The sequence below is a fragment of the Chiloscyllium plagiosum genome, unplaced genomic scaffold (genome assembly GCF_037043375.1).
Source record: "Chiloscyllium plagiosum isolate Xiang-an unplaced genomic scaffold, Cpla_swu_hap1 HiC_scaffold_1, whole genome shotgun sequence".
In the NCBI taxonomy this organism is placed as follows: Eukaryota; Metazoa; Chordata; class Chondrichthyes; order Orectolobiformes; family Hemiscylliidae; genus Chiloscyllium; species Chiloscyllium plagiosum.
In genome coordinates, this window is record NW_028270139.1 from 64526000 (window position 1) to 64670178 (window position 144179).

At 41.3% G+C, this 144179-nt stretch overlaps 1 protein-coding gene across 1 annotated transcript; it reads right to left on the reverse strand.

The window, feature by feature from the left end:
- Nucleotides 1–19089: 19089 nt before the first annotated feature.
- Nucleotides 19090–105648, reverse strand: LOC122554997 (uncharacterized). Its single transcript, XM_087990105.1, has 12 exons — nt 105544–105648; nt 81983–82279; nt 74422–74724; nt 61135–61245; nt 56707–56775; nt 49447–49572; nt 49083–49205; nt 44164–44241; nt 40842–40970; nt 39301–39435; nt 32952–33083; nt 19090–19204 (listed from the first exon to the last, which is right to left on the reverse strand). The coding sequence occupies exons 1-12, from the start codon at nt 105629–105631 to the stop codon at nt 19122–19124; spliced, it is 1674 nt and encodes a 557-aa protein (XP_087846231.1). The 5' UTR covers nt 105632–105648; the 3' UTR covers nt 19090–19121.
- Between the last annotated feature and the right edge of the window lie 38531 nt (nt 105649–144179).

A 144179-nucleotide genomic window follows, 5' to 3' on the forward strand; every position in this document is an offset into this window, starting at 1 on the left:
TCCAGGCACTGTTTAGCAAAATGCATTGTGGGAGTACCTTCACTGCATTAACCCAAATGGTTCAAGAGGGTGGCCGACTTTCTTAACAATCTTCGGATGTGGATGTTAAAAAATCCACATTTGAATGCATTTTTATCTAAAGGCCAGAAATAATGTATTTTGAATTTCATTAAACAATTATTTTTATGACTAATTGTCTTATGATACTCAGCTGTGAATCCACTGTCTGATTTAACCATCTCTCAACCTCTGAAATTTCCTTCCATGAATCCTAGTCCGTTAGGTCCTACCAGTTTATTATTGGGACAAATCAAATACCATGGGAAAAACAGGATGGAATCATCAAAATAAAGAACAGTATTCAAATGGAAAAATAAATTTATAAAGTTGCTTAAATAGAACATTAATAAAAACTAAACAGTCTAAATAAGTTATTTTGTACAGAGCTTAAACGTAGGTATGAAAAGATTATATGGTAGATTTTAAACTATGTTATTAAGGCTGCAGTCTCAGGACCTTATAACAAAAATAACATGTCTATTTTTAACTTAAGTATATTTAAGATATTCACAGAAAGAAAATTTAAATGTTCTCATAAATAAAAAAGGCAATATCTTGCCTGTTCAAAATGTCCCTGAGCCAACTGTTTTGGCGATGGTTAGTGAATATGTGACCTTTGTGTCTCTCAGATTGAGTTACATTCATCACATTTGGAAACCTGGGTTTGTGTTGTACTTTGAAGTTGTACTCTTGATTCTTCATGTTGAATCTGTGGAGGTGCACTTGTGAGAAGTTTTTCAACAGATCATTTTGAACAGTTTGTGGTCAGTATTAACAAATAAATTGTTAGCTGAATAATTAGATATTAAAGCACAATATCCCAAAAAGTAGAGCAACACCATCTTCCAAGATGGTGCCAGAGCATGGCCACGCTTTGCGTGGTGCCCCTGGCCGATTATCTCCTTACATCTTACAATCAATCAAGTCTTTTAAATCTCAGTTGTAAGTCTGTCAGAATTACTAACAATATTTTCTTAAAACTACTTACAGCTCTGGCAACCTGGCAACCTCGGGAAGTGACCAATTCCCCAGCCCCACCCCCAGCATAACTGGATCTGACCCGATGAACTAATAGGGCATGACTGCCAACTCTGGAATCATGGCAATGAAGTGACCAGCCACTTATCAGCTTCCTTAAGGTCCGACCTGGATGACCTGATTGTGTGGCTGTACCAGACCTGGTTCAGCCCCAACCTCATGGCCTGACCAGACTGAGCATAGGACCCCCCCAGAAGATCCAAGGCCACGCCCAGTGTCCAGGACCCCACTTACTCTCTGGAATGGCAGATTATTCGCACTGACTCCCAGGCCAAACAAGAAGCAGCCATTTGCCCAGGAACATTGGAGATGCGCTGGTCTGCCGGTGAGACTGAATAGCACGTTTTCAAGAGTCCCCTCCCCAGCATAGTCCTGGCAAATGGACAAGCTATTGAACATACGCTGGACGAACTTAAAGCTAGACTCACCTACCAAAGAGAATTGAGAGGCTGCTGTTTGCTCCGTTTTACTGTTTCACTCCTGTTACACCTGACTGGGCCTTACACCCGAGGGCTTCTGAATTCACCAGAAGGACAATATGGCAAAGGGCGGAGGGGTCTGTCTCCTGATCAATACTTCTTGGTGCTCAGACTGGTGACCTTGGTGATTTACTGCTCCCGCTCCTAGAATATCTGATGGTGAAATGCCATCCCTACTACCAGCTGTGGGAGTTTTCTTCTGCTATCCTGACAACAATTTACATCCCACCCCATGAGGTAGTGAAGAGTGCTCTTGATGAAATATACACTGTTACAAATAGTCTTGACACAGAATACTCCAAGGCCTTGTTCATCATAGCTAGTGACTTCAACCTGGCCTTAACTGTGTGCTGCCAAGATGCCTCCAACACATCTCCTGTCCCACCAGAGACCCAAGCTATTGCTGGACCATTGCTACACAACCATCAAAGACACCTACCACTCCATTCATCGCTCACATTTTGGTAAAGCAGACCATAGGCCGTACTCCTTCTCCTGAGCAGAAACTGAAGCATGAGGATCCAGTAAGGAAAGTGAAACAGTGCCAGTCTGCGATAACGATGAGCTCCTAAATGACTGCTTGGAGTTGGTGGACTGGTCCATATTCAAAAACTCAGCAGCCAACCTAAATGAGTATGCTACTTCCGTCACAGACTTTATCAGTAAGTGCGTGGCCTACTGCGTGCCAAAAAAGTTAATCTGAGTGTGCCCCAAAAGGAAACCATGGAAGAACCATGAGATTCACTTTCTACTGAAGTCTAGGTCTGAGACATTCAAGTTGGGAAATATAAGTATGATCTTTGCAAAGCCATCAGGGACATCAAGAGACAATACCAAACCAAACTAACCATGTGAACACCCATCAATTGTGGCCAGGCTTACATGATATAACAGACTACAAAATAAAGTCAAGAAGAATCACTGGCAACAATGCATCCCTCCCCAGTGAGCTCAATGCATTTATTGCTCATTCTGAACAGAAGGTGAGTGAAATGATGTCACCTGTCCCGACAGCCTCAGATGCACCGGTACCCATGGTCACTGCTGCAGACATCAGATTGACCTTCTTGAGGTTAACCCAGGGAAAGTGAATGATCCACATGGAGTCTCCGGCTGTGCGGACCAGCTGGTGGGAGTATCTGTAGACATCTTAAACCTCTCCTTACTCCGAAGTAAGGTTCCCACCTGCTTCAAGGAGAACACTATCACCCCAGTGTCAAAGAAAAATCAGATAATGTGCCTTAATGACACGTTATGAAATGCTTCAAGAGGTTAGTAATGGTGCAAATCAACTCTAGCTTCCCAAATTGCCATGATCTGCTACAATTTTCCAATATAGGTCCACAGCAGATACCATCTTCCTGGCCCTACACTCATCCCTGGAACATCTGAATAACAAGAACACCTACATCAGACTCCTATTTATTGTCTTTAGCTCTGCCTTCAATACAATAATTCTATCCAAACTCATCCAAGATGTAGGACTGTGTTCCACTCTGTAACTGAATCCTTGACTTCCTGACCCACAGACTACAATACGTAATGAAGGTGACAACACCTCCTCCATGATAATACTCAACATCGGTGCTCCACAAGGCTATGTACTCAGCCCCTTACTATTTTCTTTATACACTCATGATTATTTGGTCAAATCCAGCTCTAAGTGCATTTACACATTTGTTGATGACACCAGAGTAGTGGGTCGGATCTCAAGCAATGATGAAACAGAGTTGACAGGAAAGAGATAGACTACTTATTGTTATGAAGATGTGGGTATACTTTAAAAGCAGCAGAACTACCGGACACAGCACCAAGTGTTCTCAATAAGGCAACAATGTAATACTTGCTTGAACAACTCTATTAGCTTGTTGCCTGGAGACAAAAACAAATTTGAATTTGGCCAATCAGTTTAAATTATACCCCGAACAATATCAAACTCCAATCCAGTTTGAATTGGATATATTGACCATCTTAAAAGTCAATGACACAATCCGATGCTTTGCAGATGTAAGACCAGGAAAAGTTAAACAGTTGAGAGGAGAACTGACAAATCCAGCATGTAAACAGATTGCCTGAAAAACAGCTCTCTTAAAAAGGTACCTTTTCAATCAGTAACCTGTGACGCAGAAATTCCTCAGAAGAAGAAATGAAGAACCAGGAAGATCCAAATAGAAGAACGAAAGCTGCCTGGGTTTGAGATTAGAAATGTGTTTTTTTAAATCTTAATTGGGAGTTTTATCGAACTAGTATTATAGATGGGAAGGTAACAGATAGGTTAGAGTAAGGAATGGTAAACTGTTGTGAGCTAATTGTTCTCTGTTATACTTCAAGAAATAAAGTTGTTAATTTTTACTTTAAACAGTTTTTGGCCACTCAAGTTTTTACAGGTTACTGCATGGGATAAATCTTTTCTGTGTTGCTGGTTTTAAATTAAGCAGGAGGGTTTACCCCATGTCGTAACATTAATGGTATGGTGTAAAGAGAACAATCTCTCCCTCAATGTCAACAAAACAAAGGAGCTGGTCACTGGCTTCAGGGAAGTAGAGTGGAGGTCACACCTCTGTCTGTATCAATGGTGCTGAGGTTGAAATGTCGAGAACTTCATATTTTAAGGCATAAATATCATCAAAAATCTATCCTGGTCCATCCACATCAACGCTACGACCAAGAAAGCACAGCACCACCTCTACTTCCTCAGAAGGTTAAGGAAATTCAGCATGTTCTCAATGACTCTTATCAATTTATATATGCAGCATAAAAAGTTTTCTATCTGGATGCATCAGAGCTCGGTATGGCAACTGCTCTGCCGAGACTGCACGAAATTACAGAGAGTTGTGAACACAGGCCAGTCCAGTACACAACCAGCTTTCCTTTCATTGACTCCATCTATATTTCCTGCTTGCTATGTTTCCACTCCCATTGTCATGTGCTAAACCAGGGTTATGCCTTGCACACATTTAGTTCTTCCAAGAACTGCAATACCATCCGTGCTGCTGACACAACCTGGCATATTCTCATTGACATCATCCATAATATCAGGAAACAGTATCTGACAAAAAGTGTCCTAAAAGTTGCCAGCTCTATGACTCTGGAGGACAGTGTACAAACTGTACAGACAAGAATCCAATCATTCTTGCATTGAGCTTAGAAAATGTTTGTAAACCTGGGAGTAAGCAATTTCAGAGTAGGAATCTTGTGTGGGCATCTCTTTGGTGCAATATTTCATCACCTTGGATGTAAACATGGACACAGTGGCATCTTTCTTCAAAAGACCAGTAATGGAGCTGCCCCAATCAGTATGATGCTCAACATTCCAGAAGAATCTTTATTATACCATGGAGTCCAATTCCAGTTTGAGTTGGCCTTGAATGTGAATATTCCCTCCACCCACAAGGAGGGTCAATGATGGGCATCATCTTCCACGTATAATACTGCTTCACCCTTAAAGTCACCAATAGCTTCAAACCTGGCAGGATAAAGGGAAGTAAAGTAATGGATAGATTCGATGTTTGAGTCAGGAATGCTTTGTGTTGAAACTAATGATTTTGTCACCTCATAGATTGTAATAATATGCACATAAAAGCACACTGACAGATTGATAATAGCTATACTTACTACTCAATAATGTATAGGTTTCAAGTATGCATCTTGAGAAATCGTATTGGCTTTTAAGATGGGTAATACCAATAGTTGGGATGTCAGATCTATTGTGAGCATTAGCTTCTCTTGTGTGGACTGCACCATTCTGTACACCGGTTTTCAGTACACCTAACGTCAGATGAGTAAAGAGATAATATTTGAATTGGCACCAGTATCAATTTGGCCTTACATCCATTTCTTTTAGTCTACAGCATTTAGAGGTAAAGGTTTCAGCTTTTCTGACAGTTTCCATGTCGTGTGTTAAGTTGACCATATGTACTGTCTGACTGGGGTCTTTAAGCTGTGGTGTTGCAGATAGGTCTTGAACTTTGTTCACATGCTTTCGTGCCATGGATAGAACATTGGGAGTTCCTTTAGCATTATTCATTTGCTGTCTCTTATTTACATGCTGCTATGGAATATTATGATGTACTTTGGGTTTCTCTGGGAATTTAGATCTCCTGCTGGCCTTCTACAATTGTTTAAAACTTTCATCCTTCTTCGTAAAAAGCATCAATGGCAGATTCTTCAGGATTGTCCAGAAATGATTTTCTGAAGGATTTGATGGACATGATGAGGTAATGTCCAATTCTAAAAGTCTTTTAGCTAAATCAGCTTCAGAGAAATTACAACCTGCACTGTTTCATTAGCACCTGCCCACAAATTTACCAATCCTTTCACCCAGCAATTGAGAGTATGACATTAACTAAGCCTGTGTATCTTAAAATTGACTTGACGTATAAGTTGATCTTCTAAACACAGTATCTTTGTGGCCACTATCAGAAATACATGAGGATTTATTCAGCTTTGGTGCCCTAAGCAGGAAGTTTGGCTGCTTGCCATTCTAAGACATTTATTTGCTGATCCTTAAAGATTGATTCTTTCTTTAGATCACTGAAAGTCTGACAGAATGTAATTGGATTGCTAGTCAATGGTTAAATGTTTATTTTCCATCTTTTTCGTGTAGTTTGTGCTCTTAAAAATGCAGTAAAAAGATCTGTCGAACAAAGTAATGATTTTCTGTGTTTTTGATGTTGTCAACTTTTCATCCCTTATATCTAAAATTAAATGTTACTGCCATTTCAAAAGTTATAGCCTTGCAACTGTAGATATGTTTATATCAAAAAAAGAAGCCATGAAGCCATCATATGTGCCTTTTCATTTTTATGCCAATTTGGAAAAATGAGATGGCAGAATTGACCTATGCCTGGAGACAGGTAAGGTTTCTTTAGTGTAGAATTTTATTATAAGAGCATTTTATTAAGTTACAGCTTCCTTTCCGTGTCTTATAAACAGGCATTTTTAAAAATCCGATCAGTGGCAGTGTTTTTTAAAGAGAGAAAGAGATAGAGTACTCACTCTGCTTTACTGCAGATTTGGAGCCTTTGGTTTTGGTTGTATCTTGTTTACATCTGTAATTTCAGTTGTGAATTTGGACTGATGAATGAATGACTATTAAGTAAAAGATGTTTCACAATTTCTATGTGCTGTCACCTTTTCAGTCTTCAGCATTCACTTCCTGTCACTAACTAGCAGTCACTATTAGTTTTTAATATCCTCTTACTATCACAATTTGTGGTTATCTATTGGTTAATTAGCATAGCATATCACAGAGATTTGGGTTCTTGCTAAGACTAATTTCTATAAGTTTATTATCAACACTGTTTACACAGCTGCAAAATCACAAACTTACAAACTCTGTTCTTGCTGATGTTACAGTATACTGTATACACATAGCTGGTTGAGTGAAGAAACTCCATGACGCAGTGAAGGGGGGTATATTTATAACATTGCAATGTTATGTAATTGTTTTAAACATAGATGCCTGTCTGATCTGGGATCTATGCAATAATGCAACATGTCTTTCATCTTATCCTTTACTGCAGCTCCTGAACTCACTGGGATCCCAATGTTTAAAGATCCCAGAGTCATGTAGCAAAAGTGTTGTTCCTTGAACGTCTTGCACCATAAAACTATCATCTTTTGCCTATGATGTTTGAAGTCTTACCGTGCCATGTCCCACTACCCTCTATCACTGGCACAATTCTAGCTACTTCCCAGTGGCTTCAGTTTAATTCCCAGGACTTCACTGGTGACAAAATAACAACCAGCATCTTTCCCCATGTATCCCTTCCCATCTGTAGCTGCACTGTTCACGTTCATTTTCACGCACAATCCTCCCAAGCTTCCCTGATGACTCTTGCACCCTTGGAGGAGGATGACAAAACTAAATGTATTATCTTCTGTTTTCAGGAGGTGAGCTGTGAGGAAGCTTCACAGATGCTTCAGTGTGATTTGGACAAGTTGAGTGAGCGAGTTTATGGCAGATTAAATAAGTGCGCATAAATGTGGGTTAAAAAAAGGAAAGCAGATTTTTATCTGAATGGCAATTGATTGAGAAAGAAAGAGGTGTAATGAGAAATGGGTGAACTTGTACAGCAGTCACTGAAAGTAAGCATGCAGGTGCATAGTTGGTAAAGGAGGAAAATGGTATGTTGGCCTTCATAGTGAAAGGATTCGAGTACAAGAGTAAGGATGTTTTGCTGTAATTCTATAGGGCTTTGCTCAGACCATATCTGAAGTGATGTGTAATTCTGGTCTCCTTATCTGAAGAAGGATGTTCTGGCTATGGCATGAATGCAATGAATGTTTAACAGACTGATTCCTGGGATGGCAGAACTAACTTATGAAGAGATACCAGTGCCGTGAAGTACATAAAGTGCATGGTGGCATTATTTAATAAACATCCATTTGGCAAAGAAAGAAGCTAGAGCAATCTGTGTTCTTTTACAGTGTACAGGGGTAGTGCACCATAAATCAAGCCCAATTATTTCTGGAGTCCTTTCAAATATTAAAGTTATTTTTAAAGTACACACAGTACTCTAACACACCTGACTTCCACACCAATATTGATAGAAAGCACAGACTAGGTTTCTGTATGAAATAAGAATTATTATTTATTAGAAGTGATGAGGATTTTACTACATTTAAAACTCTACTAACAAAAATTCTAATCCTCTAATAAACTCCCTTGTACACATAGATGCACAAACACATAGGAAACTCAATTATTGATGGAGGTAGAAAATTTGGAAAGTCAGTTCAGTGGACTTTGCTTTCAAGTTGAAATGTTGAGATGATCATTCCTTCAACAGGCCAGACCCCTTGTGGTTCCAAAGTCTTTCTCTGGATGCTTCCATCTGGTTTGTCATAAGTACAGAGTAATAGATTCACTTGGAAAATGTTTGATTCAAAAGTCACAATTTACAGAATGCTGCAGGAAAAGTAACAGACCAATCAACTTCTTGTTGCCAACAGGAGCTATATCAATACACCCTCTCAGCTGTAGCTTGTCTGTAAGCTAAGCTTCAATGACTGCTTGTTTCAAATACCTGCCATGGGTATCAGGTTAATTACTTTCAAAACTGCAGCCACTTTTACAAACAATGATTTTTAAAATGTTTTTTTTCTCTCACTTCAGTCCCCAGTGTTTAAAAACACAAAAGACATGGTCCGTAAAGTTCCACTTAGTGGAACATTTACAAAACACAGTACAGAATAAAACAGCTTAATTTCCCTTCCACAGACTAGGCTGCAAAGAGAGTCTTACGTACATTTTTAACCAACCTGTTGAGGCAGGTTATGATCCACTTCAGGCCAGGTGGGACTTGAACCCAAGCTCTGGCCCAGAGGCAGGGACATCACAGGAGCCCTTATTTGGTTCTTTTCTTTATTTTAAACCCATCACCAAATCACCCAGATATTATGGAAAATAAAGAGCATGGGAAGAGTTAAAACATGAAAACCACTGGCAATCTGTGGTCTGTGGAAGGCACGATGGAATAAGAATAGTGGAATGCTCTTACACCAATTAGCAGAGTAAGGTTAAGGCTGAAAGGTCACTATGGCGAGATGAGATAACACAAGTAATAAAGCAAGTTTCTCTGTTAAGTGTTATTGTGACAAGATTGGGATCTTAAATATTTGAGATATGACATTAAAATATCTAATTAATAGTTAGTAGAGTCAGCTTGAGACATGAGACTATTGTAATAGATGGAATAGCTAATTATCTATCATGACAGGTTAGTCTGGAATGAAAGATCACTGGAGCAGAGTTAGCAATAAATATCTAACCATGACATTAGAATAACATTAAGTAGAATGTACAACTAAAGAGATAATGGGAACTAACATCACTGGTTTATTGTGTAGCTAGAGTGAGGTACTTTGATTAATATAGTTGGACATGCTGATAAGCTAACAGAAATATGATTAAAAAATATAAAAATCCATGGACCCTGAGGTTCGGGGGCATTCGAGAATCTGCTTTCTCAGTGTCACGGTTTTTTTGTTTGCAAATAAAAGACCTACTTCTTGAAGAACTCTCTGCGTCTCCTGGTAATTCTCTATATTTTCTCCACAACAATATCTAATTATCAAATAACAACTCTGAACTCATCTCTCCTTTTTTTGAAAAACCCACCAGCAAATTGAACTCCTCTTACTTTGATCTTTTTTTAAAAAATTAAACCACCATTACATCTCTTAACTAGTTCTTCTGTATGTGTCCCAGTTCTTCCCCAATTACTATCAGATGGTGGTAATCACAATTATAGTGAGTAGATATACAGACACTAATAACATAGCAGATGCAACATTAGCAGGTAGGAGGAAATAAAAGATTGAGGCAAAAATAAAGTGAAACTTACATAACATAGTCTCTCCATCATTACTTTTTGTTACCCTGCCCACAAACCCATGATTCCATCCACTCCCACAATGATACCAACAGAGTAAACCTGCTGCTTAATTCAGATAATCAACAAAGATTCATCATTACAATGAATGAAAAGCAATGGAGTGTTAGAAATCTCAGTGTTGCAAATTTCAGAGTGTGCAGCTTCTCGATGGAAGTCTAGGATTTTAGATTCAAGCCAAGGTTATAAGTCATATTGCTATTTAGCATCACCTCACTCTATTGCTCTTACAGTTCAAGCTTGTTTTTATTTCAGATAGCTTCACTAATCTAAATAAACTCACAATATTCGCCATGCAGTTAGTAAGAAGCCTGGTCAGTATGGGTTTAAATTTGGTTTAAAGTGGAGATTCAATTAGTATGTCTTTCCACGTTTAGAATCCAAAGGGTTTTTACAAATATATTAAGGACAAAAGGGTAACGAGGGAGAGAATAGGGCCCCTCAAAGATCAGCAAGGCTGCCTTTGTGTGGAGCCACAGAAAATGGGGGAGATACTAAATGAATATTTTGCATCAGTATTTACTGTGGAAAAGGATATGGAAGATATAGACTGTAGGGAAATACATGGTGACATCTTGCAAAATGTCCAGATTACAGAGGAGGAAGTGCTGGATGTCTTGAAATGATTAAAGGTGGATAAATCCCCAGGATCTGATCAGGTGTACCCGAGAACTCTGTGGGAAGCCAGAGAAGTGATTGCTGGGCCTCTTGCTGAGATATTTGTATCATCGATAGTCACAGGTGAGGTGCCGGAAGACTGTGGGTTGGCAAACATGGTATCACTGTTTAAGAAGGGTGGTAAGGACAAGCCAGGGAACTATAAACCAGTGAGCCTGACCTCAGTGGTGAGCAAGTTGTTGGAGGGAATCCTGAGGGACAGGATGTACATGTATTTGGAAAGGCAAGGACTGATTCGGGATAGTCAACATGGCTTTGTGAGTGGGAAATCATGTCTCACAAACATGAGTGAAATTTTTGAAGAAGTAACAAAAAAGATTGATGAGGGCAGAGCAATGGATGTGATCTATATGGACTTCAGTAAGGCATTTGACAAGGTTCCCCATGGGAGGCTGATTAACAAGGTTAGAGCTCATGTAATACAGGTAGAACTAGCCATTTGGATACAGAACTCGCTCAAAGGTAGAAGACAAAGGGTGGTGGTGGATGGTTGTTTTTCAGACATGAGGCCTGTGACCACTGGAGTGCCACAAGGATCGGTGCTGGGCCCTCTACTTTTTGTCATTTACATAAATGATTTGCTACGAGCATAAGAGGTACAGTTAGTAAGTTTGCAGATGACACCAAAATTGGAAGTGTAGTGGACAGAGAAGAAGGTTACCTCAGATTACAACAGGATCTGGACCAGATGGGCCAATGGGCTGAGAAGTGGCAGATGGAGTTTAATTCAGATAAATGCGAGATGCTGCATTTTGGGAAAGCAAATCTTAGCAGGACTTATACACTTAATGGTAAGGTCCTAGGGAGTGTTGCTGAACAAAGAGACCTTGGAGTGCAGGTTCATAGCTCCTTGAAAGTGGAGTCACAGGTAGATAGGATAGTGAAAAAGACGTTTGGTATGCTTTCCTTTATTGGTCAAAGTATTGAGTACAGGAGTTGGGAGGTCATGTTGCGGCTGTACAGGACATTAGTTAGGCCACTGTTGGAATATTGTGTGCAATTCTAGTCTCCTTCCTACTGGAAAGATGTTGTGAAACTTGAAAGGGTTCAGAAAAGATTTACAAGGATGTTGCCAGGTTTGGAAGATCTGAGCTACAGGGAGAGGCTGAACAGGCTGGGTCTATTTTTTCCCTGGAGCATCGGAGGCTGAGAGGTGACCTTATAGAGGTTTACAAAATTATGAGGGGCATGGATAGGATAAATAGACAAAGTCTTTTCCCTGGGGTTGGGGAGTCCAGAACTAGAGAGCATAGGTTTAGAGTGAGAGGGGAAAGATAGGCAACGTTTTCACGCAGAGGGTGGTACGTATATGGAATGAGCTGCCAGAGGATGTGGTGGAGGCTGGTATAATTGCAACATTTAAGAGGCATTTGGATGGGTATATGAATAGGAAGGGTTTGGAGGGATATGGGCCGGGTGCTGGCAGGTGGGACTAGATTGGGTTGGGATATCTGGTCGGCATGGATGGGTTGGACCGAAGGGTCTGTTTCCACGCTGTACATCTCTATGACTCTATGACTCTACTTTAATGTTAATATCAGATTAAGACAGTAATCTTTAAGTAAGTTAAAAAAGCCTGATTAATGGAAGTAGTTGCCTAAGTTGTTTTGTTATCAACCTGTTCAGAGATATTATTATATACCTCTGCAGCAGGTGGACTATATCCTGGACTTCAGAGATAGAGACATAAGACCTCTTCTCATAGCTGTCTGGCTTTAGGTTAGAATTCAAGCACCTGAATTATTTTGTCTAAATCATTGATTACTGTCGGTAAAACAGTGTCTCCAAATTTCTCTTGATAAGAAAGAGATGCATTCACCACATTTATGTAGAAGCAAACTTCTCACTGTTATATGTGACAACAGTAAATCCAATTAACATGTGGAGCTAGAGAAGATAGGCAAGGTCTTTAATGTGGAGAAAGTGAGAACTGCAGATGCTGGAGTACCAGAGTTGAAAAATGTGATGGTGGAAAAATACAGCAGGCCAGGCAGCATCCGAGGAGCAGGAGCAGGAGTACTTTGCATCAGTATTCACCAAGGAGAAGGGCATGGATGAAGGTAGAAGACTAAGGAGAATTCAAGAGCCTGTGATATTAAGAAGGAGAAGGTATTGGGTGTCTTAAAAATCATTAACATAGATAAGTCCCCAGGGCCTAATGGGATATATCCCAGGATACTGAAGGAGGCAAGGAAGAAGATTGCTGGGGCCTTGACAGAAAACTCTGTATCCTCTTTAGCCACAGACCAGGTTCCAGAAGACTGGAGAATAGCCAATGTTGTTCCTTTGTTTAAGAAGGACATTAAAGAAATTAAAGGCTGGTCAGCCCTACAGCAACAGTAGAGAAATTATTGGATCAGATTTAAACACATTTAGAAAAGAATGGACTTATTAATGATAGTCAGTGTGGCTTTGTGTGGGGGAGGTCTTGTCTCTTAAATTTGATTAAGTATTTTGAGGAAGTGACAAAAATGATTGCGGGTAGGGTAGTGGATGTAGTCTACATTTTTGTTTTTATTTATTCATTTGTGGGATGTGGGTATTGCTAGCTGGTTAGCATTTATTGCCTGTCCTTAGTTACCCTTAAAGAGGTGATGATGAGCTGTCTGCTTAACCGCTACAGTCCACCTGCTGTATGTTGACCCATAATGCCATTAGGGAGGGAATTCCAGGATTTTGACCCAGCAACAATGACAGAACAGTGATATATTCCTAAATCAGGATGGTGAGTGGCTTGGAGTGGAACTTGAAGGTTGTAGTGTTCACATATATATCTGTTTCCCTTGTCCTTCTAGATGGAAGTGGTTGTGGGTTTGGAAGGCGCTGCCTGAGGGTCTTTGGTGAATTCCTGCAGTGCATCGTGTAGATAGCATACACTGCTGCTACTGAACATCAGTGGTGGAGGAAATGGATGCTTGTGGATATAGTGCAATCACAGACTTTACTAAAGCATTTACAAGATACCATGCACGAACTGTAAAACAACACTACATTGGACAAACTAGTAGGAAACTAGTTTGATACATGAACCATGGCTACCAAAAGACATGACCCACTATCACTTGTTTCTATACATACAAACAAAGGACACCACTTTGACTGGGACAACACACACATCCTAGGACAGGTAAAACAAAGACGTGCAATTGAATTCTTAGAGGCATGGCATTCTAACCAGAACTCCATCAATAAACACATCGATTTAGACTCTATCTACCTTCCATTGAGAAAAAAAAACGGAAGTGACATCACCAACCTTAAGAAACCAAGACCTATAAATAGAGAGGCGGGACATAACACCAGCGCTTCACCAGAGACTTTCACTGATGATGTTACCTAGTACGGTGACAAAACATCTGAAAACAAACCTTCAAGCTCAGTGAGCTAACTTACATACTTATTTGGCAAGATCCCTCACGGACAGCTGGACCGGAAGACTAAGTCAAGTGGAATCCATGGTGATTTGTAAGTTGGATAAAAAATTAGCATGGTCATAGAAGACAGAGGGTAGTTGTGAAGAGGTGTTGTTCTGACTGGAGATCTGCGACCCGTGGTATTCCACAAGAATTAGTATTGGGACCTCCATTGTTTGTAACATTGGTAAATGACTTGGATGAAAATGTAGGTTGTCTTAGTAGTAAGTTTCCAGTTGACCTGAAAATCATTGGAGTTGTAGATAGTGAGAAAGTATCTCAAATGATGTGTCAGGATATAGATCAGTTGGAACGTTGGGCGGAGAAATGGCAGATGGACAAGTATGCAGTAATGAATTCTGGGAGGTCAAATGCAGAAGGAAATTGTACAGTATATGGCAGGACCTTTATAAGCATTGATACACATGTGGCGCAAGCCTATAGCTTCCTGAAAGTGGTAACACAAGTGGATAAAGCGATAATGAAGGCGTGTAGCATGCTTGTCTTCATCAGTCAGGGTACTGATTATAAAGGGATAGTCACCATTGTTTTGTGTGGGAGGTCCTGTCTCTCAAATTTTATTGAGTTTTTTGAGCAAATGTCAAAGATGATTAAGGCAGGGCCATGAAGGTAGTCAGGTCTGGCAAGTCATGTTGCAGCTTTATGTTGCAGCTCATGTTGTAGTGGGTGGCACAGTGGTTAGCACTGTTGCCTCACAGTGCCAGAGACCCGGGTTCAATTCCCGCCTCAGGCGACTGACTGTGTGGAATTTGCACATTCTCCCCGTGTCTGCGTGGGTTTCCTCCGGGTGCTCCGGTTTCCTCCCACAGTCCAAAAATGTGTAGGTCAGGTGAATTGGCCATGTTAAATTGTCCGTAGTGTTAGGTGCAGGGGTAAATGTAGGGGAATCGGTCTGGCTGGGTTGCGCTTCGGCGGGTCAGTGTGGACTTGTTGGGCCAAAGGGCCTGTTTCCACACTGTAAGTAATCTAATCTAATCTAAAAAAAAAGCTGTATAAGACCACGTTTGGCATCTTGAATACATTTCTGGTCACTGAAGGATATGGAGGCTTTGGAGAGGGTACAAAGAAGTATCCCAGGATGTTGCCTGAATTGATGTGTATTAGCTTTAAGGAGAGGTTGAACCATCTTGGATTGTTGGCTCTAGAATGTCAGAGGCTGATAGGTGACCTGAGAGAAGTAGATAAAATTGAGAGGCAGGAATAGGGTGGATAGTCGGTGTCTTTTTCCCAGGTGGAAATATTAAACACTTGGGGGAATAGGTTTAAGGTGAGGGATAAAGTTTTAAAGATCTGTGAGGCAACTTTCTTTACTCAGAGGCTAATAGGTGACTATAATGCATTGTCAGGGAGGTGGTAGAAGTAGATATGATAACATTATTCAAGAGGCATTTAGACAGACTCATGAATTAGCAGGGAATAGAGGAATATGGACTATGTGCAGGAAAACAGGATTAGTTTAGAAAAGCATCATGGTTTGCTCAGTTATGGTGGGCTGAATAGCCTGTTCCTGTTCTCTATTGTTCAATATTCAATGTTCTAGACTGGTAACATGAGTGAAGGAACTGTCCTATGAGGAGAGGTTGATAGGTTGGGCCTGCAATCATTGGAATTTATAAGATTTAGAGGTAACTTCTTTCGAAATATACAAGTGCTTTCGGGGATGCGGTAGAGTCTAGGATGAAATAACAAAATCTCAATAGTCATGGGCAAGGTGTTGGAAGAATGGAGGTTGGCTAATGTTGGTACCATTGTTTGAGAAAGTTGATAAGGAAAAGCCAGGGAATTATAGACCAGTGAGCCTTAAATCAGGAATCGGTATGTTGTTGAAGAGGATTCTGAGGAACAGGATTTACATGTATTTGGAAAGGCAAGGACTGATCAGGAATAATCATAGAGTCATAGAGACATAGAGATGTACAGCATGGAAACTGACCCTTCGGTACAACCTGTCCAGGCCGACCAGATATCCCAACCCAATCTAGTCCCACCTGCCAGCACCTGGCCCATATCCCTCCAAACCCTTCCTATTCATATACCCATCCAAATGCCTCTTAAATGTTGCAATTGTACCAGTCTCCACCACTTCCTCTGGCAGCTCATTCCATACACGTACCACCATATGTGTGAAAAAGTTGCACCTTAGGTCTCTTTTATATCTTTCCCCTCTCACCCTAAACCTATGCCCTCTAGTTCTGGACTCCCTGACCCCAGGGAAAAGACTTTGCCTATTTATCCTATCCATGCCCCTCATAATTTTGTAAACCTCTATAAGGTCACCCCTCAGCCTCCGACGCTCCATGGAAAACAGCACCAGCCTGTTCAGCCTCTCCCTGTAGCTCAGATCCTCCAAACTTGGCAACATCCTTGTAAATCTTTCCCGAACCCTTTCAAGTTTCACAACATCTTTCCAGTAGGAAGGAGACTAGAATTGCACACAATATTCCAACAGTGGCCTAACCAATGTCCTGTACAGCCGCAACATGACCTCCCAACTCCTGTACTCAATACTTTGACCAATAAAGGAAAGCATATCAAACGCCTTCTTCACTATCCTATCTACCTGCGACTTCACTATCAAGGAGCTATGAAACTACACTCCAAGGTCTCTTTGTTCAGCAACACTCCCTAGGACCTTACCATTAAGTGTATAGGTCCTGCTAAGATTTGCTTTCCCAAAATGCAGCACCTCGCATTTATCTGAATTAAACTCCATCTGCCACTTCTCAGCCCATTGGCCCATCTGGTCCAGATCCTGTTGTAATCTGAGGTAACCTTCTTCTCTGTCCACTACACTTCCAATTTTGGTGTCATCTGCAAACATACTAACTGTACCTCTTATGCGCGCATCCAAATCTTTATGTAAATGACAAAAGGTAGAGGGCCCAGCACCGATCCTTGTGGCACTCCACTGGTCACAGGCCTCATGTCTGAAAAACAACCCCCCACCACCACCCTCTGTCTTCTACCTTTGAGCCAGTTCTGTATCCAAATGCCAATTCTCCCTGTTTTCCATGAGATCTAACCTTGCTAATCAGTCTCCCATGGGGAACCTTGTCGAACGCCTTACTGAAGTCCATATAGATCACATTTACTGCTCTGCCCTCATCAGTCTTCTTTGTTACTTCATCAAAAACCTCAATCAAGTTTGTCAGACATGATTTCCCAGACACAAAGCCATGTTGACTATCCCGAATCAGTCCTTGCCCTTCCAAATACATGTACATCCTGTCCCTCAGGATTCCCTCCAACAACTTGCCCACCACCGAGGTCAGGCTCACTGGTTTATAGTTCCCTGGTTTGTCCTTACCACCCTTCTTAAACAGTGGCACCACATTTTCCAACCTCCAGTCTTCCGGCACCTCACCTGTGACTATCGATGATACAAATATCTCAGCAAGAGGCCCAGCAATCACTTCTCTAGCTTCCCACAGAGTTCTCGGGTACATCTGATCAGGTCCTGGGGATTTATCCACCTTTAACCGTTTCAAGGCATCCAGCACTTCCTCCTCTGTAATCTGGACATTTTTGTGTGTGGGAAATCATGTCGCACTAACTTGACTGAGTTTTTTGAAGAAATTACAAAGACAATTGATGAAGTCAGGCAGTGGACATTGTCTCTACGGACTTCAGTGAGGCGTTCAACAAGGTTCAGCATGGTAGACTGATAAACAAGTTTAGATCACATGGAATGCAGAGAAAACTAGCCATTTGGATACATAACTGGCTCAAAGATAGGAGACAGAGGGTGGTGATGGAGGGTCACTTTTCAGACCTGGAACTCTGTGACCAGTGTTGTGCAGCAAGGATTGATGCTAGGTCTACTGATTTATGTCATTTATATAAATGATTTGGATGTGGATATCGGAGGAATGTTAGTAATTTTGCAAATGTCACCAAAATTGGTGATGCAGGGACAGCAAAGAAGATTATCTCAGATTACAACAGGACTTTGATGGGCCAAGAAATGGCTGATGGAGTCTAATTTACATAAATGCATCGTGTTACATTTTGGTAGGGAAAATCAGGACAGGACTTCTATACTTAATAGTAAGGTCCTGGGGAGTGTTGCCGAACAAAGAGATCTTGGAGTGCAGGTTCATAATTCCTTGAGAGTGGATTCGTAGGTGGATACGGTAGCGAAGAAAGCGTTTGGTATACTTGTCTTTATCGGTCAGTGCATTGAGTTTGAGTTACGAGGTCATATAGCTATAGAAGATATTGGCTTGGCCATTTTTGGAATTTTGCATTCAATTCTGGATTCCCTGCTATAAGAAAGATGTTAACCTAAGTTATCTCAAGAATGTGACTTGAAAGAAGTTCTGGGATTTACATATTAATGAACCAAAACCTGCAACCCATTCTAAAAGATGAAAGACTTAGCAGCAATCTAGATTTGTTCACTATATTGTTTCAGTTGCATGACACTGTGACCTTTTGCTATAAATTATGCATCGTATGATCCTACTCCACGGGTACCTGATGAAGGAGCAGCGCTACAAAAGCTCATACTTCCAAATAAACCTGTCGGACAATAACCTGGTGTTGTATGATTTTTAACTTTGTATATTCAAGGCAAAGATAGTTTTAGTCGGTAACTGAATCAAGGATTATGGGAAAAGACAGGAAAGCAAAGTTGAGAATTATCAGATCATTAAATGGCAGAGTAGATTCGATGGACTGAATGGTCTATTTCTGCTCCAACATCTCATGATCCACTGCTCTTAATAGTTGTATCTTGAAATTAAAATCTCTGTAAATTACTGATATTCTGGAATGTTCTTCAATTATAATGCAATGATAATAAATCTATTATGAGCTAAACAATATAAGTTAACGAATGATTAAGTATTAAAACGTCTGCTCAAACCTTGACTAAATTCTGTTTCAGAACCTGTATACTTCAGATTTAGACACTATTTACATGATAAACTAAAATTAGTTTGTTCAGCTTTTGTGTAAACTATAGACTTGAAATGAAACACTCCAACATGGTAATTGCTGGCGCAGAGATGTTTGCTTTAGAAAAGCTGTTCTCAGAAACACAAGAATTTTCTTTTCTTCTTCTGTGTGGCAGCTTTTATGTTATGGTGGCGGTCACAATGAAGATCCAGAGTATCTGCAGAGGGAATTAAACGGTTTAATGTACTGATATTCAATGTTGAATGTGACAAAACAAGGCTTTGAGAGAATTTCAAGGATTTTATTGTAAATATTGTAAATCTACTGTTCAGTGCAAATACTAGCTTCCACTTTTCCTTTCTGGGTGTCTTCCCTTCCAGAAGCCAATTCCCCACTGGGAAGAACCCTTTACAAAACAAAACCCTTTGTAAAGAAATGTACACCAAATTATCCAATGAACAAAGTTAAATGGGGGAGGAGATAAAGGGAAGAACGTAATCAAAATGGGACTAGTGAGGGAAATAATGCACTCCAGACTCCTTGGTTCTAAAGATGTGAACTTAGCTCTTCTTTTATTTTAGAAACCCACCATCAATTAAACAAAATGCCCTTTTAACAATTTACTACAAATATTTCCAACCAGGGACAGTGTAACAAGACATGGGACCAAATCAAAATGGTGTTGGGGCAGATGGTTTTTAACCCAGTTGAGTACCCAGCTCATTATTTAAAAACTACAACCAAATTGAGTCTGCAGGGAGCGGCTCAGAATTGATGATCTGGAATCTGAGCTTCAAACACTGCGGGAGAGAGAGAACTCCCTGGACGCTTTGTTTCAGGAGGTAGTCACACCTGGCAGATTAAGTAATTCAAATTCAATCAATGATCAGGCACAGAAGGGTGTGATTGCAAGTGAGGCAGGTAGGGGGATTCTGAGTTCAGGAACGGAGGAGCCTCAGCTCTTGACCTTGTCCAACAGGTACGAGATATTTGTTCCCCGTGTGGATGAGGAAAAGGACTGTGGGGAGGATGAGCCAGCTGACTATGGCACCATGGCGCAGGAGGTCTTTCAAGAGGGGGGAGCAAAAAGACCAGTGGTAGTTATAGGGGCTTCTATAATTAGGTAGAATAGGTAGCATCCTTTGCAAGCCGGATCAGGACTTCCTCATGGTGTGTTGCCTGCCCGGTGCCAGAATGCAGAACATCTTTGGTCAGCTTGAAAGGATATTAGAGTGGGAGGAGGAGGATCCACACTATTGTGGTCCACATTGGGACAAACAATGTAGGCAGGGCTAGGATGGAGGGCCTAAATTAAGGAACACATCCTCAAGGGTTATAATCTCCGAATTACTACTGAGCCACGTGCAAATTGGCTAAGGGATAGCAAAATTAGGGAAGTAAACATGTGGCTAAGGGATTGGTGTGGGGAAAAAAAGGGTTCCATTTCATGGGACATTGCCATCAGTTTTGGAACAGGAGGGATCTGTACTGATGGGACGGTCTCCACCTCAACCAATCTGGGACCAGTGTTCTAGTGAAAAGGATAAATAGGGTGGTCAGTCGGACTTTAAACTAGTGAGTTGGGGGGGAAGGGAAAGGGAAAACTTATGAGGGTAAATAAAATGGTAAGCAGCAGGTTAGCATGTGTGCAGGAGGGTTTAACTACAAGGCAGACTATGAAAGAAGTTAAAACGAAGGATAGCTCAGGAAATATTATTAGAGACGTTGGAAATCATGAGGGTATGAAAACTAGCATAAGGCCACTTCACCTGAATGCTCGTAGCATTTGTAACAATGTCAATAAGTTAGCGGTACAAATCATCACAAATAAATCATGATTTGGTAGCCATTACAGAATGGTCATGACTGGGATGTTGAATATCCAGGGATGTTAGACTATGAGGAAGGACAGACAGGAAGGTAAGGGAGGTGGTGTCGCTCTGATATTCAAAGAAACATCAGGGTGGTGTTGAGAGCTGATATAAGTTCTATGGAGAATAGGTTGAATCCATTTAGGTGGCAATTAGAACATCTGAGAAGCAAAAGTCACTGATTAGGAAACAGCAAATGGGATGTCACTGTTTAAAAACGGTAGTAGACAAAAGATGGGAAATTATAGATCGGTTAGTTTAACCTCTTTAGTGGGCAAGATACTTGAGTCTATTATTGAGGAAGTAATAGCAAGGCATATAGATAGAAATTGACCCTTTGGACAGACGCAGCATGGGTTCATGAAGGGCAGGTCATGCTTAACTAATCTTTTGGAATTCTATGAAGATATTACAAGCAAGGTGGACAATGGGGATCCAGTAGATGTGGTGTACCTAGATCTCCAAAAGGCCTTCAACAAGGTGAAACACAAGAGGCGGCTGCATAAGATAAGGATGCATGGCATTACAGGTAAAGTATTAGCATGGATAAAGATTTGGTTGACTAACAGGAAGCAAAGAATGGGGGTAAATGAGTGCTATTCTGGTTGACAATCAGTAACTAGTAGTGTGCCTCAGGGATTGGTGTTAGGACTGCAATTATTCACTATTTACATAGATGATTTGGAGTTGGGGACCATGCATTGCATGTCAAAGTTTGCAGATGACACTAAGATAAGTGGCAGAGTAAAGTGTGCAGAGGGCTGTGAAACTTTGCAGAGGAACGTAGATACTTTAAGTGAGTGGGCAAAGGTCTGGCAGTTGGAATACAATGTTAATAAATGTGAAGTCATCAATTTTGATAGGAGTAACAGTAAAAAGGACTATTACTTGAATGGTAAAACATTGCAGTATGCTGCAGTGCAGAGGGACCTTTGTGTCCTTGTGCATGAATCACAGAAGGTTGATCTGCAGGTGCAACAGGTAATTAGGAAGGCAAATGGAATTTTGTCCTTCATTGTAAAAGGGATTGAGTTTAAAAGCAGGAGGTTATGTTGCAGCTGTACCGGGTGCTGGTGAGGCCAGGCCTGGAGTACTGCATGCAGTTTTGGTCTCCTTACTTGAGAAAGGATGTATTGGCACCGGAGGGGGTGCAGAAGAGGTTCACTAGATTGAATCCAGAGTTGAGGAGTTGGCTTATGAGGAAAGACTGAATAGACTGGGATTATATGCATTGGAATTTAGAAGAACGAGGGGGGATCTTGTGGAAACATACAAAATTTTGACGAGTATAAATAAGATAGAAGTAGAGAGGATGTTTTCACTGGTAGGACAAGAGGGCATAACCTCAAAGTTAGGTGGCGCAGATTTAGGACAGAATTGAGAAGGAACTTCTTCATCCAGAGGGTTGTGAAGTTATGGACTCCCTGCCCAATGAAGTCATTGACGCTACTTCAGTAAATGTTTTTAAAGCTAAGATAGTTAATTTTTTGAACAATGAAGGAATTAAGGGTTACGGTGAGAGGGCGGGTAAGTGGAGCAGAGGCCATGAAAAGATCAGCCATGATCTTACTGAATGGTGGAGCAGGCTTGAAGGACCAGATAGCCTACTCCTGCTCCTAGTTCTCATGTTCTTTTGTTAGACATCTCTGACACAGGTAGGACCTCAACCCATTCTTCCTGGCTCAAGGATGGAGTCATTCCCAAAGCTCTACAAGAGTTCATTGAAAAGCCAGCACTTTTTATTTTGTACACCCGGTACCAAATCACCCATTCTGCCAATTAAATTAAAAAAATAACCAGCACAATTACCAATATTAAGAAAGGTTAGCAATAGATATTCCAGCAATAACCTGCTTTGACAAGAAAATACAACATTTTTTTGTGGTCCCAATGGCAAATGAACCATTTGACTGATTAAGTAATTCAACCATAAGCACAGTACAGCATGGGCAGTGTAATGGTATGAACTGAAAAGGAAGGGTAGAAAGAAAAAGGGGACTAAATGAAAAGTGAATTGAAGGGAATCATGAACTCCAGCCCTGTGGTGTCCGCCTCTCTCTAAAGGCTTCAAGGGTGCTGTGGACACAATGTGCACCCTCTTTAGGAAGATTCTGACATGGATGGAGCCATGGAAAAGAGGCAGGCTGTCGGATATTACCCTCAAACATCTGCTGGACCTATTAATGGTCACTTTAGACAGGTTTTGGAATAGGCCCATGAGGAGGTCTTCCAACCTGCCTGGCCCCTTCCACACTTGATGCCCAAAGATCAGGAGCTTGGGGCTGAAGGGCAATCAACAGAAAAACAAGTTTTTAACCAAACAGGGAATGCAACCACACACAACCTATGTGAACATAATCCATACACTCCACCACACTGCAAAAGTTTGTGTGGGAGTCCGTGAACAAACGTAACCTGCAGTAGCACATGACTGCTGTATGCAACATTCTTCAATCCAGGTCCCTGATGGAAAGCAGCAGGATTCCTGCAGAGAGAGCCCTATGCTGGAGACTCCCACTGCAAAGTGGCAAAGTGGATTGCTCAAAGTGATCCAGGCAATGGTAAAGGAGAGCATGTTGACAGTGTGCAGCAACAGCCCATACAGGAAACCTGCTGTGCCAGCAGAAGGACATGGAAGGTATTTCCATGAGGTGGCTCGGGTTGTGGGTGCAGCCTCCTGCGGGAAGTTCTAGAACTCTCCAACTGGCACATGACATCATATGCTAGCACCATCATTTTCAGGTTACAGATGGCATCAGTCACGAGTTGATTGACCACTCCAGCCTGCTTGTCAACTCCTGTGGCAGCATCCAGCCCAGCCTCTGACACCCAGCACAGCCCCAACACTAGTCAACCCCATGATCACAGCCTGTCCACCCATCACTCAAACCCACGATGACGGAGGTACAGAGTCCTGAGCAGTAGCTCTCTGACATTAACCACTACTGCTAACAGTGGCAAGTCACAACATGAGTTGTCCATGTTCCAGATGTTGATCACGTCCTGGTAAAAGACAGGCAGCATCCTGAGTGAGACCTCACATTCAAGTAACAGGTCCCTCACCTGCTCTCAGTCAGCAATGGAGTTGTTCTAGTTTGCATTCAAAGAGACCTGCAACTCCAACACTGATAAAAATATTGTTGGTTCAAGGACAAACTGATTATAGGAAGGAGGAACATCTGAAAATTAGCTTACTCACCTGAAATAAAGAACAGAAGATCTGAATTTCTACCAGTGACATGCTGGTCTGGACAGGCAAAATGGAGGTGCCGGGGTGCACTGGAGTGGGCAAAGTTATAAGTCACATGACACCAGGTTATAGTCCAAAAAGGTTTATTTGAAATCACACAAGCATTCAGAGCGCAGCCCCTTCGTCAGGTGCAGTGAGAGAGCAGCGCACCCAGACCCAGAGTTTATCAGCAGCAAGATCAAGGGCAAAGAGATCAGAAGGTCATACAACTGGTGTGAGTGAAATGTCAGATAATACATCTCTGCAGGCCACCAAGAGAGTTAGATGGTGTGTAAAGTATTTATAAAGTCAATGTCAGTGCTGTGCTGTCATGACAATCAGGCAAGTGATAGGAATATGCAAAAGGTGACATCTCAGGTCCAACACTGAATTGTTCAGAATCTGTCTCAGAGTTTTAACTTGGATTCAGGCTGATTTTATTCCAAAAGCTGGAATTTATAAGATGCCACAGTGACTGACTGTGACTATAAATAGTATGTTTTTTGAACAAAATAGAATGTATCTGCAAATAAACAAACATCTTAGATTAAATGATTCACCCATAGATGTATGTGTGTGTGCGCGCACATGCTTGAGAGAGTGCGTAAGAGTGTGAGAGAGTCTACGTGCGTATGTGTGTGTGTGTGAGAGAGAGCGTGTGCGAGTATATGTGTGTGTTGAGAGCGAGTCTGAAAGACTATATGTGTATGAGAGAGTGAATGTGTGTGTTTATGTGAGACAAAGTGTGTGCATGTGTTTGTGAGAGTATATGTGTGGGAATGTGTGCGAAGAGAGTGTGTGTATGTGTGTGAGAGAGTGTAATAAGTAATCCAAAACTGTACAAACTAATTAAATTGGAGAGATCATAACAATTTATCATAGTGATGCTGTCAAAACAGGAAAGTATGGAAGATTTTACAGATACTAAACAGTGTGGTGGGGTCACCTGTGGTGTGACATGAACACAAGATCATGGTTGAGGATGTCTTCATGGGTATGAAACTTGGCTATCAGCCTCTGCTCAGTGATTCTGCATTGTTGTGTATCTCGGAGTCTGCTTTAGAGGACGCTTACCCGAAGATTGGAGGCTGAATGTCCTTGAACACTGAAGTGTTTCCTGACTGGGAGGGAACACTCCTGAATGGCAATTGTTGTGCAGTGTCCATTCATCTGTTATCATAGCGTCTGCATGGTATGAGGTAGACAACATTGGCTGAGTCACATAAGTATTTGCCATGAATGTGGTGGGTGGTGTTCCCACGTGTGATGATAGCATCCAAGTCAATGATCTGATATGTCTTGCAGAGTTGGCAGGCAGGGCACCATGGCAGGGTTGTATGGTGTTGTGGTCGATGTTGCCCTGAAGGCTGGGTAGTTTGCTGCGAACAATGGTCTGTTTAAGGTTTGGTGGTTTTTTGAAGATAATAGGTAGAGGCGTAGGGAAGATCTTGGCGAGATGCCCATCATCATTGATGACATGTTGAAAGCTGTGAAGAACATGGCGTAGTTTCTCCGCTCCAGGGAAGTGCTGGATGATGAAGGATACTCTTATCGGTCTTATCCTGTGTAATCTTCTGAGGAGATAATTACAGTTTCTTGCTGTGGCACGTTGGAACTGGTGATCAATGAATTGAAAATCATATCCCATTCTTATGAAGGTGTCTTCAGCATCTCCAGGTGTCCATCACATTCCTCCTCATCTGAGCAGATCCTGTGTATGTGTAGGCCTTGTCCATAGGGGATGGCTTCTTTAATATGTTTAGGGTGGAAGCTAGAGAAGTGCAGCATCGTGAGCTTGCAGTAGAATGAGGTACTGAGGTGACCGTCCTTGATGGAGATGTGCGTGTCCAAGAATGAGAATGATCCTGAGTGGTCCATGGAAATCTGATGCTGGGATGAAACTTGTTGGTATTGCTATACAGTTGCAAAAAATCGCAATTACCTCCTCAGAAGACAGACACAGGAAAAGACTGATAGAGTACCCTTCATCATCAAGTCTTTTCCAGAGTGGTGAAACTATGCCATGTTCTTCACAGCATTCAACATGTCATTAATGATGATGAGCATCTTGCCAAGATCTTCCCCACACCTCCACTTCTCACCTTCAAACAATCACCAAACCTTAAACAGACCATTGTTCACAGCAAACTAACCAGCCTTCAGGACAACATTGACCATAACAGCACACAGCTCCACCATGGTAACCTCTGCAAGACATTTCAGATCATCGACTTGGACACTATCATCACACGTGGGAACACCACCCACCATGTTCACGGCAGATACTCATGTGATTCAGCCAATGTTGTCTACCTCATACATTGCAGGCAAATATGCCCTGAGCCATGGGGAAACCATGCAGACACTATGACAACGGATGAATGGACACCGCACAACATACGCCAGTCAGGAGTGTTCCCTTCCAGTCAGGGAATGCCTCAGTGGTCAAGGACACTCAGCCTCCAATCATCAGGCAAGCATTCTCCAAGGCAGGCTCCAAGATACACAATGCAGAATCGCTGAACAGAGACTGATAATCAGGTTGTGTACCCATGAAAACAGTCTCAACCATGATCTTGTGTTCATGTCGCACTTAAGGTGACCCCACCACACTGTTTAGTATCTGTAAAATCTTCCTTACTTTCCTGTTTTGACAGCATAACCTTGATAAGTTATGATCCCTCTACCTTAACTAGTTTGTACAGTTTTGGATTACTTATTACACTCTCTCACACACACTCACATGCACAAGCACACACTCTCTCTCTCCCACACACAGAGTATCTCTCTCACATACACTCACACAGACCCTCTATCTCTCACACGCACATACACACAGACCCTCTATCTCTCACATGCACACTCACGCAGACCCTCTATCTCTCACACACACACTCATGCAGACCCTCTATCTCTCACATACACTCACCCAGACCCTCTCTCTCACAGACACAGACTCACACAAACTCTCTCTCACAGACACAGTCTCACAGACTCCCCGACTCACACACGCACAGAGTCTCTCTCTCTCACACACACACGCACAGAGTCTCTCTCTCTCACACACTCAGACAGACCCTCTCTCACACACACACACACAGACCCTCTCTCTCACAGACACACTCACACAGACCCTCTCTGACATACACTCTCTCAGACACATATGGTCTCTCACACACACACACACTGACATGCACTCCCAAGTGTGTGCGCACACACATACAGACACCTCTCTCTCTATCTCTCTCTCTCTCCCACTCCCTCTCCCCCTCACACACTCACATACAGATGTAAGTCTATGGGGTGAATCACTTTATGCAAGATGTTTGTTTATTTGCAGATACATTCTATTTTGTTAAAAAACACACAATCTATCGTCACAGGAGAAAGTGAGGACTGCAGAGGCTGGAGATCAGAGTCGAACAGTGTGGTGCTGGAAATGTACGGCAGGGAGCATCTGATGAAGGGCTTATGCCCAAAACATTGATTCCCCTGCTCCTTGGATGTTGCTTGACCTACTGTGCTTTTCCAGCGCCACACTTTTCAAATCTATAGTCACAGTCAGTCAATGTGGCATCTTATGAATTTCAGCTTTTGGAATAAAACCAGCCTGATTCCAGGTTAAAACTCTGACACAGATTCTGAACAAAGCCTCACACCTACAGTTCAGTGTCAGACCTGAGATGTCACCTTTTGTGTATTCTTATTGCTCTGCCTGATTGAAATGACAGCACAGCACTGACATTGACTTTATAAACACTTTACACACCATCTAATACTCTTAGTCACCTGCAGAGATGTATCATCTGACACTTCACTCACACCAGTTGTATGATTTTTTGATCTCTCTACTCTTGATCTCTCTGCCGATAAACTCTGGGTCTGTGTGCTCTGCTCTCCCGCTGCTCCTGTCTAAGGGGCTGCATTCCAAACGTTTATGTGAATTCAAATAAACCCGTTGGACTATAACTTGGTGCCATGTTAAGTTAAAAATCACACAACACCAGGTTATAGTCCTACAGGTTTAATTGGAAGCACTAGCTTTCGGAGCGCTGCTCCTTCATCAGGTGGTGCCATGTGACTTCTGACTTTGAACAGGCAAAGAGCTAAGTGACGGCACTCCTTAAGATTCAACAGAAAAAAACCCCTAAAATATTTGTTTGCATAGCACCATGGGTGGTACGGTGGCTCAGTGGTTAACACTGCTGTGTCACAGCACCAGGGACCCTGGTTCAAGTCCACCCTTGGGCAACTGTCTGTGTGGAGTTTACACCTTCTCCCAGTGTCTGTGTTTGTCTCCACTGGGATTTCGGTTTCCTCCCACAGTTTAAACAATGTGCTGGTTAAGTGGACTGGCCATGCTAAATTGCCCATAGGGTTCAGGGATGAGCAAGTTAGGTGGATTAGCCAAGGGAAATACAGGGTTGGGGGGTGGGAAGCGGTGGGTCTGGGTGGGATGCTCTTTGGGGGGTCGGCGTGGTCTTGAATGGCCAAATTGCTTGTTTCCATACTGTAAGGATTCTACGATTTATCAACTACCAGATTTTTCAAAGTGCTTTACAGCCAATGAAATATTTCTGACTTGTATTTGCTGTTGTAATCTTGGAGGTGCTTGTTTCCTATTTATTGTATTCAATTTTCAAACCATGGACATCAGATTGAGAGAAGGCTATTCAGCTCATTATCGTTTTTGTTTATATGTACTAAAATCAGAAAGTGCTCGAAAAACTTAACATATTTTGAAGCACCTGTGAACAGAAAAATAGAGTTAATGCTTTGAATTGAATATTTCTTTATCACTTCTGTTTTTCTCTCCTGCTAAGTATTTCTTGCAACAAAAATAGAAATTTCTGGAAAAGCTCAGCAGGTCTGGCAGCATCTGTGGAGAGAAATCAGAGTTAATGTTTCAGGTCGAGTGACCCTTTCTGAGAATTGTGCCAGCAATCTTTACTTTTGATTCTGATTTACAGCATTCGCAGTCCTTTTGGTTTTTATCGAGTATTTCTTGCACTTGGTTTTTAGTTCAGATTTTCAGTATCTGCAGTATTTTACTTTTAGATTCATCACTTTTGCTTATTTTTGCCTGCTCTAGATAGTTAGACTAAGGTCTGTATCTTTTCTCTACATTTTTTACTTGACAGTAAATAATTAGCACAATTTTGAACAACTTTAAATAATGTTGCATGTATGACTTTCTGATTTAATGTATTGCAGATTCTGACAATCTTCTGTATAAAATCTTAGTCCACTTCACTGGTTTTAAGCTATAATATAGTAAGGTAACAGTAATAAGTTTGTGGGACTTTCCTTTCAATGGGGAGCCATAACCTAGAAACACTTGTCAAGAGACATAGAATCCATTTAAAATAAATAAGTAAACAGTGATGAGAAATGAAATATCCACTAATACAGATGGGAGCAAGGAAAGCAAGGAACTACATTATGCCACCTTGTGAATATACTCTTTTTCTGCCCTCTTTCAAGGCTCCACATTTTGAAAAGTTATTCACTGTCAGTTCTCTTCATTTATTTTTAAAAAATCTTCAATCACATCACTTCATCATTGACATTGGCAGGAAATCAGATGGAACAGACAAAACAGCTAAAAGAAACACACTGAGATTCAATATTAATGTGTTAAACTTTATCAGAAAACAAATGTTTACTTCCCCATTTCACTGTGGGGTTCCACTGGTCTCCATGCATGGTTGAAATGGAAGTTGGATGTAGCCCATTAGAATGTTCAAGCCCCTTCCTGATCAGTGTTCTATACACTTTCCACTGTATTTCCTTTATATTCTAAACCACTTGGGTTCCATTGTTTCATCAACTTTTCTGAATGTTGTTCTAAGTGGGTCTGAAAAGACTAGTATTGAGGATTGCCGTTACGATGATGTCGTATGGATTTGTGGGAAGAATAGTTTGGGATTTCATAGGAGTGAGACCTAACATCTAGTCCTCCCTGAAAGTACTTGTAACAATGTTTAACATCACAATGAAAGGTGAAACTAGTTGCTAACATGCAATCAGTGATATTTTGTTAACAGTAAGAGCCTCTTTCAATCAGACCAGGAAGTGGCTATCCATCATGCAGACTAACTTGGAGTTTTGTACACTCAGAGCATGAGGACAGCAAGCTACATGATCCCAGCAGCTCATACCGTGGAATGTGCTAGCTTCACAACAATTGTATTCAACATTAGCAAGTGAGCCTTCCATGACTTGTGATAATAAATCCTCTTTTTTCCCATTTACAGGATATAAACATCCCTGGCCAAGCCAGTACTTATTGCCCATCACTAGTTGCCCTTGGGAAGATGGGGGTGAACTTACTGATCATACTTTTAAGCCTACATCATTAAGGTACAATATAACAGCAAGGGATCCAGCATCGAACCCTGTGGTACTGCAGTGGACATATACTTCCAGTCAGAAAAACATCCTTCGATCATTACCCTCAGCTTGCTGCCCCTAAGCTGATCTCACCCTGTCACCTTAAGATCTCAACAGCCAACTAGAGATTCAGCAAAAGACTGTTACTACTTCTTCTAAGGTATGCCAGCCAGTAAGGCAATTCCAATCACACCAGCAGTCCTTCCTCTGGAACTAGGTCCCTGAGCTGAGGGTTGAGAAATGGAAAGAGAAGTCCCAGCTACTAACAGCTGCTATATATCAGACGCTACAGTTCCTTCACTTGGCAGCACCATTTGCGAGGATCTGGCTGCAGCAGAGAATACCCCTGTACTTCCCAGACTCAGCAGCAAGGTGTGTTGTATGAATGTGTGTCTAGAAAGCTCATGCTTTTATAGATCATTGAGAGAGGATTCGTGGGTTTTGCAGAAAAGTTAGGGAAATGCCTCCAAGTGGGAACATTTCCTGACCAATTTCCATGCCCTTGAACAGGCCCTGAGGGACTTTGATCATGGCCTAATTCTTCAGTTTAAACGTAGCCCACACTTAATTTGCTTCCAGGAACATCATGTGCAGCTGGATGAATCCCAGCAATGATTGAAAAAGTACTCTTAAGTGATTTAGGGGCATCAACTTGAGCATAATCCTGGATTATCTAAAGGCATATCAAACCTTTAACTTCCAATGCATGTTTTAACAGAGGAGTGATGCAGCTAATGACTGTGAATGTAAATCCAATCTTGGCATGCCACACATGCATGTGTCAAACAAACTTTAAATAGACAAAATCAATTGTAATCTCTTGGGGGTTATCTCAGATGATGAACATGGTTGGAAAAAAGACAGCAGCTTGGGCAAGAAACATGATTTGAAGCTCGCCTTTCAAGAATATGTACGCATCAGGGCAAAAGCTTATTCAACCTTGATTTGTGTGTGCTAGTTTAAGAGAGTGTGCTTATGAGTTATGTACTAGCTTGGGTTTGGACACGAATGTGCTTGAAGGTCACAGTCACAAGTCAGCCAATGATTTGCCAGTAAAGACTTGTCTCACTCTGAGTGCTAGATGCCAGCAAGCCAGTCAAAGGAAGCAGGACAAAAGCAGCATGCTCTCATGCAGTGTGCTGCCAATTATATGTTGTTAAAAAAGCCCGGAAAATGAACTTCAATTAACCTGCAAAGCCAAGAATCTCAAAATCAACTGTTCAACTACCAATGTCAACAATAGCAGTGTAAATGGCATTGGAACAGGTGTAACATTCTTCCATCTACTCTTCATGAACTACTCAGATAAGCCCATAAAGATTTTATTTAATTTTTCTCTTTTTAAGAACTCCCTTCTTATTTGATGGTGTTGAACAGTGTGATTTTGCAGGATTTCAATGAATCTTTGACATGTTAAATTTTTGTACCAGTATCTTGTTTTTGTCCGGTAATTACCTTTACCGTAATTCATTGTGTTTTTCTTCTTTACCCGGGATTAGTTGTGTGATCAAATCAACTTTTGCTAATAGTATGATATTTCGTACTGGAGCATGAATTTCAGCCCCTTAAAACTTGTGCCCGTGTATTAGTCGAACCCCTTATTTCAGCTTTAATAAAGCCGTTTTCAAAATTCAACTTATACATGAGTATATATGATAATAAACTCACTTTCTTTCTTAACTTAAGAAGGTCTGGTTAATTTGGCTCCTTTTAAAACATAAATTAATTTGGTCTAAAAGAAAGATCTCCACAAGAGAGCGGATCTTTGTGACATAAACGTATGACTAATCAAGGCGGTGGGGGTCGGGGGTCGGGGGGGAGCTGGTGAATAAAGAAGAGGAGCCAGCTCATCCCTCCTCAGCTGAGTGTTTGACAATTTTGGGTGTCCCATCCTGATCCTTAATAACTTGGAAGACCTTGCCTGAGGTCTGATCATAACACTGCCTAGAACACCTTCTCACCTAGAACTTAACTCTGGCAGAGACAAGAAGGCAGCATGGGTTCGGTGCATCACCACTTCCACTTAATTCAATGCCATCCCTACCTCCTACCTCTGGGAGCACAGGATCCTGTCCTTTGATTCTGTAAACTAAGTGAAGAAAGAGAATGCATTACATTCTCATTGATAAAAATAACTCCTAACTGTTGTTTTAAAAAGCATGCATTAACACTGCACTGTTCTAGTCCTCCAAATCTTTAGGTTACGAAGAAGTGCAATGAGTTTGCTGAACTGTCACATTTATGTCACAAGCATCCTGCTGGTCTTTTAAAAAATTCCTTCCGACCTGGAAAAACACAGCTGAATAAATAGGGATTTGGCAGCTTTCACTCTTTACTCTCACTGAACAAGTTATATCTTTGACTTTACTTTGTGTCTGTTCAGTTAAAAAAAGAATACAGGCAATTTGATTTATATTTTTGTTAATTCCCAGCAAGTCAACTGAAAAAGCTGTTCAATTAATTAAAAATACCTGGAAGATGCTGACTTGTCAGAAATGCTTCATCGCCTGCAAGATCCAAAACGTTTGCATATTCATGCCTTGATGCAGCCACACTGCCTCGTTCTTCTATATTACCATATATGTGGACAGAATCATATGTTCCTTAAAATGTCAAAGAGTAATGTATTATTGATTGTGTTAAGTGTACTAGTTTGGCTTCTGTCATATTTAAAATGATTATAAAAATGAAGTCATTAAAACAATTTGGGAGATCAGTGCTAAAATCATTCATATTAATGGAAATCTGAGAAGAAATCTACCAATCAAATTGAGGATATTAGCCCTGGAGAATCAAAACCTCATAGCATAGACATCCAGGCCATGAAATTCAATTGCATTCAAATTTATCCAGAGTCCATTGCACATGCTAAAAGGTCAAGTAGCAGCAGCACAGGAGATTGGTCATTTGCCTTTATTTGTTTAATAGAGGCAAGCTGTAGTTATTTTTCAGGTCTTAGGCCCATTACCAAACTGATATTAGATCATCTTGAATGACAGTTCTCTCTGGCATACTGTAGCCAAACAAAAAATATTTAAAGTGATTGAGTGATTCAGATCACTACCACTGGCCACTACTCTCTCTGAGCCAAATTCGTTCACAATCCCCATGTGCAGAGTAGATTGCCTCTGCGATGATTACCTATAACTGCAACTTGCCTCTATTAAACAAATGAAGGCAAAGGACCAATCTCCTGTGCGGCTACTACTTGTCCTTTTAGCATGTGCAATGGACACTGTGCTTATACCCAAAACGTCGACTTCTCCACCTCTGCTGCCTGGCTTGCAGTGTCTGGTGTTCTTCCAGCCTCCTGCCTGTCTACTTCGAATTCCAGCACCTGCAGTTTTTTTTGTCTCTAAATGACTACAGGGCATCCACACCAATGCAGTGCACCCCAACACAGAATGAGTAGCAGCATACTATATTGAATACTTCAGCTCCATCTTTCACCTGGAAAAGAAGCATATACAAACAATTTTGAACAATTTTGGGCAAGGCATTTCATCCATTAGATATAGAATAAAGTTCTCCCTGTTCTGACCTACTCTTGTTGGATTGGAAGTTCAGAAATGGTCCAGGAAATTAACAAAATGATTACAATACAGGCTGGTTCAGTTGTGAGTTATTCAAGGTTATTCATGATAGCATTGGTACAAGATCAATTGTTGTACAAACAGTGCTCTTACTGGCCACAACATAAAAATGGTCATCACAGCAGATGAGAGCTTAGCATAGGTAGATTGCTTTTACTTAAAGAAATTTAGAAATTTCTAAGTGTCACCTATTGTGCTAATTATAGCATGAGAAGAGTTATTGTGGCTCATCATTAAAAGCCTCAAGCACTTCAGAGATAGTAAGGTCTCCTCTTTTCCCAATAGAATGTAAGAATGTGCAACTGACTTATACAAAAGGTAGTTCATTTAAGGTTGGCTGCCAACTTAAAAAGGGAGCCAGACTGTTATTTGCTTAGACATGGATTGCTAATTAAATTATTATGTTCTTTTCCTAAATGAGGTAAGAAAAAAAAATAATGCAATCTTAAAAAGTAGTGGCAAAGGAATTGTGATGGAATAATATAAAGATTCTTTATAGAGCAAGCTAATTGATCAAATGAGCTTTTCATATTCTGGAATCTTTTTATATCTTCTTTATGACTGTAATGATGATGGTGACAAGAATAGAGTCTGCTTGCATGTCTGCCTCTTGTATTCTATTTAAAATGCATCAGGGACCCAAAATTCCAGGATTCCTTCTGTCCGTGAGCACAATTGAATAAAAGTTAATGCCGTGACAAAAAAGGAGATATTAAGAATGCTTATATAAAAACAGATTGTTAATAGTATATGGGAGTAGGTACAATTTTAAAAATGTTAAGTTTCACATATGATCACACCACAGTAATCATACAGCACAACTTTATTAAATCCATACTTTGCAAATTGAATGGCTGAATATGTAATATCATGACTGTATTTATTATGTCCTAATAAAAAAGATTACATAAAAGATGCTTCTCAAGTAGCTATAGTTTGTGAGCCAACTTGCTTTGATATAATCCATCCTAACTTCAAGTTATTTCTGAACAATATATTTACAAGACTATAACAAGGACATATGGTGTGTAGTAGTAACAGCATTGGACTAGTAATTCAATACCCATGCTAACATTCTGAAGGTATAGGTTCAAATCCCAAAGTTCAATTAATAAATCTTGAATATAAATTTAGACTTGATATTGATGACCATGATAACTATCATTGATGGTAAATATTCTTCTGGTTCTCTAGTGTCCTTTAGGGAACAAAATCTGTCATCCTTACCCAGTCTGGTCTACATATGACTTTAAACCCACAGTAATGTAATTGACTCTTTACTGCCCTGTTGCTGTTCAAGGACAATTAGGGATGGAAAAAAATGCTGGCCTTGTCAATGACACTACATCCCATGAAAAAAATAAAAACAAAATTGGATAATGCATACATTTCAAGGAACTTTTTGCATTATTCAGTAGAAAGACTTTGTCATTAACAATCTCCATTACCATGCCTTACTCTGTGAATGGTAGTGATGCCTTCAGCAACTGAATAATGTACTTTATCTGTCTACAATAGAAATAATAACTCATTTGAAATTTTAAAATATTTTATGCAGAGAAAGGTACTCTGAACAAATTACCACAAACCAGCTGTGGCTTATTATCAATGGGAAGAATAATTTATACTAGATGGGAAAAGAGTGCTGTTTGGTCGGTAACTTGATTACTGAGGTTGAACTGTAAGAAGGACCCATATGTTTTGCTCACCACTCAACTTTGGTGCCAAAATGGGTCCTATCAAAACTACCCTGTAGAACACTGGTTATCCAAATTAGTTTCATTGCTCACTCTACGTTGTGCATCCTCATGAAAATAATCATAATAAATAATCATAAAATTATCATTAAGACCATTACATTGGACCTGAAAAGTGTTCATTCCACCTCCAATCACATTTGAAGTGTAAGGCAGCTAAAAAAAATCAGTAATAGATGAAGTTCGGCATTTCACACTGCTACTATTAGTTCACAACTAATGTGGTCTTTTCCTCTAATAGGATGCTGCATCAAGCCAAAAAGATTATTCTGTTTACCGTACAAATGAGCAATGTGAAAAATTAATTTCAATGCTGATGCAGTGATTGCTAGGTTGTCTCAAACAGCATGTCCCTTAGCTGTTAATAATATGCAGAGTACTGACTGTACTCAACCAGGCCAAACTTTCAAAAGATAAAAACATGAGACTTAGGAGCAGGAGAAGGCCGTTGGCCTTTCGAGTATAGTCCATTGTTTAATAAGATCATGAGGAATCTGGTTTTGATTTTATTTCTACTTGACTGTTCTTACCCCATAATTCTTAATTCCCTTGGATATTAAAAATATCGAATATTTTTTTAACTTATTCACTCATGGGATGTGTGTTGCTGGCTGGGCCAGTATCTATTGCCTGTCCCTTATTGTCCTTGAGAAGGTGGTGGTGAGCTGCCTTCCTAAATCGTTACAGTCCACATGCTGTAAATGGACCCACAATGTCCTTTGGGAGACAATTTCAGAATTTTGACCAGCAACACTGAAGAACGGTGATATATTTCCTGCTCAAGGTGGTGAGTGGCCTGGAGGGGTACTTGCAGGTGTTCCCTTGCTGCCTTTGTCCTTCTAGATGGAAGTGTGTTTGGAAGGTGCTATCTGAGGATCTTTGTTGAATTTCTGCAATGCACAGTTGTAAATTGTACACACTGCAGCAGGTTGATGGGGGAGGGAGTTGATATTTGGGGAGGGGAACATGCCAGCAATAGTACTGAAGAACTATACACCAAAAGTAGGTATACTTCTGGCCAAGCTATTCCAGTACAGCGACAACATTCAGCATATACCCAGTATCAACCTGGTAATGTGGACAATTATTAAATTACATCCTGTATATAATAAGTCAAGACAAATCCATCATTATCAATTACCACCCTATCAGTCCACACTTGATCACTGGCATACTAATAGAAAGGCTCATAAGTGGTACTTGCTCAGCAATAACTGGCTAATTGATGCCCAGTTTGGCTTCCTCCAGGGTCGTTTGGCTCTTGACTTTATTACATCCTTGATCCAACCTGGACACAACAGCTGAGTTCCAAAGGTGAACTAAGTGTGACTATTAAAGGAAATTGAGGGGGTAAAGCTCTCTGCTGATTGGTAGATAGGAAGATGGTTGTGACTGTTGAAGGTCAGTCATTTCAGCTCCAGGAATCTCTTCAGGAGTTCCTTGGTGTAGTGACCTAGGCCCAACCATCTTCAACTTCTTCATTAATGGCCTTCCCTCCATCATAAGCTCAGAAGTAGGCATATTCATTTATTGTTGCACAATGTTCAAAACCAATCATGATATCTCAGATACTGAGGCAGTTTGTGTCCATAAAGCAAAATCTGGACAAGATCCAAGCTTGGACTGAGAAGTACCAAGTAACATTAGCCCAGTGGTGCCCAACAATGACCTCTCCAGCAAGGAAGATCTAATCCTTACCTCTTAATTTTCAATCACTGGTCCACTGTCAGCATTCTGAGGATTACCATTGACCAGAATTTGAAGTGGACTAGCCATATAAATACAGTAATTACATGAGAAGGTCAGAGGATCAGAATCATGCAGTGAATTATTTAGCACTTGACTCCCCAAAACATTTCCATTATCTGCAAGATACAAGTAGGATTAGGATGGAATACCTCCCACTTGCCTGGCTCTACAACAACACTCAAGAAGCTTGACACCTTCCAGGACAAACATCTTGCTTGATTATAATCACATCCACTGCTGTCAACACTCACATACTTTACTATTGATGCATAGTGACAGCACTGTGTACCATCAACATATACTATAGTAACTCACCAAGGCTCCTCCAACAGCACCTTCCAATGGGAAGTATGGGAGCATCACCACCATCAACAATATCACCTCCAAGGAGGTGACTTGGAAATACGTCAGCATCCCTTTACTGACATTGGAACAAAACTTCCTTTCTTGCAGCACAACAGGATTTCCTAACCATGGCAACATGACGACTGGAGGAAGAGCGCCTCATCTACCGCCTAGGAACCCTCCAACCACAAGGGATGAATACAGATTTCTCCAGCTTCCTCATTTCCCCTCCCCCCACCTTATCTCAATCCCAACCCTCGGACTCAGCACTGCCTTCTTGACCTGCAATCTTCTTCCCGACCTCTCCGCCCCCACCCCTCTCCGGCCTATCACCTTTAGCTGAACCTCCTTCCACCTATCGCATTCCCAACGCCCCTCCCCCAAGTCCCTCCTCCCTATCTTTTATCTTAGCCTGCTTGGCACGCCCTCCTCATTCCTGAAGAAGGGCTTATGCCCAAAACGTCGACTCTCCTGCTCCTTTGATGCTGCCTGACCTGCTGCGCTTTTCCAGCAACACATTTTTCAGCTCTCATCTCCAGCATCTGCAGTCCTCATTTTCTACTAGGATTTCCTACATTCCAAGAACGCACTCATTCAGGAAACCAACAACCACCACATTGTCAAGGCATTTAGAAATGGGCAATAAATGCTGGGCTAGCCAGCAATGTACCTGAAGGAATTTAAAGGAAAGAAAATTAGCATTTGGTTTCCAGATCTGTGCCGCTCTCCTTTTTTGAATAAAGGGTTACATTTGCTATTTTGTAATCCACTAGAAAAAGTCCAGAATGGAAGGAATTTTGGAAGATTATGACCAATGCATCTGTTATCTGTGTTTCCACTACTTGTCAGATGCTGGAATGGAGGCCATCCAGTCCTGGGGACTTGTCAGTCTTTAGGATATAATGTCTTACGTTAAATTTGATTCAGTAAACAGACAGTGTTTATTGAACAATCCCGAAGATGTTAAGAAATACAACCAAATTAATATTATCTGTCAGACTCAAAATGTGGCTCACTTATGGTTGATAAAACTCCATTTACTCATACACAGATACCTCTGCAGGTAGAACAAACATGTACAGGCATTGCATTTTTTTTTCTGCATTAAACAAAGGTTCGGAGGACATTAGCTCTACGGTGCATTCTCCATGGTAACACATTGGCAACTCAATGTTGGCTCTGAACCAATCAGCAACCCTTTTATCATTGAGTGTAATTTGTTGCTCCCTTTACAAATTTACCAATCTAGTATCTATCTTCATGAATGCAAGAAACATTTTGGCAATGTCATTTTTTCAGCAATAGAAATATGTCTCATTATAGTTTATATTAATTGAAGACTCTGGTGCAGACCTTTAGGTTTAGCACTGAATTACCCTGATAAACGATGATGGGCTCAACATGCTGATTTTCCCTGGAACAGGCCTCGTGACCTGATGGCTGCTTTCTGCTTCCTTCCTGCTGAATTTCATTGATGTACAATGGCCTTTCATGTTGTCTCTTGTTTGCACCTAAATAATGAACGTTAATATAAGTTGAAGACTCAGGGTTGAATTTGATCAAAAATTGTCAAGTTCATGGAGCATTTTTCTCCATTAGCCTAGCGAGATTTCTTAAGTTATTCTTCAAAATGAAGCTTATTAGTTACATACAAGACCTTGATGCCTCCCCATTCATGCTCTTTTGAACTCACTGGCAGTGGGAATACTCACCACTCTGGGATTTCATCTGCTGCAGCCATTTTTAAACCCCTGCTGTGCATCATATCAGTCACTGCCAGCAAGGAACTGCTCTTCACAGTCACAGTGTCACAAGAATTGCCCTGGACACAACCTACAGAGGCCATTCAGGAGGCTAGAAGAACACAGCAAGCCAGGCAGCATCAGGAGGTGGAGAAGTTGGTGTTTCGGTATAACACTTCTTCAGGAATGGAGGTGGGGTTTGGTGGAGTTGCAGATCTTTATCTGCAGCTCTTCCTACCCCCACCTCCATTCTTGAAGAATGGTTACACCCAAAATGTCGCCTTCTCCACCTCCTGATGCTGCCTGGCTTGCTATTTTCTTTCAGCCTCCTGCCTGTCTACTCTGGATTCCAGCATCTGCCATTTCTTTTGGCCGACACAGAGGCCATTCAGCATCTGGTTTGCTGACTGGGACTTACAGATCCTGCTAGACAGAGTGGCTAAGAGGAGCACCATTGTCTTTCCTCAGTGCACCATCTAACTCAGTCCCTCCCTTTGACTCATTCCAGGAGAATAGGCTGGAAAGAGCCAAGACAGGTGGTGACATAGTTGATATTTGTTTCCTCACTTCCTGCAGGGTGAAAATCCTTAACCTAGTAGGAGAGGACCATGACCACTCATCCGTGATATCAGGATCTCCATGCCACAGCAGCCAAGTGAGATTAATTGTCAAGTGTTGTGCTGCTGCCCTATTACTGCCACTGTGAATATATTCTTAATATGCCTGAGGCTGGGTTTTTTGATTCTGGATTAGTGGTGCTGGAAGAGTACAGCAGTTCAGGCAGCATCCAAGGAGCAGCAAAATCGACATTTCGGGCAAAAGCCCTTCATCAGGAATAAAGGCAGAGAGCCTGAAGCATGGAAAGATAAGCTAGAGGAGGGTGGGGATGGGGAGAAAGTAGCATAGAGTAAAATAGGTGAGTGGGGGAGGGGATGAAGGTGATAGGTCAGGGAGGAGAGGGTGGAGTGGATAGGTGGAAAAGGAGATAGGCAGGTAGGACAAGTCCGGACAAGTCACTGGGACAGTGCTGAGCTGGAAGTTTGGAACTAGGATGATTTTTGAGCCAATGCTGCATACAAGTCCCATTTTTCATTAGGAAAGCCTGGATAAGCACTGTGTGATACCTTATAAACAGTACTATCAAGTATACAAAAAATGTTTAATAGCTTCAGTACCTAAAAGATGACGTGGTGTGGATGAGGCTCTATTTGTTGCACTGTCAACATTTGCATACTCATCAGCTGAAACATTTTCACTGATTTGTCCTTTTGAATTGTTAGGAGGCAATGTCTTGACACGATATCCTTCATGAAACAAAACAATGATTAATTATATATTAAATTAAGAACTTCTCCCCTCATTCAGGGTTTTGCTTGCATCAAATATGAAGCAATTAAAAGTTTGTTTAATTTACATTGAAATATCCACAAATGGAATTTATAGACACAGCAAGAGGAGCCAACCATCAATAGGAAAGGAGTAAAAAGAAATTTCCTCACAAAGGACTGGTGAATCATTGGAAATCTCTACTTTGAGGACTAGATATGCTGAGTCATTGAATGCATTCAAAACAAAGAATTTCTGGGCATGAAGGAAATCAAGGATATAGAAACCTAAGTACAGGAGTTGGCCATTTCAACCCCTCGAGGCTATTCCTCCACTCAGTGAGATTATGGCTGATCTGTGGCCTAACTCGGTAAATCTGTTTTTAGCCATAGCTCTGTGTATTTGCTTAAAAAAATTTAACAAAGTTAACAAAAATACAGGGAATTGGTCAGGAAAATCAAGTTGATGCGGACAACAGGGTGGCTCAGTGGTTAGCACTGCTGCCTCACAGCATCAGGGACCTGGGTTTGATTCCAGCCTTGGGTGACTGTGTGGAGTTTGCACATTCTCCTCGTGTCTGCGTGGATTTCCTCCGGGCGCTCTGGTTTCCTTCCATAGTCCAAAGATGTGCAGGTCAGGTGAATTGACCATGCTAAATTGCCTATTGTGTTCAGGGATGTATAGGTTAGGTGCATTAGTCATGGGAAATGTAGAGTAATATGGTAGGGGAATGGGTTTGGGTGGGATACTCTTCAGAGGGTTGGTGTGGACTTGTTGGGCCAAATGACCTGTTTCCACAGTGTAGGGATTCTATGATTTAGCCATGACATTATTGAATGGCAGAACAGGCTGAAAGTGTGAAAAGGCACACTCCACTCCTAATTTGCATTCTAATTATGGACTAGGAGTTTCCTTGGAACTAACTTGACACGGAGTTGGGAACACCAGGACCTGCAAGTTCCCCTCCAAATCACATACTATCCTGCACAAATCACACACTATTCTGTCAAAATCACATACCATCTTGACTTGAAAATAAATCTTTGCTCCTTACGGATGTTAAGTCAAAATCCTAAAGCTTCCTCCTAAAAGCACTGTAACTGACCATATTGCAATTATACCACCTTTTTACAGGACCATTAGTGATGGGCAATAAATGCTTGCCTAGCCAGTGAGGTCTTCATCCAACAATTAAATTTTATAAAAAGGTGTAGTGAAACTTAATTCTCTTCTTTGGGAAATATTAAAAACAAAGATGATCTGCAAAAAGCTTGCTTTTGTTCTGTTTTCTAAACCCTATTCATTTCATAATTCACTGATATCAATCAAGGTTGTCTCCTTGGAGTTTGTATACTGAAACACAGATATCAATAATGGCTGTCTAGATTAGAGTGGTGCTGGAAAAGTGCAGCAAGTCAGGTACCATCCGAGGAGCAGGAAGATCGACGTTTCGGGCAAAAGTCCTTCATCAGGAATGAAGCATATGATTGGACATTTACCAAAACTGTTTCTGGCATCAAGGTATAGACAAGGAGAAATGGATCTTAAAACAAGAACTGGAAAGCACTTTCTCTGCCTGTCTCTCTCTGTCTCTCTCAACTCATCTGAAACTTCGCTACTGCAAAAGAAACAAAAGAATAATCAGGATTTGGGTAATTCTCACAACTCAAAGATTCTAAGAACTATAAATTGCAATGTCTGTACTTTCCTGCCTCCGCTAGATACCTTGCCCCTCTCCTTCATCAGCTTCTTACCTGTGTTTTTGTGTGTTTTATATAACATTTCTTTCACTTAAGAAAAATTTGAAATTTATTGGTGCCTTCATTTAGATCCAGTTAATTTTAATTGAAGTGTGATAGTCACGTTTAAAGTAATAAAATATTTATGGCAATCAACCAAGAGGGGTTTAAAAGAGAAGTACTGATCACTCTTGTTGTCATACTTTATACAAATTACTGAGTGCGTTTTCCTATAGACCAATAGGGTCTACATTCTAAAACTGAATGTGAAACATTTGCCTAGAAGGTGATGTGATGCTATGTCAACACAGTTTTTGACTTGTTCCAACATAGTGATTCCACAAACCCAAGTTTAACACAGATTTGATTTGCTTGGTCATTAATTTTGCCCAATGCAGCCCTGCCTTCTTGCGATTAAGGACAGAAATACGATCTCTGCTCTGTAACTGAGTATGAATGTATTAAAAACCTGTCTCACTTCCTTTTTTAGCAGACTGTAAAGATGCTTGCCATTATTTTCATAAAGTTTTGTACAAAAGCAACAAGAGTATGGTGAATATCATCATCAGTCAAAAAGTGTGGTGCTGGAACAACACAACCAGTCAGGCAGCATCCGAGGAGCAGGAGAGCCGATGTTTGATGAAGAGGTTATGCTCGAAACATCAACTCTCCTGCTCCTTGAATGCTGCCTGAACAGCTGTGCTTTTCCAGCACCACACTTACTGATTCTGATCTCCAGCATCTGCAGTGCTCACTTTCTCCTGAATATCATCACCCTAGCATCCCTACTGTCAACACCTAACTGAATTCTGAGGATTCAGGTTCTGTACTAACACAATTATTGATAACTAGAGTATAACTAAAACTATCACACCAGATGACAATGTACATTCCTGGTGTAAAGATTGAGTGCTTAGCTATCACATGGCGACAGATATTAAACAATTCGATCCCACTTCCATCAGAGACCTGGTCCACTCTTTGGCAAGTCACATTTGATTGCAGTATGTCACATTTCCCATCTCCTCCCAGCACAGATTATAATCTGTTCACACTTTGTTGCCCCACTAATTTACACTTGCGACACTTCATAATGCATTGAAGTAAATTCCGCCCTATCACCTTTAAATCTCTCAAAGACCTCACTCACATTCACATTTGAACTCTCTATTTGGGGGATACGTAGACATCTCAGTGCATATGTGAGTTTTTGGCTGAAGAATTCCCAACCTGTAAATCTTTCAATGCTTATCGTTTACAATGAAAATACCTTCATTATCAAAAAGATATTTAAAGAGATGCTTGTTTCTTTGCAGCAGAGAAGAATATGAGGCACAGGCCATTTCTGCCACGCATAATAGCACATTCAAAATGTCTTCTGGCACATTGTTCTGAAATGTTTGGCTAAAAGTCAATTTTGCTTCTTAAATACCTTCATTATTGGAATGGGCTCCTTCAAGTTCAGGTATTATAGACAATTTGCCATGTTCCTTGGATAAGTTCTTATCTCCTTAAGAAAACCATAAAAAGCAATTTAGTTAGCATTCTCAAATTAAAAAGCATTCTGTACTTTTAAAAGTAGTCCTCAGTAATATAAAATACAGCCATATATGAAATAAAATGAAACTGGACAGACAACCTGGCATCGACCTAGGCATCAGAAAAGCCAATGGTAAAAAGAGCCCTGTCAACCCTGCAAAGTCCTCCTCATCAACAACTCAAAAGATTCTTTGTCCTTGTGGGGGCTAGTGCCAAAATTGGAACAGTTGTCTCATGGATTAGCCTTACGTAGTCATACTCATGGAGTCATACCTTACAATGTCCCAGACACCCCCATCACCATCCATGGACATGTCGCATCCAGCAGAGGGGAACAGTGGTAAAACATCAGGAGGTTGTTGCCCTGAGAGTTCTCAACGTTAACTACAAAAGTAATTGCTGGGCCTCTTGCTGAGATATTTGTACCATCGATAGTCACAGGTGAGGTGCCGGAAGACTGGAGGTCGGCAAACGTGGTACCACTGTTTAAGAAGGGCGGTAAAGACAAGCCAGGGAACTATAGACCAATGAGCCTGACCTCGGTGGTGGGCAGGTTGTTGGAGGGAATCCTGAGGGACAGGATGTACATGTATTTGGAAAGGCAAGGACTGATTCGGGATAGTCAACATGGCTTTGTGCATGGGAAATCATGTCTCACAAACTTGATTGAATTTTTTGAAGAAGTAACAAAGAAGATTGATGAGGGCAGAGCAGTAGATGTGATCTATATGGACTTCAGTAAGGCATTCGACAAGGTTCCCCATGGGACTCTGATTAGCAAGGTTAGCTCTCATGGAATACAGGGAGAACTACTATTTGTATACAGAACTGGCTCAAAGGTAGAAGACAGAGGGTGGTGATGGAGTGTTGTTTTTCAGACTGGAGGCCTGTGACCAGTGGAGTGCCACAAGGATCGGTGCTGGGTCCACTACTTTTCATCATTTATATAAATGATTTGGATGCGAGTATAAGAGGTACAGTTAGTATGTTTGCAGATGACACCAAACTTGGAGGTGTAGTGGACAGCGAAGAGGGTTACCTTAGATTACAACAGGACCTTGACCAGATAGACCAATGGGCTGAGAAGTGGCAGATGGAGTTTAATTCAGATAAATGCGAGGTGCTGCATTTTGGGAAAGCAAATCTTAGCAAGACTTATACACTTAATGGTAAGCTCCTAGTGCAGGTTGCTGAACAAAGAGACCTTGGAGTGCGGGTTCATAGCTCCTTGAAAGTGGAGTCGCAGGTAGATAGGATAGTGAAGAAGGCGTTTGGTATGCTTTCCTTTACTGGTCAGAGTATTGAGTACAGGAGTTGGGAAGTCATGTTGCGGCTGTACATGACATTGGTTAGGCCACTGTTGGAATATTGCATGCAATTCTGGTCTCCTTCCTATCAGAAAGATGTTGTGAAACTTGAAAAGGTCCAGAAAAGATTTACAAGGATGTTGCCATGGTTGGAGGATGTGAGCTACAGGGAGAGGCTGAACAGGCTGGGGCTGTTTTCCCTGGAGCGTCGGAGGCTGAGGGGTGACCTTATAGAGGTTTACAAAATTATGAGGGGCATGGATAGATAAATAGACAAAGTCTTTTCCCTGGGGTCGGGGAGTCCTGAACTAGAGGGCATAGGTTTAGGGTGAGAGGGGAAAGATATAAAAGAGACCTAAGGGTCAACATTTTCACACAGAGGGTGGTACATGTATGGAATGAGCTGCCAGAGGATGCGGTGGAGGCTGGTACAATTGCAACATTTAAGAGGCATTTGGATGGGTATATGAATAGGAAGGATTTGGAGGGATATGGGCCGGGTTCTGGCAGGTGGGACTAGATTGGGTTGGGATATCTGGTCGGCATGGACGGCTTGGACCAAAGGGTCTGTTTCCATGCTGTACATCTCTATGACTCTATGACTCTATAACTGCAGACATGATGAAGTCTCTAAGCATCAGGTCAAACATGGAAAAGGAAATCTCCTTCATGTTGTACAACACTTTGGAGCAAGCACTGAGGGTGGTGAGAATACAAAATGTATCCTAGGTTATTTGAAAGTCAACCACCAAGAATGGCTCTATAGTAGCACTATTGATCAAACTGATCAGGTCTAAACAAACATAGCTGCTAGACTGGATCTGGTGAGGGAACCAATAAGATGGAGAAACATCTTAACCTCATCTTTACCAATCTTCTATCCATGACAGTATTAGTAAGAGTGATCACTGCATAGTCCTTGTGGAGTCAAAGTCCCACCTTCCATTGAGAATAATCTCCATCACGCGGTGTAGCACTATCACTGTGCTAAATGGTACAGACTTCAAACTCATCTAGCAAAGCAAGACTGGGTGTCCATGAGGTGCTGTGGGCCATCAATATCAGCAGACTCATACTCCAACAAAATCTGTAATTTCATAGCTTGATATATCCCCCACTCAACCATTACCAACAAGCCAAAGGATCAACCCTGGTTCAATGGAGAGTGCAATAACGGCATTGCCTGGAACGGCACCAGGCATATTTAAAAATGAGGTGTCAACCTGGTGAAGCTGCAAAACAGGACTATTTTCATGTCAAATAGCATAGGCAGCTAATGATAGACAGAAACTAAATGATCTCACTGCCAACAATAAGATCTAAGCTCTGCAGTCCTGCCACATCCAGTCAGAAATGGTGGTGGACAACTAAACAACACACTAAAGAAGGAGGCTCTATAAATATTGTCATCCTCAATGACTGAACAACAAATCACATCAGTGTAAAAGATAAAGCTGAAGCATTTGCAACAATCTTCAGCCAGAAATGATCCACCTCAGCCTCCACCCAGAACCCCAGATGTCAGTCCTCAGCTAATTCAATTCACTCCACATGATATCAAGAAATGGTTGGAAACACTGGATGCAGCAAAGCCCCTGAAAACATTCTAGTGACAATACTGAAGCTTTGTGCTCCAGAACTTACAGCGGACCCTGGTAAGCTGATCCAGTACCTATATCACTGGCATCCACCTGACAATGTGGAAAATTGCCCAGATATGTCCTGTGCATGAAAAGTAGGACAAATCCAACTCAGCTAATTACCATTCATTCAGTCTCTTCTCGGTCATCAGTAAAGTGAAGGAAGGTGTCATTCGCAGTCCTACCAAGCATTACCTGCTTCACAATAATCTGCTCAGTGATGCAAGTTTGGGTTCTGCCAGGGCCACTCAGCTCCTGACCTCATCTTGGTTCAAACATAGACAAAATGAACTGAATTCCAGAGGTGAGGCGAGAGTGACTGTCTTAACTGAATGTGGCATCAAGGAGCCCTAGCAAAACTGGAGTAAATGGGAATTAGCTCTGCTGTTTGGAGTCAAAACTGCCAAACAGAAAGATGGTTGTGATTGTTGGAGGTCATCTCAGCTCCAGGACATCTCTGCAGGATTCTTCAGCGTGGTGTCCTGGGCATAACCATCTTCAGCTGCTTTATCATATGGTCAGAAATGGGAATGTTCACCAATATTTGTACAATATTCAGCAACATTTTGCAACTCTTCAAATACTGAGGCTGTCCATATCCAAATGTAGCAAGACTAGGCTTAGGCTGGTCAAGTTGCAAGTAAAGTACCAGGCAATGACCATCACTAATAAGAGACAATCTAACCACTTGACATTCAATGGCAAGACCATCACTGTCAAACATGTTAGAGGGTTACCATTGACTAGAAATAGAACTAGACTCACCATATAAATGCAGTGGCTACAAGAGTAGGTCAGAGGCTAGGAATAGTGCAGCATGCAACTCAACTCCTAACTCCCCAAAACCTGTCCACCATCAACAAGGCACAAGTTGGGAGTTGATGGAATACTCCCCATTTACCTGGATGAATGTAGCTCCAACAACACTGAAGTAGCTTGACACCATCCAGAACAAAGTCTACTTGGTTAGCTTGACATCCACAAACATCCAGTCCCTCCACCACTGATACTCAATAGCAACAGGCATTTCATCTACAAGATGCATTGCAGAAATTCACCAAAGATCTTTAGACAGCATCTTCCAAACCTATGGTCAATACAATCTAAAGGACAAAGACAGCAGAAACATGGAAACATAACTTACAAGCTCTCTTCCAAGCCCCACATTACCCTGACTAGGAAATATATCATCGTTCCTTCAGTGAAATTTATCACACGCCTGGAATTCCTTTTTAACAGCATTGTGGATCCACCTACAGTCCATGAACTGCAGTAGCTCATCACCATCTTCTCAAGGGAAATTAGGAACTGTAATAAATGCTGGCCAGCCAGCAATGGCCACCTCCTATGAGTGAATAAATTCTTAAGGAATAATTGGAGTTCTTTTTTTCCATTTTGGAGTCACTTTCTATTTCAACTATACATAGTAATTTCCACAAATTCACCTCTATTTTCTGAAAAGTTGGGTATGGCAGAGTGTTTCCATGAGTGGAAACAAAGCAGGTGACTGTATAATCTGGGTCAGTTCCATTTACAGTTCTCCACCAATTTCAATTTGAATGGCACTGAGTCTAGTAGCAGATGAGGTGCCAACCTGACTCAGCAGCCTTTGATATAAATGCAAACCAAGGTCCTATTACCCCAAGTAGTCAACAACAAGTTGCAGTCACATAAATCTCCAATGTGCTAAAATACTCCAGGTGCTTTAGCAATATCTTGAAAGCACACAGAGAGGATGACAGGATGGGGAGTTTCAGAGTTAAACAGCTGAAAGAAGACCAGGAATGGAACTGTGAGTACAATCGGACAAAATATTTCACTGCTTATCTCGATTCTCCAGACCTACAGCTTTATTACTGAATTACCCAGAACACTGTCGATATACTGATATTCTCTGGAACAAGCCCCAACAGGTGATTGCATTCTTCTTCCTTCCTGCTTAATTTCACTGATGTATACGGCTGCTTCATGTTGTCTTGCATTTTCACCTACATAATGAAAATTATTGCAGTTTAAAGATTGTCTAAGGATAAAAGCATTTATTTTACATGTCCTCAATACTGTCATTAACAAAGCTTAGCACAACATTGTAGGCAGTTGAAAATATTCTCAGTAAAGGACGGTAAATCTTGAATTAAATTTGGATCTTAAGAAAAATGTGCATCGTTATGAATCATTTATTTTCATTAAAGACTCTGGTCCAATCCTACAGCTTTAATACTGAATTACCCTGATCACTGCTGATAAACTGATGTTCTCTGGGACAGGCCTCATAGACATGTGATTGGCTTCTGCCTCTTTCCTGCTGAATTTCATTGATGTTCGTTGCTGCCTCACGTTGTCTTGATGTTACACCTAATAATGAAAACTACTGTAATTCGAAGGTTGTGTACTTTCATTTCTTCATTATAAATTCTGGAATCAAAGCATCAATAAAACACAAAGCAACAAAAAAATTATGCACGCATTATCATTTAGTTCATGTCACATGGATCTTTGGTCATTTTCTTCAGTGATACCATAAATTATACAATTTTGTCTTCTGTAGCAGCCTGCAAGAGGGTGAACTAACATTGCTGGTGCTATCACTAGGTAGCTCTTAAGACTTCACTCTGCGTATCAGATCCAAATGTTGTGGCATGAATCTCTTTTTGATTGGTATAGTTTCAACATTACAGAGTTTGCTGAGACTGCTAAGCTGCCCTGAAATGCTTGAGCATCCTGTCGGACAGCACTGAATTCGCGAGAGACAGTTGTCAGTAGACCATTATGCTATGAGGGAGAACAGTTAGCTGTCAGCATTGAATGGTGATACACTCTCTTAAAAAGCTGGATACATAGAATAAATCTTTCCTTGAAGGGATGTGGAATCATTCCTGATTGCTACTCTCACTCATATGGATGGGTCTAAGTGTGGAATGTTGTGTTCAGACCAGGACTTAGTACAAACCCTGCACAGTGCTTAGCCTCAGTGTTGTCCACATGAAACTGCAGTGCCTTGGCTGATGTCCTTAATGTCACAGTTCAAGGACCCTTAAAGTCTGAGGCTATCTGCAGTCAAGGAGTCCATCACTTGCAAGAGACGATTACAACCTATTTCATCCTTGAGATGTTGGAGGAGGCTGCTCATCTCTCTCACTTTAGTCCAACTGAAGCAGGTCTGACAGTGCCTCTCCAGAGGTAGGCTCACTCTTCTCAACTTCAACATCTACAGGGTTTTGCAATCACCTGGAAAAACATATCTCACCTTTCATAAGCAACCAACTCTTTACAGCAAATAACCTCCGATGTCAAGGATCCTTCAACTGTGACATTAAGGACTGTAATCAAGGCAGAGTCATGAAAGGGAAATCATGCCTGACCAGAGTTTTTTGAGAAAATCTCAACCAGGGTGAATAGAGGGGAACCAGTAACTGTGTTGTATCTGGATTTCCAGGAGATGTTTAAAACAAAGCACCTCACAAAAGATTAATTCATAAAATATAGCTCAGTTGGAGGTAGTACATTGGTATGGGCAGGAAAGTGGCTCATGTGCAGGAGGCAGTGTGTGGGAAATAAGGAGTGCTTTTTCTTGGGGACCTGTGATCAACAGGGTTCCACAGGGATCAGTGCTGGGACCACAACTGTTCACAATTTCTATTAATGACTCAGAGAAACAAAGTGAATGTACAATAGCTAAGTTTACAGATGACACAAAAATGAGTGGAAAGGCAAGTTGTAAAGGGGATACAGACAGTTTACAGAGAGATATCGATAAGTTAAATAAATGGGCAAAAAGTTAACAAATGGAGTATAGTATGAGAAAATATGAAGTTGTTCATTTTGTAAGGGAGAACAAAAGTCAGAGTATTTCTTAAATGGAGAAAAACTATAGAAAGCTGCAACACAAAGGGACCTGAGGTACTTGTCCACAAACCACAGAAAACTAGCACACAGATGCAGCAGGTAATCAGAAAGGCGAATGGAATGTTGGCCTTTAATTCAAGGGGGTTGGAGTAAAGGAGTATGGGAAGTCTTACTGCAACTGTATTAGGTGCTGGTGAGACCTCATCTCGTGTACTGTGAGTAGTCTTGATCCCCTTATTAAGAAAAGGTATCATTTAGTTGGAGGCAGATCAGAGTAGATTCACTAGCATGATGTCTGGAATGCAGGGATTGTCTTATGAGCAAAGACTAAACAGGTTTACTCACTGGTGTCTAGAAGAATGAGCGGTGATCTAAAAGTCCTAAATTGGGGTAAGGCTATTTTTTACAGTATTAGGCAAGAACTTTCAAAACCTGATTGTGAGAGGCTGTTTGCATGATTGGACAATAGGAGGCCTTCATAAAATGAGATAATGAGAATCCAGAGCCAGTACGTTCCCTTTAGTGTGAAGGGCAAGGCTGTTAGCTATAGGGAGTGCTAGATGACTAGATAAATTGAGGCACTGGTCAAAATAAAAGGAAGCATATGGCAGGTATAGACAGCTGGGATCAAGTGAATACCTTGAGGAGTGTAAGGGTAGTAGGAGTATACTTGAGGGAAATCAGGGGGGCAAAAAGGGACATGAGATAACTTTGGCAAATAGAATTAAGGAGAATCTGAAGAGATTCTACAAATACATAAAGTGTAGAAGAGTAGCTCGTGAGAGAATAGGGTCCCTTAAAGATGAACAAGACCAACTATGTGTGGAACGACTGGAGACAGGTGAGATACTAAACAAGTATTTCAGATCAGTATTTACTCTGGTGGACAACATGGAAACTAGAGAACTTGGAGAAATAAATAATGGCATCTCAGAAAGTGTCCATATTACAGAGGAGGTGGTGTTGAATTTCTTAAAATGTGCAAAGGCGGATAAATCCCCGGAACCTGTTGAGGTGTATCCCAGAACTTCGTAGAAAGCTATGGAAGTGATTGCTGGACCCCTTTTTAAGATACTTACATCATCAATAGCCATAGGTGAAGTGCTGGAAGACTGGAGGGTGGCTAATGTGATGCCACTATTTAAGAAAGGTAGTACGGAAAAACCAGGGAACTATAGACTGGTGAACCTGATGTCTGTGGTGGATAAATTGTTGGAGGGGATTCAAGGGAAAAGACTTACATATATTTGGAAAAGCAAGGACTGATTAGGAATAGTCAACTTGGGCTTGTGCATGGGAAATCATGCCTCACTGATTTGATTGGGCTTTTGAAGATGTGACAAAGAAGATTAATGAAGGCAGTGTGGTGGATATTGTCTGTATGGACTTCAGCAAGGCAGTCAACAAGATTCTGCACGGTAGACTGCCAAACAAAGGTTAGAACACATGGGATGCAGGGAGAGCTAGCCATTTGGATATGCGACTGGCTCAAAGGTAAGAGACAGAGGGGGGTGGTGAGGGTTGTTTTTTGGACTGGAGACCTGTGACCAGCAGTGTGCCATAGGGATCAGTGCTGGTTCCACTACTTTTTATCATTTATGTCAATAAATTGGATGTGAATGTAGGAGGAATGGAACTGGAGAAACATCAGAGTACAATGGGACCTTGATCAGATGGGCCAATGGGCCGAGGGGAGGCAGATGGAGTTTAATTTAGGTAAATGTGAGGTTGCATTTGGTATGGCAAATCAGGGCAGGACTTATGTACTTAATGGTAAGGTCCTGGGGAGTGTTGCTGAACAAAGAAACCTTGAGGTTCCTTGAAGGTAGAGTCACAGGTAGACAGGTTAGTGAATAAGGTAATTGGTACACTTGTTTTTATTGGTCAGTGGATTGAGTATAAGAGTTGGGATGTCATGTTGCAAATAAGACATTGGTTAGGCCACTTTTGGAATCCTGCATTCAATTCTGTCTGCTTGCTATCTGAAAAAATATTGTTAAATTTGCAAGAGTACAGAAGAGATTTATAAGGATATTGCTGGGATTGGAGGATTTTAGCAACAGGGAGAGGCTGAACAGGCTGGGAGTATTTTTTGTGAGGTATCAGAGGTCTAAGGTGACCATAAAGAAGTTTATTAAATCATGAGGGACACGGATAAGGTGAATAGCCAAGATCGTTTTTCCAGGATAGTGGAGTCCAAAACTGGAGGGCATACATTTAAGGTGAGAGGGATAAGATATAAAAGGGACCTAAGGGGCAATCTTTTCACGCAGAGCATGGTACATCTATGGAATGAACTGCCAGAGGAGGAGGTACAATTACAACGTTTAAAAGGCATCTAGATGGGTACATAAATAGAAAAGGTTTAGAAGGATATGGGCCAAATGCTGGCAAATGGAACTAGATTCATTTCGGATACCTGGTTGGCATGGATGAGTTGGACCAAAGGGTCTGTTTCCGTGTTGTACAACTCTATGACACAATTGAAACAAACAGGAATTCTTGAACAGGATGAGAGGATGTTTCCTCTCATGGGAGAATCTGGGAGCAGAGGGCATAGTTTCAGAATAAAGGAACTTCAATTTAAAACTGAGATGAGGAGGTATTTCTCTTCTCAGAAGGTTGAGGGTATTTGGAACTCATTCCCACAGAGAGCAGTGAGGGCAGAGTCCTTGTGTAAATTAAAGTCTAAGATAAACAGATTCTTGATCATTAGGGAAATTAAGGATTATGATGAAAGGGCAGAGTAGATGTGAGGAATGTCTGATCAGCCATGTTCCTGTTGAGCCGCACAGCTGGCTCAAGGGGCTGAACAGCCTATTCCTGTTCCTATTTCTTATGGTCTTACGATGCTTGCCAAGTCATTACATTGTCATGGCTAGATTGATGGAGTGCAGGTCTGTGCACGTATAAGACAGACTCTGAGTGGGCTGGACTGGTTCTCATGACAGTCTTCAACTTGTCCATGGAGACAGCTAAGCGCACATATGCTCCAGATTTCTGACAGCCTCTGACCAACCTGTCTGCTTTTCCTGGGTCTGCCTGTGCACTTTGACAAAGTCCTTAATGGCCAAGACTATGAGGTCATCTTCTGCCTAAGTTGAGCAGGTGCCTAGTCTCAGATAAATCTCTGGGTCTTGGAGACCTGAGATGCTTCTTCCTTGACAAACTGTCAAGATGTGTCCATGTTGTGCTCACCAGATTATGCTCCCAAATCTAATCCAGATGGAGAAGGCCCAAAGGTGAAAGTCTCTGAGTTACTGGAGAATGCAGATAAAAGCCATACCAATCCAGCCTCTGAAGATTCAGGGGCTTCTTTCTCAGAGGTGAAACTGAGGGTTTCCAGTGTTGACCTCTTGCTAGTGGAGGTTCACTGGATGCTGTTAGCACCTGCTTAATAAAAGGAGAGGGAACTATTTGTGTAAATTAAGAATGAGTTAGCACTAGCATTACTGGAAAAACAACACAGTGCAGTACAATGAAATTTACTATGTTGGTTGATCGTTGAGAACTTCCTGTTTTCCCAGGCTGCACTAGTCTTGGATGGGCCAAGTTTTCTTGCAATGAGGCAAGGAAAGAGATTGAGTATACTGGAAATAAATGGAAGAGCAGTTATTATGATGGGTAAGCAGGAGAGGTCATGAGGTATCCTCTTATAGAGAGTGGGAAATGCAGGAAAGGCTAATAGGCTGTTTTGAAGATGTGGGTGTACCTTTAAGACAGCTAAAAGCAGCAGAACTACTGGGCACAGCACCAAGTGTTCTCAGTAAGGCAACAATATATGTAACACTGGGTTGAACAACTCGAGTAGTTCATTGCCTGGAGACAAAAACAAATTTGAATTCGGCCAATCTGTTTAAATTATACCCCAATACAAATTACCAATTTCCAATCGAGCTTGAATTGAGTATATTGACAATCTTAAAAGCCAATGACACAATCCGATGCTCTGGGATATAAGACTAGGGGGAAATTGAACAGTTGAGAGGAGAACTGCCAAGTCCTAGCATGTACCAGACGATTTGAAAAAAACATCTCTTTTAAAAGTACCTTTTCGATCAGTAATCTGTGATGCAGAAATTCCTAACAAGGAGAAAAGAAGACACAGGAAGATCCGAAGACAAGAACTGCCAGCTGCCTGGTTTTGAGATAAGAAGTGTTGTTTTGTAAATCTTAGTTGGGAGTTTTATCAGACTAGTATTATAGAAGCAAAGATAGAACATAGGTTAGAGAAAGAAATTGTAAATAGTGGTTAGTTAATTATTCTCTGTTATACTTTAAGAAATAAAGTTGTTAATTTTACTTTAAATAGTCCTTGGCCACTCGAATTCTAACAGATTACTGCACAGGATAAATCTTTTCTGATGCATGTCCTCTTATAGCAGTCCACAAGAAAAAGGAGGGCTCTCCTCTCCACCACCTTCATCCATCAGGTCCATGCCCAGGAAGCAGGGAGAGAGATTTGCTTTCTGGGCCATGCCTTTAGTGAAAATGGTCAAGTATGACCAATTATGAGGGGTTGTTCCCAGCTTGCAGTGTCTGAAGTGTTGTGCTTTAAATATGGTACCAGTGTTATGGATGGCAGAAGGTCTTGGCAGTGGCAAACACTTCTGCCTTTCCTGTCACATGGTTCCATGAAATGGGAACCAAAGTGCCCAGTTGTATAATTAATGACATGAAGAGCAGAAGATTGGATGAGAGAAGTCATTCTGAACAAAAGCAAACCAGACATCATGAATCTCACTTGACAAAATACTTTAACATCAAATGGAAAAGTTCCACCTAAGATGTTAAAACTCAGTTTATATTTCCAGATATATGGTTAATGTGGAACACTAATGATTTTGCAGGAAAAGTTGAATTAATTCTGGTCTATTTTTAAATTGGCATTTAAAAAATAAATCTATGAAGGAACTATTAATTAGAAGTTGAAACAAAATAAATTGGAAACACTTGATCCTTCTATTGTTGTCTGAAAGGAGTCATTCCCCTTTTGGTGGTCTATCTGAATTCATTTGATTGTCAGCCAGGTTCTACTGGCTTCCTCATAATCCTGAAAGGTCATGGCCATAAAGTTTACCCACACATTGACAGCATTAAGTAGGAAGAAATGCTCAGCAAATGAATTGATCAGTTCAATAATGCAGCTTTACTGACTCATTGTAATTTTTGATTCACATTACAAAATGTGAAAATCCCAAAGAATAGATGAACATTACTCTAGTATAGGATCTGGAACATAAATAAATAGCATTTAAGCTAATATTGAAAAAATTATTTTGTAGCAAATATTTTAGATTGTAGTTTTGTCTCGTCCTTCCAATCCCACAAAAAGGGAATAATGCTTTATATTGTAGTATGAATATGACTCTGCACCTATTACAAACACAAAAAAAACTAGTTATTGCATTTTAATTTTTCTATTATTCAGAATATGTATGACCATGTCAGTTTAATTAGTGGCAAGCATTCAATCATAAGTAGGTTTGAAGATTTTGATGGAAAGCTGCAAAATAAAATATTTTATAAACATTTTTTTCTCAGGTGGCCATTTTATATTTATTTGAATATTTACAATGCACATGTTACCATGGTCTACATTCAAAAAGAATTGTTCAAAATAGAATTCTGAATTAAATTTACCTGACATGAGGTGATTTCCATAGTCATACACTCCTTGTGGATAATCAGAGCCCAATCTACAATTCCGTACTAAACAGTATGAAGAGTTTTACAGAAATTTATTATTAGAGGATAATGACAGTATTCAAAAGTATTTTGATTTTCAAAATTATAATAGTAAAATAATGCAGAAATACAGAAATTCATGTTAATATTTGAATCCAGTGTTTGTCTTTGTAGTCCCATCATTAAATGTGATAGTCCAAATTCCATGCATTGATGTGAGTAAATCCAGACTGGCTTCATGACTGCTCATGGCAATTGGGTCCAGCGTACCTCAAGGCTGGTAAGCTGCCATTTTGCCAACAGGCATAGACTGCCAATCAATCTTGCTCACACTGAAGAAACATATACTTCAGGTTTGACTATGAGGTCTTTATCACAATAAAGAAAAACAACATAAAGACAGAGCAAATGTAGTACTTTACTCTGATACCCTGATCTGTCATCTGGCACTAAAGCAACATGGCATCTTGTGATTCTTATAATTCTTATTCAAAGTATTTTAAATTGAGTCTTTTGTGTGATTAGAAACCCTGGTGCCAATAGAATTCTGCCTCATCCCAGTAAACGTCAAACACTGTTGGCCACAATGAGCCATAACACTTTACATAGCTGATCTAAATAACTTTTCATTCCTTGGAATAAAATAAAATGCTTTCCTTGTTAAGCATATTTATTCTCCAAATCCTTTCCCAACCTGTAAAAAAAATTAATTTTTAATGAAATCCACTGGCTGGTAGAAATATAAACTGTGGGTGTAGAAGGATGGGTTAGTAAATTTGCTGATGACACTAAGGTAGGCAAAGTTGTGAATAGTGCTGAAGGATGTTATGGTTTACAGAGGGACATAGATAAAATGCAGAGCTGGGCTGAGAAGTGGCAAATAGAGTTTAATGCGGAAAAGTATGAGGTAGTTCACTTCAGAAGAAGTAACAGGAATGCAGAGTACTGGGCTAATGGTAAAATTCTTGGCAGTGTAGATGAACAGAGAGATCTCGGTGTCCAGGTGCACAAATCCCTGAAAGTTGCTACCCAGGTTAATAAGGTTGTTAAGAAGAGATATGGTGTGTTGGCATTTATTGGTAGGGCGATTGGGTTTCAGAGCCACAAGGTCATGCTTCAGCCATACAAGACACTGGTAAGGCTGCACCTGGAGTATTGCATGCCATTCTGGTCATCATATTATAGGAAGGATGTGGAAGTTTTGGAAAGGGTTCAAAGGAGATTTACTAGGATGTTGCCTGATATGGAAGGAAGGTCTTACGAGGAAATGCTGAGGGAACTGAGGCTGATTTCATTGGAAAGAAGAAGAGGTGACTTAATTGAGACGTATAAGATAATCAGAAGGTTAGATAGGATGGACAGTGAGAGCCTTTTTTCTCAGATGGTGAAGGATAACACGAGGGGACATAACTTTAAATTGAGGGGTGATAGATTTAGGACAGATATCGGGGTAGTTTTTTTACTCGGAGAGTAGTAGAGGCATAGAAAAGCCTGCATGCAACAGTAGTAGACTCACCAACATTAAGGGCATTTAAATGGGCATTGAATATACATATGGATAGCAATGGAATGGTATAGGTAAGATGGGCATCAGATTAGTTTCACAGGTCAGTGCAATATCGAGGGCCGAAGGGCCTGTACTGCTCTGTAACATTGTCTGTTCTATGTTCTATATAAATTGCCATCTCTCCTCTATCATCACCTTCCATGTGACTGGTTTGTTTTTGGTAGCTAGACTCTGAAGGATATTAGCTTCATTTGAAAGCTTGTAGTCTTTGAGACTCAGATAATAAAATCCATAACAGTGAGCCTGAACCTGTTTAGAAACAGTTGATCAGCACAAACTTCAAGCAAGTTGCATCTCACAAACAGATGCACTTTCTCTCAGATAGTTAAGTGCAGGTAGAATGTGAAATCAGATAGATCTCCTCTTCGTTTACTTGGACAAGCCATTGCTGATCTAAGTAGTGGATATTAAACCATTATTTAGGGAACCTGGAATGAGCAGTTTAATCTGAGTTTTGATTGTTAAATCATAGTTTAGAAACTATGATATATTTATTGGCAATTTAGTCTCAGTGTGGTAGTGCAGCTTACTGGACCATGAGAACGTGGTTTTCAGACAATGGGAGATATTTGATATTGCATTTGCCAGTCTTCAGTTTGCCACAAGGGGTAATGTAAAGGTATGGAAAATTATTTCCAGGTCAAGATGATGGGTGATGTGGATAGGTGCTTGCAGGTAGGGGAGGTGCTTCCATGAATAGCTGTCCCTCGCCTTCCAAGTGGCAATGTTCTTGGGTTGAGAAGGTGCTGTTCAAGGAGTCTTGGTGAATTTCTGAACCGCACACACTGTTGCTACAGAGTGTCGGTGGTGAAAGGAATGCATGAGCTTTCCATCAAACTTCTGATTTGTGCCTTACAGATGGTGGATTTGGGGAGTTACTCCCTGCAAAATTCCAAACTTCTGTCTTGCTCTATAGCCACAGTATTTATATGGCACACCTAGTTCAGCTTCTGGCATGTGATAAGCCCCCCAGGATGTTAATGATGGAGAGTTCAGCGATAGTAATGTCGTTGAATGTTAAGGGATGATGGTTTATTTCTATCCTATTAGAGATGGTCATTGCCTGGCACCATTTGTGTGTTACAAATGCTACTTGTTACTTGTCGGTTCGAGCTGCATTTTGACATGAACTGCTTCAGCATCTGAAGGTGGATACATCACCTGGACCAGATGGACTACCAACCCCAGAACTCTGAAGGAAATAGCTACGGAGATTGTGGAGGTAGTGGTGGTGATTGTTCAGTAGTCACTGAAGTCAGGAAGGGTCCCAGAGGACTAAATGATGGTTAATGTAACACCCTTGTTTAAGAAGGAAGGGAGGCAGAAGACAGGAAACCAAAGGTCAGTTAACCTGACTTCAGTCCTTTGTAAGATTTTAGAGTTAACATATTAAGTATGAGATTGCAGGATACTTAGATATACATGGTAAAATAGGGGTGAGTCAGCATGGCTTCATCAAGGGGATCTCATGTTTGATAAATCTGTTAGAATTCTTTGAGGGGATAATGAGTGATTTAGGCAAAGGAGAGCCAGAGAACCTGATCTATTTAGATTTCCAGAAGGCCTTTAATAAGGTGTTGCTTAGGAGACCACAATATAAGACAACAACCCATGGTGTTGGGGGAGAAGTACTGGCATGGATAGAGGATTGGCTGACTGGCAGAAGTGGGGATGAAGGGTTTTTTTCCAAATAGCAATCAGTGACTAGTGGAGATCAACTCTTCACATTATACATAAATGACCTGGACAAGTTTGCAGGCAACACAAAGATAGATGGAGGGATAGAAAGTGTTCAGGAAGCAGGGAAGCCACAGAAGGACTTGAACAGACTAGGACAGTGGGCAAAGAAGTGGCAGATGGAGTAGAATGTTGTGAAGTGTGAGGTTATGCACTATGATAAGAAGAAAAAAGGCATAGAATATTTTCTAAACATAGAAGGGTTTCAGAAATGTGAATTTAAAGGGATTTGGAGTCCTAATTCAGGATTCTTTTAAGATTAACATGCTTGTTCAGTTGGCAGTTAGGAAGGTAAATGCAATTTAAAGAGAGCTAGAATACAAGAGTAGAGATGTACTACTGAGGCTGTATGAGGTTCAGGTCAGATTGCATTGTGAGCAGTTTTGGGCCCCACATCTAAGGAACAATGTGCTGGTGTCGAAGAGGGTCCAGAGGAAGTTTATAAAAATGATCCTGGGGATGAAGATCTTGTCAGATGAGGAGTGGTTGAGGACTCTGGGACTGTACACGATGGAGCTTAGAAAGATGAGGGGAGACCTTATTGAAAATGACAGAATACTGACAGGCTTGGATAGAGTAGACATGGAGAAGGAGTTTCCACTAGTAGGAGAAATCAGAACTAGAGGGCATAGCCTCAGGATAAAGGGACAATTCTTTAGAACTGAGATGAGGAGGAATTAATTCAACCAGAGGGTGGTGAGTCTGTGAAACTTATTGCCACTGATGACTGTGAAGGCCAAGTTGTTGAGTCTATTTAAGACAGAGATAGACAGTTTCTTGTTTAGTAAAAGGATCAACTTATAGAGGGAGAAGGCAAGAGAATGGGGTTGAGATATCAGCAATGATTAAATGACAGAGCAGACTTGATGGGCCAAATGGCCTAATTCTGCTCATATATCTAATGGTCTTTTGGAGTCACTTGAGCATTCATGTAATTCATGTTGTGTTTGTCCTTATAGGGCTTGATGCTGACACTAAGTGCAAAGTTGGAAAATGTACAAAGACTACACTGTAGTGTGTATTACTTTAGTAAACATAGAATACATAAATAAAACATTTTTACTTTACACAATACTAACCATTACAGGATGAATCTTCCTTGAGCAACTGGTAAGATATGACGATAAGTAAGACAATGCAGATTGTTGGAAATAAAGCTAACCAAATAATTTCAAGGACACAGTTCTGCTCTGAAATAAAAAAAATCAAAATGTCATGTAACTTTACTTGAACCATGTTAGATAAAACTTATGTTTATTCATTCATCGAACGTATTCTAAAGAATCCGTTGATTTGTAAAAGCAACATGTTTTTACTGATCAATCATATAAATAATTGGAAAAATTCATTTTGAGTAACATTAATAGTAAAAGCAATTATTGTGAATGTTTGAATAGTAATAGAAGCAGGTTGTGTTGTGATAGGTGTGCAAAGTTTCAGTTTTAACACCACAGCATGTAATTTTTGTTTTTGACAAGTTCCTATCATAAACTGAGCCAGATCTGGCTTCCAGCTGTGTGTGGAGAAGTCCAGTGTAGGGCACAGGATCAGCCAGGTCGTAATGGGTTCAAGGGAAGTCAGTCCCTGCTGCTTAGCCTTACCTACACTGCTCCAAGGAGAATAATTCGAACCTGTTCAATCTTTCCTCACAGCTCAGACCCTACAGCCCTGGCAGCATCTGGCAAATATTCACTATACCCTTTTTACTACAATCATATCTTTCGTATAGTGTGGTGATCAGAACTGCATCCAATACTCCAGTTGTGGCCTAACCAAGGTCCCTCTGATCTTCAGCACTTTCCAATACTCAAGTACTATTCATAATGTAATCCCTTGCAGTGTTAGCCCTCCTGAACTGCAATCCTCACACTTTTCTATGTTGAATTCCATTTGTCACTGCTCTGCCCACCTAACCAGACTACAGGATATCCTGTAGTTTCCCGCTATCCCCCTTAATATTTACCACCCTATCAATTTTCATGTCATCTGCAAACTTCTCAATTATACTCTTGAATGGACTCCAAATCTGTGAATGTGCTGCAATATCTCTATGGACCAGAATCTGTATACAATTCTCCAGATGTAATCTCTACACACTGAAGCAAGACTTCTTTGCTCCTGTGTTCAAATCTTCTTGCAATAAAAGCAAAAGTACTGTTTGCCTCTGGATTGTTTGTTGTATTTGCATGCTACCTTTCAGTGACTCATGAACAAGGACGCCTGGGTGCCTTTGGAGATCAACACTTTTCAATCTCTCAATATGAATGAAATAGTCTGCACTTTTGTTTCTCCTACTAGAGTGGATAGTGTTGTACTGTCTAAATATCTGTAACCCTACTGCTTCCCTTACAGCTCACATTCCGACCAAATTTTGGATCATATCCCATCATTGGTACAGACTGTGAACAGCTGGGGCCCAAGCATTGATTTTTGTGGTCACTGGCAGCGGTCAACCTACGAATAACCTATTTATTCCTACTCTCTGCTTTCTGCCTGTTGACAAATCTTCATTCCATGTTATTATACAATGCCCAATCCCATGCATTTTAAGTTTGTTCACTGATCATCCAAATAGGACTTATCCAAAGCATTCTGAAAATCCAAATAAACAAAATCCATAAGTTCCTCCTCATCAGCTTTGCTAGTAACATCCTTATAAAACTCTATCAGGTTTGTCACACCCAATTTCTCTTTTAAAAATCCATGTTATCTCTGATCAATCAAACAATTATTTTCTAAGTATCCAGTAATTGCATGTTTTATAATAAATTACAGTACTTTCCCTACTACTGACGTCATGTTAATAGGCCTATAGTTCCTTGTTTTCTCTCTTTTTCTTTTGTAAACAATTGGTTATATTTCCAACCTTCCAATTGGCAGATATCTTTGTAGAATTCATAGAACTTTGAAAGATGATCACCCATGCATCAACTCGTTCTGAAGCCATCTTTTCTTCAGGTGCTTTCGGGTGAAGGACAACTAGTTCAAGGAATTTGTCAAATTTCAGCCATTAATTTCTGTAATACTATTTTTTAACAAAACTAATTTTTTTCAGTTCCACATTCCCACCAGACCTAACGATATTAATTATCTATGGAAGCTTTCTTGTGTCTTCCTCTGCAAAGATAGACAAATTATTTATTTAGTTTCTCTGTCATTTCTCTATTTTCTATTATATTGACCCACATTTGTCTATGCTTATCTTTTTTTTAACATAACTTTAGAAGGTTGTATGACCTGTATTTATGTTTCTTTCTATTTTGTGTTCATGTACTATTCTGTTTCTTTGTCAATTTCTTAGTCTTCTTTATGCTGAATTATAAAATTATCCCAATTCTCAGGCCTGTATTTTATTGACAATTTTATAAGTCTCCCCCTTAAAATCTGATATTATCTTTAACCTGCCCCATTAGCAATGGCTGTCTCGCTTTTCGTGTTGTATATTTTTTGCCTTAAACAAACCGATTTTCAAAGAACATACATGATTAATTATTTAAATGCTAGACATTGCCTATCTGTTAACAAACCCTAAAGGAGAAAGTGAGGACTGCAGATGCTGGAGATCAGAGCTTAAAAATGTGTTGCTGGAAAAGCGCAGCAGGTCAGGCAGCATCAAAGGAACAGGAGAATCAACGTTTCGGGCAGATTCCTGAAGAAGGGCTTATGCATGAAACGTCGATTCTCCTGTTCCTTTGATACTGTCTGCAAAGGAACAGGAGAATCGACGTTTCATGCATAAGCCCTTCTTCAGGAATCTGCCCGAAACGTCGATTCTCCTGTTCCTTTGATGCTGCCTGACCTGCTGCGCTTTTCCAGCAACACATTTTTAAACAAACCCTATCGTCAAATTCCTTCTCATACCTTCATAATTGCCCTTGTTTAGATATAATATACTAGTTTCAGATTGAACTACAACTTTTATCTGACTATGGTCACTGTTGCCTAAGGACCTGGCAGTAGTGTCACAAGAAATTAAATGGCCTCATGTGGGTGATGAACCTCAGTGAATGCATCTTCAAGAGTTATCACCTATGAATGTCTGCACCAGCCTTACACTGCGCAATGTATCACACCCCATCACTTAGCAATCAAACCTTCACAAACTGCACTCCTGCTTATCATCATGATAATTGATGTCATTCTTATACATATTCCAATGATGCCAGCGATACACCCAGTTCCGCTGCCTTTACCTTCCTCTAGCTATTCATCCCTAAACATAACGCAACTAAATCACTAATTTTCTGCCCTCCTTTTGCAGAATTGAAATCCATGCATAATGTCTATTCCAGGGATGAGTGAGCTGCAGATATTTTAGTGGGGTGGATAGCCTGTGTGTCAGCTCTATTGTAGAGAATTTAAATGAGTAACCCGATGGGCTAGCATACAGAAATGTGTTGCTGGAAAAGCGCAGCAGGTCAGGCAGCATCAAAGGAGCAGGAGAATCGATGTTTTGGGCATAAGCCCGAAAAGATTCCTGAAGAAGGGCTTATGCCCAAAACATCGATTCTCCTGCTCCTTTGATGCTGCCTGACCTGCTGCGCTTTTCCAGCAACACATTTTTTAGCAACGTCCCATTATGGTCAAGGAACATGAAGGACTCTAGTTACAACTTAGCACAAAACATTGTGCAGAGATTGCTCTCTTCTAGTAGTCTCCACACCATCTCCTTGTTCTGCTGTCTTTTCAGAGGCAGTGTAACTGTATAGTTCTTACTATTTGCTGGAGTGTCTGGGAAGACAGGTTACCTAGTCCTCTGCCCTCTCTACAAGGCTGCAGCAATGGTGTCTGCCAAATTCGAGAGTTCATGATAACTCCGATACAAACACTCCACTGTACTTGCAGAGACTTTCAATTTTGGAAGTCGCTCTAAATCCCTTGCAGGTTGAGTTCCCAGACCTTTAAATAACATCAGTGCTGTCCCCTCTACCAGCTGAAAATTTGTTCTTTGGAGAGTGACAAGTGAATACATACAATGGATCTACATCATTCAAATTTGAAAGTTCAATATTACATCAACCAGAAGGGCTCACTCAAATCAGAGCGGGGCATGTAAACACTCCGAATGTTTGCACTGGATGTCAATGGAACTCTCCTTCCCAGATTGAGACACTTTGTGGGTTTGGCCTGAACACTTAGATGCTCCAGTTGCATTTCAATTTGAATCGCAAACCCTGAATTTATAATAAATACATGCAAAGGAAGTGCCTTTCAATTATGAAATTATTCCAATTATTTAACTTATCATTCTACTACTTGCAAGGTAGACACTAAACACTTATAAATTCATTATTTATAATTCATACAAAGTCATTACAAGTTATTATAAGTCATACAAAACAAAGTTTAATAATCATTACCGACAGAATTGAATGCTGCAATCTCATACAATAAATAGACTATGTTAATAATCTGGTGAACTCCATGTACTCTTTTATGCAGGTGAAAAAGTACTGGAAACTTCCTTTATTTAAATTAGCACTATTTGTGAAATCTGGGTCTTTTCCACACGTTAGGAAAGTACCTTGACTAGTATTAGGTTTCGTATTTAGTCTCATTACACCTAGGGGCTTGAATTTGATCATGAAAGTTTACGCCAGGCAAAATCCAATTCACATCATCTATTCATTATGGTCAAGGAATCCTAAATTTTTATGAAGTCATGTCATTCATGTCAATGAGCCAAATCACAGAACCATAGAATAATTTCGGCACAGGAGACCATTCAACTTATTGTGCCAGCATCATCTCTATTGTCTTGTGCCAATCTCCTGCCTTCTCCCCCATATCGCTGCATGCCATTTCTGTCTAAATAATCATTTAATCCCTCTTGAATGCCTCAACTGAATCCGCCTCCTCCGCATTTCCAGGCAGTGCTTTCTATACTCTAACTACTCATTGTGTGAAAAAGTTAGTTTCTCTCATCACCCTTGCTTCATTTGCACAAAACCTGCACTCTATAAGCTCTCATTCTCATTTCTTTTACAAGCAGAAACAGCCTCTCCCTACCTATGCTATCAAGCCCGTTCATGAGTTTGTAAGCCTCATTCAGCAGATCTCCTCTCAACCTTCTTCTCTCCAGGGAGAACAGTCCCAACTTGAATCTATCCTCATATCTGAAGTTTCTCATTCCTGGAACAATTCTAGTAAACTCCAATGTATTTGCATATTTCCTATAATGTGGCACATATCTTAAGTTTAGAGTCAAAAGTGTGGTGCTGGAAAAGCACAACTGGTCAAGCAGCATCTGAGGAGCAGGAGAATCGACATTTCGAGCATAACCTCTTCATCAAGAATGTGAGGGAGGCCCAAGGGACTGAGAGATAAATGGGAGGGGACTGGGGCTGGTGGAAGGTAGCTGAGAATACGATAGGTAGATGAAGGTGGAGGGTGATAGTGATAGTTCAGAGTAGAGGGTGGAACAGATAGGTGGGAAGGAAGATGGACAAATAGGACAGTTCAAGAGGGCAGTGCTGAGTTGGAGGGTTTGATAAGGTATAGGGAGGGGAGATCAGGAAACTGGTGAAATTGACATTGATCCCATGTGGTTGGAGTGTCGCATGCGGAAGAAGAGGTGCTCTTCCTCCAGGTGTCAGGTGGCTAGGATTTGGCGGTGAAGGAGGCCTAGGACTTGCATGTCCTTGATGGAGTGGAAGGGAGAGTTGAAGTGCTTGGTCACAGGGTGGTGGGGTTTATTAGTGTGTGTGTCCTGGAGACGTTCTCTGAAACATTCCGCAGGTTGTCATCCTTTCTCCCCAATGTAGAGGAGATGACATCGAGAGCAACGGACATAGCAGATGAAGTGTTTGGAGGTGCAGGAAAATCTCTTCTGGATGTGGAAGGATTCTTTGGGAGCTTAGATGGAGGTGAGGGGGGAGGTGTGGGCACAGGTTTTCTACCTCATGCGGTGGCAAGGGAAGGTGCCAGGAGTGGAGGGTGGGTTGGTGGTGGGTGTGGACCTAACAAGGGAGTCATGGAGGGAATGGTCTCTGTGGAACACAGATAGGGCTGGGGTGGTGAGGTCTGATTGTAGATGGAGGAAATAGCAGAGGGTGATGCGCTGTATCCACCCTCTCTGCCTCCATGCTTACTTTCTCCATCAGGACTCCCACTTATTCTCCGAGGACTCTTTCTCCCGCCACCAACACACTCCATCCACTTAGACACCCCATGCTGGTCTGTTACCTGTCCTCAATGTCTTCATCTCCAACTGTGGCCGTGATATTGACCACCTCAACCAATCAATCCCCCCCTCACCCACTCCAAATTTTCACAACACGCAGTCCTTCACTCGCTCTGCTCCAACCCCAACCTCATCATCAAACCAGTCGACAAGAGGGGCACCATGGTAGTTTGGCGCACTGACCTGTACACTGCTGAAGCCAGGCACAAACTCACTTCCTCCTACTCCCGTCTTGACCATGACCTCACTTCCCATCACCAAACTATCATCTCCCGGACCATCCACAACCTCATTACCTCAGGGCATCTCCCTTTCACAGCTTCCAACCTCATAGTCCAGGAATCCCGCACCACCTGGTTCTACCTCTTATCCAAAATTCACAAGACTGACTGTCCCACCAAACCTATCTCTGCATACCTTGACACTGTCCTGTCCCCTTGGTCCAGGATCCACCCACATATATTTAAGACACCACCCATGCCCTCCACCTCCTCCATATCTTTCGATTCCCCAGCCCCCAATGTATCATCTTCACCATGAACATCCAGTCCCTGTACATGTCCATCTGCCATGTTGAAGGCCTCTAAGCCCTCCATTTCTTCCTCTCTCGCTGACCCAACAGTGCCCTTCTATTCGATTGGCTGAACTAATCCTTGCCCTCAACAATTTCTCCTTCGAATCCTGCCACTTCCTTCAGACCAAAGGGGTAGCCGTAGGCACCGGCATGGGCACCAGCTATGCCTGCCTGCCGGGTATGTGGAACAGGAGAAAGTGAGGACTGCAGATGCTGGAGATCAGAACTGAAAAATGTGTTGCTGGAAAAGCGCAGCAGGTCAGGCAGCATCAAAGGAGCAGGAGAATCAACATTTCGGGTATAAGCCCTTCTTCAGGAATGATTCCTGATGAAGGGCTTATGCCCGAAATGTCGATTCTCCTGCTCCTTTGATGCTGCCTGACCTGCTGCGCTTTTCCAGCAACACATTTTTCAGCTCGGGTATGTGGAACAGGCTATCTTCAATTCCCTCCTACTCTGCCCAGGAGATGCAAGTCCTGGGCCTCCTCCACCACCAAATTCGAGTCACCCAACACCTGGAGGAAGAGCACCTTATCCTCCACCTTGAAACTCTCCAACCACTTGAGATCAATGTTGATTTCACCAGTTCTCTCATCTCCCCTCCCCACACCTTATCCCAGATCCAAACTCCAACTCAGCACTGCCCTCATGATCTGTCCTACCTGTCCATCTTCCTTCCCAACTATCCGCTCCACCCTTCACTCTGACTTATCACCATCACCCCGCCCCTTCATCTACCTATCGCATTCCCAGCTACCTTCCCCCCAGCCCCACCCACGTCCCATTTATCTCTCAGCCCCCCTTCAGACACCACCCCCACACTCCCACCCCCGACCAAACCCCGACGAAGAGCTTATGCACGAAACATCGAGTCTACTGCTCCTTGGATGCTGCCTGACCAGCTATGCTTCTCCAACACCACACTTTCTGATTCTGATCTCCAGCATCTGTAATCCTCATTTTCTCCTACACATCTTATGTTATCAAACATAATCCATCATCTCACAAATGTTTTAGCCATTGCATTTCAGAACTGTTAAACAGGGCTTGCTGATGTAATGCGAGTGTTGTAATTCTCAATAATGGTCGCTGATATTGTCCAATATGAAATATTTGGCTGCTCACAATTTGCGCTATCCTTTTAGTTCCAACTGTAACTGGATAATTCCAGCCAGAATTGTCATAGGAACATACATACGGAGTGGGTCATTCAGCCCATTGAGCCTGCTTTGCCAGTCAATTAGATCATGACTGGTTATTTACCTCAATACCACTACCTCCACATCCCTTGGTATCATTATTGTCAAGAAATTTGTTTATTTCTATCTTGAACATGTTCAATGATTGAGCTTCCAGGTCCCTCTGAAATAAATAATTCCAAAGACCTACCTGAAATGAATCTGAGGTGAAGACATTCCTGCTCATCTCAGTCTTAAATAGCCTACCCTTATACTGAGATTTTGACTATTGGCTGTAGAATCACCAACCAGGGGAAACACTATTTATATCTGCTTAGTCATGCCTTGAAATGATTTTGAAAATTTGAATGAGATCATCTGTGCTTCGAAATTCCAGAGACTACAATGTTCAGTTCCCTCGATCTCTCCTCCTAAAACAATTCAATCATCCCAAGGATTAGTCTGGCGAACCTTCCTTTGCACTCCCTCAATGGCATGTATATCCTTCCTTAGGTAATGAGACCATTATTGTATATAACAACCCGAATGTTGTCTCACCAATGCTCTGTATGTTGGAGCAAGACATACTTACTTCTTTATTCAAATTTCCTTGCAATAAAGGCCAATATTCCATTGATCATTGTTGATCATTGCACCTGCAAGCTAGCTTTCAGTGACTCATGAACAAGACTACTCAGGTCCCTTTGGAAATCAAAACTCCCAACCTCTCACCATTTGAAAAATATACCTTTTGCTTTTTGTTTCTCCCAAAGTGGATAACTTCACACTTATTTAAATTGTATTCCATTTGCTATGTTCTTGTCCATTCATTTTGGAAACTGTTGTCTATATCCAGAGAAGTCTGTTCCTCTACTGATCCAAACAATTAATTCATAGGATGGTTTCTCGGGTTACAGGATCAATTTTACAAATCGGAAGCTATGCCGGTAGGGGTGTTATTGGAGGTGCCTAACCTGAAGGATGGAATGCAATTCCCGTTTAGATGGTTGCCAAAAGATTTTTTTGTATTTGGGAATTTTTATTACCCCTTCCTTCCACCAGCTGTATAAAGCTAACTATGCACAACTACTAGAGAGGATAAAACAGAATTTGCAGCGGTGGGAGGGTTACCATTGTCATGGTTGGGCCAAATAGCCCTGATTAAAATGAACATTTATCCCCGCCTGTTGTACCCCATGAGAATGCACCCGTTGTTGTTACCTGGACAAGTGTTAGGGAGGATCAGTGGTTGGCTAGGATCCTGTATTTGGTGCCACAGGCATCCTCTAATTAAATTCACTAAATTGCAGCTTTTGCAGGGTGAGGGAAGGGTGGATATTCCGGATTTGAAGAAATATCAAATACATGCTCTGTTCACATATATTGGTGACTGGGTACAGGGGAATTCGGAGTCAATTTGGCTTGATATTGAAGTCTCGCAGTCGAGATGTCCTTTAATTAATTTATTATTCATGGACAAGATGAAATCCATGACCCAGCAGTGTAAAAGTCCAATTATTTTAAATACTGTAAAAACCTGGAGGATAATGAGGCAAGACGAGGGCAATTGATCTAAGACTTCGCTATTTACCCCATTGGTGGGAGCCCAAGGATTCAAACTTGGGCAATGGAGTCTGGCTTTAAGTCATGGGAGAATACGGGAATCTCCTGTCTGGAAGACTTATTTGAGGGGGAAGTCCTGAAGTCATTTAGTCAGTTAAGTCAGAAATATGGATCGTCTTTTAGGGACCTTTTCCAATATTTCCAGATAAGGGACTATATACAGAGGAAGACCATGCTCCTGGTTCAGTGTTTAAAATCAGACATGGAGAAAAGAGTACTCCGCTCAACGGGTGCTCTTTCACTCAGTACTTTATATCATTTACAGAAAGGTTGTGCCCTGGGGGACATGGAAGGACTTTGTACGATGTGGAATTGAGATTTAGGAGAGGATATTTCATCGGAGGTATGGGAAAACATATGGGGAAATATAAGGAAAATCTCAGTATGTAACAGAGCGCAGGCCATGCAACTGAAGGTCTTACACAGGGCTCACATGGCGCCAGAGAGGCTAGCCAAGTTCAAGAGAGGATATCATCATGGTATCCCAAATGTAAAATCAGTACAGGCACTCTTACACACTGCTACTGGTCATGTTGTAAGATCCAGAGATACTGGAGTGCTATAGTAAGGGAGCTAAAGGACATTTTGGGGATTGAAATTAATGTGGATCCAGTATTTCTTCTTTTGGGGTTGCCAAATTTGCCCTCTCTGGGGAAACACAGGAAGAGATTGTGTAATATTCATACCCACTGTGTGAGGAAGAACATTCTGGTGAACTGGACATCAGAAAAGCCACCAGGTCTTATGGGATGGCATAGGCTGGTGATGGAGCAAGACTACCTCACAAATATCATGCACCACAAAATGGAACAGTTTTACAAGATATGGCAGCCCTTTTTAAATTATATTGACACTGACTTATCAGCAATATTAATTAGGACCGTGGTATAGCCATGGGAATCATGGTGTCTGTGGGGCCCCGGGAGGAGGAGACTGGGGGGAAAAGAGTACGGGTACTGTAGATGGTGCGCCCAGGGATGGGAGCCTCAGTGGAGGTGTGATGAGTGAGATAGAATAAAGTAGTGAGATATTATTTAATTTAAATTATTTTAATATAATTTAAGTTAGTATTTATTTAATACGTCTATAGTTTAGTTTAAGTTAAGTAGATGTGTTTGTTCTGGTAGAATAGTAAGTTGTTTATTAACAATGGTACCTTGTCATGGCCTTTTTTGTACTGCCTTTTTTCTGTTTTGATGGTGTTATTCTTTTTCTTTGTATATAAATGTTTTGTAAAAGGTTTTAAAAGGTTTTCAATAAAAATATTTATAAAAATACTGTTGTGTCATTGGATTTGGAATGTTGTGGGTTGTTTTAGAACAAATGTCTCAGCTGCTGTAGTGGAAATTGTTACAGCTCTCAAAATTGAAATAGAGTTTTCAGGGCAGGTTGTTGGATGTGGAATGGCATGAAGCTTATTCAATGAGATGGCAGTTCTTAATGAAAAGGTTTATGCTCTCCATTTTCATAGTTGCAGAGCATCAGCCAGGCTGATTAAAGCTTCAAGGAAGAGCTACACAATTGTGTTAATGTCCTGGCTCCAGTGAGTGCACGCTTCACTTGTTGTATGTGCAACTGCCAGAGGGTAGCAGTTGAACCAATAAACTATGATCTTTTGATGTCTGGTATTCCTATGTTCACATGTGATAATTTAGCAAGTAGGTTTTGATAGTAAAACACAACAAAAACAGCTCAACATTGGACACGTGTCTTGGAGTTAAAATTTGGGGTCTTCTGTCCACTAATCTAATAATATGTCTCGAAATATAGGAACATAATGAAGCAGAGCTCCATGGTGTTTGCCTTTTCCCATTTTGTTTAAAGTACTGGCAGTGATAAAATGAGGGACTTACATGGTTGTTAATTTTCCACAACAGGACCAAGGGTGGATAGATCACTTGACACATCTCCTGATCCCCACAAAATTTCAGGAATGTCGAGAACAGGGATTTCATGTGTCCTTTTGCAAACATTAGGAAAGTACCTTCATTGGTATTATTTTTATATTTAGGTTATTAGATAATTACTTTGATTAGTATTTGATTTATTATTTATTATTATTTATTTGTTATTTATTTGTATTACCTCTGAGGGCTTTGATATGTTCATGAAAGATTGTGCCAAGCATAATCCATTCCAGTTTTAGGCACTATAGTAAAGAAATTTCTAAGTTGAATTTATGTGCCCTCAACCTTGTTTTGGATTAGCTTAAAATTTAGCTGTTTATTGCTACTCTGTTGCTCTGGATGTATCACACCATTGACAGTTAAATCAAAGCTATTCCACCAAAATGGGTAAAGACTTTTTAAAGTGCTATTACAGTGGAAAAGAAACTTTGAATTTTCCTTCCAGCAATGAGGTAATGGCAAAATAGGATTTGTATACTCCTTTCAGATTCGCAATCTAGAGAAGGATCGGAAGTTGTTGACCATCCAGAGCAGTTTCCATTAGGAATTCCACAAAAAAGAAAGACTCATATTTACATAAAGCTTTCTCAATCGGATACCCAAAATGCTTTGCTGCCAGTGGAATACTTTTTGAAATGTGGTTGCTATTGCAATGTAGGAAACATGGCAGCTAATCTGTGCCCAGCCAAGTCCCACAAACAGCAATGTGACAATGACCACATTATCTATTCTTGCAATGTTGATTGTTAGATAAATATTCTTCAGGACACCAAGGGCAATTTCACAATTTTCTTCAAAACAAAGTAATGGGGTTTTTTTGCTACTGTCTGCAAAGATAGATGGGGCCATGGTTTAATGTTTAAGACCCTACCCCTGACAATATAACATTCTTTCAGTGTTGCATCAAGTTGCACTCAAAGCTTTGAGGTTTGAAATACAAACTTATTGACTATGGTGAGAGTACAGGGTACTACCAAATTAGACATAGCTGATATGCTAAGAAGGAACATCTTGCAGTTGAAGAGGCAGAACCAAGTGGTGAAGTGGGACCAAAATTCTTGGCCTTCCAAGAATCAGTCCCAATTAACAGAACTGCAGCTGAGAGAGTAATAACATGGAAAGCAACAGTTCCTTTCATTTATTGAGGCAACTAGGGAAGGTTAACCAGCAATTTGTGCCAGTGAGGCAGGAGAAGAAAAAGTGAAGTTGTGAGAAAGAGGCAACAGTCATTCTCACTATTTCTCTTTCCAAAGGTTATTTTCTGTTATTGTGGAGGAAAATCCAAAATTCTACAGCACTAAGCCATTTCCTGCTATATTTCTCTTGTATTCCAGAAAAATGTATCAACTTTTAATCAGAACCGGGAAAGTTTGGACAACAGAATTGGAGTACAGAATTAAACTGAGAACAATAAAACATTTAACTTAGCCCATCTCAAATAGTTTCACCTGATTTGGATTTACTAAAAAGTGGATCAATTATTTGGAGGTAATGGAGTGGGTAAGATCTCCAGTGCAAGGCAGAAAAAAACACAGGTTTACACTTGCATTTCTCATTGGAAGTGGAAATTTGCCAATATAGATAAGACAACTCAAGGAAGGAAGAATCATAAACCAACTGCAAAACTGCTTCTCCCTCTGGGTATCTCATAATGAATCATTTGAAGACAGGAATCAGCAAAGGCCTGAAAGCAGATGTTTGCTCACCCTGTTGGATCAAAGAGTGTACATCTGGAAAGAATTAAAACTATCTTATAATGAGAAGTTATAAAAAGAGCTGATAATTTTGTTTTTTTTAAGTTTAATCCAAACCTGGTCAGAATCGAACTATCCAAACCGAGTTATGAATACATATTTACTGAAGGAAGTTTAAGATGAATACAAGCTAATTTTACAATTTACCTTGAATGGTCATTGACAAATAATTAGATGTGCCTCTGTAACATGGATCATTAGCGACTCCCTTCTTCACAACACAATTGCAGTTTTTCTCAGTGCAGAGATATCTGTTCTGATCTGTCAGATCGTCTACAGTAGAGTTCTGAAGTTGAACTTCCATGTAACACTTGTTAGGTTTCATCCCATTTGGTGAATTGTCACTCCAGGTAGCATCAACGCTGTTACGTAATGGAAGCATGTGAATCTTCAATCCACTCACCCCAGTGATTATTCTTCTATCTGATATTAATATCAATATTTTGGATACTGTGTGGAAGTAAAAGCATGTTAGAAATGAGCACAGATAAATCAAAAGGAAATGGAAATTTTGCTCAATGACTGCCAAAAAAGAAGCACTGTAAGGAAAACTGAAAAGGAAATTCCTTGGAATTACTTCTATTCCACCAACATGACTTTGCCAAAAGTGTGACAGAAACTCAATTGACACAGAAAAACAGGATTTCCATCCACCACACCTCTGGTGAAGCAATGCCAAGAAACTGGCAACATCTCTGATTATCCTATCAGCCATCATCACATATACTACTGGAGAGGTTAATATTTCAGCAATATTGTTAATGGATATAATTTAGCTAGATTTTCAAGATGCACTTATAAAATTTCTCATATGCAACTTCTAAAGATAATCAAGCTTTATGGAATAAAGTTAATTCACTATAAACTGTGAAAAAACAAAAAAAAAATTAATTGACTAAAGTTCATTGTACGAGACATTGTTTGTCAGAGTTGTGTTTCTTTTGTTTACATACTCTAACAATACAGAATAGGGATCTCTACTCCACAAAAAAAAAAGCTCTTTGGCCCATTGTGTCTGTGTCAGTCAAAACCAACCACCTATCTCATCTCAGTTACCGGCACTTGACTTTGTATGCTTTGGCATTACAACTGCACTTAATTCTTTGAAGAGGTGACAAGTAGGTTAGACCAGGGAAACCCAGTGGATGTGGTCTATCTAGACTTCCAAAAGGCCTTTGATAAGGTGTCTCATGGGAGGCTGCTCAGTAAGGTGAGGGCCCATGGTGTTCGAGGTGAGCTACTGGCATGGATTGAGGATTGGCTGTCTGACAGAAGGCAGAGAGTTGGAATAAGAAGTTCTTTTTCGGAATGGCAGCTGGTGACAAGCGGTGTCCCACAGGGTTCAGTGTTGGGGCCGCAGCTGTTCATGTTATATATTAATGATCTGGATGAAGGGACTGGCGGCATTCTAGTGAAGTTTGCTGATGATACGAAGATAGGTGGACAGGCAGGTAGTACTGAGGCTGCAGAAGGATCTAGACAGTTTGGGAGAGTGGTCCAGGAAATGGCTGATGAAGTTCAATGTGAGCAAATGCGAGGTCTTGCACTTTGGAAAAAAGAATACAATAATGCTCTACTTTCTAAACGGTGAGAAAATTCATAAAGCCAAAGTACAAAGGGATCTGGGAGTGCTAGTCAAGGATTCTCTAAAGGTAAACATGCAGGTTGAATCTGTGATTAAGAAAGCGAATGCAATGTTGTCATTATCTCAAGAGGGTTGGAATATAAAAGCAGCGATGTGCTACTGAGACTTTATAAAGCTCTGGTTAGGCCCCATTTGGAGTACCGTGTCCAGTTTTGGGTCCCACACCTCAGGAGGGACATACTGGCACTGGAGCGTCTCCAGCGGAGATTCACACGGATGATCCCTGGAATGGTAGGTCTAACATACGAGGAACGGCTGAGGATCCTGGGATTGTACTCATTGGAGTTTAGAAGGTTAAGAGGAGATCTAATAGAAACTTACAAGATAATACATGGCTTGGAAAGGGTGGACGCTAAGAAATTGTTTCCGTTAGGCGGGGAGACTAGGACCCTTGGGCACAGCCTTAAAATTAGAGGGGGTCAATTCAGAACAGAAATGCGGAGACATTTCTTCAGCCAGAGAGTGGTGGGCCTGTGGAATTTATTGCCGCGGAATGCAGTGGAGGCCGGGACGCTAAATGTCCTCAAGGCAGAGATTGATAAATTCTTGATGCCACAAGGAATTAAGGGCTACGGGGAGAATGCGGGTAAGTGGAGTTGAAATGCCCATCAACCATGATTAAATGGCGGAGTGGACTCGATGGGCTGAATGGCCTTACTTCCACTCCTATGTCTTATGGTCTTACGGTCTTACATCGGAATACTTATAGAGTCATAGTCACAGAGATGGACAGCACAGAAACAGACCCTTCAGTCCAACTTGTCTATGCCGACCAGATACCCTAACACAATCGAGTCATACCTGCCAGCGCCCCGCCCATATCTCTCTAAACCCTTACTATTCATATACCCATCCAGATGCGTTTTAAATGTTGCAATTGTACCAGCCTCCACCACTTCTTCTGGCAGCTCATTCCATACATGTACCACCCTCTACATGAAAAAGTTGCTCCTTAGGTCTCTTTTATATCTTTCCCCTCTCACCCTAAACCTATGCCCTCTAGTTCTGGACTCCCCCACCCCAGGGAAAAGACCTTGTCTATTTATCCTATTCATACCCCTCATGATAAGGTCACCCCTCAGCCTCTGACACTCCAGGGAAAACAGCCCTAGCCTGTTCAGCCTCTCCCTATAGCTCAAAACCTCCAACCCTGGCAACATCTTTGTAAATCTTTTCTGAACTCTTTCAAGTTTCACAACATCTTTGCGATGGGAAGGAGACCAGAATTGCACACAATATTCCAACAGTGGCCTAACCAATGTCCTGTACAGCCACAACATGACCTCCCACCTCCTGTACTCAATACTCTGACCAATAAAGGAAAGCATACCAAACGCCTTCTTCACTATCCTATCTACCTGTGACTCCACTTTCAAGGAGCTATGAGCCTGCACTCCAAGGTCTCTTTGTTTAGCAACACTCCCTCAGACCTTACTATTAAATGTATAAGTCCTGCTAAGGTTTGCTTTCCCAAAATGCAGCACCTCGCATTTATCTAAATTAAACTCCATCTGCCACTTCTCAGCCCATTGGCCCATCTGGTCAAGATCCTGTTGTAATCTTAGGTAACCTTCTTTGTTGTCTACTACTCCTCCAATTTTGGTGTCATCTGCAAACTTACTAACTATATCTCTTATGCTCACATCCAAATCATTTATATAAATTATGAAAAGTAATGGACCCAGCACTGATCCCTGTGGCACTCCACTGGTCACGGGCCTCCAGTCTGAAAAACAACCCTCCGCCACCACCCTCTGTCTTCTACCTTTGAGCCAGTTCTGTATCCAAATAGTGAGTTCTCCCTGTATTCCATGAGATCTAACCATACTCACCAGTCTCCCATGGGGAACCTTGTCAAATGCCTTACTGAAGTCCATATAGATCACTGCTCTGCCCTCATCAATCCTCTTTGTTACTTCTTTAAAAAACTCAATCAAGTTTGTGAGACATGATTTCCCATGCACAAAGCCATGTTGACTATCCCTAATCAATCCATCCTTTTCCAAATACATGTAAATACTGTCCTCTGGATTCCCAACAACAACTTACCCACCATCGGTGTCAGGCTCACTGGTTTATAGTTCCTTGGCTTGTCCTTCCACTTTTCTTAAACAGTGGCACCACATTAGCTAACCTCCAGTTTTCCAGCACCTCATTTGTGACAAATATCTCAGAAAGGGGCCCAGCAATCACTTCCCTAGCTTCCCACAGAGCTCTAGGGTACACCTGATCAGGTCCTGGGGACTTTTATGTCTTCCAAGACATCCAGCACCTCCTCCTTTGTAATACGGACATTTTTCAAGATGTCACCATCTAGTTACCCTACATTCTATATCTTCCATGTCCTTTTCCACAGTAAATACTGATACAATATACTCATTCAGTATTTCCTCCATTTCCTGCAGCTTCGCAAAAAGGCCGCCTTGCTGATCTTTGAGGGGCCCTATTTTCTCCCTAGTTACTCTTTTGTCCTTAATGTATTTGCAAAAACCTTTTGGATTCTCTTTAACTGTATTTGCCAAAGCTATCTCAAGTTCCCTTTTTATCTTCCTGATTTCCCTCTTAAGTATATTCCTACTGCCTTTATAATCTTCTAAGGAATCACTTGATCTATCCTGTCTATATCTGACATATGCTTACTTTTTAAATGTTATGAGAGTTTCTCCCTCTATCACCCTTACAGACAGTGCATTCCAGATTTCCACCTCCCTCTGCCTGTGCTCTGAGCTTTGTGTATAGGTAAAGATTGAACTGATCACCCAACCTGGACACAGATCACAACGCCAGCACCACAGGGAAACCATGTAATTGTAGGGATTGTGGAAAGGCATTCAATTACCCATCTCTGCTGAAAATTCATCAACAGAGTCACACCGGAGAGAAGCCATTCACCTGCGCCCAGTGTGGGAAAGATTCACTCAGTCAAGAACTCTGCTGACACATTAGCAATTTCGCAAAAGGCACTGTTTTGTCTGTGGGAAGAGATTCACTCAGTCATTGGAACTACTGCTACACCAGCAAGTTCACACTTGGAAGAAGCCATTCACCTGCTCCATCTGTGGGGGAGATGTGCTCAATAGTCCCACTACTGGTACACCAGCAAGTTCACACTGGACAGAGTGAACAGGCAAGTTCTCACCTGTTCTGTGTGTGAGAAAGGATTCACTAATTCTGACACAACATCAAGTTCATACATGACTGCAGAGTTTGGAAGTTACCATTCTTGCTGATCGTCACATCTAAAACTGAATCAGGTGCATTCTGACAGTTAGAGCTTACTAACCACATCACTGGATTAAAGTTGAAAATTCTGGTCATGTAGCTGATTGTGTTCTTAGGGCTGTATAGTATCCCTATAAAAACAGCTGTCTGGGATCATTTCCCGAATTCAAAATAATATTTGTTAATGACATCAAGTACATGGCTTTTTGCAAGATGGAGACAGATATTATTGTGTATATGATGATTTAACAAATCGCACAGGAAAGAAAGTGGGTAGAATTGTTGATCATTCATCCCAACAGAAGGAAGGAAATAGGAACTGGGATAGATCTCAAAGCTGCTGACAATAAATTTAAATAGGTTGTTTCAAAAAGATCTTCAACTTTATATGTTCTATTTTCAAAAGATAGTGCATTGGAAAGGAGCCAGAAGATAATGACTGGAAATATTTGGGACTTAAAATTCAATGTAATGAAGAATGACTTGCAGAACTCAACTTGCCCTCTTGAGAAGAAAGAAAATGGCAAAGGAACATGATTTATGTCCTTAAAGACAACAGGCATGCCATAATGTGAATGTATGTATAATGGACTGGTCACAGAACTAGGGACTATACAAAATTAACTAGTTCCAAGTAAGGCCAAAACACAAGTAAAATTCTCTTTTACAATATGGTATATAATGTGTAATAACCACTTAGCTAAAACAATAGACATCAGTCAACCAATTGTGAATAAGAACCAGATTACTATTTCTTTTAGAATGAAAATAATCTAGTTTATATGAAATAGAATTGTTTTCAAACATTCCTTGGCTGTAGAGTGTAGGCCACTCCTAACAGTTGTTGTGAGCCCTTACTAGAAAGAATTTGTCTTGTCAAAGCACATTCAATCTTAGTTGCGACACTTTTCATAGTAGAATAACTAAATACCATTTGCTGCATAATATTATGGCTTAAATGAAGTTAATAATAACAATATTTTGAAGGAGTGAATAACATTGAGCTCCATCCAATCTAATAGTGTCACACAATTTTACAAGGAGGCAGTTGAGTGGAGAATCCAAAGGGCACAGTTGTTTCATTATTGCCTGACTACTAATGTGAACTGCACAGGTAAAATCACCATAGTCCCAAGGAGCTGCTCTCTCATGGAGAAAGACAATTGGTGGTGAGTTTAATCTGAGGGTCATCATGCTTCAGGCAATGGATGAGGGCATTAATCGTGACCTCAGTGGGAACCGAACCCATGCTGTTGACATCACTCTATCCTGCAAACTAGCCATCCAGCCAACTACCTAACCAACTCCAAATGTAATGCAATCCAATATCATGTAATGAAACATCTTGTTAACTCAGAAAATTGCCTCTTCTATTTAGACTCATCTGTCATCTGTCGAAACCACTAATAATTAGACCGGCCCAGAAACAATGTAGACATAGGAAGATTGGTGGCAACAAACAATTTAAAACAACATTTGTTCAGTTCCAGATATTGGCAATGGTGTCAAATATTACCACCATCCAATCAGATTGAAGGGTCTCAACTTGAGACAGTGCAGGCAGCCCTAATCCTCACCTGTCCTCATATCATTTCTGAAAGGTCAGGAGTAGCCAATTAGGTGGCATCTGGAAAATGTTACAGGCCACCCCATCTGCAAATAAATTGGCAGAGGTTTGTAAGTGTTTGCTGGAGTTAATAGAATGAATCATACACAGTGCCAATTCTCCATCCAAAAAGATTGAGGGTGTATCCACCAAGGGAACACCAGCTGCCATGCCACATTTAACAGCCAATTTGACATTAATAGCCTGGAAGCTGAAATTTACTCCATTACTCCATCTGAATCAGGGGCTTCTGCCTCATAGAGTTGCCAGGGAAGCAGAGGTCAGCACCTCTGTGCCAGTGATGGTAACCACTGCCTGTTTTGCAGGAAATTGGAAGGGGAATCATAGATGCACCAAATTCAAAGAAGCCCAGCAGCTCAACACAGCAGGGTTCCAGGTATGGAAACATACTGGATAGGACAGAGAGAGGAGAAATGTGCACAGTGTGAATCAAAACTGGGGAGGGGGGTGATGGGCTTCAATTCATACAGAAAAGAGACAGTTCCCTCCCTACCCCAAGGCTGACCAATATCCTGCTGGGTTAAACTGCCAGGCTACACATTGGATGCAGCCTCCTCCTGCCATCCAATAAATCAGAGCAGCAGGAGGATCAGGCCCTCAATTCTGCATCAATTACCAACCATTTGCCCTCAATTGGCAGCTCAGCTGATATTTTCCACACAACGACTGTAATTGGAATGGGGGAGCTCTGGTGTTGGTTTGCATTCTAATCCACAGGTCCACCCATCTGTCTTCTCACTGCAGCCAGCCTGTAAAATGTAGTTGATTAATTCTGTTTGTCTGTCCATTGGCGTAACTTATCCTGTTAAATACTTTAAGTATCTTCTGTTTTTGTTTCAGATTTCATTTACAATATTTTTCTTTTGTAGTAGAATTCATATTGGGACAAAATAAAATGAAAAGGATTGGTAACTGAATAGTCTTTTTTATTCATTTCTTTTCTATGTTGTTACAATGGTTCTATGTTGAGAAACAATGGTTTGAATATCACCTTAACCATTCTTAATCTTGAAACAAAGTACAGAGTGCAATCATAGTTTTTAAAGAATGCCTACATTTTTAAAATGATCATTACCATTTCAACTTTCAACATAAAAATGATTCATATAAACATATAAAAGAACTATTGTAGCTTAACATTTTGCAAGTAACAAAAAGACACACCAAAAGGTTGTAAATATGATATAAATAGTCAATAGATAACGTGACTTTACCTTGAGGAGGTTCCTGATTCAGTGCTTGCCTTTGCGTGGTGTCAGCTTTGCACGAGAACCAGCCTGAGGCCGTTAAATTTGGAGTAAAACTCTGACATGTGGACTTTCCATGATGCTGGTCACTGCTGGAATGATTTAAAGAGACTTTTATCTCTCTGAGTCTTCTTTGAGTTCTATTTTGTGAACAGTTGGAGATAGTAGTGATCCCAGTGAATCCAAGCAGGGAAGATAAGTCAGCTACTTTATTTAATAAGCCTGGGTCAATGCACAATACCATGAGCACACTGACAATGTCTCCTGTGGATAGATAAAAAAAGGTGCACGTGTGAATTTAAAGAATTAATAAAGCAACACTGCTGCATGTATGCATGTTCCAGCAGGAGTCCCTGGGCAGTGATTAGGAGCACGAACCACTATTTGGGTAGCAAAGTGAATTTTACCTTTTCATCTCCTTTGTGCCCAAAGATCATTCATTCAATATTATTTATTGCATGCCATTCTCATCTCAAACAATGGACACCAAAAATATCATGACACCCCATTTTCTCAACAGAAAGTCATAATACACAGAAAGAAGTGATAATAGCAAAATCTTAAAAACAATTGACATTTTAATAAACCAATCTAAAACTCATTACATGCTACCTAGATTAATCAGACATAAATGCCACACTGCCCAATCAATATCACTGATCATGCACATAAACTGTGACTTGGAAAGATTTAATAAACATCAAATGTCAGTGACCAAAGCTTGTGCTGAGTTGAAACTGAAGAGGAGAGAATGCTGCCCCGTCAGAAGACCATAAAAGGATGTGTGAGTGAGTGAGAGAGTGAGAGAGAGAGAGAGAGAGAGAAAGAGAGAAGAGTGTCCTGCACATTTGGCTGAAGGAAGAAGCAATACCCAAGTTGAGCCAGTACAATTGCTACCTAGCTGTGTTCAGTTACATTTGTTACTCATTAAACATTTTCCTGTGTTATTTCACCATCTTCTGCCGGAAAATTAAAGTGTCAAACAAATAAATATGCTGTTAGTGCAGACTCATAAGGCGGAATCTTTTATGAGCGACATTGCCATGATGAGATATATTGCAAAATCAGAAAAGAAGTCCAGCAAGTCCTCTCTGGACATTGGGAGCACCTCACTGCATTTGTTATGCTATTGCTGAGAGTCAAAGCAAGTTTCTCACTAGGTAGTGACAAGTTGTCAATTGAGGGAATTAAATTTCATTAAATTTCACCACAACTCATTTCATTAATGTTCACCAATCTTACCAAAATGTGCTGAACCAGCTCGTCATCAAGAATTCTCAATATGGATGTCAGAGCTGATAGCTATTGACTTCCGCTCACTGCTTGCTCCAAAGGGCCTTCATGTTGGACACTCGGCACCAACATGTCAGGACACGCTCTGTGGACACTGGATCCAACATGTGCCAGCCTCTAAGAATTCTCATGTCACATCTCCAATCCGCTAACATCTTGGGATTGCACCAGTAATGTACACTGCTGCAGTCAGGGTCATACTCCAGCTCATAAACTGGACCAGATTGTATCTCAGAGCTCTTTGTTTGCTGTCCTATCATCCACTTATTTTAAGCTTATCTAGATCCTCACAGCACCCTGTGAGGCATACAGATTACACTGCACAAGACATGCACTAGACAAGATCAACATTAACAAGATAAGCATTATTTGAAGTTAGAGAGTCCATTCATTAGTCTAATAATGGCAGGGAAAAAAGCTGTTCTTGAACCTGTTGGTGTGTATGTTCAAATTTCTGTATCTTCTGCCTGATGGAAGAGGTTGTAGGAGAGCATCATCAGGGTGGAATGGGTCTTTGATGATATTGGCAGCCTTTCCAAGGCTAAGAGATGCATTAATGGAGTCTATGGACGAGAGGTTGTCTTCCATCATGATCTGTGCACACCTTCTGCAGTTTCTTACTGTCCTGGGCAGAGCAGTTGCTGTACTAGGCTGTTGTGCACCCAGACAGTATGCTTTCTATGACACATATATTAAAGTTGGTGAGGGTCCTTATGGACATGCCAAATTTCTGGAGCTGTCTGAGGAAGAAGAGTCGTTGTTGTGCTTTCTTGACTTCGCATCTACATGGGGAGTCCAGGATGCATTGTCAGTTATCGTCACTCCGAGAACTTGACGCTCTCAACCCTCTCTATCTCAGCTGCTTTGATGCAGATGGGGGGAGGGGGGGGGGTAAGGGGTGTTCTCCTCCTTTCTCTCTGAAGTCAATGATCAATTCATTAGTTTAGCTGATATTGAGAGAAAGGTTATTATCATTGCACCAAGTCGCTAAGCCCTCTATTTCCTTTCTGTATTCTGACTTATTGTTGTTGATAACTGTCTTACCACGCTGATGTCGTCAGCAAACTTGTAGATTGCATTTGTTCGGAATTTGACAACGCAGTTGTGGGTGTACAGGCAGTGCAGAAGGGGTCTGAGAATGCATCCAAGGGGGGCTCCAGTGTTTAGTGTTGTCATGTAGGAGGTGCAGTTTTCTATCTTCACTGATTGCACACTATGGGTGAGGAATCTGAGGATGCAGTTGCAGAGGTTGGAGCTGTGACCTATGTCTCGGAGTTTTGAGATCAGTCTGTAGGGGGCTAATGGTGTTGAAGGCAGAGCTGTAGTCAATGAGCAGGATTTTGACCTAGGTGTTTGTGTAAATAGGCCCATGTCCTCAGCAAGTGAGTTGACAGAGGAGAGGGTGTGCAAGATTGGCAGAGTCAGGGATTGTGTTTGGTGAGAGTGAGTAGGGAAGATGTTCCAGGCATTAGTGAGAGTGGTAGAGGATGAGTCTTTATGGGAGATGGTTGCAGTAGCAGAGACAGAGTGAGTGTGAGAAAATGGTGGCTCTTATGCTAGAGGAGTGGAGAATATCGTTGACTTTCTTTCTACAGTGCTGAGTATTCCTCCAGACAACCGAGACTGCACTGACTCAGGTGGCACGGCCTGGTATTGTGCCCTTCTCTGCTGGTTCTGGGGCATGAGGGTGCTCCGTGTCCACAGCATTCTGTTAACAAGGACCACCAGATTCCTGGCCAAACCTAACCCCTCACCCTTATCTGGTATGTGTGCAGCGAAAATCAGGGAGCAGGTGGTGCATCTCCCAAGACTGACAATGCTTGCCAGGTGCACACAGATAGGGTGGGCACCAGGGATGTTTGTCTTTCATTGGATATATATAGTGAGTAGCAAGCTGTTCCAGGAATTGTGGTCGTAAGATGGGGGTGGAATCGAATATGAGAGATGCTAATCAGTTGGGGGAGTGGATGTTGTTAATGCAACAAGAAATGTCATTGGGTCTTGTGGTAAGAATTGCTCCAAAACATTTGACTTAAATTGCACTTGCCGAGAGCATAAGATTCAGCCAATAGAATTTGAGATCCTACAAGAGAGGGAGCAGTCCCGGATTTAACTTTAGACAATGAAACTAAGTAAGTGGTTGAAGCATTAGTGATGAAACATTTTCCAGATAATGATCATAACTCTATTAGAGTCATACTGCACAGAAACAGACCCTTTTGTCCAACCAGTCCATGCTGAACATAATCTCAAACTAAACTCGTCCTACCTGCCACTGCCTGGCCCATATCCCTCCAAACCTTTCCTATGCACAGACTTATCCAAATGTCTTTTAAACCTTGTAATTGTGCCCACATCAACCACTTCCTCAGGAAGTTCATTCCACAGACTCAAGAATGTATGGAAAAGGACAAGGATGGGTCTGAAAGCAAAGTTCTGAATTGGGGAAGATTGATTTTAATGAGATCAGATATGATGAGTGAACTGGGAGCAGAACCTTTATATAAATCTGCGTCAGAGCAGTGAAATATATTTAAGAAGGAAATGGGGAGAGTACATGGCTAAAATATTCCAAAAAAGATAAAGGGTGGAACCAACAAATCTAGTGAACATTGATTATTGAGGGATACGGAGGATTGGGTAAGAGGCAAAGGGATTATATGGAAGATACTGAGTGTTCAAAACAGCAGAAGTCCTACAGGAGTACAGAATGTGCGAGGAGAAACTGCAAAAGAAAATTAAGACATAAGAAGGGGACATGAAAGAATAATGGGGGGTAAAATAAAAGGAAATCCTAAGTTTGGATGGCACGTTATAGATGTAGAAGACATTGGCAAGACCACATTTGGAGCACCTCATACAATTGTACTCTGCTTTGGAAGGATGTTATTAAACTGGAAAGTGTGCAAAAAGGATTTACAAAGATGTAACCACGACTGGTAGGTTTGTGTTATAAGGAGAGGCTGAATAGTTTGGGACTCTTTTCCCTGGAGCTCAGAAGGCTGAGGGGTGACCTTATAGAGGTTTATAAAATCATGAGGGGCATAGATAAGGTGAATAGCCAAGGTCTTTCCCCAATAGGGGAGTTTAAAACTAGAAAGCATAGGTCTAAGATGACAGGGGAAAGAGTTAAAAGGGACCTGAAGGTTAACCTTTTCACAAAGAGGTGGTGCATATATGGAATGAGCTTCCAGAGAAAGTGGTAGAAGCGAGTACAATTAGAACATTTAAAAGACATGTAGACAGATACATGAATAGGAAAGGGATATGGGCCAAATGCAGGCAAATGGGACTAGCTTAGTTTAGGAAACCTGGTTGGTATGGACGAGTTGGGCCAAAGGGTCTGTTTCCATGCTGTATGACTGTCGGACTCAATGAGTCTGAGTTGTGGGAATTTGAAACTCACTGCCTGTGCGAGTGGTAGAGACAGAAACCAACATAACATTTAAGTATAGTGATGTACGCTTGTGATGCCAAGGTATAAAAGAGAGTGGGCCAAGTATTGTAGAACAGAATTAGAATAGTTAGGTCATAGTTTTTGATCGGCAAAGTCTCAATGGGCTGAAGGGCCTTTTTCTGTGCTGTAAACTCTACATACCGAAAACATGCTTTGAAGCTACTGATTTATTCTCCCACCATATAATCATCACATTTTAATGTCCTTGTCTGTCAAAACACACAATGTCTTCCACCTAGATTATTGTCTTGAGATTCACTCAATCTTTCTGCTTTCTGTAAAACAGACAAACAAAAACATATCTGATGCAACACTGGCTTAGCCATCATGCCTTCACTTCTTGACCACTGCGTGCAACGCTATCTAAATTCAAGGTCAAGTAATTTAGAACTGTATTTTTCCCACTACAAGAAATCCAATATACCAATATATTCTTTCCGCAGTAAGAAGCCTGATGTGACCACAAGATCCAAACGTTTAGGAATTGCAAGGAAAGTAGGTTTTTGAGTGATTATATAGATGACTGTGCAATGGCTTCAAAATATCTCTGTGAATTAACCACATATAATTTCATGGGACATATATGAATAAATCCCATGGGTATAATAGCATTATAAAATGTAAACTTGCTTTTTCAAGTAAAATTGTTTAAAATTAAAATAAAGGATTATTATATAATTATGGATATAAAGTGTTCATTTATTCACATAGTAATTTCAATGCCAGTCCATGAATATTACTACCATTCATCGACTGTTGGTGAAGTGAGTTTTGTAAGGGAATTTTTTTTCTTCAGTACAGTGTTGTTTGTTTGTATTGGCATTGATTTTAGCAGCTCATAAAAGTATTAAAATTCCAAATAACAATTTTAACAAAGTACTTTCCCCTTATTCCATTCAAAAATAACAAAAACATATTTTGATTGAATACTTAATTAAACAAACCCTGTTATTTTAATACATTTATCCTTTTAAACATCAGTCCCTTAAGAGGAACATTGCGTCATTCTGGTTGTTAGTGTGCATTTGCAAATGAGGAGGCAGTCATTCTGCTTCACGTGTAATATTTTCTGAAGGGATTGCTCAACAAATGAACAAAATGGAGCTACCAATAAGAAAATAACTTTCTGTGAGAGATGCTGTCAGACTTCAATATGTTGGCTTATTAGTATTCCAAAATGTTGCAGCACATGTACCATCTGCAGACAAGCATCTACACCCATATGTAACTAAACTCTATTGATATGCACAGTGTGGGTGACAAAAGCTTCAGCCAAATTGCAGAGATTCAGAGAATGAAGAGTATCGGTATATCAACATTACTGTACCATTTGTCAGTCAATTTTAAATTAAGTACCATGAGCTTCTGGAGCAAAGAATAACAATTTTGAAGAATATATTTAATTACCTCCACCATTGAATGTTGGCAGAGGTAATGTTTTCATTCCTGTTTGTTAATTTGTTTGTCTGCAAACAATATATCTCAAAAACTAATGGACAGATGTTAAGGAAACCTGGTACAAGATAAAGAAGAACTAATTCACTTTTGGTTAAGACCTGGAAGATCTAGATCCTGGAATTTTTTTAAAGGATCTGTTAACATTGGAAGATAGAACAAAGTGACCTTTTTTTAAAGGAATGTCATGTTTGTTTTATTTGGAATAGTGGTGATTGTTTTAGAATATTATAGCTTGTTTCAGCTGCTGTTGTACAATTTACCACAGCTGTCAAAATGTTAGCAGAGCGTTCAAAGTTGACAATGGATTGCCTGAAGCTTCTTCAATGAGATGAAATCTCTTAATTTAAAAAAAAGTTATAGTTTTATAGTTAAAGATCATCAACCAGGCAGGGGAATCCTGAAAAAGAGATGCATAATCGTAACAACATTAAGTTAACACAGTATTGTGAAGAAATCATGCCTGAGAGTTATAATTTGTAAAATAATTAAATCATGTTTTCAAATTATGTAGCTTTAACATATGCCTGCAAAAGTCCAAACACTAAATTTAAATTCTGAGCAAATGTTTGTTAACTTTGCTTGCACACTGACTTATGACATTAAACTATATTAGACGAGTCAAAGCCAGTATTACTGAATCATACAGTCCCTACAGTGTGGAAAGAGGCCATTCAGCCCATCAAGTCCACACTGACCCTCCAAAGAGCATCCCACACAGACCTAGACTCCCATCCTATCCTCACAACCCCACATTTCCCATGGCTAACCCATCTAACTTGTACATCCCTGGACACTCCAGACGATTTAACAGGTCCATCCATCTAAACTATACATCTTTGACTGTGGCAGGAAACTGGAGCACCCAGAGGAAACCCACACAGACATGGAGATAACGTGCAAACTCCACACAGTTACCCGAGGTGGAACTGAATCTGAGTTCCTGTTACTGTGAGGCAGCAGTGCAAACCACTTCGACTGATAGGATGTCTGAGTGCATGTTACTTCTTTTACTTAATAAAAAGTATTAGGAGAACATCAGATACCAAGTGAAAATCAATTATTTGATTTAGTAATCAGTTAATTGGATCAAATTGCTTGAAAAGGAGAAGGCCAGTTACCTCACTGGTTCTTGTTAACCTGATTTCCAAAATTGAGCAGATCATAGAAATCTGAAGAATGAACCTCAGATCTTTTACACCAAAGAAAACTCTGAGGAGGACAAGAAAGTATACAAGACAAATTCAGTCTGAGTTTTTGTATGCTCTATTGTCTATAACCAAAGCAGGTATGTGTGACCTATTCAATTGTGTTAATTACCAGATAATCTTTCCACGCAGTTCATTTATTTATATACGTTTGGAACAAATTGCCAGAGGAAGTGGTGGAGGTGAGTACCACTTCCAGAGTCAGGTGTGTTTTTGGTCCCTACCCCTGGACCTGGCTGAGGTTCAAGTACTAGTGCTCCAGAGGTGTGCAATAACATCATTGAAGAGGTTGATTAGATAGTATCAAGAATGCTGGAGTTAAGCACTTCAGGGAGTTAAGTGAATGAAGGGAAGGAGATGTTCACTTGCTTTTGCCTAAACATTTTTAGCCTCTCAGAATTTATCCTTGCTTTGCTAAAGGAGATGAAGTGGGTTATATGGTGAGTATCTGGTATATGATTAAGGTTCAAAATAATATGCTTTCCAAATGAACCATGCTGGATCTAGTATACTTGCCAACTGTGTAACTGGGAAAGTAGAATGGACTTAAAATTGAATCGGAGGGCAAGGGATTAAATTGAAGAAGGGGTGGTAAATCAAGGAATGAAGTTAGGGACAAAGAAAAAGATACTAATACAAGAAATTATAAACAGACCATGACAGGACAAATAGAGAGCATGAATCAAGAGACGAGACTGTGGTGCTGGAAAAGCACAGCAGGTCAGGCAGCATCCAAGGAGCAGGAGAATCGATGTTTTGGGCAAAAGCCCTTCATCAGGAATGGGTTGATGAAGGGCTTTTGCCTGAAACATTGATTCTCCTGTTCTTCAGATGCTGCCTGACCTGCTGTGCTTTTCCAGCACCATACTCTCAACTCTACTCTCCAGCATCTGTAGTCCTCGCTTTCACCTAGCTTGAATCAAGAGTCGAGCAAAAGGCCAAAACTAGAATTTACAAAGAAAGTAAAAGGATAAAACTACAGGGTGTGTATCTGAATACATGTAGCATTTGAAACAAAACAGATCATAGAATCACCACAGTGTGGAAGCAAGCCATTCACTCCATCAAGTCCACACCGACCTTCTGAACAGCATTCCTCCCAGACCAACACCATCCTTCAAACCCTGCATTTCCGTTAGCTAACCCACCTAGCCTGCACACCTCCAGACACAATGGCAATTTTGCATGGCCAATCCACCTAACCTGCACATCTTTGGACTGTGGGAAGAAACCACTGCACCCAGAGGAAACCCATGCAGACAAGGGGAGAATGTGAAAACACCACACTGTGGCCTGAGGATGGAATCGAATCCTGGTGCCTGGCACTGTGAGGCAGCAGTGCTAAACACTGAGCCACCATGCCATCCAGATGAATTGAGACTGCAAACTGAAATGAATAAGCATGATCTGGTAGCCATTACAGAGACATGTTTTCAGGATGACATGGATTGGAACCCAAATCTTGAAGAATACTGGATATTCAGGAATGACAGAAAGGTAGTAAAAGGCCAAATGGTGGCTCTGTTACTTCATGATTTCATTAGCATAACAGAGGAGATGATCAAAGTTCATGAAACCAAAGTGTGGAAATAATTTGTTTAGAAATGAGAAATGATAAGGGAAGAAGTCATTGTGGGAATGATGTCCAGGCGTCTAACAGTAACCACAAAGTAGCTGTATAAAGGAAGAAATGAGTGTTTGTCAGAAAGGCATGGTGACAATCATGGGAGATTTTAGTCAACTAGCAACTAGAAAAGTCAAATAGGCAAAGTTAACCTAAATGAAGAGATCTAAGATGTCTCTAAGTTAGCTCGCTGAGCTTGATGGTTTGTTTTCAGACGTCTCATCACCAAACTAGGTAACATCATCAATGACAGTCTCTTGTGAAGCACTGGCAGTATGTCCCGACTCTCTATTTATAGGTCTTGGTTTCTTAAGGTGGATGATGCAATTTCTGTTTTTTTTTCACGGCAAGTTAGATAGGATCTAAATCGATGTGTTTATTAATGGAATTCTGATTAGAATGCCATGTCTCTAAGAATTCTCATGCGTGTCTTTGTTTCACCTGTCCTAGGATGTGTTTGTTGTCCCAGTCAAAGTGGTGACAGCTCTGCCAACTTTATCTGCATACATACAAACAAGGAACAAGACTAGGCCACTCAGTCTTTCGAGCCTGCCCTGCCATTCAATAAGATCATGGCTGATCTGAATTTAACCTCAAATCTATATTCTTCCAGATCCCTGATAGATATTAGAAATGAGATTTTATTGTCACATACACTCAAGCACAGGGATACAGGAGTACAGTGAAAATTTTACAATGTCACCATTCATGGCACCATCTTTGATACAAAGAAATAAGTTAAAAGTTCAACATTAAAATTCTTCTCAATATAAAGCAGTAAATAAGAAACAAAGTTAAAAATTCCAAATTACACTCCTTCTTTAGCCACCGGCCTATAGTCCCTCCACACTGAGCTTTTCCCCTGCACTGGGCTCAATGTCTCTATCCCCATGCCTCTGCGCTGCAGTCTTTCCGCTGACCGCCACCCTCTCTGTCCTGCGCTGGGTTCGATAGTCTTACTTTTTCTTGATACTTGACCTCATCCTCACCAATCTACTTGGTGCACATGAATCTATCCATGACAGTACCAGTAAGAGTGACTGCATCATCCTTGTTGAGATGCTTATAAAATCATGAAGGACATGGATAGGGTAAATAAGCAAGCTCTATTCCCTAGGGTGGGAGAGTCCAGAACCAGAAGGCATAGGTTTAGGGTAAGAGGGGATAAACTTAAAAGGGACCTAAGGGGCAAAGTTTTCACGCAGAGGGTGGTGTGTGTTTGGAATGAGCTGACAAAGGAAGTGGTGAAAGCTGGTACAATTACAACATTGAAAAGACATCTGGATGGTTTTATGAATAGGAAGGGTTTAGAGGGATATAGGCCAAGTGCTGGCAAATGGGACTAGATTATGTTAGGATATTTAGTCAGCATGGATGAGTTGAACCAAAAGGTCTGTTTCTGTGCTATACATCTCTCTGATTCTATGGCTCTGATTTCTAATGGAAAATAAGGAAATGGCAGGTGAATTGAACATGTAATTTTTATTTGTCTTCATTATTGAGTTTACAAGTACTATCCAACAGCAGCAATAAATCAGGAAATGGTAGGAAGTGTGGAACTCATAAAAATCACAATCATCAACAAAATGGCACAGAGTAAATTTTTAAGATTTGTAGCTCAGGTTAAGCTTTTGGATGTCAGTTTGGGCTGAGCTGGAAGGTTCATTTTTAGATGTTTCATCATCATACTAGGTAACATCTTCAGTGAGCCTCTGGACAAAACACTGCTGATGATTCCTGCTTTCTATTTATATGTTTGGGTTTCTTTGGGTTGGTGATGTCATTTCCTGTGGTGATGTCATATTTTATGGTGATGTAATTTCCTGTTCTTTTTCTCAGGGGATGGTAAATCAGGTCCAAGTCAATGTGTTTGTTGATAGAGTTCCGGTTGGAATGTCATGCTTCTAGGAATTCTTGTGCGTGTCTCTATTTGGTTTGTCCGAGGATGGCTGTGTTGTCCCAGTCGAAGTGGTGTCCTTCCTCATCTGTTTAAGGATACTAGTGAGAGAGGGTTATGTCATTTTGTGGCTAGTTGATGTTCATGTATCCCAGTGGCTAGCTTTCTGCCTATTTGTCCAATGTAGTGTTTGTTACAATCCTTGCACGGTATTTTGTAAATGACATTAGTTTTGCTTGTTGTCTGTTGTCAAGTTCATTAGCTGCTGTTTTAGTGTGTTGGTGGGTTTGTGGGCTACCATGATGCCAAGGGGTCTGAGTAGTCTGGCAGTCATTTCTGAGATGTCTTTGATTTTGGGGAGAGTGGTTAGGGTTTCTGGATGTGTTTTATCTGCTTATTTGAGTTTGTTGCTGAGAAATCTGTGGACTGTGTTCATTGGGTACCCGTTCTTTCTGAGTACACGGTTTAGGTGATTTTCCTCTGCTCTGCGTAGTTCCTCTGTGCTTCAGTGTGTGTTGGCTCATTGGAGTAATGTTCTGATGCAGCTTCATTGATGACGCAATCACCCTAACACCCACAAACATCCAGGTCTTGAAAACAAAAAAATACTGGAGAATACAGCAGGGCAGGCAAGATCTATGGAAAGCGAGCAAACTAACGTTTCAAGTCTAGATTACTTTTCATCAGAGCTGACGGGCATTGTTGCAGGGGATGGCATTAATACAATAACGAGGGTGGGGGGAGGTTGCTGGGGCAGAAAGGATGTTGGTACTGCATATTAAATGATCGGCATTTGAGAATGACAGAACAATGGTGTGTCTAATTGTCAGATAGGAAAGAACAGATAGTCCCACTGAAGTGGTGGTGGGGGGGGGGGAGAGGGCGGGGAGTTAGGGGAGAGCAGAGAGAGGACATAATGACAGAGAATACAATCAGTAAAGCTAAAAGAAAACGAAAGAATGGGAGAGGGTTCATAATCTGAAGGTGCCGAACTCAATATTAAGTCCAGAAGGTTATAAAGTGCCTAAAATGAGTTGTTCTTTCTCCAGTTTGATTCTGTGATTCACAATGCTTCACTGCAGCATTGCAGCATGCTGAGGACAAACAAGTGGGCATTTGAGCAGGATGCTGTGTTAAAATGACTGGCTACGGGAAGGTTGAGGTCATGCTTGCACACAGACCAGAAATATTCTGCAAAGCATTCACTCAGTCTGCGTTTGGTTTCTCCAGTGTACTGTAGGACACATTGGGTGCACTGAATGCAATAGACCAGGTTGGCAGAGATACAGGTGAAATGCTGCTTCACCTGGAAAGACTGTTTAGACCATTGAGCATGGAGGAGCATTGAGCATGGATGAGGATGGATTGAGCAGTGAGCATGAAGGAGATGAAGAGGCATGTGTTGAACCCTCTGCAGTTACATGGGAAGGTGCTCAAGGAAGTGGGGGGTAGTATTGGTGGTCGAGCAATGGACTAGGATGTACTGGAGGGAATGATCCCTGTGAAATGCAGACGGGGGAGTAAGGGGAAGATGTGTTAGGTGATGGCATGCTGCTGGAGGTGTCTGAAATGGAAGAGGATGATCCTTTGATTGTAGTGGTTCGTAGGATGAGAAGTATGGACAAGGGGAATCCGATCACACTGTTGTGAGTGATGAGAAAGCGCAAGGGCAGATGCATGTGTGATAGGTCAGATGCGGTTGAGGGCCCTCTCTAGGGGGAGGTAGGAAGAAGTATTCAAGAGTTAGCATTGAGTGTCTGCAAGGTAAAGATCAGTGCATCAGATTACATTGGCACCACCGTTGTCAGTGGGTTTGATGACAAAGTTAGGGTTGGACCTGACAGAGCAAAAATGGCAATTTCAGAACATAGAACATAGAATGACACAGCGCAGAACAGGCCCTTTGGCCCTTGATGTTGTACCGACCTGTGAACTAATCTAAGCCCAACCCCCAACACTATCCCATCATCATCCATGTTTTTATCCAAGGATTATTTGTGCCCCTAATGTGGCTACATTGGCAGGCAGGACATTCCACGCCCTTACCACTCTGAATAAAGAACCTGCATCTGGCACCAGTCTTAAATCTATCACCCTTCAATTTGTAGCTATGCCCCCTCATACAAGCTGACATCATCACCCTAGGAAAAATACTTTCACTGTCTACCCGATCTAATCCTCTGATCATGTTGTATGTCTCTATCAAATCCCCTCTTAGCCTTCGTCTTTCCAATGAGAACAGACCCAAGTCTCTCAGTCTTTCCTCATAAGACCTTTCCTCCAGACCAGGCAACATCCTGGTAAGTCTCCTCTGCACCTTTTCTAATGCTTCTACGTCCTTCCTGTAATGGGGCCACCAGAACTGTACACAATATTCCAAGTGCGGCCGCACTAGCATTTTGTATAGTTGTAGCATGACATTACGGCTCCAGAACATAATCCCTCTACCAATAACACCAGTATTCTTCTACACTGTCCACTACTCCACCGACTTTACTGTCATCTGCAAACTTACTAACTCATCCACCTATACCTCCAACCAAGGCATTTATAAAATTGACAAAGAGTAGTGGTCCCAAAACAGATCCTTGTGGCACACCACTAGTAACCGGACTCCAGGCTGAATATTTTCCATCAACCACCACTTGATGCCTTCTTACATGAGGCCAGTTTCTAATCCAAACTGTTAGATCACCCTCAATCCCATGCCTCTTTTCTCCAACAGCCTACCATTTGGAAACTTATCAAAGGCTTTGCTGAAGTCCATGTACACCACGTCTACTGCCTACCTTCATCCACATGTTTGGTCACCATCTCAAAAAGCTCAGTGAGGTTTGTGAGACATGACCTGCCCTTGACAAAACCATGTTGACTATCTGCAATCAAATTGTTGCTTGCTAGATGATTATAAATGCTATCTCTTACAATCTTTTCCAAAACCTTTCCCACAACAGACGTAAGGGGAGAGGTTAAAGCGGGTGTGAGGACTGGAGAAATTGAGATTGCTGATGTCACGCCAATAGTTTTCAATGAAGAGATTGAGGGCAGGTAAGAGACCAGAGGAAAGGGTCCATGTGAAGGGTGAATACCGGAGGCGAGTGACAGGATCAATGGAATGGTGGAGGAATTCCTACACTAGCCCCTTCCCCTTGTCCCTACATCAATTACTGTTTCAGTGCCGCCTGGAGCTGGAAAAAGTTGTCCATATTGTCTCCAATTTCCAGCCCTGTATAACTCTCACATGGACCTATCTCTGACACTTCCCTTCCTGTCCTCGGCCTCTCCATCTCAATTTCAGGAAATAAACTGCCCACTGTTTTCACTACAAAGCCACTGGCTCCCATAGCTACCTTCATTATGGATCTTCACACACAGCATTCTGTATGGATTCCATCCAGTCCTCCTGGTTCCTTCGTATCTGTTCAGATGATGCCACCTTTCAAAACAACGTTGATGACATGGCTTCCTTCTTCCACAACTGTGGTTTCCTGCCCACTCTGGTTGACAAGGCCCTCCATCGCATCCAAGCTATCACTTGTGCTTCCACCCTTGCCCCTTTCCATCACTCGCATCAGCATGATCGAGTACCCCTTGTCCTCACTTTTCATCTCACTAGCCTCTGCATTCAAAGGATCATCCTCCACCATTTCAGAAAATTCAAGCAGAACGTCACCAACAAACACATCTTTCCCTTACTCCCCCATCTGCATTTCTCGGGGATTATTCCCTCCGCAACACCTTAGTACAATCCTCAATCACCCAAACTACCCCTCCTCCTTCCCGCAGCTCCTTCTTATGCAAATATACATGATGCAACATGTGCCCCCTCACCTCCTACTTGTTCACCATCCAAGGGCCTAAACAGTATTTTCAGGTGAAGCAGAATTTCAAGTGTACCTTGTCCAGTCTGGTCTATTGTATTCACTGCACCCAATGTGGCCTACTCTACACTGGAAAAACCAACAGACAGACTGAGTGACTGCTGTGCAGAACACCTCCAGTCTGTGAGCAAGCATTACCCCGACCTTCTCATACCCCATCATTTTAACACAGCATCCTGCTCACATGCCCACTTGTTTGTCCTCAGCATGCTGCAACGCTCAAGTGAATCACAGCAAATCACAGAATCAAACTGGAAAAACAACAATTCATCTTCAGACTAGGCACTTTACAACCTTCTGGGCTTAATATTGAGTTTGATACAAAAAACGAACTGCAGATGCTGGAATCCAAAGTAGATAGGCAGTGGGCTGCAAGAACGCAGCAAGCCAGGCAGCATCAGGAGGTGGAGAAGTCGACGTTTCGGGTGTAACCCTTCTTCATGACTGGGGCGGGTGTAAGGGGATGGCAGGGGCAGGATGGTGAAGTGTGAATAGATGAAGACAGATAGAGGGTATGACCTGGTTGGTCAATGGGAGGAATGAATCCGGTTGGTGGCAGGGAGAAGTGGAAGGGAGGGGGAGGGGCTGGAAAGGGAGCCTGGGATGGGAGGGAGGTTATTTGAAATTGGAGGACTCAATGTTGAGTCCTCCAGACTATAGATTACCCAGGCAGAAGATGAGGTGTTGCTCCTCCAATTTGCAGTGTGGTTCCTTGTGGCAATGGCAATATTGAGTTCAGCTCCTTCAGATTGTGAACCCACTCCCATTCCTTCCCTTTCTTTTAGCTTTACTGATTGTATGCCATTATGTCCTCTCTCTGCTCCCCCCACTTCAGTGGATTTATCTGTTATTTCCTATCTGGAAATTAGACACACCGTTGTTCTGTCATTCTCACATTCCAATCACTTAATCTGCACTACCAACACCCTTTCTCCCCCAACGCTCTAAATGGTGAGAGATTGCAGAGTTCTGAGATGCAGAGATTTGGATGATTTTGTGCATGTATCGCAGAAAGTTTGCATGCAGGTAAAACAAGTAATAAGGAAAATTAATATAATTTATCAAAAAGGATGTTGAATCCAAAAGTATTGAGATAATGCTTCAGTTATACAGAGAACTGATGATTTGCATTTGGACTACTGTGCACAATATTGGTCACCTTATGTAAGAAAGGATATAAATGCATTTGAGGCAATTCAGGTAAGGTTTTCAAGTCTAAAACCTGAAACTGGTGAATTGTCTAATGAGGAAAGGTTAGTTGGCTAGGCGTGTGTCTACTGGAGTTCAGAAGAGCAAGAGATGACTTGGTTGAAATATATAAAATCCTGAAGGGTCTTTACAGGATAGATGTGAAGAGGTCGCTTCCTTCTGTACAGTATAAGAATCTAGAACTAGAGGTCACTGTTTAAAAATCAGGAGTTGCCCATTTAACACAAAGATTAGGTGAAATGCTTTCTCTCAATGAGTCTTGAGTATTCAGAAATTTATCCCTAAAATGCAGAGTCCTTAAGTATTTTTAAGGCAGAGGTAGCTAGTTTATTTTTAACCAAGGGACTGAAATCTTATCAGGGCATGCAGGATTTGATGTTGTAATCAGATCGACCATGATGTATTGAATGATGGAATATGCTTGAAACCTACTCCTGCTCCTGATTTATATGTTTGTATGTTTTTGAGAAGGTGGATGTGGAGAGGATGCTTCTTCTAGTGAGAGAATCTAAAACCAGTGGATTACTGTTTAAAAATAAGGTTACCCATTTAAGACAGAAATGAAGAAATATTTTTATTCTGACATCATTCTCTTCATGATTAGAAGGTAGATAAATCTTTGGTGAAAAATGAGATAAGAGGTTATCAGGGATGGAGTTAAGGTTACATCAAACCAACCATGATCTTACTGAATAGTGAAGCAGACTCAAATGACCAAATATCCTACTGTTCCTAACTGATATGTTTATATGTTTTATACTCATTTTTTAGAAGTTGTTTCAGTTGCATATGTCCTGCTTACATACCACTATATTACTAACCAAAAAGAAGGCAATAGTTTTCATGGAAACATATACAAACAAAGTTAAAAATCACACAACACCAGGTTATAGTCCAACAGGTTTATGTGGAAGCACTAGCTATCGGAGCGCTGCTTCTTCATCAAGTGGTTGTCAAATAAACCAAATAAACCTGTTGGACGATAACCTGGTGTTGTGTGATTTTTACCTTTGTACACCCTAATCCAACACCAGCACTTCCAAATCATGTATACAAACAAAGAGCATGGTGCTGGAAAAGCACAGCCGGTCAGGCAGCATCCGAGAAGCAGGAGAGTCAACATTTCGGGCATAAGCCCTTCATCAGGAATGAAGGGCTTATGTCTGAAAGTTGACTTTTCTGCTCCTCAGATGCTGCCGGACTGGCTGCGCTTTTCCAGCACCACATTCTTTGACTCTGATCTCCAGCATCAGCAGTCCTCACTTTTCTCATATAAACTAATCCACAATACGTCGTCATGCCGACATTTTATACTTAAATATTTATGATTTTACTCTGCATCAGTGTGTATTTAAGACCAGAACTGTACAAAAGTAAAATTAAGTTTGAAAATCGAAGTATGAGAAATATGAATGTTTATCTCATGCATCATAATGACTTTAAGCAGTATGCATTAACAGAACATTTAAAGAAAATAGAAACCTAATACATTATAAAAACTTTAAATTGGCATTTATAAATTACAAGATAATGAGTTTTTAACTAAGGAAACTTCATTTCAGTGAATGAACTGAAATTTTTCCGTAATCAAAAGTCCCTGAAGTAAAATTTTACCTAACAATGAAAACCAAAGGAAATGGTTGACTTCATGTTGTAGGTATCAAAGTGTTATTAGTTTAAGATTAAAAAACCAAAACAATTCGCTCAAAACCACAAAAAGATTGCATTACTGCAATAAATATTTAACTATCAAGTAAGCAGCATTGTAAACAGGAGAATGGAAGAAATTGATTTGTATAAATCTTTTCTGTCCTTAGGATACCTGAAAGTTCTTCTCCCCAGTGAGAGGATTCAGCTAACCTTGTTAATCTTGTTGCTTTTATTCAGTTTCTTTTGAGAAGTACACTACATCAGAAAATTGTTCTCTAAAAAGGACAGAAAAGCTCTGGTGAGGATACAGAAGAAATTTACAATAACACTGTTGGACCTATCAGGAAAGTTTGAGGATTATTTTCTTTGGAACAGAGAAATATTCTTTTCTTCAATTCCGGAAGAGACCAACAAAAGATAAAGGTTGAAGCATTCACAACAATCTTCAACCAGACGTGCCAAGTGGATGAGCCATCTCAGCTTCCTTCAGAGGTCCCCAGCATCACAGATGCCTGTCTTCAGCCAATTCAATTCACTCCACGTGATATCAAGAAACAGTTGGAGGCACTGAATACTGCAGAGGTTATGGGCCCTGACAACACTCCAGCAACAGTATTGAAGACTTATGTTCCAGAACTTGCTGTATCCTTAGCCAAGTTCTTCCAGTACAATTACAACACTGGCATCTACTTGACAAGTTGGAACATTGCCTAGGTATGTTTTGTTCTACAAGGAGAGGGACAAGTCCATCCTTGCCAATTACTGACCAATCAGTTTACTTTTCTTCATCATTAAAATGATGGAGGCATCATTAACAGTGCTATCAAGTGTACCTGCTCAGCAACACCCAGATTGGGTTTTGCCAGAATTACTCATTTCCTGACCTCATTACAGCCTAGAGAATGAGAATGACAGCCCTTGATATCAAGGACACATGTGACCGAGTGTGGCATCAAGAAGCCCTAGCAAAACTGAATCAATGGGTATCAGGGGGCAAACTCTCTGTTGGTTGGAGTCAGACCTGACACACAGGAAGATGGTGGTGGTTGTTGGAGGTCAGTCATCTCAGGTTTAGGGCATCTCTGCAGGAGTTCCTCAGGATAGTGTCCTAGGCCCAATCATCGTCAGCTGTTTTGTCAATGACTTTCCTTCCATCATAGATCAGAAGTGGGAATGATTGCCACTGTTGCACAATGTTCAGCACCATTCATGACTCCTCAAATACTAAAGCAGTCCATGTTCAAATGCAACAATACTTGGACAATATCTGGGCTCAGGCTGAAAAGTAGCAAATAACATTGTGCTACATAAATGACAGGCAATGACCATCATTAATAGGAGACAATTTAATTACTACTGCCCATGACAATCAATGGCATTGCCATCATTAAGTCTCCCACTATCAACATCCGGTGGGTCAGAAACTCAAGTGGACTCAATACATAAATACACAAGCGCAGGTCAGAAACTAGGAATATTGCAGCATGTAACTCAACTCCTGACTCCCCTCAAGCCTGTTACCATTTACAAGGCGCAAGTCAGATGTGTGAAGGAATACTCCCCACTTGCTTGGATGGGTGCAGCTCCAACAGCAGTCAAGAAACTTGAGACCATCCAGGACAAAGTAGCCCACTTGATTGATATCGCATCCATAAACATTCACTCCCTCAACCCCGACGCTCAGTAGTAGCCATCTATAAGATGCATTGCAAAAATTCACCAAAGATCCTTAGATAGTACCTTTTAAATTTATGACTACTTCCATCTAGAAAGCCAAAAGCAGCAGATACATGGGAGATCCACCACCTATAAGTTCCCCTCCAAGTCACTCACCATCCTGACTTGAAAATATATTGCCGTCCCTTCACCATTGCTGGGTCAAAAAACTGGAATTTGCTCCCTAAAGTAATTGTGAAGCAACTACAGCACACGGACTGCAGTGATTCAAGAAGGCAGTTCACCACCACCTTCTCAAGACTGAGCAGGAAGGATAATATATGCTAGCCAGCTAGCAACACCCACATCCCACGATTGAATAAAAATAATCTGAGAGGTGGTTTGATAAAAGATTTCTATAATTATGAATTAGTTGAACTGGATAGAAGTGACAAAAATGATCCCCCTTGTGATAGAGTTCAAAACTAGGGGTCATATGTACAAGATGATTTTCTTAATAAATCCAAGAGGGAAATCTGAAAAATGTTTCTTTACTGACAGAGTGGTTAGAGTTTGTACCTCATCAGCACAGGAAGTGGTTGAGGCAAATTATCAGACACTTTCGAAAGGAAACAGGATAAATGCATGAGACAAAAGAGAAAGATATACTGAAAGGCTGAGACCAGTCAGATGTAATGGGAGGAGGATTTGTTCAGCATATAAACACCAGGAATGTTGGGAGGACCAGCCTCTTGCTGTATCATATATTCCACTCAAACCATGTATTAAGCAAACAAAAATAAATATTCACTTATAGTAGTTTGTAGGTAGATAACACATGAATAGCCACTTGCTGCAAGCACACTGCAGATAGTCTGATGCAGGATAATTAAATAACATACTGTACAATTTACAAATAGTTCTGATAGCAGAATGATCTACATTAGCCCCACATCTTATAGAAAGACACATTATTACAGTTAGGTTATTCCAGGCACTCAAGGACTAATTATTATTTGAATAGCAGGGTAAGTGCAACCACACAGTACATTTAGCAGGAAGATAAAATGCTAATTTTCAGTCTTGTCAATTTTTCTCTCTAAATCTTTAAAAGTTTGACCTGGTACAGTGTGCAGAAAGAATATGTTGTTTGTTTAAAAATGACCAATATGATTGCTGAAGATTGATATCCCAACTAATCACATGAATAATGGCAGACCATATAATCAGTTTTTGTAAATATTTTTATCCTTTTTTCAGTTTTGACATTGCATTACAATTCTAAGTTTCAGCTTTTCCATAGATGTGACTCAAATCTTATTTTGATAGGACAAAATAAGACACATCTAAAACCTGGGCACATACTGCTTTCTCACACTGCTGCAGTCTATCTGGTACAGGTACATCCACAGTGTTGAAAGGAAGGGAGTTCCCGAAATTTAATGCAAAAGCACCAAAGATGTAGTAAGATTATTTTAAGTCAGAATGGTGTTGAAATTTGCAGGTGGTGTTCCCATGTATCTGCTGCTTTTGTCTTTGTATGTGGTAACGATCAAGATTTGGACAGTACTGTCAAAATGGTAATGTCAACGTACAGCCCTGGCAAGTTATTGAAGAGCAACTTGTGTGTGATACACATTCCTGCCAATGCTCATCAGTGATGGGTGTGAGTGAATGTTTAAGATGGAGTGCTGATCAACGAATCTGCTTCTCCTAGATGTTTTCAAACCTTTTGAGTGCTTTTGGACCTGTAGTTATCTAGGCAAATGGACAGCATTCTATCGCACTCTTCAAAATTGCGCCTTGTAGATGGTTAACATACTTTGGTAAACTGGAGATGAATTATTTGCCACATAATTCCCAGCCTTTGACCTGTTCTGAGCCATATAGCTTATTCCAATTACATTTCTGATCAATGTTGATGTGTATCAATAGTGGAGAACTTAGTAGTTGTAATATATTAAATGGTGTGGAAAATCATTCTCTTTTTGGAGATAATGCCTGGCACTTGTGTGATTTGAATGTCACCTGCCACTTATCAGCCCAAACTTGAATCTTGTCTGAGTTTTGCTGGATAATGTGAATTCAGACTGCTTCAGTATCTGAGAAGGTACAAATAGAACTGACCAAATGCAATCATTAGCACAATCCTCATATCTGGCCTTATGTTGAAGAGATTGTCATGATGAAGCAGATGAAGATTGTTGGGTCCAGAAAATTAATCTGATGAAGTCACTCAGTATTTTCCAATTGGTCTCTAACAACCACAACAATCTTTATTTCCCCAATTCCCATTGACATTAATTTCACTTGGCTCCCACATGTGATGCTCTACCAAATATTACCAGGCAGCAACTTTTAACACATCTCTGAATGAAGTCATTTTGTCCATGGTCGGTTTGTCCTAGATTGTATTGAAGTCTGGAGACTACTGGACGGTCCATTTGTGATCACAGATATTCACCTCAAAAATGAACTCTACCTGACCTCTCCCTGTGGCCATGAAGTCTCATTCTTCCTTCCCCTCCTTGCAACTTCTCTTTCTAGCTGTTTATTTCAAATGATTTATTTCCTCACAAAATTTAGTTCCTAAATAAGACCAGATGGCATGGTTTGTGATTTTTGCTATTTATTGTCTGAGGTTAAATTTAATGGTACATCTGCCATTGATGTTTTTTCTAATCATAATTTGTTGCCTGCTATTTGCAAGAGTTTAATAATCAATATCTGATCTTTTGTCACTAAATCATTAACCAGGCAGCCCACCAGAAGATGATACAATGTAAATGGCGCTCATGCTAAGGATGTGGTATCCAGTTCAAAGAATAAATAAATAATTTTATTAAAACCTTGAGTCAAAATATTATATAATTACATAAGGTGCAGATGGATACAAGAGATGTGTGACCCATTTCCAGGAAGGACTAATGCTGCTAAACAGAAGACAATACGAAAGATATAAGGCCAAACTTTTGTGACAACTATCAATCAAAATGAAATTAATCATTTAACATCGCAAATTAATGTATACCTACCTCTGGTAACTGTCTTTGTCTACATTGAGCCAAATGGATGATATCGTGTTTTGCTCAAAGAGTATTTGGTGAAAGGAATTTGAATAATATGCATCTATTTCTGTGAAAGCAAGTCAGTAGAAAATACAATGCAATTTGGTACCAAGTAATATTAAACTGGTAGTTTGAATCATAGGTGAATAAAATACAAGACCTTTTTTGTGAGAAATGGAAAATTTACTGGTATACCATCATTCCATTACCATCAACTCCATTAGAGTTAAACAACAAAGTTGCAAAAAAAAGTAAAGCAAGCTTTATTCCCTTTGATGCGGTCTAGCATGGGTGCACTCAGTGCTGACACTGTTCAAAAATGGAAAAGCATTTCATTTCCTAATACTGACATGCTCATCATCACCACTGTCAACGTACCAACAAAATCCTTCAATGAATTTTGGCATTTACTGATTTTAAAAATTGTAGCTTATTTCAATAAACCAAATGGTTAACTTTATTTTAAAATGCTTGCATTTAGGCATTTCTGAAAAGCTAACCTATCCGAAAGACAGTACGCTCCATCCAACTCACTGCTTCAAAGTAATTCAAAGTAAGCAAACCAACATATTTTCAAATCATTTCTTTAAGAGAGGAGTTTGTTACTAAAAAAAATTAAAAAGTTACTATTCAGATAAATAATCTTTCAGAGCTCTGCAAATGTACACTAAATAGAAATAATATGGAACCTGATAATAACAGGGTCGTTTCCCACAATTATGTAACAATAAGGGTTGTTTAAATCTATCCATGTTAAGATTGCAAATACTTCACTAGGGAATTATTAACATTGTAGATAAATATGGCACCAAATACTTTCTAGTCTGGAAACTGACTGCTTAAAAAATGTAACCTGCATCTATTTTAAATGTAAACAAAAGCTGAGCTATAAAACAAACTATGTCTTTGCTGACAAAATGTCCTTTTTTTCCTGCACTGCACAATTCAGAAAAACTCAACAGGAATAAAAGCTCAATACATCCATTTGTCAGTTTCAAAAGAATGGTTCTATTTGTTCAGAGTTTCCTCTCTGCAGTATTATACATTAATACACTCGAGAACTCATCACTTCAGTACTGACAGATCTTTATAAAAAATGTTTTATATATATATATATACATGATTCTTACCTTCAGGTGGGAGGAAGAAATCAGACAAACAGATAACGTAAACAGCTAGAGCAATTGTTATTATCTTTAGGAGGACTATTCTTGCCATTTTCGTTTCAATACATTGTTGAAGAGTGCTCAGGTCTAGTCTGTTTCTAATAGCTCCTTCCTCTTCTTTTTCAACTCCCTTAAGGAAGGGGAGGTGACAAAACTTTACAGTGATGTTTCTCGTTTGATTTGTTTAAAATACAAATTTTAATTTCAATCTGTAAAATGCCATGAATTGACTTATGAATGTTATAAGGCAATATATAAATACCAAACTAACATTTTTTTGAGTCAGCCCAAAAATTCTGCAGTTCAAACAATGAACAACAGTTTCTTGTAGACTTTGATGGTCCAGAATACACTTTATGAATTTAGTTGATTATGCGACTATACTGAGTGCAATTAGAATAATAAAATAGGTTTGACTCAATTGTAATAGCAATACTTTTATCTTAGACTAAATGTTGGGTGGAAGCACTACTGTGAACTTGAACATAAAGCTAAGGCTAAATATTGCATTGCCCAGAAAGTGCAATCTGATTAGCAGCACTACTGGTTGGATGGAAGGCTGACCCACCTGTAAAGGTGGATGTAAAGATGCTATGTTACTTGAAGAAGAAGTGAGTTGGTTTGGTGTCCTGACTAACATTCCTCCCTTTTCCAATACCATCAAATGAAATATTTGGATTATGTAATACTTAATTTGCAGTTGGAGTAGAGAGTATAAACAATTGGCAAGTCGTGTTGCAGATGTACAAAACTTTAATTATGCCATATTTGGAATATTGTGCACAGTTCTGGTTGCCACACTACAAGAAGGACATGGAGGCTTTGGAGAGGGTACAGAGATGTTTACCAGGATGTTGCATGGTTTGGAGGGTACTAGCTATGAGGAGAGTTTAGACAAACTTAGTTTTTGTTCACTTGAAGATCAAAAGATGATGGTGATATGATACAAGTTTTCAAAATTATGAGAGGCATGGATAGAATAGATAGTCAGAGTCTTTTTCCCAGAGTAGAAATTTCCAGAGGAGATATAGGTTTAAGTTAAAAGGGGATGTGAGGGGGGATCCAAGATGGCGGCGACCCAGTAAGACTGAGTCTATAGTGCTCCTCCCAAGACTTGGGCACAGTGGGTCACCTACCCCCTACCAAGCTCACCAAATCATTTATAAATCATTTTTAATAGTTTAGTAACTCAATTAGTTGTGTAACATTACATTTAAGCAACTTTATCCTAAGTTAAAATGACTAAAGGGAAGGGAGCCCGCAGCTCTCAGCAAGCAGGAACCCCTCCCCCACACTCTCCAGCTGCAGCAGAGGCATCCACAGCCGCCCCGGGGGACTTACCTACAGTAGCAAGTCTTGCAGAAATGCTTTCCAAGCTTGACTCGAAGATTGATGCCTTTATCGTCGAATCCAGGAATCGTTGGGAATCGCTCTCGGCCGCGCTGCAGAAGCACGACCGTGAAATTGAAGAAATTCAACGCCGAGTCGGAGGGGTGGAGTTAAAGGCCGTGACCTCGGAGACAACCGCTCAATCGGCCGTGGATCAGGTCCGGACTCTCGAGCAGCGAGTCCGGACCTTGGAAAATCATATTGACGACCTCGATAATCGAGGTCGTCGAAAAAATATTCGTTTGCTGGGCCTTCCCGAACAGGAAGAGGAAGGCCAGCTTGCAGCATTCCTGGAGCAGTGGCTGCCACAACTTTTAAATCTGCAAGCTGGATCAGGCCAGGTAAGGGTGGAATGGGCCTACCGGGTAGCAATACGCGGGCCCGGCTCGAACCAGCGCCCACGCCCGGTCCTGTTCCGGCTGCAGAGCTACAGGGAGAGGCAGATACTCCTAGAAGCCTCTAGAAATCTCGGAAAAGACCCCCAAGCTATGATCTACAAAGGAACCAAGATCATGCTATTTCAGGACTTTTCCCCGGCTCTGGTTCGAAAGAGGAAGGCATTCGACGAGGCGAAGAAGCGTTTAAGGGACTTAAATGTACAGTACTCCTTACGCTACCCAGCGATGTTACGCTTTAACCATGAAGGATCTGTATATAACTTTGGATCACCAGAAAAGGCTAAGGAATTCTTGGACTCTCTTAGATAAACTGTAGGACATAATGGATGTTGGTCTGCCTTCCCCCCCCCCCCCCGTTTTGGTTTATATCCCCTCCCTTTTTTTTTCTCTTACCTTATTGCTTAATATTATTATGGGGGGTGGGGAGAGGGATTTGATTTTCTTCCCCCTCCCCCCCTTGGAGTTGTTTTCTGTTATTATTTTATGTATATATGAGGGGTGTGTGTATATGTGTGTATGTATGTGTGTATATATATATATATATATGTATGTGTATGTATATATATGTATATATAAGCTGGGGGATTTGGTTAATGTTGGTGGGGGGAGGTGGTTACCTTATTCGATTTTACCTCTGTCTTTAGGAGCGGGGTTGTTTTTCCCTTCGTTATTTTGTATTATCATATTTAATTATTATTTGTTGAACTGGTAATTTTATAGTTATATGTTTATATATGGTATTAACATTACCAAATATACCCAGGTGTTGGTAGGGGTCGGGGTGGGGTGCTCACTGTTAACTCTAGCTTTGTATTATATTTGAATTTTCCTCATTTTATTGAGGAGTGCCTGGGTCAAGGGTGGGGCATTGGTTGGGAGAGGATATGAGGGATTTTTGGAGAGGAAGTGATGCCCCCTGGGAACAAGGGGGAAAGTCTCCACTTAGATACGTTTTATATTTTTTTTATTTAGAAATAGTTTTTTACTGTATTGTTGTGGGTGTATTAAAGAGGGTTTATTTTTGTAAATTTTACATGTTCCATGCTCGGGATGTTCTGGATAGGGTTCCACCTCCCGAGGGGTCTCGGATTGGCCCAGAGGATTATGGTTGATCAATCGGTTAAGTGGTGCACCTGGAATGTCAAGGGGAGTAATTCGCCACTTAAAAGGAAGAAAATATTATCAAATCTTAAGAAGGAAAGAGTTGATATAGCTCTCCTACAGGAGACACACCTGTCAGATAAAGAACACTTGAAATTACGACAGGGCGGATTTGATCAGGCCTTTTTTTCTTCTTTTAGCTCAAAAAGCAGGGGAGTTGTTATTCTTGTTTGGAAGAATTTCCCTTTCAAAATCCTAAAGCAGATAAAAGACGAATCTGGACGATATATCTTGATTAAAGCTCTCATAAATGGAGAGGAATATGGGATTTTAAATTTGTACTGCCCCCCGGCACACCCCTTTAAATTTATAACGGAAGCCTTTTCAAAATTGATGGCTTTTGATGCCCGTCATATAATTATAGGGGGAGACTTTAATTGTATTATGGATCCGGAAATAGACAGGATTCCCAAGAGTACTGCAGGAGTATCTCCCAGATCTAGACAATTGATGGATCTGAACAAAGAATTAGGATTAGTAGATGTATGGAGATGTCTTCATTCACAGGGTAGAGATTTTTCTTTCTACTCTAATCCACATAAATGTCACACCAGAATTGATATGTTTTTTGCCCCCTCAATTTTTTTAAATTCCATATCATCCTGTAAAATAGGTAATATAGCAATTTCTGACCACGCTGCTGTATATATGGAAACTAAGGCGAGGAACAGTGGGACATCCCCTCGGCATTGGCGTATGGACCCCTTCTTAATGAAAGATAGTAAATTTGTAAAGTACTTCTCTCAAGAATTTAAAACTTTTTTAGAAATTAATTCAGGTACAGCTAGCAACCCGTCAATGATGTGGGAGACTATCAAAGCTTACACGCGAGGCTTGATCATCTCCTACTCAGCGACCCAGAAGAAATTAAAGGGAGAACAACAGCGTCTGCTTGAAGCCCGCTTAAAAGCGGCTGAAACAGCATACACTGATAGACCCTCTATTATTAAATTGCAAAGGATTACAGCTCTTAGGACAGCTCTAAATACTACACTTACTCAAACGGCTAAGAGGGAAATATTATTTGCAAAGCAAAGGTTATATGAATATGGCGACAAACCGGGTAGATACTTAGCATTTCTTGCAAAGAAAAAAAAGGCCCCTCAGACCATTATGTCTATCAAGGAAAGTACGGGTTATTTTGACTCATGATCATAAAAAGATTAATGCGACCTTTAGAAAATTCTATTCTGAGTTATATAAATCACAGGATTGTGAAGATAGGACGAAGAGGATGCAGTCATTTTTTAAAAATTTGACTTTTCCAGACCTAACTCCGGAACAAGTATCGGTCCTAAATGCTCCTCTTACACCCCAAGAAATAGTTGATGCAATTAGGCACCTTCAAAATGGTAAGACGCCGGGCCCAGATGGCTTTCAAGCTGAATTCTATAAAGAATTTACAGAAATACTGGTTGGTCCACTTATGGACATGTATAACTATGCATATAGTCAGGGCTGTCTCCCGCCTTCGCTGAAAGAGGCAAATATCTCTCTTATCCTTAAAAAAGAAAGGACCCAGAAGATTGTACATCATACAGACCAATATCCTTGCTAAATGTAGATTTTAAAATCCTCTCTAAAACGTTAGCACTGAGATTAGAAAGGATACTGCCACATATTATAAAGGAGGATCAGACGGGGTTTATTAAGGGCCGTAGATCATCCAATAATGTTAGAAGGGCTCTGAATATGATTCAAGCTTGTCATCAGGGAAAGATACCAGGAGTAGTGGTTTCATTAGACGCGGAAAAGGCATTTGATAGGGTCGAATGGTCATATTTGTTTTACACATTGGAGAGGTTTGGTGTTGGACAGGTGTTTACCAAATGGATCTCAACATTGTATAGTGATCCCAAAGCAGTTGTGGTTACCAATGGATTAGGCTCGGATAGCTTCAGTGTAGGTAGGGGCTGCCGTCAGGGATGTCCCCTCTCGCCATTGTTATTCACGCTAATAATTGAACCACTAGCAGAAGCTATACGAGCTGATCCTAATATAGTGGCCCCAAGGATTGGTACAGGTAAACATAAAATTACCCTTTATGCAGATGATGTTCTTCTATTCCTCAGTAACCCTTTGATGTCCATACCTCGCTTAATCCAAGTTATTAATACATTTAGTGCATTCTCAGGCTATAAAATTAACTTTTCAAAATCGGAGGCTATGCCAATGGGTGGCCTTGCTGTGATACCCCGCTTAGCGGACGGTTCCCTTTTTCCCTTTCGCTGGTCCCTGGAGGGTTTCTTATATTTAGGCATTTTTATTACCCCAGTATTTGGTCAGTTGTATAAGGCTAATTTTGTGTATTTATTGGAAAGGATAAGGCAGGACCTCCAGCGATGGGGAGACCTGCCAATTTCCTGGTTGGGTAGAATAGCATTAATCAAAATGAATATCCTGCCCCGTCTCCTATATCCTATGAGAATGCTTCCGGTGATGCTGCCGAGGACAGCTTTATGTAAATTATACGGCTGGCTGAGTTCCTTTATCTGGAACCATAGGCGGCCCCTCATTAAGCTGAAGAAGCTACAGCTTCCACAGGCAAGGGGTGGATTGGACTTCCCAGATTTTAGGAAATATCAATTAAGTTCCCTATTAAGTTATATAGCTGATTGGGTCTTGTCTGATCCACAATCAATCTGGTTGGACATCGAGGCTTCTCAAGTAAAATACCCACTTATTAACCTTTTATTCTCAGACAAGAGGAAAATCATTACAGATCACTGTAAAAACCCTATAATACTGAATACAATCAAGGCTTGGAATATAATGCGGCAAAATGAGGGTAATTCACATAAAACATCCCCCTATGCACCGATAGTGGGAGCATGGGGATTCCAACCGGGGTTAACAGATGCCACTTTTAAACTCTGGAGATCCAGGGGTATCTCATGTCTCGGGGATTTATTTAAAGATGGGGTCCTGATGTCTTTCGGACAGCTGCGTCAGAAATTCGGATTACCCAATGGAGACCTCTTTCGATACTTCGAAATTTGAGATTTTATACAGAAGAAGACTACGTTATTAGATAGTCTTTATAAATCCGATAGAGAATGTAGTGTCCTACGACCAGTGGGGGTATCTTCCGTCAGTAATATATATCATTTGCTACATGATGAAGTATCGGGAGATATGGATAATCTGCTTAAAACATGGGATCAGGATCTGGGACTAGAAATCTCCACAGAAACGTGGAATGATGTCTGGGAAAATGCTAGAAGAATTATTATTTGTAACAGAACCCAGGCTATCCAGCTGAAGATACTTCATAGGGCCCATATAGCACCGGTTCGATTGGCAAAATTTAAAGCAGGAGCATCTCCAATGTGTCCTAAATGCAAAATAGAGGTGGGCACTCTTGTACATTGCTTATGGACCTGTCATAAGATCCGTAGATATTGGACTAAAGTAGCAAGCACCCTGACAGAAATTTTAGGAACGGAAATAAAAGTGGACCCCGTATCTCTCCTCTTGGGCTTTTCGAACTTTCCCTCCCTGGACACGTACGGGAAGAGACTATTTTCTATTCTTTCTTTCTGTGCAAGGAAAAATATTTTGATGAACTGGGTGGCGGAGGGCCCCCCTGGACTTTCAAATTGGCACAGACTAATTATGGAATGTATTCCCCTTGACTTCCTTACAAATATGGTGCACCGAAAGACCGAATTATTTTATAAAATATGGCAGCCCTTTTTGAATTACATAAATACAGATATTTCGGCTATCCTAACAAGGGCTTTTATTTAATTGAGACTACAAACCTGGCTGGTCCGCGGCCCCTCGGGGGAGGAATCCCGCACGAATACGGGTTTTATCATATCTGATGTTAACACATCCCGAGCATGTAAGAGACTTAAATATACACCCTGGTTAGTTGTAGGTTAGATTAGTAGATAGTTGAGTTTTGTTTGTTTGTGTTTTTTTTCTTTTCGTTTTTTTTTTGTTGTTTTGTTTTTTTTTGTTAAATTTTGGTTATTGTATATTTGAGCTAATTGTATATCAATGTTTATATCTGAGAGTTTTGTTTATTTTTGTAAACTTGTAAAAATGTTAAATTTCTAATAAAAATATCTATAAAAAAAAAGGGGATGTGAGAGGCAAGGGATGTGAGAGGTAAGTGCTTGGAGTGCACTGCCAGAAGAGGTGGTGGAGGCAGATACAATAGCAATAATTTAAGATATACAAATAGGCAAGGATTAGAGGGATATAGACAGGTAGAGGTGAAAGATTTTTTAGTTTAGAAAAGCATCATGTGTTGGCACAGTTTTGGTGGTCTGAAGAGCCTGTTCTTGTGCTGTACTTTTCTTTGTTCTTTGCTCTGAATCAATTAGCTGCCCAATTGTTTAGAAAACAGAGAAAAATAACTTGTAAATAACTGAGATGAATCTGACATTAACAGGTTTGTAGTTATGTCCTTTGGATGCATTTCCCTTGACTGCAAATAATAAACCTCAAAAATAGCTTGGTGTTATTTCCTTATTTTTCTCATACCTTCTTGAGGTGCAAGCTTCACTAGCAAAGTCAGCATTTATTGCTTATCCCTAATTGCCTTGAGAAAGTAGTGGTGAGCTATCACCTTTAACTGTGCCAGTCCTTGTGGTAAAGGTGGACCGATTATTCTTTAAAGGAGGGATTTCCAGAATTTTAACCCAGCAACAGTGATGGAACAGCAATGTAACTCCAAAGCAGAATGATGTGTGACAAGGAGGGGACTTGCATGTGGTGGTTTTCTTATGCATCCCTGCTGGGCAAGAAAAAATCAAACAAAATATCAGACCATGGATATGTTTATTAGACCATAATTCAGCTGTCAGATTCATAGTGAGCTGGAAGCTGAAGAGTGTTTACTCAATAAAACAAGAAAAATGGTCATTTATTTCTGCCCTCTCTGTTCCTGTCCTTTCTGGATTCCTATGAATGATGCAACATTTAGATCTGCAGCAGTCCTCTGTGAAGCTCTAAAAAAGGTCAGCCTTTGGAAGGACAGCAATTGGATTATTCTTGAAATTTGCTTTATGGAGCTGGTAGTTGAAAGTTTTTGAAAAACAGCTAATGTGTGTGATTTTCAGACAATATGGCATTCCACTGAAGTGTTCAATTCTGTCAAATTGAGCCGTATAGCAAAATCTAATTGAGTTCAGCCATCTACCGAATAGAATTGTTGAAGTGAGTGATTGCTAATAATAGAATGCTATTCGAGTAAAAAGGAGGAGCTACAGGAGGTGGACCAACAGCCAACTATCCACTAAATGTCCAGATGATCCGGTGACAACGCAGAAAAATCATATTAGACTTGAAACGTTAACTCTAATGCTGCCAGCTTCTCTGATACTTTCTGTTTTTATTTGAAATTTCCAGCATTTGTAGTATTTTGCTTTTATTCACTCTCCAAATCTCCTCATATATCAATTCTAGTCTTCCCTTGCAGAACAATTGGATTACAAAATCTTTTTGAATAATGCCAGATTCTTCTCTCCCACTGCCCTAACCACAAGGCTATCCTGCACTTACCTTTCACCAAATTGTATTTTGTCCTTTTATCTTATGTGCAGAATCTCATAGGGTGCTGAACAATATGGGCTACAACAAGATGTGAGACAGAATCAGCTCGTGAGGCCCATCTTGACGTCAAGATCATCTCACTCCATCTTTTATGCTTTTCAGAAGCGACGTGAAAACATTTTCACAAGGCAGTGACAAGATGGCAATTGTCGATTATTATTGCTTGTTAAATGCCTTGAAATGTCATAACACACCTCATTAATATTCACACTCCTATTTACCAAGTTCACCAAACAAGCTAGAGACTTAGAAAACATAACAAGGAAACCGGAGCAAGCACCAGATGAATTCAACGAGCCGCTTACTCTGAATGAGATCCAAGTTGGAAACAGGGCACCAATATTTCAGGCCACATTGTGAACACTGGTATCCAACATTTGCCAGCCTCTAAGAACCCTGATGTTATCTCTCCAATACATTTACAGTACACTTCTGTACTTCAGTGCTGCACCTCAGGCTGCACAGTGATGCTGCAGCAAACACATTTTGCACTCAGGAACATGCACCCTGCATCTCCAGGCTTTTCACTCACATAATAGCAGTCACTCAATCTGAGTCTACCTGGAACCTGCCAGCACCCCTCTCTAGCATTGTCTTGCCTTGTCTTTCCGCACTTTGCCCCCTCAGCCAGAGATGCCAGCACTGCTAGTTTGCCATGTCATTTAACACAGCCACAAAACAAACAAGTTTGTCATAGTTGTCAGCAAGCCTCAGTCAAGTCAAAGTTATAGGCTTTGTTCAGAGGTTCCCTGCACAGTCAGTCAAGAGCAGTCTCTGACATTAGTCTAGGCCCTGCTCCTACAGATATCCCTCATAAGGGGTGATGACATGGATAATAAGCAGCAGACCACCTACCTTGGCTCTTACAGTCAGAGACAGATAGCATGGAAACAGACCCTTCAGTCCGACCGTGATCCCAAAGTAAACTAGTCCCATCTGCCCTGCATTTGGCCCAAATCCCTCCAAACATTTACTATTTATGAACTTATCCAAATAGCTTTTAAATGTTGCTACCCAACTGTAAGCTGTTTTCCTTCTGGAATGAGAGAGAGGCAGGTAATTAAGGGAGATGAAAGTGGTTGGCAGAGCTATTACTTTTGGGGTAGTTGGGGAGATGTCCCATGTGAATTGTAGATAGCACTGAGGGCATGCAGGGTTAGTGGAGGCAGGGGCAGTGGTGGACGAGAGTGAGTGGGGAAATGTTGCAGGCAACAGAGAGTGGTGGAGCATGAGCTTGAAAGGAGGTGGATTTACTGTAGCTGAGATAAAGTGAATACAAGATATCAGAAAGGAGATAACGGACTTTACCCTGGAGTGGAAAAGATTGATGACCTTTTACCTATAGTGATGTACATTCCCCAGGTGATGAAACTGTTTTAACCCAGTTGCATGGAAAATTACAAAATCAAAGGTAAAGGAGTAGGTAGGATTGCTGGCTAAAGATGGAGTCAATTGTTACCAGAAAATAAAAGGAAGGGACAGAGTGTGTGAATGTCATTTTGTACCAAGGAAACATAAAAATGTAGGGAAATTCAATAATAGAATAAAATTAAAGGCTTTGTATCTTAATGAATGAAGTATTCAGAATAAGGTAGATGAACTGATGGTCACAAGTTCTTTAAACTATTTAAGAGGGGGAAGTTGAGGAGAGGTTATTAACATTTCTAGAACAAGAAATAGGACAGTATGAATGGAAAAGGTGATGAAACTAACTGCAAGCACAACAAAAAAAGGGACAATTATGAGAAAGGGTGTGATCAACGCAAGACTGAGGGTGTTGTACTTAAATGTGTGCAGCATCCAAGAAAAGGTAAATTAGTTCATCACATAGATTGAAATTGGCAGATATGATGTTATGGTATCACAGAGATGTGGCTGCAAGGGGATCACAGCTGGGACTAAATATCCAAGGATCTGTGTCCTATTGGAAAGACAGGCAAATGGGCAGAGGTGGCAGGGTTGCCTTGTTAGTAAGGAATGAAATTAAATTAATAGTAATAAGAGCTATAGGGCTGGAAGGTGTAGAATCTTTGTGGGTAGAATTGAGGAACCACAAAGGAAAAATAAATGGGAATTATGTACAGGTCTCCAAGCAGTAGTGAGGAAATGAAGCATAAAACAAGTCAGCAGATAGGAAACACATGTAAGAAAGATTTTATTTCAATAATCATGGGGAACTTCAATATGCAGGTGGACTGGGAAAGTCAGATTGGTAGCAGATGTCAAGAAAAGGAATTCATGGATGATCTACGAGATTGTTTTTTCAGAGCAGCTTGTGGTAAAGCCCACTAGGGAACAGACAATTCTGGATTTGATGTGCAATGAGGCAGTGCTGATTAGGGAGCTTATTGTAAAGGAACACCTAGGGGGCAGTGACCATAATATGCTAGAATTCATCCTGCAGTTTGAGAGGGAGAAGCTTGAACCAGATGTAACTATATTACAATTGACTAAAGGTAACTACAAAGACATGAGGGAGCAGCTGGCCAGAGTTGATTGGAAGGGGAACCTGGCAGGGAAGTCAGTGGAGCAGTAATGGCAGGAGTTTCTGGGGAATTTCTGGAGGCACATTAGAAATTCATCCCAAAGACAATGAAACATATTAATGGAAGGACAAGGCAACCATGGCTGACATGGGAAGTCACAGAGACCATAAAAGCAAAAGAAAATGTATGCAGTCATGTATGGAATGAACTGCCAGAGACAGTGGTGGATGAAGGCACAGTTACAATGTTTAAAAATCATTTGGATAAGTTCATGAATAGGAAAGATTTGGAGGGATATAGGCCAAACGCAGATAGGTGGGACTAGTTTAGTTTGGGAACATAGTTGGCATGGTATGTTGGACCAAAAGGTCTGTCTCCATGCTGTATGACTCTATGACTATGACTCTATAAGAATAGTAGGAAGCCAGAGGATTCAGAAACCTTTAAAACCCAAAAGAGAGGAATTCCAAGAAGGCGACAATCCAGAAGGTCTGCCCTGCTAGGCTCTCCCCAGAAACCCAGACAAAATGGTGCATTCACCCTCCCTTTTTACCCATGGTGGTGTAAATCGCTGGTTTTAGGCCCCTAGAACTGTTATTAATTAGTTTCAGTGCTTTTTTTAAAGAAACAAAAACAACCAAGGGAAAAGGACCGCGAGGTTTGCAACAAGCAGGGCACTCCCCTGCAGTACCAGACACACCCGCGGCCATGGCATCAGCTTTCGCAAACGCTCCTGGGGACTTACCTGTGGAGCAGAGCCTGGTCTCAGAGTTCATGAAACTCCGAGAAAAGATCAATTCAGCAATGGAGGAGATCTGGACCAGACTGGAACTGATCTCAGCCATGCTGCAGACGCATGACCAGGAGACCCAGCATCTCGGGCAGCATGTCGTGGAGGTGGAGCAGCCGGCTGCAACTTCCCAAACCACTGTGAAACCTTCAGAGGACTGGGTCCAGGCCCTGGAACAGCAGGTACAGGCCTTAGTTGAAGAGGTCAATGACCTTGAAAATCGAGGCCATTGGAAGAATATCCACCTGATTGGGCTGCTGGAGCAGGAAGAGGGAGGCCAGCTGATCAGTTTCTTGGAGCAATGGTTCCCACAGTTTCTTTTAAGCTGGAAGTCGGGGTGGACCGGGTGTGGGTTGCAGCACGCAGGCTTGGATCGGACCTACGCCCCGCCTGGTCCTAGTGCAACCCCAGCATTATAGAGACACGCAAATCATGCTGGAAGCTGTTAGCGCACTAGGGAAGGATCCATAGGCTCTGATATATAAAGGATCAAGAATTATGTTCTGTCAAGACTTTTCTGCAGCCATAATCCGCAAGAGGAAAGCTTTTGATGAGGTAAAACAGAGGTTGAGGGACTTGAATATTCAGTACCCTGGCAGTATTATGTTTCAGCCACGGAGAGTCCGTGTTTAATTTTGACTCATCGGAAGAGGCAAAGGACTTTCTGGGCAACTTAAAACGGATTGGCTGGCTCAAATAATATGGACAATCGTGTTCGCTTTGTTTTTTCTGCAGTTTGCCTGGTTTACCTGGTTTTGTCTTCTCTTTGTGGGGATCTTCCCTTTGTTTTCTTTCTCTCTCCTCTGCCTTCTTTCTCCCCTCCTGTTATCCTTTGTTTTCCTATCATTCCCTTTTTGTTTTTCTTTTTTTTTAGCAGGTGGGACGGTTTCATTTTTTTTTACCAGGACTGCCTAGGGTCAAAGTATGGACAGGATGGGTTGAATGCCCACTTTCAATTTTCTTGTAAGATGCGTGTGACTTTTATATAATTTGTTTTGTCTGGGTTTGGGGCACGGGTTCAGCTAAAAGGAGCCATGGAGGGGTTAGTGGGTAGTATGGGCACTCCCGCTATGGGCAAGGTGGAAAGTCTCCTTTTATTTATTTTATATTTTGGTTCACTGTAGAAGTAGTTGTTATAAGTTTGGATTTAGTAGTTTTTGTAGTTGTATTTTCAAGTTTATACGAACTGGTTACTGTTTTCACTCAGCACACTATAAATGGAGTTCTTCCTCCTGGAGGGTCAGGGTTGCTTCATATGGCTATGGCTAACCGCTTGTTTAAATGGTGCACCTGGAATGTTAAGGGGAGTCATTCACTGATTAAAGGAAAAAAGGTACTTTCAAGCCTTAGAAAGGAAAGGTTAGATGTAGTCTTGCTGCAAGAAACACATCTAACCTTTACAACAGGGAGGGTTTGGCTGGGTGTTTTTTCGTCCTTTAATTCAAAAAATAGAGGAGTAGCTACACTCATTCAGAAGAATCTGCCATTTAGTTGTTAGACCAAATTTCTGATCCTTAAAGCTTTAATACATGGAAAGGAATATTGAATGTATATTGCCCCCCAGCACCCCCCGTCAAATTCTTAATGGATGCGCTCTCCAGGTTGATGGCCCTTGTGGGCACATCATACAATTGTAAGGGGAGACTTTAGATGCCTTATGGACCCTGAGGTGGATAGGATGCCTAGGGGTCTCGCGGGTATATCCCCGCAATCCAGGCAGCTAGTGGACCTGAACAGGGAGCCAGAGTTGTTGGATGTGTGGAGATGTCTTCGCCTGATGGTAGGGACTTCACTTATTTTTCTAACCCACACAAGTGCTACACTAGGATTGAGGTGTTTTTTGTCCCATCAAGGTGTTTGAATTCAGAGCTATCTTGTAGAATTGGGAACACATCCATTTCTGATCATGCGGCAATGGAGGTTAAGTCTGGTGGCGATGGGACAGGCTTGCGGAACTGGTGCATGGATCCTTTTCTCCTGAAGGATAGCAAGTTCAGTGAGTATTTTTCACAGGAATTTAAAATTTTCTGGAAGATTAATTCAGGTACGGCCAGTAATCCATCGGTGCTTTGGGAGACTGCCAAGGCCTATGTAAGGGGTTTGATTATTTCTTACTCGGCGACTTGGCAACAGCAGAAGGGAAAGCAGCAGAGTATGCTTGAGGCTTGGCTGAAGGCAGCCGAGACAGCAGATTTTGACAGACTGTCTGTAACTAAGTTGTGGCAGATTACAGCAATTCAGGCTGCTCTGAATGCTGCGCTCACCCAGATAGCCAAGAAGGAGATTTCCTTTGCGAAACAGAGGTTATTTGAGTATGGTGATAAATCAGGTAGATATCTGGTGTATCTGGCCAGGAAGAAGAGTGTCCCCCACCAATCCGTCACATCAATTAGACTGTGTGCTGGTACTATCACCTACGATCCCAAAAAGATTAATGTAGCATTCAGGAAGTTCTACTCTGGGTTGTACCAGTCAGAGGGCTGTGAGGACAGATTGGCAAAGATGGAGTCCTCTTTTAAGACCGTGGACCTCCCAGGTGTAACTTCAGAGCAGGTGTCTCTTTTGAATACCCCTCTGACAATCCAAGAGATATAAGAGGGGGCAAGGCAGCTCCAAAATGGGTAAGGTGCCTGGCTCAGATGGATTTTGGAATGAATTTTATAAGGAATTCACAGATATGATGGCTGGTCCAGTGTTGGATATGTACAATTATTTGCCCAGTCAGGACTGCCTCCCATCCTCTCTGAGAGAAGCAAATATTTCTGTCATTCTCAAGAGAGGGAAAGCCTCAGAGGATTGCACATCATATAGGCCCATATCATTATTAAACATGGACTTAAAGATTTTGTCAAAAATGCTGGCATTGAAGCTGGAGAAGGTCTTGCCCTTCGTGTAAAGGAGGACCAGACAGGTTTTGTTAGGGGTCGCAGATCCTCTAATAATATTAGGAGATTGCTAAATATGATTCAGGTGTACCAGCAAGGTTCGATTCCGGGCTTGGTAGTCTCCCTGGATGCAGAGAAAGCCTTTGACCAGCTGGAATGGCCATAACACTTTTATGTCCTGGAAAGGTTCGGCCTTGGACAGGCCTTTGCCAGGTGGGTGGCAGTGTTATATAGTGATCCTATAGCAGCGGTTCTCACTAATGGTCCTTGCCTGGACCTGCGGTAAATTTGGCTGGACATCGAGGTCTCCCAGGCAAAATGTCCCCTCATCAATCTGGTGTTCATGGACAAGATGAGGACTGTTGTGGACCATTGCAGAAATCTGAGTGTCCTTAACATGTTTAAAGCATGGAGAATGATGCAACAAAGTGAGGGCAATTCACAAAAACTTCCCCATCTTCCGGCTGTGATTGATGGATTACGGCTCTAGGCTCTGGGAGTCCAGAGGAGCTTCCTGTTTGGGAGACTGATTTGACGTGGAGGTCATGATGTCTTTCAAGCAGGTGAGCCATAAATATAAGCTATCTAGGAGGGACCTCTTTCGTTACTTTCAGTTAGGGACTTCATATAGAAAAAGACTACATTAATGGTTAGTCCCGATAAGTCAGATATGGAGAGGAGAGTTCTTCAGTCAATGGGCACTCTCTCGGTCAGGACCCTCTATCATTTATTAGGAGGTAGTGTCTTGTGGGACATCGAGCAGCTTTGTGGAATCTGGGCTCAGGAAAAGTGGGTGGAGATATCACCAGAGGAGTGGGAGGATATTTGAGAGAACGTAAGGAAAATTTCGATTTGCAATAGGACGCAGGCTATGCAGTTGAAGGTACTCCACAGGGTTAATTTGGCACCAGAGCAGCTTGCGAAATTTAAGACAGGAACATCCCCAATGTGCCCCAAATGTAAAATAGGTGTTGGTACTCTTACTCACTACTTGTGGTCATGCCACAAGCTTCGTAGATATTGAGGCACTATAGCGAGTGTTTTGGAAGGTTCTTGGGAACCGAGGTCAAGGTAGATCTCATGTCCCTCCTCTTACGTGTGCTGAATCTCCCCTCCTTGGACATGCATAGGAAGAAATTGTTTAGTACTCTTTCATTTTGTGAGAGGAAGAACATTCTGATGAGCTGAGTATTGGAAAATCCCCCAGGACACTCAGGGTGGCATAGATTAGTTATGGAGCACATCCCCTTGGACTTCCTTACAAGTATGGTGCACTAGAAAAAACAAAAATTTTTTATAGGATGTGGCGGCCTTTTCTGAACCATATAGACGAGGACTTATCAGCTGTATTACTTAGGGCCTTTGTGTAGCTGTAAGGGCTGAATTTGGTGGCCCAGGGGCCCTGGGAGGAAGTATACTGAACAAATACAGGTATGCGAACTGATGCCCCAGGTGATGAAGAGCTTTGCTGGGATTGCATTAAATGTTGTAACTTAACCTAATTTAATGTAATTTGCCTTGGTTCAACCCGATTTAATTTAGTTTGTTTTTGTTTCGATTTAGTTATTTATTGAATTGTAGTTTGTGTAGAATTTTTTTTCACCTAGATTGTTTGTGGTGTAGTGTCATAGTTTGTTTACAGTTATGTTGTTATATTGTAAGATTGTAGTATTATTTTGTAATACTTTTATATTTTTGAAAAAATTTCAAAATCTTTTCTCAATAAAGATATTTATATAAAACTCAGCAGAGAACAACTAAAAAATGCAGTAAGTGGTGGGGTGGGGTGTGGAGGAAGAAGAGAAGATGACATTTGAAGGTAAGCTAGTTAGTTATATAAAAGAAGATTGCAAGAGTTTTGTAGATACATAAAAGGTATGAGAGAGGCAAGCGTGGACGTTGGACGTGGAAAATGACACTGCAGTATTAATGGGGAACAAAGAAATGGTAGAGAAATTGAATAGGTACTTTGCATCAGACTTTATGGTGAAAGACATCAATAGCACATCAGAACTTCAAGAGAGTGAGGGAGCAGAGATGACTGTAATGGTGCAGCTAAGGTGAAGGTGATGGAGAAGCTGAAAGTTCTGAAGGTGGTTAAATAACCTGGACTGGATAGACTTTACTCCAGGGTTCCGAAGGAGATAGCTGATGAGTTTATGGAGGCATTGGTGATGATCTTTCAGGAATCACTGGAGTCAGGGAAAGGGTCCCAGAAGATGGGGAATGGTTAATGTAACACTCCTGTTTAAGAAGGGAGGGAGGCAGAAGATGAGATAGTATAGGCTAGTTAGCCTAACCTCGGTCATTGCTAAGATTTTGCAGTCCTTCATTAAGAATGAGATCGCAGAGTACTTCAAAGTGCATAGTGTCACAAAGCTAGTCTCTTTTTTTCGAAAAGCTGTTCCTTGGCTCAAGGAGACTCTGTCCTTGATTTTTATCAGAGGGGCAATAAACCGGGCCGAGCTGCGATCTGTCTGATTTGGTACAGAGATGAAAAGGATTTTGAGAGGCCTTTTGTTCAAATGTAAACAGATGAGACTTCAGGCCATGTTTTAGAAGTGACCTGTATAATGAAAGGGGAATGGTCAGCTCTCCAGCTGAGCTGAGCAGTTTTAGTTCAGTCTTGAGCTGGTGAGAAGTTCAGCAGGGAGATGTGTGGAAACTCTCACTCTCTTTTTCTGCCCTTCAACTTCAACCTATAAGCATGTGCTCCATTTAGACTGTTTTTTAAAGGGAGTTTGCTTATTGGGACTGTTGTGTATATTTGGAACAGCATAATTAAGTTTAGTTGGAGAGGTTGAGTTCTCTAGGGGTTCTTTATTCTGTTCTTTGTGTTTTGTTGTGTAATTTTGTGAATAAATTTTTGTCTGTTTTAAAATCTAATAGTCAACCTAGCTAATTTCATCTGGGTAATTTTCACTGTACATTCACAGAAACAAATTGCAAAATTATGGTCTGAGCTGCCTGCTTAAGAATGTTTTGAGTGGTCTGGCTTAGTCCATAACAGATTGGGGGTTCTTTGCAGAATTTTAACCAGCAAGTGATAGGTGCTAGTGTCTTTATTTAAGGTGTTGGTTTGGTTGGGTTGACAAAACTTGGCATAGTAATGGCTCTTTCAGTCACAAAACATTTTCTGGATGTGGATGCAGTGACTTTGGAAGTTTTACAAAAAGTGAATACGACCAAGCTGCAAAAAATTAGCAGAGAAGCTGGAATTGAATCTGCCCGATTCGGTGAGTAAAGGAGAGATACTTACAGCATTAGCTCAGCATTTAAACTTGCTGGAGAAACCATCAGAATCTATAGAGATGGCAAGAATTCAATTGCAAATGAAACACCTTGAGTTAGAGGTGAGAGATAAAGAAAGGGCAGCAGAAATGAAACAGTTTGAGTTACAATTAAAAGCAGAAGAGAGGGAAAGAGAGAGAGCAGAAAAAGAAAAAAGAGAGACTGTTTGAACTTCAAAAACTGACACTAACAAAGGAAAGTCAGCTTAAAAGGCTGGAGATAAAGGCTGAGGGTAGGCTCAGTGAGGAAGTAGTGCGAACCCATGTGGAAGAGCAGAGGGTTAAAACAGCAAGGTTAGCAGCTGAAATGGCTAATGATTATGAGCTGGTCTATAAAACTTGATTTGGCTCCCAGAATCAATTTCAGTCCATGAGGGATATAAGTTGGGGCAAAGAGAAATCCTCATGTGGAAACGGAAAGGTAGATCTCAGTGAAGATCATAAGGATAACTTACCAAAGGGTGAAAAGAAACCCTTGAGGGGGACAAAGAAGTTAAAAAGCTCCAGTGTTTTCATTGTATTAAAGTGAGCCACACGGAATCACTGTGTTGGTAGGCTGGGAGAAAGCCAGATGTAGGAAAACCAGACAAACCTGGAAGTTTTGTTGGACTAGTAACAAAAAGCACAAGGGAAGTTAGACAACTGCTTCAAAGTGTACAAGATGATCAGAGGTTGATTAAGGAAGAAATGCCAGATTTCACATAGGCCAGGAGTAATAGGTAAGGAGGTTACAAAATTAAGGGACACAGGATCCTCTCAGTCTGTAATGCTGATGGATGAGGAGATATGTCCTCCTGAGGGACTTTTGACAGAAAAGGCACTGGTAACAGGAATTCATGGTGAGACAAAAAGTGCTCAATTATGTATGAGGCTGGAAAGTCAAGAGGAGAGTGGAGAATTTTGTGGTAGGTGTACTGTACAAACTCTCAGCTCCAGAAATACAATTGGTCCTTGAAAATGATATAACTGATTCACCGGTAGGTGTGCTGCCTACTCTAGTTGAAAAGTCAGTGGAGACGTAGGCAACTGAAGGCCTAGAGAATGTTTATCCAAGAATTTTCTCTGATTGTGTGATCACAAGATCACAGAGGCACAAGTTGAAGCAGGAGAGATCAAATGACATAGATAAGGAAGCTGACATAGTGTTATCCAAAACTTGCTTTAATCAGATAAGTTGAACAGAGAAGGAGCAAATAGGTAAACATGCCAGTATCTTTAGCTCTGCCCAGCTGACTAAATTACAGCAGAAAGATGAGGAGTTAAAACAGTTATATCAAAAGGCAATTATTGAGAAAGAAAGTGAATGCATTCCTGCATGTTATTACTTAACAAATTATGTCTTTATGAGGAAATGGAGACAATCACACATTCAAGCAGATGAGCAATGGGCAGAGATTCATCAAATTGTTTTGCCAGTAGGGTAGATAAAGGAGGTGCTGCAAGTAGCACATGAGCTAACACTTGGGAGGTCATTTAGGGGTGAGGAAAACACAGGTGAAAATACTAAGACATTTTTACTGGCCTGGACTACACAAAGATGTAGTTGAATTTTGCCAGAGGTGTCATACATGTCAGCTAATCGGAAAACCAGAGGCAGTAATCAAACCTGCACCTTTAATTCCTATTCTAGCATTTGAGGAACCTTTCACAAGAGTCTTGATTGATCGTGGAGGTCAAAGTTGAAACTTTATTGCTGGAACAGCACAGCAGGTCAGGCAGCATCCAGGGTACAGGAGATTCGACGTTTCGGGCACAGGCCCTTCTTCAGGAATGAGCAGAGAGTGTTCAGCAGGAGAAGATAAAAGGTAGGGAGGAGGGACTTGGAGGAGGGGCGTTGGAAATGTGATAGGTGGAAAGAGGTCAAGGTGAGGGTGATAGGTCGGAGTAGGATGGAGGCGGAGAGGTCAAGAAGAAGACTGCAGGTCAGGAAGGCGGTGCCGGGCTGGAGGGACTCGGCTGAGACAAGGTGGGGGGAGGGGGGGATGAAGAAACTGGTGAAGTCCAAGTTCATCCCCTGTGGTTGGAGGGTTCCCAGTCGGAAGATAAGACGCTCCTCCTCCGACCGTCGCGTTGTTGTGGTTTGGCGGTGGATGAGTCCAATGACCTGCATATCCTCGGTGGAGTGGGAGGGGGAGTTGAAATGCTGTGCTACAGGGTGGTTGGGTTGGTTCGTCCGGGTGGCCCAGAGGTGCTCTCTGAATCGCTCCGCAAGTAGGCGGCCTGTCTCCCCAATATAGAGGAGGCCACACCGGCTGCAGCGGATGCAGTAGATGATGTGGGTGGAGGTGCAGGTGAATCTGTGGCGGATATGGAAGTTTCCTTTGGGGCCTTGGAGAGAAGTGAGGGGGGAGGTGTGGGCGCAAGTGTTGCACCTCCTGCGGTTGCAAGGGAAGGTGCCGGGAGTGGAGGTTGGGTCGGTGGGGGGTGTGGATCTGACAAGGGAGTCGCGGAGGGAGTGGTCTCTACGGAAAGCTGATAGGGGAGGGGAGGGAAATATATCCTTGGTGCTGGGGTCTGTTTGGAGGTGGCAGAAGTGACGGCGGATGATGCACTGTACATGGAGATTGGTGGGGTGGTAGGTGAGGACCAGTGGGGTTCTGTCCTGGTGGCGGTTGGAGGGGCGGGGCTCAAGGGCGGAGGAGCGGGAAGTGGAGGAGATGCGGTGGAGGGCACCGTCGACCACGTCGGGGGGGAAATTGCGGTCCTTGAAGAAGGAGGCCATCTGTGTTGTACGTATTTTGAACTGGTCCTCCTGGGAGCAGATGCGGCGGAGACGAAGGAATTGGGAGAATGGGATGGCGTTTTTACAGGGGGCAGGATGGGAGGAGGTGTAGTCCAGGTAGCTGTGGGAGTCGGTTGGTTTGTAGTAGATGTCCGTGTTGATTCGGTCGCCTGAGATAGAAACAGAAAGGTCTAGGAAGGGGAGGGAGGAGTCCGAGACTGTCCAGGTGAATTTGAGGTCGGGGTGGAAGGTGTTAGTGTAGTGGATGAACTGTTCAACCTCCTCGTGGGAGCACGAGGTAGTGCCGATACAGTCATCAATGTAGCGAAGGAAAAGATGGGGGGTGGGGCCAGTGTAGTTGCGGAAGATGGATTGATCGTGGAGGTCCCCTATCTCAAACAATAAAGTGGGAATAAGTATTTATTAACAATAATGGATATGCAACTAGATTTCCAGAGGCAATCCCATTATGCAACCACGCCAAAAAGGGTTGTAGAAGAATGTCTTAATTGTTTTTAATGGATATGGACTACTAGTAGAGATCCAGTCAGATCAAGGATCAAACTTCACATCCAAACTATTCAAGGAGGTTATGGATAACTTGTGAATAAAGCAATTTAAATCTACTGCATACCATCCAGAATCGCAGGGAGCGTGAGAGAGATGGCATCAAACACCAAGGACCATGTTGAGGGCTTATGGTCAGGATTATCCTAATGATTGGGATAAGGGGGTTCTGTTTATACGTTTTGTGATCAGAGATGCACCGAATGAATCCACCAAATTCAGTCCATTTTAATCAATTTTTGAACATGAAAGAAGAGGACCATTAAAATTGATTAAGGAAAAATTATTAAGCCAGAATTCAGAGACCACCCGTTTGCACTATGTTTCAACTTTTAGAGAATGGTTAAATAGAGTTGAGAGGTGGCTAGATAGCATTTAAAAGTATCACAGCATTCAATAAAACAAGAAGTGGATAAGAAATCACAAATTCACGATTTTGCAATTGGGCATAAGGTATTGGTGTTACTTCCAGTGACGGGTGAGCCTTTAAAAGCAAGGTTTAGTGGATCGTATCAAATTGAGAAGAAATTGAGTGAGGTAAACTACTTGACAAGGACTCCAGCCAGGAAGAAATCTCACCGAGTGTGTCATGTGAATATGCTCAAAAGGTATTTTGATAGGGAAGGAAAGCAAGAGGAGAAGGTGTCAATAATTACCACACAGAAGACAGAACCAAGTTCAGAGGATTCTGAATTGGATATTCCTCAAATCAAATTGGACAACAAGGAAGTTGCCAAAAATTGGGATAAATTATTGAGTTACCTTCCACAAGAAAACTGAAAGGACCTGAAAGGGTTATTACCATCACCTGGGGAGATATGCAGAAATAAACTGGGAAGTACTATACTAATTATGCATGATGTAGATATAGGAGGTGCTGTTCCAATTAAGCAACATCCTTATAGGCATAACTCTCTAAAGTTGGCAAAGGTTCAGAAGGAGATAGAGCGCATGCTCCAAGATGGCATATTCGAAATGAGTTACAATGACTGGAGCTCACCCATAATCATGGTGCTGAAGCCAGGTGGTTACCCAACAGTTATGTGTGGACGATCACAAAGTCAATGCCGTTACAAAGACTGATACATTTCCAGTTCCATGGTTGGAGGAGTGTGTCGAAAAAGTGGGACATGTAACTTGCATTTCTAAGTTGGGCTTGCTCAGAGGATACTGGCAAGTACCTTTGTCAGAGAGAGTAAGGACAATTTCAGCTTTAATAACGCCAAATAGACTGTATCAGTTCAAAGTCAAGATTAGAGTGGTGCTGAAAAAGCATAGCTGGTCAGGTAGTATCTGAGGAGCAGGAGAATCGACGTTTTGGGCAAAAGTCAAATGACTTGGGCATAAGGAATGAGGCTGGGAGCCTCAGGGCTGGAGACATAAATGGAAGGGGGAGGTGTGGGGCAGGGGAGAAGACAGCTGAGAGTGCAATAAGTGGATGGAGGTGGGGGTAAAAGGGTTAGGTCGGAGAGGAGGGTGGAGGGGATAGGTGGGAAAGAAGATTGACAGGTGGGCCAGGTCATGAGGACAGTGCTGAGCTGGAAGGTTGCAACTGGGGTAAGGTGGGGGAAGGGGAAATGAGGAAACTGGTGAAGTTCACATTGATGCCATGGGGTTGGAGGGTCCCGAGGCGGAAGATGAGGCATTCTTCCTCCAGGCTTCGGGTGGTGAGGGAGTGGCGATTGAGGAGGCCCAGGACCTGCATGTGCTCGGCAGAGTGGGAGGCGGAGTTGAAATGTTCAGCCACGGGGCGGTGGAGTTGATTGTTGCGGGTGTCCTGGAGATGTTCTCTGAAGTGGTTCAATGTAGAGGAGACTGCATCGGGAGAACAGATACAATAAATGACATGTGGAAGTGCAGGTGAAACTTTGATGGATGTGGAAGGCTCCTTTGGGGCCTTGGTTGGAGGTGAGGGAGGAGGTGTGGGCACAGGTTTTGCAATTCCTGCGGTGGCAGGGGAAGGTGCCAGGAGGGGAGGGTGGGTTGTAGGGGGGCGTGGACCTGACCAGGTAGTCGCGGAGGGCATGTCTTTGCAGAAAGCGGATAGGAGTGGGGTGGGAAGTATATCCCTGGTGGTGGGGTCTGTTTGAAGGTGGAAATGTTGGCGGATGATGCGAGGTTGGTGGGCTGGAAGGGAGTTCTGTCCTTGTTGCGGTTGGAGGGGTGAGGTTCGAGGGCGGAGGTGTGAGACGTGGATGAGATGCATTGGAGGGCATCTTTAACCATGTGGAAGGGAAAATTGCGGTCTTTAAAGAAGGAGACCATCTGGTATATTCTGTGGTGGAACTGGTCCTCCTGGGAGCAGATGCAGCGGAGGCGGAGGAATTGAGAATACAGTATATCAGTTCAAAGTCATGCCATTTGGTATGAAAAACGCTCCAGCCACATTTCAGAGACTGACTAATCAGGTCATTGCCAGGTTACCCAATTGATTGGTGTATATTGATGACCTGGTGACTTTTAGTCACCCATGGAAGGAACATTTACAACATTAATCAGACTTATTCGATCAACTTCGGAAGGCAGGCTTGGTAGTAAACCTAGCTAAAAGTGAATTTCCCAAAATTCAAATCCCCTTCCTGGGCCATGTTATTGGACATGAACAAATGGCCCCATGAGATGCAAAAAACGAAAGTAATTGGGGAATTTCCCACACCGTCGACAAAAAAAAGCAGTACTACGGTTCCTGGAGTTGAGCGGATTTTACCAAATGTTTGTGCCAAACTTTCGCAGTGTGGCTGCTCCACTCACCAAACTGTCAAAAAAGGGCAAGAAGTTTCAGTGGACAGTGGACTGTCACAAGGCATTTGGCAGCCTAAAAACCGTGTTAACCACTGCCCAGTATTAACCACACCGGATTACAAGAAGCCTTGCAAGGTAGCTACTGATGTCAGTGATGTGGGTGTTGGTGTGGTGCTCCTGCAGGAGGATGTCGAGGGAATAGAAAGACTCATTGGGTATTTTTCCAGGAAATCAAACGTTCATCAATAGAAATATTCAACAGTGGAGAGAGACTTTAAGCTTGGTGTTGGTATTACAACATTTCACTGTTTATATTACCAGCAATGCATCTGAGTTAATCATATACACTGATCATAACTCATTGACACTTGTGGAAACATTTAAGGACAAAAATGCCAGACTGTTCAGATGGAGTTTGTTGTTGCAGCCATTCAATTTGACAATTGTGCATGTGGCAGGTCACAACAATGTGATTGCCGATGCATTATCGAGACTCGAATGAGATACAGAGGCGTCGGTGGTGGGTATACCATGGCCTGAATTTGCATATGGCTGTGCATATTTGCAAGTTTATAGCTAGTATAGTGTATAAGTGTTTTTAGACTACTAACCGGGTTTTGAAGGGTTAAAAACGAAGCCATCTTTTGGTATTGATGCTTTTTTTAAGGGAGAAGATGTCAAAAAGCTAGTCCCTTTTTTGTCTAAAAGCTGTCTTTGGTTCAAGGAGACTCTAACCTTGATTTTTATCAGAGGGGTAATAAACCTGGCCAGGCTCCAACCAGTCTGATTTGGTACAGAGATGAAAAGGATTTTGAGAGGCCTTTTGTTTAGATGTAAACAGATGAGACTTCAGGCCAAAGTGGTCATGTTTTAGAAGTGACCTGTATAATGAAAGGGGAGTGGCCAGCTCTCTAGCTGAGCTGAGCAGTTTTAGTTCAGTCTTGAGTTGGTGAGAAGTTCAGCAGGGAGATGTGTGGAAACTCTCTATCTCTCTTTTTCTGCCCTTCAACTTCAACCTGTAAGCATGTGCTCCATCTAGACTGGTTTTTAAAGGGAGTTTGTTTATTGGGACTGTTGTGGATATTTGGAACAGCATAGTTAAGTTTAGTTGGATAGGCTGAGTCATATAGAGGTTCTTTATTCTGTTCTTTGTGTTTCATTGTGTAATTTTGTGAATAAATTTTTGTCTGTTTTAAAATATAGTAGTCAATCTAGTTAACTTAATCTGGGTAATTTTCACTGTATACTTACCAAAACAAATTGCAAAGTTATGGTCTGAGCTGCCTGCTTAAGAATGTTTTGAGTGGTCTGGCTTAGTCCATAACAATAGTAAAACAGGGCTGAGTTAACCTGGCTTCATTAAGGGAAGGTCATGCCTTACAAATCTGTTAGAATTCCTTGAGGTAATGAGCAAGTTACACAAAGGAGATCCAATGGATGTGGTCTATTTGGACTTCCAGAATGCCTTTGATTAGGTGCCGTACAGGTAGCCGCTGAATAAGGTAAGACCTCATAGTGTTATGGGCAAGGTTCTCGCATGGATAGAAGCTTGGTTAACTGACAGAAGGCAGAAAGTGGGGATAAAGGGGTCTTTATCATGATGGCAGCCAATGACTAGTGTAGTTCTCAGGGTTAGAAATCACACAACACCAGGTTATAGCCCAACAGGTTTATTTAGAACCACTAGCTTTCAAGGCGCTGCCTCTTCATCACCACACAATGAAGAGGCAGCGCCTCAAAAGCTAGTGCTTCCAAATAAACCTGTTGGACTACAACTTGTTGTTATGTGATTTTTAACTTTTTCCACCCTAGTCCAACACCAGCACCTCCAAATCATGAGTTCTGCGGGGGTCATTATTGGGACCACAACTATTCAGGATACACATTAACAATCTGGACAAAGGAACTGAGGCCATTGTTGCTATATTTGCAAATGACACAAAAACAGGTGGAGGAACAGCTGGTGTTGAGGAGGCGTGGAGGCTACAGAAGGACTTGGTCAGGCCAGAAGAGTGGGAAAAGAACTGGCAAGCGGAATACAATATGGGAAAGTATGAGGTAATGCACTTTTGTGGGAAGAATAGAGGTATAGACTATTTTTTTTATGGGGAAAACTTAGAAGGCCTAGTTCATTATTCTCCTAAGATTAACAAGCAGGTTCAGTTGGCAGTCTAAGAGGCAAATGCAATGCTCGCTTCATTTTGAGACAGCTAGAGTACAAGAGCAGGGACGTATTGTTGAGTCTGTATAAAGCTCTGGACAGACCACACTTGGAATATTGTGTGCAGTTTGCACCCTGTATCTAAGGGAAAATACGCTCGTGCTGGAGGAGGTGTAGAGGAGGTTTACAAGAATGATCCTGGGGATAAAGGACTTGTTAAATGAGGAGCATTGAAGACTCAGGGACTGTATATAATGGAGTTTAGAAGGATGACAGGGTATTGAAAGGTCTGGAGAAGATATTTCCACTAGTAGGAGAAATAAGAAGTTGAAGGGCACAGCCTCAGAGTGAAGGGGTGACCCTTTAGAACTGAGGAGGAACATTTTCAGCCAGAGTGTGGTGAAGCTGTGGAACTCATTGCCACAGAGGGCCGTGGATGCCAAGTCATTGAGTGCATTTAAGACAGCAATAGATAGGTTTTTGTTTAGTAAAGGGATTAAAGGTTATGGAGATGGCAGGAGAATGGTTTGAGAAACATTCAGCCATGATCCATTGGCAGAGCAGGTTTGATGGGCTGCAAAGCCGCAAACCCTCAAGTCAGGAACGAGGCTTGTGGCCCAAGGTGGCTGGGAGATGCGGGGGTTGGGTGGCTGGGGCAGAAGGTAGCTGGAAATGCGATAGGCAGATGAAAGTGGGGGTGAAGGTGATAGGTCTTAGAGGAGGGTGGCACGGATAGGTGGGAAGGAAGATGGACAGGTAGGACAGTTCAAGAGGGTGGTGTTGAGTTGGAATGTTGGTTCTGGGATAAGATGGGCAGAGGGAAATAATGAAACTGATGAAATCCACATTGATCCCATGTGGTTGGAGGGTCCCCAGGCAGAAGATGAGGCGTAAATCCTACATGCGTCAGGTGGTTAGGGTTTAGAGGAGGCCCAGAACTTCCATGTCCTTGGCAAGTTGGGAAGGGGAGTTAAAGTGTTCGGCAATAGGACGGTGGGGTTGTCCTCTATCTATTGCATTCCCAGCTACCTTCCTTCCAGCCCCATCCTCCTCCCATTTATCTCCCAGCCCCTTTGGGCCACAAGCCTCATTCCTGATGAAGGGCTCATGCTCAGAACATCGATTCTCCTGCTCCTCAGACACTGCCTGACTGGCTGTGCTTTTCCAGCACCACACTCTTCAACTCTAATCTCCAGCATCTGCAGTCCTCACTTTCTCCAACCTTATTGAAACATACAAGTTTCTTAGAAGACTTGACACTGTAGATGGGGAAAGATTGGGAGTGTCTAGGACCAGATAGTATATCCTCAGACTAAGGTGTTACACAGTTAAGACGAAGATGAAGAGGTAGTTCTTTTCTCAGAGGGTGGAATTCTTTAACACAGAGGCTAGTTTATTAAGCATATTCAAGGCTGAGATAGATTGAATCAATAAGGGAATCAAAGGTTATGTGGAAAAGGCGGGAAAGTAGAATTGAGGTTTATCAGATCAGCCATGACAGCGGAGCAGACTCAATGGATTGAATGTGCGATTTCTACTCCTACATCTCATCTTCTTATGGTCTTATGGTTATTGGTATTCTCAGTAAACCTACAGATGTAGGTTTTCAGCTAATCCACCAGTGTAAAAACACTTCAGGAGAAACAGTAATTCCATTTATTACATTGGCATTCTTGTCTCAACTGTGCTGCATCCTAACAATGTTTAAGCTGGTCATGTGGCTGATTTGTACTGCTTTCCTCTGCCTCATCACTTCAGCTGGGTACCTATGGTCACAAGGGCACCCATATGCTTGCTTCCTGGAAAGAATTACTGGGGATGCATCTGAAGTTCCAACATATTGCTGGGAAAATTTCACAAACACAAAATAAATACAACCAAAAATTATAAGTTGGATTTTGCAAGTCCTTTGGAGACAGGCTGGGAGAATGAACACTTCATTCATTGACAATGGAAAGGAGATTCCAGAAAGGGAGTCCAATGTCCACCTGCCACAGTGGCGTAATCTAAATGGCAGGAACAACAGAAGCATAGTTGCTTTCTGGCTAAAGGCAGGTAACTGATTAAGCCAGCTGGTTGGCCAATTAATGGCCTTTTTTGGTCCCCAACCCACCCCAGGCATTTTAACTGTCTCAAGATGGAGCTCTTTCACTTTAGGAGACTGGCAGGTAAACATGGCAGCTTCCCAGATCTCCAAACTTGGGAGGTCTTCCTTTATGTACAATCCCTTTTTCATGGATAGAATCCTACCACCTGCCCCCACCCCAGCAGTTATGGCCTCTGAGGGCTATGAGTCCATCTGGGGTTTTGATGCTCCAACTGGATGTTTCATTGCACCAACATCTGACAGTTGCCCGACCCTGACACAATAATTTAAAAACTTACCTGTTCTTTGAGGCTGCGTCAACTTGGAGACACCTCCTTCTTCCTGCAGCTGCATGTGCAGGCATCTTAACTGGATGATTGTTGCAGTGGTGGCCTCTTAATTGGCCATCACCTACAATATCCAGTCCAGGATCCCAGTGTCCATCCACATGGGCCCAAGTCTCCACTTGCAGTCTTATTAGCTGCACCAACTTGGTAATATTCTTTTCAATGTGGAAAAAAAGGGAATAGGTAACATATTATAATGACTTGTCCAACAATAATTTTCACAATGTGGCAAGGATTATGTAGAATGTTTAAGAAGGAGAAATCATTGGGGTTTAAAGAGGTAAAGCAGTGAAGATTTTCAGCAATTTACCATCGAAGTACTGATATGTATAAAATATCCTTTCTGTTCACTACCTAGTACATTATTTTGTACAAGGAGTTACTAAATTCATGCAATTAAATGACAATAAACATAATTTGTATGTTTGGTTAAAAAAAAGGCCACGTTGGAATAATCTTCTGTTCATTTCAAATCAAACAAAAGAATAACTTAAAAATATTTATTTAACTTTCTACCTAAAACCTACAAACATACTTTCCCTCCAAAAAGTGTTCAGAATTTCCATTATTTTCAATCGGAGGTCAAAGAAGTTTTGAGAACTATAGCTAAACTGCCCTTGGTTACTAAATATTTTTGTGAATACGAAGGAACATTGCTCTTCTGGTAAAGTGACATACCTGTTATTTTTGGCTTGTACATTCAGCAATGGAAATTATTACAAATAGTTCAAAATTTGGCTATCACTAAAAGCTATTTTGCTTAATAAATCACACTGAAATGCAAAAGCTGTACCACAGAAGGCACCAGAATTTGCTTCTCCATACTCAAATGAGCTGTGATTCATTAATTATAATTATGATACCACTGAAAAAACAACTCTGTGTTCAAAATCATACCAATACTCTGTAATTGTACACATTGAAATGATCGAATTTTTCCAATGGATGTTTTATTTGAAATGTTAAGTCTAGGGTCTTGTGCTGTATACACAGTTGAAAATATAGTACCATCAGGTTATGTGGTCAGGTGAAACATTGACCCATTAAAGGCTGAAAGTGGGGATATTGTCAATGACTATGGGGAAATGGCTGGCATGTTAAATAATTACTTTCCCTCAGTATTTACACTAGGAAAGGTGGATAGTTTGCTGGAAGTGCCTAGGAAATTGATAGTGGTTTGGGAGTAAGTACTGAATAAGATTGATAGAAGTAAAAAGTCAGCAATCAGAAAATTACACATTCCACTTTTCTTTTTAAAAAAGGCAAATAAGAAAAACCAGGGAATCACAGACCAGTTAGCCCAACATCAGTGTTAGAAATTTTGTTGAAGTCTATAATAATCAAGGACAGGGTAATTGAAATTTTTCAATTAATCAGGGAGAGGCAGCATGAATTCATGGCAGGTAGGTCATGCCTGAAAGACCTCATGGAATTTTTTTGGAGAAGTGATAGACGTAGTGGACATGGGAGTATCTGTGGATGTTGTTTATATGGACTTCCAGAAGGCATTTGATAAAGTCCTACATAAGAGACAGTCAATTCTGGTAGAAGTCCATGGAATTGAGGGCAAATTACTGAAATGCCTGCGAAACTGGTTGAGGGGTGTATACTATGTGCCACTTCAGCTGGTTCTGTCCTGCCACATGACCCCCAAAGGAGAAATCCTAAAAAGATTATCTTATTGTAACTTCTCCTTTAACACCGATCAGAATCAATATAAACTAACCATACATTAACAGGCAAATAAGACTCAAACAAAAAGGTAAATTTCACGACAAATTGTCAACATAGCAAAGTTCTTAGAACGTAAGACTTAGAGGAGTAGACAATTAGCCACTTAAACTTATTCTGCCATTTCATACAATCATGGCTGATCCCATCTTGTTCTGGACTCCACTTTCCTGCTGACCTCCATAATCTTTCAACATACTGCTCATTAAAAATCTGTCCATCTCCTCCTTAAATTTACTCAATGTCCCAGCATCCACCACTTTCTGGGATAGTGAATTCCACAGATTCAGGACCCTTCGGCAGAAGTAATTTCTTCTCATTCTAGATCATCCAACAGAGGAAACATGTGAACAATCCTAATTAATTGCTACTCACCTTTCTAGCCAAATCATTATTTACTTTTTTTTGTTTGTCCAATTGGTCAACTCTCTCTTTGCGCTCTATCTTCGCCTTTCAATTACTCCGTAACCTCTCCGCCCACTCTATTATCTACACATAAATCGACATTTTCCTAGTAACCATCAGTTCTGAGGAAACATCACTTGACCCAAAACATTAACTCTGATTTCTCCCCACAGATGCTGCCTGATCTGCTGTGCTTTTCCAGCAATTTCTGTTTCTGATGTACTTTGTCAATCCTCTTTAATATATTATATTAGATATTAGATTAATTAGAGCATCTCTCTTCTTCTAAGCACCAGAGAATATATACCTAAACAGCTCAATCTCTCAAGATAAAGGTCTCACCTCTGGTATCAATTTAATAAATCAATTCTGAACTGCCTCCAATATAACTACATCCCTCCTCAAGTAAGGCAACCAAATTTGTATGCAGCACTCCAGGCGTGGCCTTGTATAGTTACATCAACACTTCACTTTTTTATATTCTGTTTAGCAATAAATGTCAAAATTCTATTCCTGATAGGAACCTGAGCTGTATACCAGTGGTGAGAGTTGATGCAGATGAGGCAATAGCAAGAGGTAGACTAGCTAGTGGGAAGGATTTTCCTGGGAAGGAACCAAGGGATCAGTTAAAGTGTGTTTGCTTTAACGCAAGGAGTATCAGGAATAAAAGTGATGAACTTCGAGCATGGATCAGTACCTGGTGCTATGATGTTGTGGCCATAACAGAGACATGGGTTTCTCAGGGGCAGGAATGGTTGCTGGATGTTCCAGGGTTTAGAGCATTTAAAAAGAATAAGGAGGGGGGGAAAAAGAGGAGGGGGTGTAGCACTACTAATCAGAGAGGGTATCACAGCTACAGAAGCTTCCATTGTCAAGGAAGATCTCCCTACCGAGTCAGTATGGGTGGAAATTAGGAACAGCAAGGGAGCAGTCACCTCATTAGGGGTTTACCACAGCAGAAGGGAGATTAAAGAAAGTATAGGTCGGCAGATTTTGGAAAAGTGTGGACGTTGTAGGGTTGTTGCAATGGGTGACTTTAACTTTCCCAACATTGATTGGCATCTCCTTCAAGCAGAAGATTTGAATGGAGCTGTTTTTGTAAGGTGTGTTCAGGAGGGTTTCCTAACTCAGTACGTTGACAGGCCGACGAGGGGAGAGGCTATTCTAGACTTGGTGCTCGGAAACGGGCCGGGGCAGGTATCAGATCTTGTGGTGGGAGAGCATTTTGGTGATAGTGACCACAACTGCCTCACATTCTACATAGCTATGGAGAAGGAGAGGATTAGGCAAAATGGGAGGATATTTAATTGGAGAAGAGGAAACTATGATGCGATTAGACATGAGTTAGGAAGCATGGACTGGGAGCAATTGTTCCCTGGTAAAGGCACTATAGACATGTGGAGACTGTTTAAGGAACAGGCAAGCAGGGATAAGATAAAGGAACCTTGGATGATGAGAGCAGTGGAGCTTCTCGTCAAAAGGAAGAAGGTAGCTTACATAAGGTGGAGGAAGCTAGGGTCAAGCTCAGCTCTAGAGAATTACAGGCAGGCGAGGAAGGAGCTCAAAAATGGTCTGAGGAGAGCCAGGAGGGGTACGAGAAAGGCTTGACAGAACGGATTAGGGAGAACACAAAGGCATTTTACACTTATGTGAGGAATAAGAGAATGGTCAAAGAAAGAGTAGGGCCGATCAGGGATAGCACAGGGAACTTGTGTGTGGAGTCTGAGGAGGTAGGGGAAGCCCTAAATGAGTTTTTTGCTTCTGTCTTTACGAAAGAAATGAACTTTGTAGTGAATGAAACCTTTGAAGAGCAGGTGTGCATGCAGGAATGGATACAGATAGAGGAAGCTGATGTGCTGAAAATTTTGTCAAACATTAAGATTGACAAGTCGCCAGGCCTGGACCAGATTTGTCCTTGGCGCTTTGGGAAAGGAGAAATGCAATTGCTTCGCCACTTGCGAAGATATTTGCATCCTCGCTTTCCACTGGAGTTGTACCTGAGGACTGGAGAGAGGCAAATGTAATTCCTCTCTTCAAGAAAGGAAATAGGGAAATCCCCGGCAATTATAGACCAGTAAGTCTCACGTCTGTCGTCTGCAAGGTGTTAGAAAGGATTCTGAGGGATAGGATTTATGAACCATCTGGAAGAGCATGGCTTGATTAAATGCAGTCAACACAGTTTTGTGAGGGGCAGGTCATGCCTCACAAACCTTATCGAGTTCTTTGAGGATGTGACTAGAAACGTTGATGAGGGTCGAGCTGTGGATGTGGTGTATATGGACTTCAGCAAGGCATTTGATAAGGTTTCCCATGATAGGCTCATTCAGAAGGTCAGGAGGAATGGGATACAGGGGAACTTAGCTGTCTGGATACAGAATTGGCTGGCCAACAGAAGACAGCGAGTGGTAGTAGAAGGAAAATATTCTGCCTGGAAGTCAGTGGTGAGTGGTGTTCCACAGGGCTCTGTCCTTGGGCCTCTACTGTTTGTAACTTTTATGAATGACTTGGATGAGGGGATTGAAGGATGTGTCAGCAAGTTTGCAGATGACACAAAGGTTGGAGGTGTCGTTGAAAGTATAGAGGGTTGTTGTAGGCTGCAGCGGGACATTGACAGGATATAGAGATGGGCTGAGAGATGGCAGATGGAGTTCAACCTAGATAAATGCAAGGTGATGCATTTTGGAAGGTCGAATTTGAAAGTTGAGTACAGGATTAAGGATAGGATTCTTGGCAGTGTGGAGGAACAGAGGGATCTTGGTGTGCCTTAAGGTCCCTTAAAATGGCCACCCAAGTGGACAGGGTTGTTAAGAATGCATATGGTGTTTTGGCTTTCATTAACAGGGGGATTGGGTTTAAGAGTCGTGAGATCGTGTTGCAGCTCTATAAAACTTTGGTTAGACCGCACTTGGAATACTGCGTCCAGTTCTGGTCGCCCTATTATAGGAAAGATGTGGATATTTTGGAGAGGGTTCAGAGAAGGTTTACCAGGATGTTGCCTGGACTGGAGGGCTTATCTTATGAAGAGAGGTTGACTGAGCTCGGACTTTTTTCATTGGAGAAAAGGAGGAGGAGAGGGGACCTAATTGAGGTATACAAGATAATGAGAGGCATTGGTAGAGTCGATAGCCAGAGACTATTTCTGAGGGCAGAAATGGCTAACACGAGGGGTCATAGATTTAAGCTGGTTGGAGGAAAGTATAGAGGGGATGTCAGTGGCGGGTTCTTTATACAGAGAGTTGTGAAAGCATGGAATGCATTGCCAGCAGCAGTTGTGGAAGCAAGGTCATTGGGGACATTTATGAGACTGCTGGACATGTATATGGTCACAGAAATTTGAGGGTGCATACATGAGGATCAATGGTCGGCACAACATTGTGGGCTGAAGGGCCTGTTCTGTGCTGTACTGTTCTATGTCTATGTTCTATATGCACCCACATTGCTGCCAAACAAATGTAGCAGTGCTTAGCTGCACAATTCCATGATATGCTGTTCTTTATTCAGATACAGTTAATCAATGGTCTTATTACACTTCCACCTTTGAATTCACATGTAAGTAATCATCACTTCTATGATTATTTTCTCCCTCACGACACAACAGACCTGATGGTATAGCTTTCCAGAGTTCCTTTCAGTCTATAATGCAGCTTGACCACTTTTGGGAAGTTCTTTAGTGTCACCAAATTTCAGATTTCTTCCAAATTTCAGCATTGTTAGCCAGCTTGCACAGTACCTTCAAGAGTTCTTGTCTTCCTTGCTAACAACAGAAAAATTGGCAACTTCCTGAGAGTAATTTGCTTCTTGTCTGCACAAGAATAATTTGTTTCCATTGCTATCTCTGTTTTCTCTTTCTGCCTGTATAATGTCCATTGGTTCCCTTCATCTCCAACTTTTCTGCTTTTAGTGGTCATTTGTTCTATGATGCTATGTCTGCCAGCAACATGGCTTCTGATCTTAACTTTCTTCCGGTTGATAAAAGACAAGAGTTGCCAGGTCAAGTGGACCAGCATTTATGATTACTCAAAAGTATAATTGATTCTTGAATACCTAATGCAAGTTATTGAAGATCCTTTTCAAACATTTAAAAACAAGTTCAGATTTTACAGGTTTTTTAAAGAAGTTACAAATATGCCTTACAGCACTTCCAGGTCAAATGGTGTCACACCAGATTGAATAATGAAGGCAAACATCCTGACGTTTTTAAACAAGGAATTAACACAGTAATCGATACATAACCTTGAATTTAAATTCTAAAGCACCAAATGTCAAACTAAATATACAATGTAAATTACACTTCAGAGAGAGTTATATTCAAATGTTGAACTGCCTGAACTAGAATGAATAGATGGTTACAATATCAACTGTTAAAGTATGCATGCCATCCAAGAACCAAGTCCCACCACACTGACATTTGTTAGTTTTATTTCATTATTAGCAAATGAGAACATCTGAAATGCAAATGTTTTAATATAATGATTATATTCATTTTAATACATAACATTTTCATGTTTCAATGCTTAAACAACTAGGAGATAGTGAGAACTGCAGATGCTAGAGAGTCAGAATCAATGAAGTGTGGCACTGGAGAAAGCACAGCAGGTCAGGCAGCATCTGAGCAAGAGGGTCGATGTTTCTCTACATCAGGACTGGAGAAATAAATGGGGTGGGGCTATGAGAAAGGTATTTGGGATGGCGATAGGTGGATGAAGGTAGGAGGTGATTGTGATAGATCAGTGGGAAGTGTGGAGCAAATAGGTGGGAAGGAAGATGGATTGGTAAGTCAGGTCAAGAGGGTGGAGCCGAGTCGTAGGGTTAGATCTTAATGGGGGGTGGGGGGAAGGGGAGATTTGGAAACTGGTGAATTTAATGTTAAGGCTGTGTGATTGTAGGCTCCCGAGGCAGAAGATGAGATGTTCCTCCTCTAGTTTGCAGGTGACCTTTTTTAGGCGGTGGAGGAGGTCCACGATGGACATGTCATCAAATGGAGGAGGAACACCTCATCTTCTGTCTCGGAGAGGGTACAAAGGAGATTTACTTGGATGATGCCTGGGCTGGAGAGTTTTAGTTATGAACAGAGATTGGATAGACTGGGGTTGTTTGCCTTGGAGCACAGGAGATTGAAGGGTAACATTACTGAGATGTATAAAATTATGAGGGGCATAGACAGGGTAGACAACCTTACCCCTTAAGGAAAAAGACCTTACCCCTTGCTAGAGGGATCAATGACCAAGGGTCATAGATTTAATATACAAGGCAGAAGGTATAAAGGGGATGGGAGGAAAAATGCTTTCAATCAGACAGTGGTAAGAATTTGGAATTCACTTCAATTAGCCAAGGCACAGAGTTTAAGAGCAGGGAGGTTATGCTGGAAATGTATAAAATATTGGTTAGGGCACAGTTGGAGCATTGTGTGTAGTTCTGGAATCCACATTATAGAAGGAATGTGATTGCATTGGAGAAAGTGCTGAGGAGATTTACCAGGATATATGTGGGTCTAGATTAACATCACAGGTTATAAGGCTTTTAACAGAAACACGTTGGGTAAAAAGGGAGGAGGTGTAGCAGTCTTGGTCAAAGACAGTATCATTGCCCTTGAATGAGATGTAGTTCCTAAAGTAGAATCTATATGGTTGGAGGTGAGAAACAGGAAAGGAACAGTGACTTTGTTGGGTAGTAATTATTGCCCTCTAAACAGTGGGTAGGAAGCAGAAACAGTAGTTGTAGGCAGATTGTGGAAATCTTTAGGACAAGTAGGGTTGTGACAGTTGGTGATTTCAATTACTCAGGGTAGACTTGGAAAAGGTAGAGTGGGGGGCATGGAAGAGGAGAAAGTCCTGCAATGTGTGCAAGAGAAATTTCTGGAACAGTACATTTCCAGTCCTACCAGTGAAGGAGCTGTGCTGAATCTGGTCCTGGGAAATAAGGCAGACCAAGTAGAGAATGTCAGAGTGAGGAGCATTTGGGAAATAGCAATTATAGCATAATAAGGTTCAACATTAAGTTAGAAATGGCTAAAAATCAGTCTGATTAAGATTCCAGACTGGAAAAGGGCAGATTTGAACTGAGCACGTTGGATTGAAAATGATTTTGGTAGATAAAACAGTGGATGAAAAATGGTGGAATTTTAAAAGAAAGATGAATAGGGTGCAAGCTAGGTACATACCCATGAGAAATAATTACGGGGTATCCAAAGCTACAGTACATTAGATGACTAAAGATATTGATGGGAAAATAAGGAAGAAAAAGCAGTCACATGATGCAGGCGAAAGTGAATACTGCAGATGCTGGAGATTAGAGTCAAGAGTGTGGTGCTGGAAAAGCACAGCAGGTCAGGCAGCATCCAAGCAGCAGGAAAATTGACATTGCGGGCAAAAGCCCTTCATCAGGAATGAGGCTGGGAGCCTCGGGGGTGGAGAGATAAATGGGAGGGGGTGGGGCTGGGAGAAAGGAAACTGAGAGTGCAATAGGTGGATGGAGGTGGGGGTAAAGGTGATTGGTCGGTGGGGAGAGTGGAGTGGATGGTTGGGAAGGAGGATTGATAGGGTCATGAGGACGGTGCTGAGGTGGACGGTTGGAACTGGGGTAAGGTGGGGGAGGGGAAATAAGGAAACTTGTGAAATCTACATTGATGCCATGGGGTTGGAGGATCCCAAGGCAGAAAATGAGGTGTTCTTTATGAATACTGGAATAATAATAGCAATAGAGATCAGGAAGAGTATCTCAAATGCAGAAGACTAAAGCTAGAATAAGGAAGTCTATAAGAGGAAGCATGAGGGAAGTATGGCAGGTTGCACTAAAACAAATAGTAAAATGTTTTTCAAACATATTAATAGTGAAAGATTAGTGAAGAATAGAATGGCACCCCATAAGGAACAGGTGGGGTAAGCTGCTCACTGTAGCAAAGGATATGGCAGAGATACTAAATGAGGGTGGACTTGATTGAGATGTATAAACATTTGAGGACCATAGACAGGGTAGATAGGAAGAAACGTTTCGTTTTGGTGAAGGGATCAATAATCGAGGGTAAAGGTTTCAGATATGGGACAGGAGGTTTAGAGGGAATGTGAGAAAAAAAGAAATTTACTCAGAAGGAGTTGTATATCTGGAACTGACAGCATGTAAGGGTGGGAGAGACAGAAACCCTGAAAACAGTTAAGAAGCGTTTGGATATACACTTGCAATGCCAAGCATACAAGGCTATAGGCTAAGTGTCGGAAAGTGGGATTAGAATAGTTAGGTGGTTGTTATTGACTAGTACAGACTCGATGGGCTAAAGAACCTTTTGCGTGCTGTAAATCTCTATAACTTAACACATAGTGCCACTGATGCAGAAGTGATGTTTCTGTTTTCTGCTTTGTCAATGTAAGTGCCAGTGATTTGACTCATAGGCTGGCTAACATTGACAATATTGACAAATCAAAAACAATATTTCCACATATATTAGCATTCTGCAAACCCACCCAATATCTGGTTCTGGGCTCCCTGATATCTGTACTTACTGGCATACAAGAAAAATGGCTTCCAGAACTATTATTTTCTGGTTCTTTAACATAGTTCCTAACAATATTTGATAGAAAACATTTACATATACAGAGTCTTTATGATGGATAAAAATGCTGGAAATAACAGTACAGAATGCAGCAGCCATCTGAGTGTCACATGCTACAACTCCAGCTGCTTCTAGAGGGAGCTATATGCTGCCCCCAGACTAAGAATGACATTCATACATGGGTTGCTACAAGTGTTAGAAGCCTCTGCACCGGTACTCCCAGAATATCACTCAGCCATACTGGCTTTTTTTGGCTCTATATGAACTTGGATCACATAAACTGATTCAACATATTTGCTTGCCTCTGCTGGGAACATACATTCAGCTGC

Excerpts from the sequence above, each read along its gene's own strand:
- LOC122554997 (XM_087990105.1), bottom strand. The coding sequence starts at position 105,631 with ATGGCAAGAATAGTCCTCCTAAAGATAATAACAATTGCTCTAGCTGTT. Across the intron at positions 39,436-40,841 it reads CACACCACGTCATCTTTTAG|GTGCAAACAAGAGACAACAT; the intron begins GTACTGAAGCTA and ends TTCATTATTTAG. Across the intron at positions 19,205-32,951 it reads GACAAGTCAGCATCTTCCAG|ATACTCTGGATCTTCATTGT; the intron begins GTATTTTTAATT and ends TTCCCTCTGCAG.